Source organism: Dreissena polymorpha, chromosome 1 (assembly GCF_020536995.1).
Source record: "Dreissena polymorpha isolate Duluth1 chromosome 1, UMN_Dpol_1.0, whole genome shotgun sequence".
NCBI lineage: Eukaryota > Metazoa > Mollusca > Bivalvia > Myida > Dreissenidae > Dreissena > Dreissena polymorpha.
In genome coordinates, this window is record NC_068355.1 from 62,279,275 (window position 1) to 62,423,453 (window position 144,179).

Genomic DNA, 144,179 nt, shown 5'->3' on the forward strand with positions numbered 1-144,179 from the left:
CGGAAATACTTTGCCTTCATGGGTTTCTTCTGATTGGTTCTTTCAGAATGTTTGATTGACATAGACTGTGAAGGCTGTAAAGGCCCAAGTGAACAAAAGATTATTGTGATCAATATGTCAGTGGGCTATAAGCAGTGGTTAATGAAATAAAGATCGAGAATGCAGAAGTTAAAGTTAATTTCATTTCTTGTGTTTTCAAGAATAAAGAGTGCCCTTATGATTGAGTTATTTAAATAGAAACAAAATTGGGTCAGATTTCAGTATATAAAGGTGACTGATGAGGTAAATGTTTTGATGGTTGTTGTTTGTTGATAAATTGTTGCTATTTTATTTTAGTGTTGGGTGAAACAATACAGGCAACTCTTAAATGTTCATGGACTAAGTTGCAAGTAAATTTGGTGAATTGAAAAAGATTAAAAATTGCAACAGCAGTTTGGTACGAGTGATGAAGTTAATAAAAGGATAAATTGTTTATAACTATAATTAAGTTAAAAAGCAGAAGCAAATCATGTTAGATTTAGTCTGTCTCCAAGCTTAATTATAATGAGTGACTTGTTAGTTTCTATCACCATGAAACACTCCAAAATCAAACCACATTAACAAACACGATAAAGTTGTATTAAAAAAAACACACATTTATATCGTAAAATATATTGGTTTTATTGCTGACTGATTTGTTTCATGGTTCAGGAATAATTCAGAAAACGAAATCAGACAAGATTTTATTTTAGCATGTTTTTACTGGAACCTCTTACTGATGTTGTTACTTGTTGATTTTTGTTATTGACAGTTTTAACTAGCAGTGATACTGTACAGATCAACTCTTGCTTAATGGCCAAGTTAGCAATACTTTGAAATAAACAAGACATTCTAAAATCCATGTTGTTTTTTTTCATTCATCTTTTAGGAAAATCATTTGTTTTGTTTCAATAAATGAAGAGATGTACAGTGTCATAATTTATAGTGAATATAAAGTCATATTCATTTCTATTGTTGTTAACTAATATATTGCCAAATAAGCTGTTCTCTGGAAAAACTGGGCTTATTTTGTGTGTGTAAAATACCGGCTCAGATTAGCTTGTGCAATCCATACTTGCTATTTTGCAAGTTGTACGGAATTTTTCATTTAAATGAAGTATCTTCTAAACTAAATTCCAGTTAAGGCCTACATTAATGGTTGCCCAGGCTCATTTGGGACGTTAGTTTTCTCACATGCATAACGCCCTGCTTTTCTAGAGACCTGCTCATGCCTATTGTTGTTGAAGAATGTATTGGCAATTTTGGACCCGAAAATATGGATCAATTTTCTTTAGTATAATAGATTTACCTTCCCATTTCTAAACAGGTGTCAAATTGTATTATTTTTTGTTGTTTTAGTTCAATATTACAATAAATATAACAGAACCTTGTTTGTTAGTTTTACTTGAATAATCAAAAATAAATGATTGTTTAAATTGTTTATGGTTTAATTTGTTATTCTTTGTTTTGACTTACGTTTATTGCTTTCTAGGTAATGTTCATATTTTAGTGTATATTATTATATCAACCTTGTACTGGGAAAACTGAGCTTAATGCACATGCATAAATTGACTTCCTAGATAAGCCTGTGCAGTTTACACACGCTTATCAAGAACCACTTTTCCTGCTTGTATGGTAGTTTTCGTTTAAAGGAAGTTTCTTTTTAGCCAAAATCCAGTCATGGTGGAAAGTGTTGTCCCTGATTAGCCTTTGCTGACTACACAGCCTATTCTGGGAGGACACTCATTAAGCACAGTTTTTCCAGTACAAAGATGGTGTTAATGTTTGTTTCAAGTGATTAGAAGTCGTCATCCAGACACACTAATGTGTTTGTACAGTCCCTGATACCTCTGTACATGTTTATTTCCTTGTTTTGTAAGGATGAAATAAAGCTTAATTAGCAAGTACCTCTTGCATTTGATTCTTATGCAAACTCTGAGAGTCCGCCACTAATTGAAAGATGTAATTAAAATATACTGTCCGGAGCCTGCAGTTTCCTATCCATTTGTAGTACGTGTAGTAAGAATAAATAATAAGATAATACTCATAAAATTGAAAAACTACCATTTGCAAATATACTGGGTTCCGATATACACGTTGTTTGTTGTTGATTTATCATTAATAAAGAATAATAAATCAAAGGTAAACATTGGTGAATATAAATTTATGTTCAGATTCAGACATTTCTAGTGTGCAGAATGCTACAATTTGAAGAATAGAAAGTTAATTGTATGCGTTGTAAGGGGTTAGAGATATATGGCTGCAGGTATACAAGTCTAGACTACATTTTACTACTTATGCAATTCTTAGACATGGGATAACAATAAAAATGCATAGATTAGAATAACTCTTAGATGTGACACAAATCAATAGTGGAATACAATTAATTAATATGTAGAAAAATATTTTTAAGTGAATAATATCAAATGAATTTGAATAATTAGCATAAGTTTACTTCTTTGATTATCACAATTATTTAGAAATGGTGCCCTTCTTTATTAGTTAAATGAGGACCCTGTTCCTAAACATTGAAAAGAATGTTAATTTGAACCATTGCAACAATTGTTAGAATTAAAGGTACTGACCTGTTGAGGGTTGAAGATGAAACTTCATATTTCAATAGCATGGTAATGTTAGTTTAGAAATAAATGTATCTAAGGAATTCTCTGTAATGTTAGTTTAGAAATAAATGTATCTAAGGAATTCTCTGTAATGTTAGTTTAGAAATAAATGTATCTAAGGAATTCTCTGTAATGTTAGTTTAGAAATAAATGTATCTAAGGAATTCTCTGTAATGTTAGTTTAGAAATAAATGTATCTAAGGAATTCTCTGTAATGTTAGTTTAGAAATAAATGTATCTAAGGAATTCTCTGTAATGTTAGTTTAGAAATAAATTTATCTAAGGAATTCTCCACATGTCTCTTATTTAAGTCTTTATTTTAATTTAAAAAAAAACGATGTGAATGTGGCGTCTACATAATTACATTTAAGTTACATGGAACCAAAGACAAAAGGTATTTCAGTACTACAATACAATGTCATGGTGTTATTGCAAGAAAAATTGGTTTGTTTTATATTTTTATTAGTATTAATCACAATGGAGTAGTATCAAATTTGTAAATACATGTACCTGTAATAAATAAGATAAAAAAGTAACAAACATATTCAAAATAAATGATTATACTGATTTTGATGGAATGTTCACAATTTCATGCAAGACACCAAACAAACAACCAGAAATTGAAATTCATAATGAGTTATTGATATATATAATTTTGAGTTGAAAATATTAATTATAAATAAATAATTACCAAAACACATTAAATCTGACTGTATGGAAGTTTGAGGGACCATTTCCATAATCAATTAAATATGTTACACTTATTGCATTATGTAATGTACACTTGGGGACTTTTCCAACGCATCACTTTTCAAACTTGAATATCTCAGTTATGAGTAAAGATATTGATTTAAAATTTTACATACGATCAGTTGACGACATTCTATGCAAGCTCACGATAAACGCTTTAGCACGTGGGGTAGGTGTGGTTCCATATTTTTTCACGTGGAAATGTTGAAACGCGATTTAATTCTTGTTTTATTTCAGTTTAATTATTTAAGGTGGGTTCTTACACAAGGAAAACATAAAATTTATTTACAAAACAATATAGCTCGTATGAATATTCAGGAGCGCAATCGCGCACTTTGCATTTTACAGGCTACCTTTCCCACTTGCTTAAGCGTCCGATAGTCACGGATGAATGATTTTATCGTTAGCTTGCACAAATTGTAGTCAAATGATCACATGTGCAATTTTAAATAAAAATATTTATTCATTATTGAGATATGTAAGTTTTAAAAGTTGCGTTAGAAAAATCACCAAGTGTAGTAATAGATGATATACATGTTATTCCAATTCAATTTCAATTTCATAATACTATTTAAGTGTTAACACAAGAAAAACATAACATTAATTAAAGAAAAACAATATGGCTCGTATGAAAATTCAGGCGCGAAACGGCTCTATCGGCATGTTGCAAGCCGGTCAGTTATTACGTGTAAGTTTATGCGTTTTACTTTTCACATTGTAATTATTTAACAATGTACGAGTTAGCGAATTTGACTTTTGAAGTGATGTTTTTAATTTGTTAAGGTTTATATTTTGCTGTTTTTCAATTTAAATTAAATTTTCGGAAATTATCAGATATGTGTTGAATTATTCTTGGTCCAAATTTCAACACATGCCTTTCAAAAATAAGGGAGCTATATTGATATGATTAAGTGATGCGTTAGAAAAGTCTCCAAGTGTATAATATTTTTTATCCTATTACCAACACAATTTTGCTATAAAAAGTCACAGTAGTTGCTGTGTTGAAATTGCACAATTCAATGTACCAATAAACAAACCTGTTTTTTTATATAAACAAAATATCTCATATTCTTAACAAGTTAAAAAATAATCAAAGGTATGATTTTCATTTATGGGATGTTTGAAAGAATGATAAATAGAATGCCAAAGATGAGTATGAAAACATGTTATTGCAAACAGAAAAAAATAACTGACACCAACCACATTTAAAATATAACTGGTCCATCACTTAAAGGAAAATAGTGATTTGGAAGGATAACACATGACCAAAGTGGAACAAGTAATATAAAAACAACTGAAATATCATTTGAACTAATTTAAAAAAAATACATTGATTGAAACAACAACATTATTGCAGAAATATTCAACTTAATAACTAGTCACATTAAAATCATATAATAAGATGCAACATGATAAGTTACACAAGTATGGAAAAAAAAGCTAACAAGTCTAGTTGCTTGGCAGTCAGGATTACATTCACTACAGTTAATATATTTAAGGCGCACTCTGAGATAATGGGGCTTAAAGCATGTATGTACAGTATCATCCAAGAAAAGCCTACCCAGGCAGCACAGGCTGCCACTGTCTGCCAAGACTGGATTTTCATGAAGGAGCAACTTCCTGTAGACTTTGCAGCATGCACAGGCCGATGTAGGGGCTCTAGTCATCACATATGAACTAGTCCCCATAGCCCAAAGACCGTCTCATATACATTCATCACAATACAGCTTGAGCTCTTCACCATATCACTTGGTGACTGATAAATATTCATACTATAAAACTATTAATATTTTGTGAGGCAATTTTTTTATCAATTAAATTGGTAAGTATATCTAAAACTAAAGCAGAATCTTCAGCAAACTATCAGCATTTTATTTTGTTGCAATGTCTGCCTCTGAAATATGAGTCTGCGTGCAGTATCGTCTTACAGATTTGTAGTGATATACATTTCTTATAAGCATGCTAAAGACTTCAATACTAATTTATATATATAAATACCATATTCTCATACACTCATTCTGTAACTTCATCTTCTTGAAAAACAACAGTATATACACATGTAATAATAATAAGCACATCCAAGCAGAATAAAATGTGTTATCAAACTTGTTGATAAACATAAAGATTAAGATGAATTTCGAAATAACACATTTTCCTCTGCATTCAAACACCACATTTATTCACTGGACATAGCATTAATATAAAGATAGCTTTTATTTAGGTTTTAAGTCAATATTCTCAACAACATTAATGGTATAAACATGTTCTTGATACATATGCATGAATTTTCTCGTGATTTCTTGTATAAAAGCTCAAAACTTTATTAAGTTACTGGGTCAAAACTGTTTTAAGAAAAGATTCTCAAATATCACTTTCATAAATGTTAACACAAATCCACTATGTGATAAACCAATATACGATTCAGTTACACCCCTAAATTGTCATGAGTATGAAAACAATACAAACAAGAAACCGTCGGAGACGGTTGATGCTCCCCAAAGTTTTTTTTGTCACAATATTGCACTATATATTCAGATAAAAGGAAACGTCTTGAGGGCACAGTATTTTGGGGGACAAGAATTTTTTTATAGAAAATTTCAAAGAGCCATAACTCTGTGAAAAATCATCCGACTAGAACCCACTGATAATATGCACATCTCCTCTTGGTAGTGAAGCTTCCCATAAAGTTTCATTGAATTCTGATCATTAGTTGCTGAGAAATAGCCCGGACAAGAATTGCACTATATGTACAGTAAATGGAAATTACAAAGGGCCATAACTCTGTGAAAAAACATCCGACCAGAACCCGCTGATAATATGCCCATGTCTTGGTAGTGAAGCTTCCCATAATGTTTCATTGAATTCCGGTCATTAGTTGCTGAGAAATAGCCCGGAATTTTTTTTTGCACTGATGGACACACAGACGGACAGACGAAGCGGCGACTAAATGCTCCCCCCAATAAATTTTTGGGGAGCATAAAAACACTTTCATATCACTAACTACAAATTTAATCTCTAACAAAAAAACAAACAGATAAAGACTTCACAGAAAAAACATCTTATAACTTCATTCTGCTATTTAAATGTTTTAATTACGATTAAAACTTCCATTTGAAGCAAATAAAAGTACCTTTCTAAATTTTGTATTTAAAAATTTACATACATTATGTTGAAAAAATACAGGTCATTCACAAAACTTAGGCCAAAGATTCAAAAAATAATAATCATTAACAAAAAAGTATGTCTCTGAAAAACACGTAAAAAATAAATTTTGGGTTGACACCAAAAATGAAAGATTATGGTTGACACCAAAATACAAGTAAATACTGACATTTCTATTTCATCTTTGCAGAGAAGAACTAAACTACCAAATAGTTTTTTTCAAATGCCATTTGCTGAAATAAATATGCCAATGCAGCTTGATAACCTATTCTGTACTATGACACAAATATAACTTGTAAACAAGAGCTGTCACCATAGGATGGCATATGCCCCCGAAAAACGCTTTTTCAAAATCTGAACGCAGATTTCGAAACCTAAACTCGGACCCTAAGTTCAAGGTTAAGGTCAAAGGGGTCAATATTTGTGTGCGTATGGAAAGGCCTTGTTCAAATATACATGCATACCAAATATTAAAGTTACATCTGAAGGGACATAGAAGTTATGAGCATTTTTTGAAACCTTAACGCAAAAGTGTGACGGACAGACAGACAGACGGACAGACAGACAAACAGACAGACGGACGGACAGTGCGACTGCAATATGCCACCCTACCGGGCCATAAAAAGGCAATGGACATTAATGAGTATGTATGTAGGTAAAGAACACAGGGTTCCCCATGCTAAACAATAGCATGTGTTTATTGTTACAACTAAATATTTTTAAATGAAAAATTACTGCTTGAACATGTTTACTGATTGTGTGATATAATTGTTAAAAATAACATACCAGGTGATTCTGACATATCTCTAACCACTGCAGTTTGTTGGCAGTTTATTAATTTCAGGCTCCCCCCCCCCCCCCCAACAATAACCCCCACCCTCTCTAAGATATAAATCCCACCCTCTCAAGCTTATCATAATTAACCCTGCTTGAAGGCCCTTACAAGGCTTTCACTTTGTTTTCTTGGATTCTGTGTGTCCGTTTGAGACGCCATTTGTAACATGTCCATTCTTCTCAGACATCGACTTTGACTGAAAAACAAAAAAGCTTTCAATTAAAAATAAGTAGTAAATGGCAATGAATAATAGTGAAAATAAAAACTGTTTAAAATTGTTAGTGTATCTTACATAAATTTCGTTATTAATGTCATGTTATGATGAAATGCTGTCATAGAATACCGAAAGTATACCGAAATGTGAAAAATGTAAGCATTTCTGTGCAGAATCATATATAATATTTTATATATCATGAAAACAAACAAGATGGTTTACATTTCTCAGGTATTGCAATCTAAAAGAATAAATGCAACACAATTATGTTTAGTGACAACATCAAGTGCTTTTTTTAAAGGCAAGTCTGTGGGTACTGTGCAATTGTGGATGTAATCGTTTGTTAGTGAATTAACCATGTGTTTACATGTATGTTGTGGTGCATAAAGGCAATAAGTATCCCCATGCAAGGCACAGTAAATCAATAACCGATAAAACCCTGTGACATATTTTGGAAAATATTGCTTATCTATAGTCATGTTTGTAAGAACCTCCATTTTTCGAAATGAACTGTTATAACTTATAAGCTTGTGAAATTCAAATCTTAAGCTATTTTTGTAAAAAAAAACAAAAACTTGCCCTTTTCAGTGTGATTGATATAAGCTATGGTTTGTAAGAACATGACCTTTCATTTTTCTGTGTGATTTGATATACAGTTGTGAAATTATGATTAGAAACTATGATTGAAGGAACATATACTTTTCTTTGCTTTTCTATGTGATTTGATATAAGCTTGTGACATTCAGATCTACAACTAAGGTCTGTTAGTACATTGACCTTTGCTTTTCTATGTGATTTGATATAAGCTTGTGACATTCAGATCTACAACTAAGGTCTGTTAGTACATTGACCTTTGCTTTTCTGTGTGATTTGATATAACCTTGTGACATTCTGATCTGCAACTGTCAGCAAAGGTCTGTAAGTACATTGACCTTCGCTTTTCTGTGTGATTTGATATAACCTTGTGACATTTAGATCTACAACTAAGGTCTGTAAGTTCAATTACCTTCTCTTTTCTATGTGATTTGATATATGCTTGAAAATAGAAGTTCAAGAAGAGAGCCAGGATACTCCCGGCATAAAACACTACGGCATACTGCATCCATAGTGGAAATTCACACTGGAAGACCAGCGACTGTAATGCATGTGCAATCCCAACATGGAACTGAATCTACAAATGAAACAAACAAAACTTTCTTAGATATCTCGAAAAGGGAAGTAAAAGCGGGTTACCTGCAGCTTAGGTTTCTTTATATAGGCTTGGATATAGAAGTTAAGGAAGAGGGTAATGATAGTGACGCCGTAAGCCATTGAGGTCCATAGCATCCAGCGTGGGTAATCACATTCAATGAGAATTCCCTGGATACCATACACCATGCCAACGAAAAACTGGATCTGTTAAAAGACAAGCACTAGCAAATCTAGAGGTATAAATATTTTGGCGTGCATCAAAGCAATATTTTGAAAACATAAATAAATGAAAGATATTATGTAAAATTAATACATGTATACATGTATAATTTCTCAGTTTTCAATGCCAATTTTGACTTTTTTACTTCTTCATATACTTGATATTTTTATCTGTACATATTATACATTTAGACATTCATGTTTATTATTTATTAGTGTGCCAGGTAGTTCAAATATGAAGTTAATATTTCTTTATGACTTTTGTATTATTTAATTAACTGAATAGTTCAATGTTTACAATTATATAGCTAATTCTCCTTTTATTTGCCACTTGTATGCTTTTAATTATATTCATTAATCAGTTGTTGTTTTTTAATAGCACCAAGAATTTTCCCTTGAAATGCCAACATGCAAGCCAATAGATTCTATAAATGTTCAAAAAGCAAGCAGTTCGATTACTTTTTGTACCATGCCAGCCCATAATCAAATAGCAGAGTTTCAAAGATGTAGGTAAAGTACATTTTTTGTTCTTGATGACAAATCCAAGCTACATAACAAGCTTACAGGTTTGTAAATGCATGCATATTAGAAAATATAAACATTCCCAGAGAGGTTTGTGTATATGCTCACAAGATTTTATAAACAAATTATAACAAATATAATAAATGGGAACACTTTTTAGTTCTTTCATTAATCAATATGAGGAAGGGGCGTCTGACCATAACTTCTAATGCAAAAAAAATAATTCTCACAAACACACAGATTTCTTTTTAATCAACATGTCCGTCAAATACTTCAGTTCTAGCTTCTTTAAATAAATTTTGAACCTAAATCCTAATTCAAGAGCCATTCTAAAGTATAACTAACACAGGACCATTTGAGCCTTGTTCTGAGAAAACTGTGCATAGTGCATGTGCGAAAAGTGTCATCAAGGATAAGCTTGTGCGGACTGCACAGGCTATTCATCTGGGATGACACTTTATGCACATGCATTATGCCCAGTTTTCACAGAACAAGGACCATAATCATGTTAACAAGCGTCTGAATTGGTGAGTGCACTCACCAGCTGTATGATGGTGAGGTAGCGTTTCCACCAGAGGTATTTCTGGAACTGAGGCCCGAGGGCGGCAATGCCGTAGTAAGTGTACATTATCACATGGATGAAAGAATTGATCATGGCTCCAAAGAAGGCTGCAAAGAAATGTAGGTATGAATCATCAATAAAAAATAATTGTAATTCATATTAATAAATATTAACCCTTACAGTGCGGGAACCGAGTTGTGAAGGCCTTTGCAAACAGTTTGGATCCAGATGAGACGCCACAGAATGTGGCGTCTCATCTGGATCCAAACTGTTTGCTATTCTGATAGTATTCTTTGAAAAAAAATCGAAGAAAATGCTAATTTTAGAAATTCAGCAGACGACATTTTAGCAGACGACAAATTACCCAGCATGCAAAGGGTTAAAAGCTATTGTCACAATATGACTGCCATTAAAAATAACTGGAAAAGAAACTACATACAAGAAAATGATGCAAGTTCATGTTATTGTATTTCTATCTATCATGCCTGCCATGGAAAAATCCATTACATGATTTTACTTACAGGTGTGGGAAAAATACTTATGTTTCACATCTGACTTTGATCTTGTTACTGTAGTACTGATAATAGAACCCCTAATTGCTCCAAGAGTAGAGCGTGAATACATCTTTTTACTAACAAGTAAAGTAGTTCCATCAAGACAGATATCTGCCAACTCTGCCAACTTACACTGGCCGCCAGCGACCCACTTGATGCCCATCCACCAGATTGGGAACATGGTGGCGTGGTGGTACACATGCAGGAAACTGATCTGGTTGTTCTTCTTGCGGAGGACGAAGAACACCGTGTCCAACATCTCAACACACTTAGAGAAGTAGAACCACCACAACGCCTTCGCTATCTATAATGGTAAATCACATATGCAGAGAGCTTTGGCACAGGTTTGCTACTAGTAATGGTAAATCACAAATGTTTAGCTGTTGATTATGTAAAAAGGTAGCTATTTGTAATGGTTAATCAGGAAAAAATATCTGATTTTGAATGTAATGGTTGCATAACCATGAAATACCAATCTTAAATGTAAAGACTTCTGTACCACTTATAATAAATCCCAAAGCTTTAATTAACAGGTAAATCACAAATGTGTTTCTGCTGTTAGTAATGGTGAATCCCCATTGTTTAGCTTTGAGATCTGTAATGGTAATGGAATGGTAATGAGATTGTTCTATCTTATATATAAAAACATGTATTTTAAACACATATTGTGTGAACATGGGTCTTATCTTACACTGGCCAGAGTACTTCCAGAGCAGCCGGCCTGTTCCTGCAGGAGCTCCCCTATCTTCTCTACAGTCATGCAGGGCGGGATTAAGCACTAGGCTAACAAGGCTGCAGCCTTGGGCCCACAACGACAGGCCAGTTTCCCAATGTATGATCTTTTTTTATTACGCCATATAAATTTTCTGTGTGATTTTACCAATTTCCCGATGTATATCAAATTGTAGCCGTTTAGACTGCTTTGATTTACTATGGTATCAATTTATCTGTATTGTATATCCATTAAGAATCATTAGTTTCTCTGTTTATTATACGACTTGCCCATATGATCATGACCACATCTGGACCGTTTAGTTCGCTTTGCTTTACTATGCTATCTGAATGCACCAGTGTGGGCCTCTAAAGATATGTAGCACAAGATTGCTTCTTTGTGTTATCGGGCATCTGATGCGGAGCCAATCACTGACTTCCTTATGTTGTGTAACACCTTGTCACGGTTTTCAATCCCAATTTACCATGTTATAACCAGCACTATTTTGTTCTTGCACCATTCCTGGATAAGTCTACTGTCAAATTACCACACTAAATTATAGGATATTTCACTCACTTATCTGACAACTGACACAAGTCACAAGGATATCCGACTGTTTCTGAATATTCTACAATTCGTATCACAGACACAAAGTTAAGGTTAAATACACAGAATACTTTTAACATTTCTATTGCCTTTTCACTATACTCCCTATTTTTCTTATGCTTTCTTATTCCCCCCACCCATAAATGATAATAACACATGCGCAACTAAGACATACAGTGCGATTCTGAACTGTTCCTTCTTTGCATACTGACAACCCCTTATCCCCCCTCTCCCACACAATTGCCCCTTCTCAACTCCCCTATGCTCCACTCTTCCTCCCCCAAAATAACTCTTCCACTCCCACCTCAAGGTCATGAATTTGCCGTTTTGCCTTCTGCTTTGTAGGAATTGGTTAGTTTGGGAGCAAAAAGGAGGTAATTGTTTTGATTGTATCATTGATTGTATCATTATCTACTTTATTAGAGTACTCTTCCTATCTCAGTTAAAATTAACTTGTCGTAAAACATGTAACATGTGTGTTACGTTCAGTTAATAAAATAGTTACAGATTGCTTAACTTGTTTTGCTAAATATATAATGCATCTGTCAACTGTGAACAAATGCAAGTTTTCTGATCTTTGCAGTTGTAGTATCAAGTATGATTTTCAATATACAGAAGGGGATCCGAGGGAATGGGGCCCCCCTGTAACATGTTCAGCCTTGGGTCCCAAAACCGCTTAATCCGGCCCTGCAGTCGTGGTCTCATGAGCGGTCAGGCTAGCTCCTCAACATTGCACTTAATGGGCAGGCTAGTCTGGACGTAGTCTGGCTACATATTGTTTAGCACCCATTCACATGAAACAGTCCATGTAATAACGGTATGGTATTGACAAAGTAAAATGGTCATGCACTTACTCTGACTTCATTTTCATCATCAGAATAGTCTACTGTTTGGCAGGAATAACTGTAACCCTTCACTGTTGAGTTGTACAATAACTGAAAGACATATAAATTGATATGACATTATTGCAAAAAAAATCTCTTTTTTTTCATGTGATACATATTGTGTTATATACATGTAATTTGGAAATATTGGTTTACTCTCTTATATTGGCTATATTTTGTTCACTGCATTGTTGAATATACCATTTATATATTATTGTTAAATATCTTCTGTTATGTCCTTAATTTAAGTTTGAATATCAATAACCAATAAGAGCTGTCACCATAGGATGACATATGCCCCCTATAAACGCTTGATAAAAGTTATGAGCTTTTTTCGAAACCTAAACGCAGATAGATAGATAGATAGATTTATTCGGCATATTTCGAAACCTAAACGCGGACCGTAAGTTCATATGGTCAAGGTCACAGGGGTCAAAATGTGTGTGCGTATGGAAAGGCCTTGTCCATATACACAGTCATGCATGCCAAATATGAAATTGCTATATGAAGCGACATAGAAGTTATGAGCATTTTTCGAAACCTAAACGCAAAGTGTGACAGACAGATGGACGGACGGACAGTCCGATCACTATATGCCCTCATTCGGGTGCATAAAAATATAATATAGTGACACATAAGACAGAAAATCCGTTTGCATCGGTGTAGTCACTAGACCTGGATTTGCATAGATTTCTTTGATTAACCATTTGGTAACTAGAAGTTAAATTTTTTATATAATATTACCAGTAGAACATCAACCGATATTGTAATGATCTGCAATGTGCATTAATAACATGGTACGAACAGTGAGTCAATTATAGTTTTTTATAAAAAACTTTATTTCATTTGAAGACAGTACTTATTCTGCAGTAATGGAGATGAGTAGTTTGAAGCTACCAAGCAAGCTAAACCAAAAAAAATGTTACAAGCCTGGCAAAGTGGCAATATAAAACTGAATATTGGAGCAAACCCAGCCCAAACTTATGCAGGGGTTGCCGGTTTGTACTAAATTCAATAACTGTTATGGTCTGGTTAATGTGTATCTAGCATGTAATAGTCTTCATTGTAAACTGGAAACTCACCTCAGAAAATATATGGAAGTTAATTGCTATACAAACAAAGTTGTATATAACAATTGGCCACTTGAGTTGAAAGGGTTCCCGATTGGCCATGAAGGCCGGCCCTATTTTCGTGACAAAGATCACATACACTGCAGTTATAATCAGGGTTGGAGCGTATCCCTGCATGAGGAACCAGTTCTCCACCCGTTTGTCTGAAAGGAAACAAACATACTTGAGTGAAAAATAAACAAAGATAAATAATGCCATTTAGATGTAAAATCAGTACAGATCATATTATGTTCAATCTTTTATAATTTATTTATGCCCATTTTTATCTTATTTCTTAGAAATCAATACGTCATTAATTAGTTAAAATTTATAAAACTCTCTTATTCATAAATCTCAAAGTACCTTTTTCCCCTTTTCTGCATTTTTGTTAACAAAAACGAAAGCCTATATATTGAATACTTATACCTATAAAATACTACTCACTACAGACACAAGATATTGAGGCGTGCTCAAGAAAAACTGGCTTTATATCTGTGCATAAAGTATCTTCCCAGAGTAGTCTGTTCAGTTTGCACATGTAAACACGGAACGATGCCTTACGCACAAGCATTCAGCCAAGTTATCCCAGAGACCAGCTCAAAGGGCCTTACCTGAGACAGACAGCGCCCAGTTGTAGAACTCATTGAAGTGGTTGATCTTGTCCACTACCAGCTCCATGGTGACACCTGTGGGCATACAGAAAGACATGCAAGATGTAACTTATAAATTGTAAAATGCTTATGCGTAAAGTGTCTACCCATATAAGCCTGTGCAGTTTGCACAGGCTAATCAGGGATGACACTTATTGCCTTAACTGGATTTTTGTGATTAGCCTGTGAGGACTGCAGAGGCTATTGTGGGATCACACTTTACTCACATGCATTTAAACAACTATTAGCCTGTGAGGACTGCATAGGCTATTGTGGGATCACACTTTACTCACATGCATTTAACCAACTTTAACAGAGGGAGGCTCATATGTATTGTTATTGTGAGTGCTGCTAGTGCTTTGATTACAAGCATTGTAAATACCGTCACCATAGAACTCGGACTTGCAACTCTGGATGACCATGTAGTTGTTTCAAATGACTATGACTAATATTAACTCTTATAATTTAACTGAATGAAAAGAAAGCAGCATTAAATATGTTATTAGAACACTGTTATTTAAGAAAAAATAACAAAATTATATAACAAAGGGGATTAAAAAAAAAAATCTGTCAGAAGGCTTTTGAAAACAACAGATCAATATAATATACTTATTGAAAAGATCAATATTAAGACTTGTGTTTTGAACTTGAATGAGTGTTTGAAAGTTGATAAACATAAATAAATTTTACAAATTCTTTTCTGTTTGACTTGTGGTTTAGCAAGATTTCACCAGTTAGTTATCATTTATAAATGCTAAGCTGTAAGAGTCAGTATAAGGAATGTTATCATATAAACCAAGCACTTGAAACAAATTTACTCTATACAAATGTATATACATGTATAAGCTCGACCATGTGTGTTAAGAGCAGAATTATCAGAGTATGCATTTAATATTTAGACACAAACAATTAATACATGATGATGTCTTTATGATAAAAAATAATGTATTTAAATGATTTTATATATGGCTATTTTTTCCAATTCAAATTGATACAAAGCTGATAGTTTTAAATGTTAAAGCATTCTCTAAAGAAGGTTTAACTAGTTTTGAAAAAATCTAACACTTTGTAAACTCAATTATACCTAAACAACAAATCATGATTGAACTTAATTCAGTGTAATACATACCTTACAAATATGTTTACATGTTTAAACCAGAATTCTCACAAATTACTCTTAATTAATATTTCAATACACATTACAGACTGTGAACACCATTTATTTGTGTGTGCTTAACTTTAGTCAATTAAATTAAATGTCCTTACTTGTATGAGATTAAATCTTAAACAAAGTTGCATTCTGGGATTTGAAACTTTCAAAGATTGTTTAATCTTTGATACATATGGACTAAAACTACCGGTATGTATTATACCATTTAATTGCTTACAAATATTGTAGTTTATAATACAGTTTCTATACAATAATAAGAAAGACATTACATTCAGTTCAAATTTTGCAGCACCAATTTTATTTTTATGTATGAATATAAAATACAAAATTGAATACCAGAAATCAAATCAATACACACAAAAGGAACTTAACTCAGTTAACTGGCTTTATTTATTGATCAAAGTCATGGAGACTATAAACATAACTGATTGATCTGTAAGACCTTCCAATATTCAAGTGTTCAAATTGCTGTTCTTTAAAAGCTTCTGAATGAGACCTTTATGATATTTTCAACAACATAAGGTTTATTGAGCAAAAAAAGTATTTTACTTATTTTTTATATCTTCACAATGCATATTACCAAATGATTTCCAAGCAAAATTTGCTAATATAGGCAATGAAAGCAACCAATTAATACAACAAATATTGTCATTACCGGTATTTGTTCAATAGCTTGACAAAGAAAAGGAAACTCATTTTGTTGAATATAATTACATAGTATCCTGTTTGTACTTTATTACATTGCTAGTAACATGTATGTAAAGTGAAGAGCAGTCGCAACTGAATGTATCTTTGACAAAATCAAGCACAACAAGTGAACATGAATATTGGCTTGAATCAAAATACTGTTCATTAAATTATTGTTACTAAAAATTGTGCATGGCGTGGACAAAAAACATGGATGCATTGGTGTCAGTGATCAAGGTTAAAAAATGATATTGAAACGAGTTTATTTGAAAGCTTTAAACTAATTTGTGTAAACTTATGTTAACAGTGATTATTGTTACTTATCCATGATAAAACATGACATTAAAAATTATTATGACGTATGAAAAATATCATACACTAGATGTAAAAATATCACAGTATGTTACTCACTCAAAAAAACATAATTAACAAACAACTGCAACTAAATAATATTAAATACAGTAAGAAAGAGATATGACAAAAGTTGTCAATTTACAATACATTATTTATGCTCAATGTTTATTTGTTATTGTGTTTATCAGTAAAATTTATGATACAACATGGTATTTGTATTACTGTTTTGCAGTTATTTTTTACAATTATACAATTGCTTTATATCCCAACAATTTTGCCTTTTTTGAAAATATAATAGGTGATAAAACATTTTATGAAATAAAAAAATTTAAACTATATATTTACATGGTATGAGGTTATTTTAGTTAATTAATAGATTATGATGATATTGATTGCCCTGACACAAGTCATGCATAAAGCATGTGCATACAAGAGTAAAGAATAGTTTGGCAGAGTGTTGTAACGTAATATGTCTGACCCCTCTTATTCGTGAATACACAGTGAAGCCCTAAGTAGTATTAATACATGATATGGATTGAAATTAAGAATCACTTACTTGTCTCAATGATTCATGATTTCTCACGCCAAACGTTTTAAACTTAATAAAATGTCCGGTAGTATAGTGTTGTTATCCACTCAAAACGCTTAAACATGCAAACAAATACTTCTTACCTCAGTAGATAAAATATCCCTTTAGCAGATAAAATTCCCTAAGTGACAATGTAACCCACTTAGTTTCACAATGGTATCTAAATTATGCAGTGGGTTCCTTCCTTTTTAAAAGGGTGATGTATGTATCATGAATTTAATGTGCAGTTGAAACATGTCCATTCAGAGCAATTAAAACTATTGTTTGGATAAGCACTTTCACAGTTTGTCTTGATTTCATCTTTATACATGTTATATTAACTAACCATGTTTCAACATGTTTCTCTAGTCAAGTATAGCACCTTTTATAGTTCAGTGTAACTGAAGATTAAATATTGACATGGGGTGTTACAAATAGTTTGTTTCAAGAAGTGCATTAACATAAGTATACACATTGAAAACAAACAAAAAACAGTGTTGTTCACTTAAAGATGTATGTAAATGTAACAATCTGATAATACAGTCATATTAAAAGGTCTGTTAACTGGTAAAAAGTTTACCCAAGCTATAAAATGAAATTGTAATAATTATGATCAAATAAAATTGAATGTAGAAATTTAACTTTTCAGTCACCACATGATGTACTACTACTACTTTAAAGACATATGAGGTTCAGTCTGGGAAACAGGGCTTAATACATTCGGGTTAAATGTTGTACCAGATTAGCCTGCGCAATTAAAGGCTTATAGAGGACAACACCTTCTGCCTCAACTGGATTTTCCTACAGAAAGATTTTCTTTTAATTTTCTTGTCCCTGATTAGCTTGTGTCGACTTCAGAGGATAATCTGTGATGACACCTTCTGCTTAAAACCGCGTTTTCCCAGATCAAGGCTTGTATACATTAAGACGATATTAAATGTTCGAAAAAACACAGCCGACAGTCAAAGCACTGTTAGCACACAAGCTTGAAAATCATATTAAATGCTATTTATACAAGCTGCCACTCAAGTATTTGTAAGTCATATATCAGAGTCTGGTCAATGACTTATAAGTGTCTTTAGATAACATACAAAATGGCAGCTTGTAGTAATGTTTCATCACATGTGCAACAAAAATCTGTATATACTAGTTCTGCTTAATATTCTGTTTGTTAACATGTTCACTGTACACAGTGTCAACGAAGCCCATTAAAAGAATAATATAACTGTGTCTTGTTTTGGGAAAATTGGGCTTAATGCATGTGCATATACTGTCATCCCTGATTAGCCTGTGCAAAAAACTCACATGCTACACATTCCGCTTAAAGGGGCCTTTTCACAGATTTTGGCTTTTTTTTAAACTTATTCATTAAATGCTTTATATTGATAAATGTAAACATTGGATCGTAAAAGCTCCAGTAAAAAATAAAGAAAAAAAAGAAAAGAACATTGCCCGGAGCAGGTTTCGAACCAGTGACCCCTGGTGTCCTGCCAGAGTCTTGAAGTAAAAACGCTTTAGCCTACTGAGCTATTCCGCCGAGTACACACTCTTGACGTATTTTATACCTTATATAAGCAATCTTCGTAGTTTCACAAAATTTAACGACAAAAACAGAACTCTCCAAATTATTCAATCGTTTCGCGTTGCAACGCTTTATAATTTTTAGGTTTTAAAATTGTCAAAAGATGCATATAATGGCTATATTAGAGCATGGTTAATGTTCAGTATTACTGTTTCCTCCTCACAAATATCATAACTAAAACGAAAACTTACGAATCTGAAACAACTTTTTTCAATTTTGTCAATTTACCAAAGCGTGAAAAGATCCCTTTAAACTGTATTTTCGCTGGTCTGAATGTTATAAACAATAATTGCAAAACTTTCTGTCCCTGATAAGCCTGTGTGGACTGCACAGGCTAATCTGGGTAAACAATTGACAAACACACATTTTAACACTACCAAGTTTTATTCAAATCTTACAGTACACTACCCCTTACAGGATGGTATTCAACTTTCCTGTACATTTTTAATATAACTAATATACATTATTTACTGCAAATATGATCATATTCGTGGTTAAGAATTTAAACAACATATTTACATCACATATTCATAATTATTTTCAACATATAAAGTATATCTTACCTGTATTCAGATCTCTTTTACACCACGCGTGGGCCAAGTATGTTAATTCTCATGTATACCGGCGTTTCCAATAGCAATAAATACACAAATAGTACATGTGGTTTCCAATTTCTATGTCGGATCACGTACCCGTTCTACTGATTGGTTCAAACAAGTCGCGGCATGGAAGGATTTCATTGCCTAATACGATTGGGTTTCCATAATAGAGAGTAATTCCGTCATAATGGGTACCAGTTAAACTGCTGATCGCCTTTGCAGACAAGCAAACCTTGATACATCTGAGTGTCGGCAAATTTTAGTGCAAAGCACGTAAACCATTAAAATTACATGAGTTAAATTATCATTTTGTGTTGAATCTGTGTGATAACACCTTCGTTAGGTAAGTCGCTTTGACGTTTGCCGGTGTATTTACATTTGTTTACATGTTATAGGTGGGCCACCCTTATAGGTGTGAGTGCAGTGATATTCCCCGCGTAAATAGCCCTAGGAACATTTTATAAATCAGAATCATTTAAGATAGTTGCCTTTTAGGTATACAGGTTATAATTCAAAACAAAAGAAGATAAATTTGAATTAGTTGCACATTTTTCTGTTAAAACTATCATAAATACGAATCGAATATACATGTACATGTGTTTTTCCATTTACAGGTTTAGGTTTCCATGGTTACTTGTCAAAACATCTTTTGAGAACAAGAATAAAGATGGAGTATTGGCGGCACCTGTATACAAAGGCAACACTTCCAGGTAAATTTATTGTAATTTTCATATTGATTTTCACTGCATTATGACCGATGAAGGGGCAGAGACGTAGATAACACGTCTCTGGCAGGGGAATGTCATATTTCTTCTTGAACGCTTTGAGCTATTAACTAGGACCTATCTTAATAATAATTATATTCGCAAATAGGCACACTTTTCACATGCATTGTGCAATTGCATATTACCTAAAGAAAGCTGTTTTCAAGGTCAAGAAACACAGTCCAAGGCCAACAATTCTCCAGAGCATATTTTTGTGCCTATAAAACTTGGCTCAGGCTGAAGTGACACAATGGTGATACAGAAAGTCACAGACAAGTAGAAGGGGGTATATTGCTTAGCTCATGTCGGTCTGTCGGTCCGTCCACCAGGTGGTTGTCAGATGATAACTCAAGAACGCTTGGGCCTAGGATCATGAAACTTCATAGGTACATTGATCATGACTCGCAGATGACCCCTATTGATTTTGAGGTCACTAGGTCAAAGGTCACGGTGACCCGAAGTAGTAAAATGGTTTTTGGATGATAACTCAAGAATGCATACGCGGCCAACAGGGCGAACTCTGAACAATATAACTGAAGCAACTGGTCTGTAATCCTAAATCTATAATATTCAGTCCAATGAAACATCATCCTTTGAGTAAAATAAAGTGGATCAGTAAAATATTATGTTAAGTGTTAATGTTTAATTTTGTTGATTAATATAAATATAAGCAGGAAAGGGGAGGTAATACACTATTATATCTGTCTTATATACAGGGGAAACAAATGCAATTAGTTAGAATTTCATGTTTAATGAATAGAGGATATCACCCCCCCCCAATTTTTTTTTAAACATCATGTAATAAATTACCACACCCCACATTAAACCCCCCCTCTCACCCCACCCCCCCACCCCCCTACTCCCCCACCCCCCACATCCCCCAATTTTTTTAAACATCTAATAAATAACCCCACCCCACATTATACCCCCCTCTCACTCCCCTCTACCCCCCCCACCCCCCATTTTTTTAAAACATCTAATAAATTACCCCACCCCACATTATATCCCCCTCTCACTCCCCTACCCCCTACCCCCCCACCCCCCCCACCCCCCACCCCCCTACCCCCCACCCCCCAATTTTTTTAAACATCTAATAAATTACCCCACCCCACATTATTACCCCCTCTCACCCCCCACCCCCCTACCTCCCCCCACCCCCATCCCCCCCCCAATTTTTTTTAAAAACATTTTATAAATGACCACACCCCACATTATACCGCCCTCTCACCCCCCACCCCCCCTACCCCCCCACCCCCCTACCACTATCCCCCACCCCCAACCCACCCCCAATTTTTTTTTTAAACATCTAATAAATTACCACACCCCACATTATACCCCCCTCTAACTCCCCCTGCCCCCCCTACCCCCCTTTCCCCCCCATCCCCCCCACCCCCTCCCCAATTTTTTTTTTAAACATCTTATAAATCACCACACCCCACATTATACCCCCCCTCTCACCCCCCACTCACCCCCCTTCCCCCCCAACCCCCTACCCCCCAATTTTTTTAAACATCTTATAAATTACCACACCCACATTATACCCCCTCTCACCCCCCTCCCCCTACCCCCCCCACCCCCCTACCCCCCCCGACCCCCTACCCCCCCCGCCCCCCCACCCCCCACCCCCTACCCCCCCCACCCCCTACCCCCCCCACCCCCAAACCCCCTAATTTTTTTTTTAAACATCTAATAAATTACTCACTCCCCCCTAACCCCCTACCCCCCACCCCCCCCAATTTTTTTTAACATCTAATAAATTATCCCACCCCACATTATTACCCCCCTCTCACCCCCCCCACCCCCCTACACCCCCACCCCCCCAAAAAAAGATTTTTAACCAGGTTTTCCGAAGGAAAAAACTGGTTATTAGATTGGCGAATGCGGGTGGGCTGGCGGAACAAGCTTGTCCGGGCCATAACTATGTTGTTCATTGTCAGATTTTAAAATCATTTGGCACATTTGTTCGCCATCATTGGACGGTGTGTCGCGCGAAATAATTACGTCGATATCTCCAAGGTCAAGGTCACACTTTGAGTTCAAAGGTCAAAAATGGCCATAAATGAGCTTGTCCTGGCCATAACTATGTCATTCATTGTGAGATTTTAAGATCATTTGCCACATTTGTTCACCATCATGGGACGGTGTGTCGCACGAAAGAATCACGTCAATATCTCCAATGTCAAGGTCGCCACGACTAAAAATAGATTTTTTTAAAAACAAACTTACAAAGGGGATTAATTTTGTTTGTTCATTTCAAAAGTTCAGTTTGAGTTTTCTCCCTTTATCAGATTTTTTTTTCACAATGAAAACCTGGTTTTGTGACAATTTTGTCCCTTGTTTTTTTAAACATCTTATAAATTACCCCACCCCACATTATTACCTCTCACAACCACTACCCCCCACCCCCCTACCCCCCCCAACCCCCCCCCCCCAATTTTTTTTAAACATCTAATAAATTACCACACTCCACATTATACCCCCCTCTTACTCCCCCTGACCCCCCACACCCCCCCAATTTTTTTTTAAACATCTAATAAATTACCCCACCCCACATTATTACCCCCTCTCACCAACCTCCCCCTACCCCCCCCCCCCATTTTTTTTAAACATCTTAAAAATCTCCACACCCCACATTATAACCCCCCTCTCACCCCCTACCCCCCCAACCCCCTACCCCCACCCAATCCCATCTCCCCCCCCAATTTTTTTTTTTTTAAACATGTAATAAATTACCACACCCCCACACACTCCCCCCTACCCCCCCATCCACCCCCTTCCACCCAATTTTTTTTAAACATCCAATAAATAACCACACCCCACATTATTACCCCCTCTCACCACCCCCACCCCCCCCTTCCCCCCACCCCCCCTTCCCCCCACCCCCCAATTTTTTTCAACATCTTATAAATTACCACACCCCACATTATACCCCCCTCTCACCCCCAGCCCCCCCTACCCCCCACCCCTACCCCCCCCCAATTTTTTTTAAACCCCACCCCACAATATTACCCCCTCTCACCCCACCCCACCCCTACCCCCCAATTTTTTTTTTTTAAACATATTATAAATTACTACACCCCATATTATACCCCCTCTCATTTTTTTTAAACATCTAATAAATTACCACACACCACATTTTACCCCCCTCTCACTCCCCCTATCCCCCACCCCCACCCCCCCCAATTTTTTTTTTAACATCTTATAAATTACCACACCCCACATTATACCCCCCTCTCACCCCCCACAATTTTTTTTTTAAACATCTTATAAATTACCCTACCCCACATTATACCCCCCTCTCACTCCCCCCTTGATCATGACTGGCAGATGACCCCTATTGATTTTCAGGTCACTAGGTCAAAGGTCAAGGTCACAGGGACTCGAAATAGTACAATGGTTTCTGGATGATAACTAACATTAGGTCAAAGGTCAAGGTCACGGTGACAAAAAACGTATTCACACAATGGCTGCCACTACAACTGACAGCCCATATGGGGGGCATGCATGTTTTACAAACAGCCCTTGTTGAGGATTTAGATTAACTACCTTTACCAAGGTTATACACTTAGTTTGACATTGTTTAGAAGATCATGTCAATGTTTCAAGTTCAAGATCAATGTTAAAAATGTATTTTTAGCATGACTATGATTATCAAATAACTTTACAGAAGTACAAGCATACAATAACTTTCTGAAACAAGGTCCTTACGAAATTTAAGTTCAAAGGTTAAATATTACCAATAATTTGAGACTTTGTCCAATATTTTCTTCAAAAAGACTTTCCACATGCATAATTTTATGGCAATAGCATTATTGTATAATCAGTTTATTTATATTTTACACTATGTTTTGGCCCAGCTAGCTCAGTTGGTAGAGCACTTGACTCTTAAATCAGAGGATTGCAGGTTTGATTCCGTGCCTGGCCACATAACCAATGTGGGCATCGGTCATGAAATCCTATCTACCTCCATTCTTCCTCTACCTCTGATTCAAGGAGGGCAGTTGTCAGTTACTGGCATAATGATGTACACTTGAGTCGTGTTATGAGAAAACTGGGCTTATTGCATGTGCATAAAATGTCATCCCAGATTAGCCTGTGCAGTCCGCACATGCTAATTAGGGACAACCTTTTCCACCTAAACTTGATTTTCGGTAAGCAGGGACTTCCTTGAAACTAAAAATACCATTAAAGCGGAAAGTGTCGTCCCTGATTAGCCTGTGAAAACTGCACAGGCTAATCTGAGATGACACTTTACGCACATGTATTAAGCCCAGTTTTTTCATAACGCGGCTCACTTAGTTCCAGTAAACCAGCTCACCCAACAAACGTTTGAGTTGGTTTACTGACCGCTGTGATGTTACTGGCATGCTGTTGAAAAACCCAAAAAAGAAAACTGGCATGCTGTTGAAAAACCCAAAAAAGAAATAAACAAACATTTTGTTGTATGAAAAGGAGAATTTTATGTGTAGACATCATAAAATTAACAATTAACATTATAATAATACTATATTTAAAACATTGTAGACATTATATACTCAATTAATGTAAGGTATTTAATTACATCTATTGATACTATTGCAGAGCAAAAAATAATAAAATAAAAGATATCTTCCTTATTAAAAATAACAATGTATTAAATCCAAATAACATAAATGTATTTTTAGTGTAAATAAAGATCTCAATTTTCTGTCAGTGACATTAAATGTTGTTTTAAAGTTTAAATCCAAAACCATTGATTTGTTGACATCATCATTATGCCCCGTTTACAGATCCGAGAACGCAAGAATGGCTGCTAATACCAAACATTGCCCCAAATGTTGTGATAGTTGCTACATACCTGATTGTGATCATTGGAGGACAGAAAGTGATGAGGAATCGGGAGGCATTCCAACTTAACCAGCTTATGATGGTCTACAACTTCTGCCTGGTGCTTCTCAATGCCTACATTTTCTATGAGGTAACGTTCATGAAATTTATTGTTGTGTAAACTAACATAATTTATGTTTTGTGCAAAATATTTAGTTCTTAGTGACACCATGAATAATTTTTATGTCCCCCACTATAGTAGTGGGGAACATATTGTTTTTGCCCTGTCTGTTGGTCTGTTGGTTGGTCTGTTGGTTGGTTGGTTGGTTGGTTGGTTTGCGCCAACTTTAACATTTGCAATAACTTTTGCAATATTGAAGATAGCAACTTGATATTTGGCATGCATATGTATTTCATGGAGCTGCACATTTTTAGTGGTGAAAGGTCAAGGTCAAGTCATCCTTCAAGGTCAAAGGTCAAATATATGGGTCAAAATCGCTCATTTAATGTACACTTTTGCAGTATTTCAATATTCAAGATAGCAACTTGATATTTGGCATGCATGTGTATCTCATGGAGCTGCACATTTTGAGTGGTGAAAGGTCAAGGTCAAGGTCATCCTTCAAGGTCAGATGTCAAATATATGTGGCCAAAATCGCTCATTTTATGAGTACTTTTGCAATATTGAAGATAGCAACTTGATATTTGGCATGCATGTGTATCTCATGGAGCTTCACATTTTGAGTGGTGAAAAGTCAAGGTCAAGGTCAGAGGTCAAATATATGTGGCCCAAATTGCTTATTTTATTAATACTTTTGCAATGTTGAAGATAGCAACTTGATATTTGGCATGCATGTGTATCTCATGGAGCTGCACATTTTGAGTGGTGAAAGGTCAAGGTCAAGATCATCCTTCAAGGTCAAATATATGGGTCAAAATTGCTCATGTTATGTCACTTCTGCAATATTGAAGCTAGCAATTTTATATTTGAAATGCATGTGTATCTCATGGAACTGCACATTTTGAGTGGTGAAGGGTCAAGGTCAAGGTCATCCTTCAAGGTCAAACATCATATAGGGGTCAAGGTCATCCTTAAAGGTCAAACATCATATAGGGGGACATTGTGTTTCACAAACACATCTTGTTAGTTTTGCCTTTCATTGGAGATCTACTCACCAGGGTCTTTCTAAACAGACACTGTTCAAATCTTATTTCTGTGCACAGTCTTAAAGCAGAATTTTCTTTTTTGTTCTCTGGTAGTGGTAAGACTTTCATGTTATACTTAAAAAATTAGTGAGCTTGGTGTGGAAAAACATAATTTCTCTTCACTACAACAGATTTGCATGTGATAATTACACACATCTTCTGGTTCAATATGCAAGGTCATTGACCAAGGCCCTTAATTTTGGCCTGAAATTCATGTTTGGTGCGCGGTTTTATACCTGATGCCCTCTTTTGTGTTTTGTGACTTATCTCATGTTTGGTGCGCGGTTTTATACCTGATGCCTTCTTTTGTGTTTTATGACTTATCTACTGTTTGGTGCGCGGTTTTATACCTGATGCCCTCTATTGTGTTTGTGACCTATCTCATGTTTGGTGCGCGGTTTTATACCTGATACCCGTTTTGTGTTTTGTGACTTATCTCATGTTTGGAGCGATGTTTTATACCTGAAACCCTCTTTTGTGTTTTGTGACCTATCTCATGTTTGGAGTGATGTTTTATACCTGATACCCTGTTTTGTGTTTTGTGACCTATCTCATGTTTGGTGCCCTGTTTTTATACCTGATACCCTCTTTTGTTTTATGTGACCTATCTCACGTTTGGTGCGCTGTTTTTATACCTGATATCCTCTTATGTGTTATGTGACCTATCTCATGTTTGGTGCGCTGTTTTTATACCTGATACCCTCTTTTGTGTTATGTGACCTATCTCATGTTTGGTGTGCTGTTTTAAACCTGATAGTATACACTCTTTTGTGTTTTGTGACCTATCTCATGTTTGGTGCGCTGTTTTTATACCTGATACACTCTTTTGTGTTTTGTGACCTATCTCATGTTTTGAGCGATGTTTTATACCTGATACCCTCTTTTGTGTTTTGTGACTTATCTCGTGTTTGGTGCGCTTTTTTTATACCTGATACCCTCCTTAGTGTTATGTGACCTATCTCATTTTTTGAGCGATGTTTTATACCTGATATCCTTTTTTGTGTTATGTGACCTACCTCATGTTTGGTGCGCTGTTTTTATACCTGATATCCTCTTTTGTGTTATGTGACCTATCTCATGTTTGATGCGCTGTTTTTATACCTGATACCCTCTTTTGTGTTATGTGACCTATCTCATGTTTGGAGCGATGTTTTAAACCTGATATCCTCTTTTGTGTTTTGTGACCCATCTCATGTTTGGTGCGTTGTTTTTATACCTGATACCCTATTTTGTGTTTTGTGACCTATCTCATGTTTGGTGCGCTGTTTTTATACCTGATACCCTCTTTTGTGTTATGTGACCTATCTCATGTTTGGTGCCCTGTTTTTATACCTGATACCCTCTTTTGTTTTATGTGACCTGTCTCATGTTTGGTGCCCTGTTTAATATATGTTGCCCTCTTTTGTGTTTTGGGACCTGTCTCACATTGGGTGCTTTGGTTCCCTGTTTCAGTTCCTGATGAGCGCATGGTTCAACCTGAGTTTCAGTAAGGTTTGCGCCCCAGTCGGAGCAGGGCAGTGCCGATGCTGACAGACTGGCAAAAGCATGCTGGTGGTTCTTCATTTCAAAGAGTGTGGAGCTCATTGACACTGTAAGTACGGGAGAAAGAAAATATGACTTTGCTTTAAGAAATATAAATATTGCTGCAATTGGAAATGTATTAAAATAAATAAATATATAATCAAATAAAACAATGAAATAAATATAATCAATTTTAGTTGTCCACAGCTGCAGCGGGAGGGAACTAAGCAAACTATAGGTGAACTCAAGTACTTCCGTCCAAATCTGGATCATGCCATAACTAAACCTTACTGTACGGTTTATGCACCTTCCTCTTTGCATAGTGGGCCATATTCGGAATATGCATGTTAGTTTAGTTTATCAATCAGATAACGATTTTGTTTGTAATGGTTGCAGAAATAAAAGAAAATGTATTTATGGATTTTACAACAAGTCAAATAGTACTTAAGCAAGGTTGGTGAATGTGGATGGAGTGCCATATGCAGGTTATTTTAATTTATCAATCTGTTTGTCTGTCTGTGTAGTCCAACAAATCCAGAACCTGCAATAACTCAAGAAGTCCTTAGGCTAGGTTAGTGTTATGTGGATTAAGAGCCATATGGTGATTATATATGCAGGTAATTCCTGTGATTTCGTCAGACCACAGTTGTTATTGCTTTGGTTTGAGAAATAATTAAAAACTATTGTCTGCATCCTGCTATAACTAAAAAATACTTGAGCTAGTGTATTAAAACTTATGGAGATCCAGTTCCTTACCGACAAAATTGAAGGTACTGCTGTTTTGTTTGTGATAAAGCTCTTGTTTAAACAAAGTGCTTGTTAATATTTACTAGGGCTGTAACGAATACACTAGGTGACAAATACGGTATGTATCACGAATGCAGGGTGGCGAAAAAGAATATTTATTCGCGAATATGAATTTCAATGAACAAAAGATATACTGACAACTTGACATGACATTATATAGTATGAAACTATGAGTATTTATCAATTTGATTAATTGAGTATCATTGCAAACTGAAAATATGAAATATAACATTTTGAAATAACAGAACACTGACTCAAACTCCAGATAAGAGGCGCATCTGCGTATTAACACATTGAAAAAATAAAAAATGCATCAGCCCAGTACATAACAAAACGCAATACAAATCTTGGTACGTATTTTAAATCGATTAAAGTGCGTAACCAGTTAAATCAATAATCCAGTTGAGTTTTTAGTGTAAGTTAAACCTTGAATCAAAAGTAAGTCCATCAAAATACATTGTACGCTTGCAATAAAATTGCGGCCCATCATGGTTGTGGATCAAAAAAGGGACGTTTTAAGCGACCATTAACTTTGTCAGTTTTCTATGGCAATGGAAAATACCCCTAAATATTCATAAATACCCTTGATGGCTGAAACAAAGGAGTAAAATACACTTTAACAATAATATCAGGGGGTGAAATACCATTTAGATTAAATCCTTATCTGGAGCTCTGCACTGACTAGAACTGCTTAAACTTTGAACACAATTTTAAAAAATATTACTAGTACCAATAAAATCATTGAGTAGAACAATTAAGCAACTTGACATGGCTCCATGTTTGTTGATAAGCTGCACAATCATTGTCGTAAAGATAAACAAAAAAGAAATTCCATCTGCTAATCCTTTGTGTGTATGTTTGAACATCAAATCACTCGTATTAACCTAAATAAACATTAAACAACCATCTAAAGAATTTTCGATTCAATGTCGTAAATATTCAACCAGTGCCCGCCATTTTTATACGCCCGTTTTAAAAAATCCTCAGCAGTGTCCGCTCTCTTATACAAATAGTTTTCATCCGATCTTCACCAAACTTGGTCATAAGTTGTGTCTAGATAATATCTAGGTCAGGTTTGAATATGGGTCATGCCAGTTCAAAAACTAGGTCACGTGGTCACTTAGTGTATTTCAAGAATTAAGCACGGTGTCCGCTCTCTAATTGAAGTAGTTTTCACTTGATCTTCACCAAATTTGGTCAGAAGTTGTGTCTAGATGATATGTAGGTCAAGTTCAAATATGGGTCAGGCCTGGTCAAAAACTAGGTCAAGAGTTCACTAAGTGCATTTAGCATGGTGTCCGCTTTCTAATTGAAGTAGTTTTCATCTGATCTTCACCTAATTTGGTCAGAAGTTGTGTCTAGATTATATGTAGGTCAAGTTTGAATATGGGTCATGCCGGGTCAAAAACGAGGTCACAAGGTTACTTAGTGCATTTCAAGCATTAAGCATGGTGTCCGCTCTCTAATTGAAGTAGTTTTCATCCTATCTTCACCTAATTTGGTCAGAAGTTGTGTCTAGATGATATGTAGGTCAAGTTCAAATATGGGTCATGCAGGGTCAAAAACGAGGTCATGAGGTCACTTAGTGCATTTCAAGTATTTGGCATGGTGTCCGCTCTCTAATTGAAGTAGTTTGATCCTATCTTCACCTAATTTGGTCAGAAGTTGTGTCTAGATGATATGTAGGTCAAGTTGGAATATGGGTCATGCCGGGTTAAAAACGAGGTCACGAGGTTACTTAGTGCATTTCAAGCATTTAGCATGGTGTCCGCTTTCTAATTGAAGTAGTTTTTATCCGATCTTCACCTTATTTGGCCAGAAGTTGTGTCTAGATGATATGTTGGTCAAGTTCAAATATGGGTCATGAAGGGTCAAAAACGAGGTCATTAGGTCACTTAGTGCATTTCAAGCATTTCGCATGGTGTCCGCTCTCTAATTGAAGTAGTTTTCATCTGATCTCCACCTAATTTAGTCAGAAGTTGTGTCTAGATGATATGTAGGTCAAGTTTAAATATAGGTCATGCGGGGTCAAAAACAAGGTCAAGATGTCACTTAGTGCATTTCAAGCATTTAGCATGGTGTCCGCTCTCTAATTGAAGTAGTTTCCATCTGATCTTCACCGAATTTAGTCAGATGTTACATCTAAATGATATCTAGGTCAAGATCAAATATGGGTCATGCCGGGTCAATAACTAGGTCTCGAGGTCACTTAGTGCATTTCAAGTATTGAGCATGGTGTCCAAAACCTTCGAACGGGCGTATCTTGTGACAGTTTGGCACTCTTGTTGTTTATAATCTCACTGTGTAGCATAGTGGGTGGGGTAAACATGATGAAAAACGCCAGAATAGGAGAAATTTAAATATAGGGGTTTATTGTATGAACCTTCATTTGTAAGGTAAGATAAGATGATTAAACTTTCAAACTCGAAACCAAGTTGTTTGTATTCGTCAAATATTCAGTTCGGGAGGTGGCGAATAACGAATACTATTCGTCCACAGCCGTATTCGAGCAATTCGAATGTATCGTTACAGCCCTAATATTTACAAGGACTGTTAGAAGTGTGTATAAGGTGTTACAATCTGATAAACAAGGCTGACATTTATTTGTTTTTATGCTCATATTATTGACTTTTTGTAAAAAAAAAAAGAGAAGAAAATAAGATTCCTTAATGGGGATTTTAAAAATGATGGTTCATCGTTGATTAGCCTGTGCTAACTGCTGTTATAATACTCTATGCACATGCATTATGACCTGCTTTCCCCAGAGCAAAGATCACTTAAAATGTCCTATTGGCAGATTGTTAAGATCTGTACTAACTAAGTTTTCCTCATGCTGCAGGTGTTTTTCATGCTGCGTAAGAAGAATTCCCAGATCACCTTTCTGCACTTGTACCATCATTCCACAATGCCTCTCATCTGGTACATCGGTGTGAAATATGCCCCTGGTGGGGAATGTATGTTCTTTCAGAATTTTTCTTTTATTGGTTAGAGCTTAATAATATAGACTTTTTAAAGTGTATTTAGAGCCTATGGCTAATCTATACACTCTCAAATCCTCAGTCTGAATCTGTGCTTCAAAATACTGCCAGATAGGGGATGCTTAACAGACGCTCTTGTTGGCTAGATAGACACAGAGCCGCCACATGCAAAAATGGGTCTTACACCATCTGGTCAGGCTATGGTGTGAGAAATAATCTCACGCAAGGTTTCTTGGTCTCATAAGCATACAAGGTAGCTCCTGACCTGATGCTTTGGCTGGGCTGGAGCTACGCTGGTCGCACATGGCTTAAGACCCATTTTTACATGTCACAGTTTATAATATTCAATGTTATACTGCAGCTTCAAGATTAATACTTGAATGAATAATTTGCTGAATTTCTTGATCAGTGTAATGAATATTTTACTTGGTAACAAATATGTATACGTTATCATGGTTACTATTTGAAGTAATGATACTTAATGTATTGTATGGTACATTAATTTTGTCTCCAAGCTGGTCTAGAGTTCCTCTACAGGCGTATGGGATAAGACTCATTTTTTGCATGCTCATATGTGAACAAGCTTGTCTTGTACAAAAAAAATACACTTATAACTACTTGCCAATGTTTGACATGCCAATTCGAACCAAACTCCAACAGCATGTCATCATCATCAATATTTGACATCAATTGAAAAAAATAATTAAAAAGCATCTTCCTACCTAAAAAGGTCCTTTTCCATCTCTGCTTGCAGCGTACTTCTCAGCAAGTATAAACAGCGGTATCCATGTACTCATGTACACCTACTACCTCCTGTCAGCCATGGGGCCTAGCATGCAGAAATACCTCTGGTGGAAGAGATACATGACCGTCATGCAGCTCGTGAGTACCAGGGGTCCAACACACTTGAAAAAACTTGTTATATGATATTGGTTTCAGTCAGGGGGCGGTCAGGCAGATGGGCAGTCAGGCAAACAACAGCTTTAAACTGAGTTTCAAACTGTTCAACAATTTTAGAGTTTCAAACTGTTCAACAATTTTAGTTTTTATTATCTTCAAACTTGATATGTTGACACGGGATTGCATTAGGGGTTGTTAGATTAAGGTCACTTGTTACCAGGGATCATATTTTCCCGCAACATCAATCGGTCCGGATATAAATGGGGAAAAGTATCCGAAAATGTAAATCCGAAATCATGACAAATTACGTTAAAATATATACCATTGATTTTGCCATTCATGAAGGTGGTATAATACATGTACAAGTAAAATTGTTACTTAAAAAAAATACAAATCACACAGGCTTAAATTAGAAAATTACTAAGACTTTACTTGAAAGGAACAATACCTGATGTATTTAGTATACTCCACAAGGAAGAATGGAAGTAAACACCAACCAAATGTGAGGAAGTCCCTGGATTCCAAACACCTCTATAGCTCAATTACTACTTTAACCCTTTATCACTTGGATACATATTTTGACACATTGATAGTCCGTTAGAAAGTTACATTTAATTAAAGACCTTTCGTACAATATTCAAGTTGTAAAGACTTCCTTTCCAACCCTTAAATACTAATGAGCAGCAAACAGCATAAGACCTGAACAGACTGTGAGTTACTTGCAGGCTGTTCTGGTTTTATGCTGGTTGCATAAAGCCATTTTCACTTTGCCTCTGAGTATGTCAGGCTTAAGAATTAACCTAGCAATAATACATTTCATGGAATAAATGTCTGCTCAATGTATATGGATAGTTCATTGATAATAGATCATCAAAAGTAACATCCTGGTAACTTATGAGGAAAGGAAAGGCTTATTGATTTAAAAGTCAAAGGTCAATGTTACCAGGGGTTGGAATATGAGGTCAATGTTACCAGGGCTTGGAATATGAGGTCAATGTTATCAGGGCTTGGAATATGAGATCAATGTTACCAGGGCTTGGAATATGAGGTCAATGTTACCAGGGCTTGGAATATGAGATTGGTTTCTGTCAAAGGTCAATGTTACCAGGGCTTGGAATATGAGATTGGTTTCTGTCAAAGGTCAATGTTTCCATGGCTTGGAATATGAGATTGGTTTCTGTCAAAGGTCAATGTTACCAGGGCTGGGAATATGAGATTGGTTTCTGTCAAAGGTCAATGTTACCAGGGCTTGGAATATGAGATTGGTTTCTGTCAAAGGTCAATGTTACCAAGGCTTGGAATATGAGATTGGTTTCTGTCAAAGGTCAATGTTACCAGGGCTTGGAATATGAGATTGGTTTCTGTCAAAGGTCAATGTTACCAGGGCTTGGAATATGAGATTGGTTTCTGTCAAAGGTCAATGTTACCAGGGCTTGGAATATGAGATTGGTTTCTGTCAAAGGTCAATGTTACCAGGGCTTGGGATATGAGATTGGTTTCTGTCAAAGGTCAATGTTACCAGGGCTTGGAATATGAGATTGGTTTCTGAAATCAAAGGTCAATATTACCAGGGCTTGGAATATGAGGTCAATGTTATCAGGGCTTGAAATATGAGGTCATTGTTACCAGGGCTTGGAATATGAGATTAGTTTCAATGTTACCAGGGCTTGGAATATGAGATTAATTTCTGTCAAAGGTCAATGTTACCAGGGCTTGGAATATGAGGTCAATGTAACCAGGGCTTGGAATATGAGGTCAATGTTACCAGGGCTAGGAATATGAGGTCAATGTTACCAGGGCTTGGAATATGAGGTCAATGTTTCCAGGGCTTGGAATATGAGGTCAATGTTACCAGGGCTTGGAATATGAGATTGGTTTCTGCAGTCAATCTTACCAGGGCTTGGGATATGAGATTGGTTTCTGCAGTCAATGTTACCAGGGCTAGGAATATGGGATTGGTTCCTGTCAAAGGTCAATGTTTCCAGGGCTTGGAATATGAGATTGGTTTCTGTCAAAAGTCAATGTTATCAGGGCTTGGAATATGAGATTGGTTTCTGTCAAAGGTCAATGTTACCAGGGCTTGGAATATGAGATTGGTTTCTGCTGTCAATGTTACCAGGGCTTGGTATATGAGATTGGTTTCTGTCAAAGGTCAATGTTACCAGGGCTTGGAATATGAGATTGGTTTCTGAAGTCAAAGGTCAATGTTACCAGGGCTTGGAATATGAGATTGGTTTCTGCAGTCAATGTTACCAGGGCTTGGAATATGAGATTGGTTACTGAAGTCCAAGGTCAATGTTACCAGGGCTTTGAATATGAGATTGGTTTCTGCAGTCAATGTTACCAGGGCTTGGAATATGAGATTGGTTTCTGTCAAACGTCAATGTTACCAGGGCTTGGAATATGAGATTGGTTTCTGTCAAAGGTCAATGTTACCAGGGCTTGATATATGAGATTGGTTTCTGTCAACGGTCAATGTTACCAGGGCTTGGAATATGAGATTGGTTTCTGTCAAAGGTCAATGTTACCAGGGCTTGGAACATGAGATTGGTTATGTTACCAGGGCTTGGAATATGAGATTAGTTTCTGAAGTCAAAGGTCAATGTCACTAGGGCTTGGAATATGAGATTGGTTTCTGAAGTCAAAGGTCAATGTTACCAGGGTTTGGAATATGAGATTGGTTTCTGAAGTCAAAGGTCAATGATACCAGGGCTTGGATTATGAGATTTGTTATGTTACCAGAGCTTGGAATATGAGATTTGTTTCTGAAGTCAAAGGTCAATGTTACCAGGGCTTGGAATATGAGATTGGTTTTTGAAGTCAAAGGTCAATGTTACCAGGGCTTGGAATATGAGATTGGTTTCTGACGTCAAAGGTCAATGTTACCAGGGCTTGGAATATGAGATTGGTTTCTGAAGTCAAAGGTCAATGTTACCAGGGCTTGGAATATGAGATTGGTTTCTGCAGTCAATGTAACCAGGGCTTGGAATATGAGATTGGTTTCTGCAGTCAATGTTACCAGGGCTTGGAATATGAGATTGGTTTCTGCAGTCAATGTTACCAGGGCTTGGAATATGAGGTTGGTTTCTGCAGTCAATGTTACCAAGGCTTGGAATATGAGATTTGTTTCTGCATTCAAAGATACCAAGGCTTGGTAAATGAGATTGGTTTCTGCAGTCAATGTTACCAGGGCTTGGAATATGAGATTGGTTTCTGCAGCCAATGTTACCAGGGCTTGGAATATGAGATTGGTTTCTGCAGTCAATGTTACCAGGGCTTGGAATATGAGATTGGTTTCTGCAGTCAATGTTACCAGGGCTTGGAATATGAGATTGGTTTCTGCAGTCAATGTTACCAGGGCTTGGAATATGAGATTGGTATCTGCAGTCAATGTTACCAGGGCTTGGACTATGAGATTGGTTTCTGCAGTCAATGTTACCAGGGCTTGGAATATGAGATTGGTTTCTGCAGTCAATGTTACCAGGGCTTGGAATATGAGATTGGTTTCTGCAGTCAATGTTACCAGGGCTTGGAAAATGAGATTGGTTTCTGCAGTCAATGTTACCAGGGCTTGGAATATGAGATTGGTTTCTGAAGTCAAAGGTCAATGTTACCAGGGCTTGGAATATGAGATTGGTTTCTGCAGTCAATGTTACCAGGGCTTGGAATATGAGATTGGTTTCTGCAGTCAATGTTACCAGGGCTTGGAATATGAGATTGGTTTCAATGTTACCAGGGCTTGGAATATGAGATTGGTTTCTGCATGATATGTAGAGTCGGCTTTGGGCCTTGTTTACCATCAATAACCAGAATCAGCGTGCTGGTCGCTTTTGACAGAACAGATTAATTCCCTTTAGATTTTTATAGATAACAAGTGGGAAAGGGTTAAGATATTTGTAAAAGCCTTCATATAATTTTGTTAACATTGCAGCTCCAGTTTTGGGTGATACTGTTCCATACGTCCTATGCAATCTACTCCGACTGTGGCTTCCCTAACCTGTACAACTGGGCGCTGATATTCTACGACTTCACACACATTGCTCTCTTCTCAAACTTCTACTACAACACATATAAGAAACCCAGACAACCTGACTCAAAGAGAGGAGACAAGGCAGCTTTGAACGGCCTTGTTGGCAAACATGATGCTCATGTGAACGGAATCAGTCAAAATGGAGCTGGGTTGCGAAAGAGAAATTGAAATACTTTGTTTTGAGTTGTCATGACATACATTGTTTAAGTGCTCAAAGCCATACAATCACAGAGTTGTTTGTTAAATGATCTGTTAGGTGTTCTGTAAAGAGATTGATTTCATTCGGTTGAAATAAGTTGTGAGTTTTGATGATATCTTCTACTTATGTAAGTAGCATTATTGTTTACTTGTGTGTTACATTTGTGACAGGAACATTGCTGGATTAACCCATTTATGCCTAGGTCTAGGAAAAAAGCCTTGGCAAACAGCGTAGACCCAGATGAGACGCCACATGATGCGGCGTCTCATCAGGGTCTGCGCTGTTTGCTTAAAGGAATTTCTGTAAGAAATATTCTAAATATAGAAATAAATATACAGACATTCCTTATTTTGGAAATAAATTGATCCAATTTAGAAGGATGGGAGAGTCCACTTGGCATAAATGGGTTAAGCACCATGGAGGCCCATAGGCAGTGAAACTTTTGGGGTTCAGCCCACAGATTTTCGTCATAATTAAGTACTTTTGAAGTGAAGTAAAGTCATTAAATATTAAATCATTTATCACATATATAAATAAAGTGTTAAAGCGGGAATGATTATTCCTTTAGTATCATAAGAATACCTTGTTGCATGCTAAGTAAGTAAAAAAATATTTTGTCGCGGTCTCATGGGGCCCCTAAAAATTGCGGGGCCCATAGGCAGTTGCCTACTCTGCATAATGGGTAATACGGGGCTCAACAGGAACATGTACGTTTTGAATTTCAGTTTAAAGGACATAATGTTTGGTGTGCAAGAGCTTTTTTGCTTAAACAGGTAATAATTTGTGTGGGGGAAAATGGAGTTTTTGGAAATAATTAAAAAAGTTTGTTGTGCATAACAAACAAACCCTATATGTGACAATAAAAAAATATCAATTGTGTATGTATATTGATGTCATTCATAAGTTATTCTGGCAGCTTTCACAAAATGGAGGTTAATAATATTTTTATGCTATGTTTGACTCAATGATGTCTCCATGTTTAGTGTTTGTTTTGTTTTTAATAAGTACAAATATTGAAATTATGAAGAAGTTTTTATACATTATCAAATTATTGATCTGTTTGAAAAATATTTTACATTTTATTGAACTATTTACATTTCTCCTTTTTTTAATAGTCAATTAACAAAATGGATACATTTGGATACAAAATGTATTTATTACATATTTTAAATGAAATAATAGCAGTCATGTGCTAGTAATGTACATTTAATTTACATTTACATTCAATGTATATCTTTAAAGGCATTTACAGGCAGCAAAAAGATTTGTAAAACTTAAAATTCTGCATCTTCTTCTGTGGTGTTTTAAGTTTGCTGGAATACTGGTGCCTGTAAGCAATATTGGAAAAGTGATGTTTTTTTTTAAGTTTTTAAACATATAAATGTGTTTGTTTTCTTGCTCTTTTGATACTTACTATTTATATGTACATGTTTATTTTCTCTAATTTTATATTGTTTTATATTATTGTGTTCTCATTTGATTAACATATGTCCTTAAATAAGCATAATATATCATTAATTAATATTTTACTCAATTTCTTGTAGATATTTTCTGAATTCAAGAAATAAGTTATTTACGGATTTATTTTTGTCTCATATTTTTTACAAAGAAAATGTTATGGAATGGCGAAAGTTCTTAAATACATATGGGAATCCTGCATTTACTTACAAATTAAATTATAAAATACATATTATTTTGATGGACTAGCCAATCAATTGAGCATTTTCAAGAAAAATCTTTATGAAAATCGTGTAATGGGAGGGACGTTAATAAAGTGCTCATTGAAAGATAAACTGTCAATAAATAGGACATAAAGTTTTCATAACTTTCCTTTAAATGTACCGGTATGTACAATGAACAATTGAGAACTTTGGTATTGTGGTTCTCTTCAAACTTCTTTCAGATAATGTCCCTTGGGTCAAAACTAGCCATGCCCAGGATGTTTTTGTGTTACAACTTGCTACAATTTACAACATTTGGCTCTTAAGGCGGGGATGGTGGTATTTATTACTATTGATGCACCCTCTTATTTAATATTGTCTTCATTTATAAATTCTTTTAAACAATTTTTCTTAAATAAAGAAATAATAATATCAAATACATTTATATGCTTAATTAATCTGAATTAACTATTTTCCAAAAACAATGTAAACTTATGACGCAGCTGGGAATTTTATTTCTCCAAGGATTTGTTTTCTCCAGACAAAAATAATGCCCCCATAAATTCATGTCAATTCAAAGTTTAAAAGAAGGGCTTTTAACTGTATAGATGATAATTATTCTGTTGTGTCAGGGTTTTTTTAACTTCATTTTTATTTCTTATGAGCACAATACTTTGTTAAATAGCTGATTTTCAACTTATGCCATATTTAAAGGCAATAATTTGTTGTTTGAACATTTTGTTTTGATTGCAATCAATCAAATTAAACTGCCATGTTTAAGTGTTTATTTTTTATGAAATTTATTAATGATTTATGATGTGTAGAATAAATGTGTATACATACATAACTAGATGTTTACCCACATCAAAAATAGTAATTACATTTCAACAAGAATAACAAAGTTATGATTCTTAGCCATAATGTGCTCTTAGTTTAGTTTTGTTTAGTTTTGTAAGTATGATATTATATTTCCTGATTTTACTTTATGAATGATAATATGGTTCCTGATATCTGTGAATGTTAATTCAAACAAAACTAATACAATTACTGTGACATTCCATGAACTGACTTCATCAGAACTTAATGCTCATGTTATCATATCTTGAGCGAGTTTGTGATCATTTAAGTGTACAATGTACTGACAAGTCAGATGTCAATGCTTTGTAACAGAGGATGATAGACAGTGTGTGCTCTATGGTAAGGGCCTCGTCATAATCATCATAGATTCTTAATAACTCATCGTTATCAACAAATATTATAAAATCAGGCAACTTAATCAACATAGATTGTTAATAAGTCATGTTTATCAACAATGATTCTAAACCAATTATCTTATGTTTTTAGATGAACATGTAGTTTACTTGAACACTCGGTTATGCAATATAAATATAATACATACAAAATCTAATTTGATTACCAGTTATTCATAATTGTAATAAAGAAGCCAAAAATATTAAGATAAACATGCGTTTGTGTGACAGGATCTGTTATGTTGCTTTTCAATTAAAAAGTATTGTTAAATGAGTATTTATTGATCTGTTTGTACTGTCTGTGATGATTGTGTTTATCTCTATCTAACATTTTATTACTGTCTAGAGATCAATTCTTTCTTTCTTATTGTATAGAAAACTGCAATAAATTTAATTTATAAAGTAGAAAATTGTTAGCGATATTATACTTTAATGTCATCAACTTGAACTGGACGTATGGTATTTTGCACAGAGGTTCCATGGCTTAGGACAGGTATACCCAGGAGTTAGGTATGGCATGGCATGTTTGGTATTGTGACTCGTGAGGCTCGGCATTATGTTGGGAATCAGAATCGTTTATACCGACCTTTATAGCAGTTTTACAAAGAATTATATTGTGTGATATTGTGGGCAATCAGGTCACGGATTGGAATGTTGCTGGTGATATTGTTGAGAAATGGACTTTTTTTAGCATCAATGTTTGATTTGGACAAATGCGGATCGTGCTGTTGAAGATGATAATGTCGTTGCTTGGGCAGTTGCGGACAATGATGTCGCGGATGGGATAGTTTCGGGCAATAATGTCGCTGATTGGACAGTTGCGAGCTATTATTTTGTTGATTGGACAATTGCAGACGATAATGCCGTGTATTGAAAAATTGCAGCAAAAATGTCGCGGATTGGACAATTAAGGGCGATAAAATCGCGCATTGGACTGTTGCGGGCGATAATGTTGTTCGTTGGACTATTGCGGGAGATAATGTCGTAGAACTTGCTGTGGATGATAATATAGCAGCCTGGACTGTTGTGGGGGATTATGATGTGGACAGGGCTGTTGCGGCCGTTAACGACGCAGATCACGAATAGGAGTAGTGTATTTGGATATATTGCGGCATTATTAAGGCATAATTGATGCTGCGGATGATAATATCGCTAATTTGAATGTTGCGAAAGGATAATGTCACTGATTGAAGGACTGCTGTAGATAATCTCGCGAATCGGACTTAATCTTGCGAATCAGACTTATGCGGGCTAAATGTCGCGTACTTCAGTGCTGCGGATGATAATATCGCGGATTGGAGTGCCGAGGGCGTAAATGTCGCGGACTGGAATGCTGCGAACGTTAATGTCGAGGACTGGAATGCTACGGGCGTAGATGTCGCGGACAGGAATCGGGGGTAAATGTCGTGGACCGGAGTGCCTCGGGCGTAAATGTCGCAGAATGAAGTACTGCGGACGTAAATGTTGCGGACTTGAATGCTGTGGACGTTAATGTCGCGGACTTGATTGCAGCGGGCGTAAATGTCGCAGACTGGACTGCTGTGGGTGTAAATGTTGCGGACTGGACTGCTGCGGGCATAAATATCGCGGACTGGAGTGCTGCGGGCATAAATTTCGCTGACTGGAGTGCTGCGGGCGTAAATGTCTGGGACTTGAGTGCTGCTTGCGTAAATGGCGTAGACTGGAGTGCTGCTGACGATGATGTCGCGGGCTGGAGTGCTGCTGACGATAATGTCGCGGACTGGAGTGCTGCTAACGGTGATGTCGCGGACTGGAGTGTGCTTAAGATGATATCACGGTCTTGAGTGCTTTCTGACGATGATGTCGTGGACTGGAGTGCTGCTTACGATGATGTCACGGTTGGCTGGAGTGCTGCTGACGATGATGTCGCGGCTGGAGTGCTGCTAACGATGATGTCGCGGACTTGAATGCTGCTAACGATGATGTCGCGGACTGGAGTGCTGCTGCCAATGAAGTCGCGGGCTGGATTTCTGCTGACGATAATGTCGAGGGCTGGATTGCTGCTGAAGATAATATCGCGAATCGGACTGTTTCGGGGTGTATTTTCATGTTTCGACTGATGCGGGGGTAATGTTCCGGATTGGAGTGCTGCGTGCGATTATATCGCTAATAAAAGTATGACAGGTGTGAATCGGAGTATTTCGACGGGCAGTACCTCATATTGAAGTTCTGCGGGCGGCATCGTTGCGAATTTGACTATTACAGGCGGTAATGTCGCGGATTAGAGTGTTACGAGAAATCATGTCACAATTGGCATATTGAGGATGGTGATTTCGCGGAAATGAGTATTGCGGGCGATAATGCCTCAGATTTAAATGATGCGGACAGTATTTTAGCTGATCGTAGTATTGCGGCCGTAATATAGGTAATATCTTATATTTGAGTGCTGATAATGAGCGATTTTGCCAATAATGGAGGTCGAATATGTCGCATGTTTAAGTAGTGAAGACGTATGTCGTGGAAAAGAGGGTGATAATGTCACGGATTAGAGTATTGCGGGGAATAAAGTCGCAAATAAAAGAATAACGCGCGAGTATGAGAGTAAACGGGGCGTAATATTGCATATTTAAAAACTGTCGGCAGTTATATGCTGATTGGGTGTTTTGACCGGTAAAGTCATGATTGGAATATTGAGGGTGGTGATTTCGATGATTGTAGTATCGCGGACGGTAATAAAGCGATTGGGAGTATTAAGGGTCGTAAAATTGTTGATAGGAGTATTGCGTGCATTGGTACCGTATAAGACATGTACCGTGGTTTGTAACTAGCGATATTAAGGTTAGCGCACCTGTAATGAGCACCTTTCCAAATATAATATAATGTATTATTTTCTTATTAAGCATCATTTCACTGAACTACATGCAAATTTTTAGGTTTTCCGTGCTTTAAAAAGAAAATGATTTTTTCAAAACCACCCCTACGCTCGGCTTTTGTCCATTTTATTTGCACCCCTGGGGTATATGAAAGTTCCATAATTCATCCAGATTTCCAAATATGGGCATGCCGGTGTGTAAAGATGCAGTAAATGTGTTTTAAGTTTAAACAAGATGAAACAAGTATTATTTTCAGACATTTATGTTTTATAACTTGTTATCTATGGAAGAGCGCCATGAAATGTAAATGGTTTCAGCCAAGTAGAATTGGGTTGGTTAAAAACAAAGTGTCATAAAATTCAAAATAGTATCATTTAAGTCATATTTTGAACTTAGTTTTTATAGATATACTATATACAGCAAACATATACCAAGAAATAGACTGATTTACCGTTTACATTTTGAAATAAAAATGCAACATGCTGTTACATACATGATTCGTTTTTCAGCAGTAAATCATCAAATTTAGCAATAACGTTGTTTTAATCTAAAAAATCGAAGAATGTGCATACAAATTGCAACATATTTATCAATAAACATAGCTTATATGCTATATTAAATCAAATTACGTTAGAAATAAAACGCGTCGCAAAAATATGCGTTGTCGGCAGGATTCGAACCTGCGCGGGAAGATCTCAAAAGTTATTTCGGCTATAGCCTTAACCACTCGAACACGACTATTTCACATCACTACCAGCTTAAATTAGCTATCGATAAGTAAATAGGTAAAACAAGCTTTTCTATCTTCAAAGAAATCGCGGGAAGTCATTACAAGCGCGCTACCTTAAATCATACCAAACGTGATGCGTCTTGGCGTACTGTTCAAACGTCAGATCAGTTAGACGTTGACGTCAACTTGTTTATTATACTCTTAGTCTTACACCTTTCTTAGTTTTCTGTTAATTCTGTCTTTACTGGTCACTTCAAAAACTTTATTGCACATCGACGTGGGATTTGGTGTTTTGTGTGTGGGGGGACCACTGTTGCCGTGTTTCGAGAACAAGCGGTGACCAGCGTCCGGACTGCCCTTGTTGGCACGATGCACCGGGCTTACCAGCCCTATACTCCGGTGTCCAACGTTTTTTTGAAGCAAAAATGGGATCGATCCAGCTATATGATCCACCGGAAAAAGCTCGCGGCAGGTAACGAACGTAGACCTGTTTGGTTTCAACCTATGAAAGCTGCATTTGAATTTGTAAATCGGTCGCACATTTTCTATCAAATGGAAACATCAAAATTTATCTTGTATATTCTAGCTAAGGCAGTGATTGATAACAGATCCCCAAAAGTTTACCTGCACCTTAACACCAAACTTAAGAAACATCAGGTATGAACTACTGCACATTAATTATCATAAAATGTATAATTGTGTATGTACTGAAGGTGATGCGAGAGAAAAAAAAGTATTTTTTTAAGTAATAATTCTTTAAATACAAAATTTATTCACGGCATTCAGGCCCTAAAGCTTCTTATTCGTGACTTTCTGCAAATACCAAGTAAAGTTCTAAGAGTTTCACACATACGATAATTTGAACTTTATACGTCGCAGAAAATATACTAGTCAAGAATGAACGAACACTCCGAAAATGCACCGTATTTTATGTCTACATATTGACAGAATTGTGTTAATCCATTTACGCCTAGTGGACTCTCCGAATCCTTCTAAACTGGATCAATTTATTTCAAAATTAGGGATGTCTAGTATATTTATTTGTCTATTTAGAATATTTCTTACAGAAATTCCTTAAAGCAAACAACGTAGACCCAGATGAGACGCCGCATAATGCGGCGTCTCATCTGGGACTACGCTGTTTTCCAAGGCCTATTTTCTAGACGCTAGGCATAAATGGGTTAAACGTAATACTTCACACCCGCTTGTTGTCAGCCACGGATTTCGACAGTTGCGTGTCTATTCCATAGGAAGAAGCGTACCGCGCGCACACGATCTCGCGCGACAACAAGCTTCTGTCGGAAAAGATGAATCACATCATGCGGACGGGTGGCTACACGAATCACAGGAACAACTATCAGTCAATCAGGTAGCGTAGTAACCCATATCAGCGCGACATAGCTGCTGATACGCTATGTCACAAGTTAGCACTTTGAGCTGTGAGTGATGGTACAATGTCCATACGACAGTCGATGATTTGTCTTTTAGTATGTTCGAGGGTGGATTGAGTATGTTCTGTCCTCTGTCAACACGAACTCGAGCTTATGTCGTTTACATTGTTGTAATCCTTCAACACTCGCAGACAACTCACATTTTGTCGAATACGGGATTCCCTATGACAAGACATTTCTTTGGTGTACGAGAAAAATCGTGAAGCGACCATAATTGTATACCGTTAGCTAAGCGCGGTTTGGCAACTTATATTACACTTCGATCGCTATTGATATACCTCCGTGTTATGCAGTATTAATGGATATTCACTTTAGAAAACCATCATGTAGTGTAGTAGCATTCGCTGAGGACATAACAACTTTAATTGCAAACAAATATATGTTCTCTATAGAGCAACTGTAGTGCAGTAACGGATACTCACTAATACAGCAACCATATGGTGCAGTCATGGATATTCGCTATTACCGGTAACCAAATACGCGGCTTTAGTGCGGAAACGAATCCTCTAAAGACATACCATCGGGCTTTATATCAGTAACGGATATTCGATACTGACATACTTCCTTTAACGCAGTTGCGGATATTCGCTTAACTAGTCCAATATTTAGACAAATAACGGATATTCGCTATAGACATACCAATCTTAAGAGAAGAAAATAATATAAGCTGTAAACAACTTATGGCTTTAGAGCAGTAACGGATATTTGTAATGGACATAGCATCTGGCTTTAAAGCAGTAACGCTATACATAATGGCTACATACTAGCAATCTTTTAGTGTGCTAATGTACGTTTATTGCAGTAACGTTCATGTTCGCTGAAGATATACCACCCGTAAGTACAGTAATGGATATTCGCCTTAGACACACCATCCTTTGGACCATTAACGGATATTCGCTAAAGACATTAACCATTAGAACACTAACGTATAGCCGCTAGAGACATTAACCTTTAGAACAGTAACGGATATTCGCTAGAGACATTAACCTTTAGAACACTAACGGATATTCGATAGGGACATTAACCTTTAGAACAGTAACGGATAGTCGCTAGAGACATTAACCTTTAGAACACTAACGGAAAGCCGCTAGAGACATTAACCTTTACAACAGTAACAGATAGTCGCTAGAGACATTAACCTTTAGAACACTAACGGAAAGCCGCTAGAGACATTAACCTTTACAACAGTAACGGATAGCCGCTAGAGACATTAACCTTTAGAACACTAACGGAAAGCCGCTAGAGACATTAACCTTTACAACAGTAACGGATAGTCGCTAGAGACATTAACCTTTAGTACAGTAACGGATAGTCGCTAGAGACATTAACCTTTAGAACAGTAACAGATAGCCGCTAGAGACATTAACCTTTAGAACAGTAACGGATAGTCGCTAGAGACATTAACCTTTAGAACAGTACCCAATAGTCGCTAGAGACATTTACCTTTAGAACAGTAACGGATAGTCGCTAGAGACATTAACCTTTAGAACACTAACGGAAAGCCGCTAGAGACATTAACCTTTAGAACAGTACCCAATAGTCGCTAGAGACATTTACCTTTACAACAGTAACGGATAGTCGCTAGAGACATTAACCTTTAGAACACTAACGGAAAGCCGCTAGAGACATTAACCTTTAGAACAGTAACAGATAGCCGCTAGAGACATTAACCTTTACAACAGTAACGGATAGCCGCTAGAGACATTAACCTTTAGAACACTAACGGATAGTCGCTAGAGACTTTAACTTTTAGAACACTAACGGAAAGCCGCTAGAGACATTAACCTTTAGAACAGTAACAGATAGCCGCTAGAGACATTAACCTTTAGAACACTAACGGATAGTCGCTAGAGACTTTAACTTTTAGAACACTAACAGAAAGCCGCTAGAGACATTAACCTTTAGAACAGTAACAGATAGCCGCTAGAGACATTAACCTTTAGAACAGTAACAGATAGCCGCTAGAGACATTAACCTTTAGAACAGTAACAGATAGCCGCTACAGACATTAACCTTTAGAACAGTAACGGATAGTCGCTAGAGACATTAACCTTTAGAACAGTACCCAATAGTCGCTAGAGACATTTACCTTTAGAACAGTAACGGATAGTCGCTAGAGACATTTACCTTTAGAACAGTAACGGATAGCCGCTAGAGACATTAACCTTTAGAACACTAACGGAAAGCCGCTAGAGACATTAACCTTTACAACAGTAACGGATAGTCGCTAGAGACATTAACCTTTAGTACAGTAACGGATAGTCGCTAGAGACATTAACCTTTAGAACAGTAACGAATAGCCGCTAGAGACATTAACCTTTAGAACACTAACGGAAAGCCGCTAGAGACATTAACCTTTAGAACAGTAACGGATAGTCGCTAGAGACATTAACCTTTAGTACAGTAACGGAAAGCCGCTAGAGACATTAACCTTTAGAACAGTAACGGATAGTCGCTAGAGACATTAACCTTTAGAACACTAACGGATAGTCGCTAGAGACATTAACCTTTAGAACACTAACGGATAGTCGCTAGAGACATTAACCTTTAGAACACTAACGGATAGTCGCTAGAGACATTAACCTTTAGAACAGTAACGGATAGTCGCTAGAGACTTTAACTTTTAGAACACTAACGGAAAGCCGCTAGAGACATTAACCTTTACAACAGTAACAGATAGCCGCTAGAGACATTAACCTTTAGAACACTAACGGATAGTCGCTAGAGACTTTAACTTTTAGAACAGTAACAGATAGCCGCTAGAGACATTAACCTTTAGTACAGTAACGGATAGTCGCTAGAGACATTAACCTTTAGTACAGTAACGGATAGTCGCTAGAGACATTAACCTTTAGAACAGTAACGGATAGCCGCTAGAGACATTAACCTTTAGAACAGTACCCAATAGTCGCTAGAGACATTTACCTTTAGAACAGTAACGGATAGTCGCTAGAGACATTTACCTTTAGAACAGTAACGGATAGTCGCTAGAGACATTAACCTTTAGAACACTAACGGGTAGTCGCTAGAGACATAAACCTTTAGAACAGTAACGGATAGTCGCTAGAGACATTAATCTTAAGAACACTAACGGAAAGCCGCTAGAGACATTAACCTTTAGAACAGTAACGGATAGCCGCTAGAGACATTAACCTTTAGAACACTAACGGATATTTGCTAGAGACATTAACAATGAGAACCCTAACGGGTAGTCGCTAGAGATATTAACCTTTAGAACACTTACGGACAGTCGCTAGAGACATTAACCTTTAGAACAGTAACGGATAGTCGCTAGAGACATTAACCTTTAGAACAGTAACGGATAGTCGCTAGAGACATTAACATTTAGAACACTAACGGATATTCGCTAGAGACATTAACCTTTAGAACACTAACAGATAGTCGCTAGAGACATTAACCTTTAGAACAGTAATGGATAGTCGCTAGACACATTAACCTTTAGAACAGTAACCTATAGTCGACAGAGACATTAACCTTTAGAACAGTAACATATAGTCGCTAGAGACATTAACCTTAAGAACACTAACGGGTAGTCGCTAGAGACATTAACCTTTAGAACAGTACCCAATAGTCGCTAGAGACATTTACCTTTAGAAAACTAACGGATAGCAACTAGAGACATTAACCTTTAAAACAGTAACGGATAGTCGCTATAGACATTAACCTTTAGAACACTAACGGGTAGTTGCTAGAGGCATTAACCTTTAGAATACTAATGGATAGTCGCTAGAGACATTAACCTTTAGAACACTAATGGGTAGTCGCTAGAGACATTAACCTTTAGAACACTAACGGATAGTCGCTGGAGACATTAACCTTTAGAACACTAAAGGATAGTCGCTAGAGACATTAACCTTTAGAACAGTAACGGATAGTCGCTAGAGACATTAACCTTTAGAACAGTAACGGATTGTCGCTAGAGACATTTACCTTTAGAACAGTAACGGATAGTCGCTTGAGACATTAACCTTTAGAACACTAACGGATAGTCGCTCCTTTTGAACAGTAATGGATAGTCGCTAGAAACATTAACCTTTAGAACAGTAACAGATAGTCGCTAGAGACATTTACCTTTAGAACAGTAACAGATAGTTGCTCGAGAATTAACCTTTAAAACAGTAACGGATAGTCGCTAGAGACATTAACCTTTAGAACAGTAACGAATAGTTGCTCCTTTTGAACAGTAATGGATAGTCGCTAGAGACATTAACCTTTAGAACAGTAACGGATAGTCGCTAGAGACATTAACCTTTAGAACAGTAACGGATAGTCGCTAGAGACATTAACCTTTAGAACAGTAACGGATAGTTGCTAGAGACATTAACCTTTAGAACAGTAACGGATAGTCGCTAGAGACATTTACCTTTAGAACACTAACGGATAGTCGCTAGAGACATTAACCTTTAGAACACTAACGGATAGTCGCTAGAGACATTAACCTTTAGAACAGTAACGGATAGTCGCTAGAGACATTAACCTTTAGAACAGTAACGGATAGTCGCTAGAGACATTAAACTTGAGAACAGTAACGGATAGTCCCTAGAGAAATTAACCTTTAAAACAGTAACGGATAGTCGCTAGAGACATCAACCTTAAGAACAGTAACGGATAATCGCTAGAGACATTAACCTTTAGAACGTAACGGATAGTTGCTAGAGACATTAACCTTGAGAACAGTAACAGATAGTCGCTATAGACATTAACTTTTAGAACACTAATGGATGTTCGCTATTAATACACCTCTTGTAAGTGCTATAACTGTTTTCAGCTAAGGACTTTGCGCTTTCTCCTAAACAAATTGCATCGTACATTTAAGAATAATTTTTTTTTTTGTAAATATAAAGGAAATATGGCCTGATCAAATAATTACAATGTATGATATGTACAAGATATCTCAAAAGCATGTACGTTTACTTCTTAGAAAAATACATATTTACACTGGCTGATCAATGTTTTCAATAAACCGTGTGAAATGGACTGAGTAAAACAATATTTCGGATATTAATAAGTCTCCAAACTTTTACTTGAAATTATCAGATAATGTTTGATTATCACCTTTTTATTTTAAAATATTGCATGAATGTGTACAATTAATTGTGCACGTGTTTCACAATTGTTCATTGTGTTCCGTTTTCAGTTTAAATGGCGCCAAACATAAACGCGAATTGACTCGAGTTGCAGCGGAGAATAGCATGATGTTGCAGCGCATTCTGGTCCGAAATCCGAACTACAGCCACCAGGCTTTTTTGAATGAATGGCAGGTAAGGAAAGGCAGCAATTAAACTAAACCGCACGTTAACACAAATGTATGAATTCCTGTTGTTTTTTAAGTTTATACAATGTTTTCGTTGTATTTCGGCCAGTGTATATGCAAATGCATATTACCTAAAATCCAAGTATTTACTGTTAAATACCATTATGACAGTTTATGTAATGAATATACAAGGGCTGTTTGTAAAACATGCATGCCCCCCATATGGGCTCTCCGTTGTAGTGAGAGCCATTGTGTGAATATGTTTTTTGTCACTGTGACCTTGACCTTTGACCTAGTGATCTGAAAATCAATAGGGGTCATCTGCCAGTCATGATCAATGTACCTATGAAGTTTCATGATCCTAGCCATAAGCATTCTTGAGTTATCATCCGGACACCATTTTACTATTTCGGGTCACCGTGACCTTGACCTTTGACCTAGTGACCTGAAAATCAATAGGGGTCATCTGCGAGTCATGATCAATCTACCTACCAAGTTTCATGATCCTAGGAATAAGCGTTGTTCAGTTATCATCCGGAAACCATTTTACTATTTCGGGTCATCGTAACCTTGACCTTTGACCTAGTGACCTGAAAATCAATAGGGGTCATCTGCGAGTCATGATCAATCTACCTATCAAGTTTCATGATCCTAGGCCTAAGCGTTCTTGAGTTATCATCCGGAAACCATTTTACTATTTCGGGTCACTGTGACATTGACCTTTGACCTAGTGACCTCAAAATCATTAGGGGTCATCTGCGAGTCCTGACCAATCTACCTATCAAGTTTCATGATCCTAGGCCTAAGCGTTCTTGAGTTATCATCCGGAAACCATTTTACTATTTCCGTTCACTGTGACCTTGACCTTTGACCTAGTGACATGAAAATCAATAGGGGTCATCTGCGAGTCATGATCAATCTACCTATCAAGTTTCATGATCCTAGGCCTAAGCGTTATTGAGTTATCATCCGGAAACCATTTTACTATTTCGGGTAACCGTGACCTTGACCTTTGACCTAGTGACTTCAAAATCAATAGGGATCATCTGCGAGTCATGATCAATGTACCTATGAAGTTTCATGATCCTAGGCCCAAGCGTTCTTGAGTTATCGTCTGACAACCACCTGGTGGACGGACCGACAGACCGACCGACAGACCGACATGAGCAAAGCAACATACCCCCTTTTCTTCGAAGGGGGGCATACAAATGATAAATTAAACATTTTTCCCACGAGCTTAATTTGTAGCAGTTAATTTGCACTTGTTTCATGACCACTTTAAGCATCACAGTTCCAGTTTGAGCCAATAAAATGTTATATCTTCGTTAATGGAAAACGTGCGAGCCCCAATTATGCAAGTTATTGGCTAACCAAATACAATTTATTGGACCAAAACACACTTCAGTATTTAAATCAACACCTTCAAATTCAGGAGAGTCGACAATACCTCGTCAATGTCTCCAAATATCCCCCGCCCCGCAGCGCCCTTGTACCGATAGTGAGCAACAAGCCAGAAACAGGCAACACATGGGAAGATATTAATACTCCGGACATCAACAACAACACGGCATACGTGGTCAAACCAATCTGGCTGCCTAGGTTACCAGACTTAAGGGACAAGCGAAAGTGTAGCAGCGACAACTTTTACTATGAAAATTGGTGTCAATTGGGACGATCTGAATAACCAAAGGCTTGTTCAACACATCGTTCAATCGCCTCCAGTGACGACTGTGGATCAGTCGACGACTGAGATACTGTATACATGTCGGTGGAAAGCGGAGAGTAAGTATTTCCCTATTCTTTAAATTGTACGTATTGGATTGAGCATGTATGAGTGTGTTCTTTGAGAGCCTATGTAAGAAGGTCTTTGTGAACGTAATCCCTACCTGTCTAGTTGCTTACTTTTCAAAAAATCTGTTACAATGTGGTAAAAAATCAAACAAAATTCACCACTCTATCATTCAAATTTCACAGGATTTATGCCAAAGATAAATATGAAAAACATTTCATTGAAATCTTTAATCATTGTTCTTCGGTAATTACAAATAACAGCATGCCACATGAACAAACAATATTTTTTATCAACGATTAAATTCGAGTGGGTTTTGAAAAACGCCTCATGCTTACGGCAGTGACTAACTATTAAATGGTCATGATAACGGCTACGAAAATAAAATTATGCTCATATCCTCTATGTTTTCGGTAGAAACAATGAAAAATGGCATGATGAGATGTGGACGTTATTCCCTGCTCAGAACTGTTAAATTGGTAATTGTACAATGTGTACATATAGACTAACCGTTGTCCAAACATTGCGTCTTATCCTTATAGCGACTGGTGTTCTCATCTTGTTGCCGGGGGAAAACATACTTATATTTTCTACCCAATGGAACTTGTATGGAAAAAACTAACTGTTATTAAAATAACCATTTGCTATAATAGACAAAATTGAGCAAAAACGAGGTAGATGAGAAGATGTAAGCGGCAGTCGGCAGATCATTTGAAATGTATGCATGTGTTCAGGATTCTAGTCCTGGCCTAGCTGCAAGTGTTTCTCACCTTAATTTATGTCTATGTTATCCTGTGTTTCAATTGGAACAGAAAAACACTGAAATGCGCCATAAGATATAGAGCTATACCGAAATACAGGTAATAGGCATGACTATTATAAATAATGGGAATACAAGGGTCTTTACAAGAACATTGTTACATACTATTTTAAGTACTCATAAGTATCGTTACAACTAATTGATTCTAAATAGCATTCACACCATTGGATTTTGGTTACGATTTAGAAAGTTTGCTGTGGAAATGCGCTTTTTATCTAGAGCTTTGTAATAAAACATCACCCGCTCCTACTTAATACACGCAAAACACCAATCTTTTACATTGATTTATGTTTTAAACTTCTCTGTGTGAGAAGATCGTTAAGGACATTGTTTTTAATTATTACAAAACATAACGTCTTTGGAATGGATCTCGGATACAAATCATCATAAATAAAATCCTGAATGACCGCAGTGGTTGTATAAACCGCGTGCATGTCTACCCGGAAAATAAGGAGAAGTAACTCACAGAGACAATGAGCGCGATATTGTTCAATATTGTTTATAATAGCAAATGATACTCGCTGCGAAATTTCTTCGCGGGATGACCAAATTAAAGCTCCACTAAGCAAATTTGCCGGGAGTAAAGTCGAGAAAAATACTGAATTTAAAAAGAAATAAACGCTTATCACATGATAACTGATATGGCTGGAAAAGGAGCGTCATTTAAAAATTAAACAAAAGTAATAAAAGGTATACAACGGCGATAATGACTGTCACGGCATGGACGTCGCCGTCTTGATTATCACGTGATTACCCCTTCGGAGGTAAGGATTTGACACAATCTTTGGATATCGGTTAGTTTATATGTACACATTGTACAATTACCAATTTAACAGTTTTGAGCAGGGAATAACGTCCACATCTCATCATGCCATTCGCCATTGTCTCAGCCGAATACATGAGCATAATTTATTTACGTAGCCGTTATTATGACCATCTAATAATTAGTAACGGCCGTCAGCATGAGGCGTTTTCAAAACCCGCTCGAATTTAAATGTTGATTAAAATGTTGTTTGTTCATGTGGGACGCTGTAATTTGGAATAACCGAAGACAAATGATTAAAGATTTCAATAAAACTGTTCATATTTATCTTTGGTCTAAATCCTTTGAATCTAGAGTTTGACTGAGAGAGTGGTGAATTTTGTTTGAATTTTTACCACATTCTGACGGATTTATTGAAAAGTAAGCAACTAGGAACGGAGGGAGTACGGTCACGAAGTCCTTCTCACTTAGGCACTCACAGAACACACTTAAACCTGCTCAACCCAAAACGTAAAATATAAAGAATAGGGAAATACTTACACTCCGCTTTCCACCGACATGTATACAGTATCTCAGTCGTCGTCTGATACACAGTCGTCGCTGGAGGCGATTTAACGGTGTGTTCAATGTCAAGACTATTTCCCAATGACGGTCTCTCCTTTACATTATGTCAATAAAAACTTAAAAATTGAAATGGATCTTTGTAAACCTTGCCAACAGGAAATAAAGTTTCAAATTAACAACTACTTTAAAGCCGCAGAAATACTAAAAATCAACGAATATTTCGTAAAAATAACACATTAAACAAGAGATGTGTTTGTCAATAACACAATGCCTCCTACTGCGCCGCTTTGATTTTTTTTATCAGTTGGCAGGTACAGATAATTATCTCCCTTAAAAGCTTATTACTTCCCTTAGATTTGTTTTTTTAAATTTTGACCTTGAAGGATGACCTTGACCTTTCACCACTCAAAATGTGCAGCTCCATGAGATATACATGCATGCCAAATATCAAGTTGCTATCTGAAGCGACACAGAATTTATGAGCATTTTTCGAAACCTAAACGCAAAATGTGACGGACAGACAGACAGTCCGATCACTATATGCCCTCCTTCGGGGGCATAAAAATCAGTGTTCCTTATGACAATAGCCAACATTTCAAGGCTATATGTGGTGCGGTAACATAGATCTAACGAGATACAAAATGCTCCTTTTTTATTTTTTTTGTGACAATTGGCTTTGGGAAGCTCATGAGAACTGTCGTGCTTCCGACGCTGATTGAAACCAAACTGCGTTTGCTCATAAATATTTTGATATTGTCGAGGGAAATTAACATGGCATAGTTATGGTATGGTATAGTGTGAGGAAAATCAAATCTTAATAAAAAAATAATAAAAAAATTTTTTTTTTTGCTATAATGACAATATTATCTCATACAAAAATATGAAGAAAATTGAACAATAACATATTTAACCTCCTGTGGCAAATGCAAATGATGTTAACTATTTATATTTAATTAAATGTCTAAAAAACATAAAAAATAAGAACAACTGCTTATTATGTTTTTTATAGCAAACGCAAATTTTACAATAATAATAATAATATACTATATTCATGAAATATGCATGTGAAAACAAGAAAATACCTCTGACAATACATTGCAGCAAAAATTAAATTGACAAAAATGTTTTCATTAACATAAAGACAGCAATGATGACCCTTGAATGCTCCCCTAACCTCACTGGAACCACTTGTTGAAGACTTGAGCTGGTGATCTAGTTTTTGACCATGCTGGATCCAAATTCAAACATGGCCTTAATATTGTCAATATTAACATGCTGACCAAGTTTTATTCAGATTTAATCATAAATGTTGACCCTAGAGTGTAAGATTTTTTTTTACAGATTTGTCCTGGTGACCAAATTTTAAATGTGAGTGACCCAGATTCACCTCAGCCTAAATATTTGCAAAATAAGTTTTCGATTAAAGTTTCATAAAGATTGAGACAAAGATTGTGACATAAATGTGCCTTTTTATGGTATTAATATTTCTTTATATTTGACCAGGGGATTTAGTAGTTGTAACGCATGCAACCCATATTTGTACTCATTTCAGATATTGTCTGAAAACACTAAATACACAATATGCACAGAAGATTGATTTACAAATGTGGCATCTTAACCCATTTATGCCTAGTGGACTCTCCCATCTTTCTAAATTCGATCGATTCATTTCCAAAATTAGGGATGTCTAGTATATTTATTTAAATATTTAGAATATTTCTTACAGAAATTCTTTTAAGCAAACAGCGCAGACCCAGATGGGTCTACACTGTTTGCCAAGGCCTTTTCTTCTAGAAGATAGGCTTAAATGGGTTAAGAAAGAAAATGGTGTTTTTTAAGCACACAACCCAGATTTCAATACAGTCTAGGTATAGGCAGGTGAAATTTTCTGACCAAGATTCATCAAGATTGTATCATAAACATGGCCTCTAAAGTGGATGACTAAGTGAAATAGTTTTTGGATGCACATGACCATGATTGAAATCTGCATAGAAAATATTTAGATTAATATTCTGGCCTTGTTTTATCAAGATCGAGTCATGAATGTTTTTCTCAATAGATAGAATTTTTTTTCTTCTAAGATTTGGCCTAGTGACCTAGTTTTTAAATGACATGACTTCACACTTGACCCAGATATTGTCAAGATAAACAATCTCAGCAAGTCTCATCAAGATTGAGTCACAAGAGTGGGCGCTAGAGTAGTAAAACAATAATCAAAGATTTCACCTGATTACCTAGTCTTTTGAAAGCAAAGACCCAGAATCAAAGTCAACCTTGATTTAGTCATGATAAACATTCTTACCAAGTTTTATCAAGATTCAGTCGTAAATAAGGCCTCTAAAATGGTAACAAGGTTTTTCTAAGATTTGACCTGGTGACCTAGTTCTTTTAAGTACATGACAACACAGTCTTATGTGAAGTTGGAATAAGACATCAATTTGGGAATAAATTGTGTCTTTTCAACAGTGCATAATATGCAGTTTTACATGTTGTATTTATTTAGTTTGACATATTATAATTAAAATTGATACTTGCATATATAATAGCATCATTTAAATTGATTTTACTACAAAACTGGATTTTTTATTGATCTAATTTTAAATTCTCATAAAATAAAACTGTGTCCAAGCGGTGCATGGACACAGTTTAAAAAAATACAGTAAAAAGGACAAAAATACAATCACTGTTAATGAAAGTCATAGAAAATTGCTCATTGAGCTTGAAGTATAGACAAAATATTACAAAAATAAATTCAGATCATGAAATGAATAGTTTTGTTTAAGCAAATCACCAGTTTGATGTCTTATTCCAAATTCACATAAAACAGTGTTATGACCCAGATTTTAATTTAGCATAAATATTATTTAACGTTTCAACAGGGTCAAAATGGACAAAAAATGCAAGAAATATATTGTGATCCAATTTCACAACTTCTTAATTTGGCATCATTGATAATGTTTTGTTTAACTTTATCTATATGTAGTGCAGGAAAGTTTGCAGCATTGAAAATAATAAATGTTTTTCACTATAGTTAATAGCCCCTTTCAAAACCCGCTCGAATTTAAATGTATATAAAAATGTTGCATGTTCATGTGGGATGCTGTAATTTGGAATAACCGAAGACAAATGATTCAAGATTTTAATAAAACGTTGTTCATATTTATCTTTGGTCTAAATCCTGTGAATCTAGAGTTTGACTGAGAGAGTGGTGAATTTTGTTTGAATTTTTACCACATTCTGACTGATTTATTGAAAAGTAAGCAACTAGGAACGGAGGGAGTACGGTCACGAAGTCCTTCTCACTTAGGCACTCACAGAACACACTTAAACCTGCTCAACCCAAAACGTAATATATAAAGAACAGTGAAATACTTACACTCCGCTTTCCACCGACATGTATACAGTATCTCAGTCGTCGTCTGATACACAGTCGTCGCTGGAGGCGATTTAACGGTGTGTTCAATGTCAAGACTATTTCCCAATGACGGTCTCTCCTTTACATTATGTCAATAAAAACTTAAAAATTGAATGGATCTTTGTAAACCTTGCCAACAGGAAATAAAGTTTCGAATTAACAACTACTTTAAAGCCGCAGAAATACTAAAAATCAACGAATATTTCGTAAAAATAACACATTAAACAAGAGATGTGTTTGTCAATAACACAATGCCTCCTACTGCGCCGCTTTGATTTTTTTTATCAGTTGGCAGGTACAGATAATTATCTCCCTTAAAAGCTTATTACTTCCCTTAGATTTGTTTTTTTAAATTTTGACCTTGAAGGATGACCTTGACCTTTCACCACTCAAAATGTGCAGCTCCATGAGATATACATGCATGCCAAATATCAAGTTGCTATCTGAAGCGACACAGAATTTATGAGCATTTTTTCGAAACCTAAACGCAAAATGTGACGGACAGACAGACAGTCCGATCACTATATGCCCTCCTTCGGGGGCATAAAAATCAGTGTTCCTTATGACAATAGCCAACATTTCAAGGCTATATGTGGTGCGGTAACATAGATCTAACGAGATACAAAATGCTCCTTTTTTATTTTTTTGTGACAATTGGCTTTGGGAAGCTCATGAGAACTGTCGTGCTTCCGACGCTGATTGAAACCAAACTGCGTTTGCTCGTAAATATTTTGATATTGTCGAGGGAAATTAACATGGCATAGTTATGGTATGGTATAGTGTGAGGAAAATCAAATCTTAATAAAAAAATAATAAAAAAAAAATTCTTTTTTTTTGCTATAATGACAATATTATCTCATACAAAAATATGAAGAAAATTGAACAATAACATATTTAACCTCCTGTGGCAAATGCAAATGATGTTAACTATTTATATTTAATTAAATGTCTAAAAAACATAAAAAATAAGAACAACTGCTTATTATATTTTTATAGCAAACGCAAATTTTACAATAATAATAATAATATACTATATTCATGAAATATGCATGTGAAAACAAGAAAATACCTCTGACAATACATTGCAGCAAAAATTAAATTGACAAAAATGTTTTCATTAACATAAAGACAGCAATGATGACCCTTGAATGCTCCCCTAACCTCACTGGAACCACTTGTTGAGCTGGTGATCTAGTTTTTGACCATGCTGGATCCAAATTCCAACATGGCCTTAATATTGTCAATATTAACATGCTGACCAAGTTTTATTCAGATTTAATCATAAATGTTGACCCTAGAGTGTAAGATTTTTTTTTACAGATTTGTCCTGGTGACCAAATTTTAAATGTGAGTGACCCAGATTCACCTCAGCCTAAATATTTGCAAAATAAGTTTTCGATTAAAGTTTCATAAAGATTGAGACAAAGATTGTGACATAAATGTGCCTTTTTATGGTATTAATATTTCTTTATATTTGACCAGGGAATTTAGTAGTTGTAACGCATGCAACCCATATTTGTACTCATTTCAGATATTGTCTGAAAACACTAAATACACAATATGCACAGAAGATTGATTTACAAATGTGGCATCTTAACCCATTTATGCCTAGTGGACTCTCCCATCTTTCTAAATTCGATCGATTCATTTCCAAAATTAGGGATGTCTAGTATATTTATTTAAATATTTAGAATATTTCTTACAGAAATTCTTTTAAGCAAACAGCGCAGACCCAGATGGGTCTACACTGTTTGCCAAGGCCTTTTCTTCTAGAAGATAGGCTTAAATGGGTTAAGAAAGAAAATGGTGTTTTTTAAGCACACAACCCAGATTTCAATACAGTCTAGGTATAGGCAGGTGAAATTTTCTGACCAAGATTCATCAAGATTGTATCATAAACATGGCCTCTAAAGTGGATGACTAAGTGAAATAGTTTTTGGATGCACATGACCATGATTGAAATCTGCATAGAAAATATTTAGATTAATATTCTGGCCTTGTTTTATCAAGATCGAGTCATGAATGTTTTTCTCAATAGATAGAATTTTTTTTCTTCTAAGATTTGGCCTAGTGACCTAGTTTTTAAATGACATGACTTCACACTTGACCCAGATATTGTCAAGATAAACAATCTCAGCAAGTCTCATCAAGATTGAGTCACAAGAGTGGGCGCTAGAGTAGTAAAACAATAATCAAAGATTTCACCTGATTACCTAGTCTTTTGAAAGCAAAGACCCAGAATCAAAGTCAACCTTGATTTAGTCATGATAAACATTCTTACCAAGTTTTATCAAGATTCAGTCGTAAATAAGGCCTCTAAAATGGTAACAAGGTTTTTCTAAGATTTGACCTGGTGACCTAGTTCTTTTAAGTACATGACAACACAGTCTTATGTGAAGTTGGAATAAGACATCAATTTGGGAATAAATTGTGTCTTTTCAACAGTGCATAATATGCAGTTTTACATGTTGTATTTATTTAGTTTGACATATCATAATTAAAATTGATACTTGCATATATAATAGCATCATTTAAATTGATTTTACTACAAAACTGGATTTTTTATTGATCTAATTTTAAATTCTCATAAAATAAAACTGTGTCCAAGCGGCGCATGGACACAGTTTGAAACAAGGGCTGTTTATAAAACATGCATGCCCCCCATATGGGCTGTCCGTTGTACTGGCAGCCATTGTGTGAATGCGACTTTTGTCACTGTGACCTTGACCTTTGACCTAGTGACCTGAAAATCAATAGGGGTCATCTGCAAGTCACGATCAATGTACCTATGAAGTGTCATGATCCTAGGCAAAAGCGTTCTTGAGTTATCATCCGAAAATCATTTTACTATTTCGGGTCACCGTGACCTTGACCTTTGACCTTGTGACCTCAAAATCAAAAGGGGTCATCTGCGAGTCATGATCAATCTACCTATGAAGTTTCATGATCCTAGGCGTATGCGTTCTTGAGTTATAATCCGAAAATCATTTTACTATTTCGGGTCACCATGACCTTGACCTTTGACCTAGTGACCTGAAAATCAATAGGGGTCATCTGAAAGTCATGATCAATCTACCTATATAGTTTCATCATGCTAGGCACATGCGTTCTTGAATTATCATCCGAAAATCATTTTACTATTTCAGGTCACCGTGACCTTGACCTTTGACCTAGTGACCTCAAAATCAATAGGGGTCATCTGCGAGTCATGAGCAATCTACCCATGAAGTTTCATGATCCTAGGCGTATGCGTTCTTGAGTTATCATCCGGAAACCATTTTACTATTTCTGGTCACCGTGACCTTGACCTTTGACCTAGTGACCTCAAAATCAATAGGGGTCATCGGCGAGTCATGATCAATCTACCCATGAAGTTTCATGATCCTAGGCGTATGCGTTCTTGAGTTATCATCCTGAAACCATTTTACTATTTCGGGTCACCGTGACCTTGACCTTTGACCTAGTGACCTCAAAATTAATAGGGGTCATCTGCAAGTCATGATCAATGTACCTATGAAGTTTCACGATCCTAGGCCCAAGCGTTCTTGAGTTATCGTCTGACAACCACCTGGTGGACGGACGGACGGACCGACCGACCTACCGACCTACCGGCAAGAAGTATATTGTGATCCAATTTCACAACTTCTTAATTGGGCATCATTGATAATGTTTTGTTTAACTTTATGTAGAGAAGGAAAGTTTGCATCATTGAAAATAATTTATGTTTTTCACTATAGTTAATAGCCCCTTTTAAATCACTGCTGTTTAGATAAGACAACAGTGAAATAAGATAAGGCCAAGACTACAAAATGGACACCAATAAACAAACAAGAACAAGAGTGCCAAACTGTCACAAGATACACCCGTTTGAAGGTTTTGGACAATTTGATAACTTTACCATAACCCATATTTGAACTTGACCTACATATCATCTAGACACAACTTCTGACCATGGTGAAGATCGGATTAAAACTACTTCAATTAGAAAGCAGACACCATGCTAAATCCTTGAGATGCACTAAGTGACCTAGTTTTTGACCCAGCATGACCCATATTAGAACTAGACCTAGATATTGGAATGTCTAGATTCAACTTCAGACCAAGTTTGGTGGAGATAAGATGAAAACTACTTCAATTAGAGATTGGATGCCATGCTAAATCCTTGAAATGCACTTAGTGACCCTGTGACCTAGTTTTTGATCCGGCATGACCCATACTCGAAATTGACCTATATATTATCTAGATACAGTTTCTGACAAAGTTTGGTGAAGATCCAATGAAAACTACTTCAATTAGAGAGCGGACACCATGCTTAATCCTTGAAATGCACAAAGTGACACCGTGACCTAGTTTTTGACCCAGCATGACCCAAAATCGTACTTGACCTAGATATTGTGTAGATACAACTTCTGACCAAGTTTGGTGAAGATTGGATGAAAACTACTTCAATTAGAGAGCGGACACCATGCTAAATCCTTGAAATGCACCAAGTGACCCCATGACTTAGTTTTTGACCCAGCATGACCCATATTCAAACTTTACCTAGATATTGTCTGGATTCAACTTCTGACCAAGTTTGGTGAACATTGTATGAAAAGTATTTGAATTAGAGAGCGGACATGGCTGTGGCTGCCGCCGCCTGCCTGCTGCCCGACAAGGGTGAAACTATAATGCGTCCTGTTTTGAAAAACGGGCGTATAAAAAATGACAATGCCCCAGACCTAATAATTCCCAACATAAAATCATGAATATGTTTAAAATGTCAACCTTTTTGTGCTTTCATTCTATGAGCTACCGCAATAACAACTGTATTATAATAACCTCATATATTGAGTTGAGCAACACCCAATCTCAAGAAAATGCAAACATATCCATAACCAACAAATCTTGGGCGACATGCACACCTTGTTTTGACTCAAACAAAACTGCTTGATAAAGTATAATAACTGCAATCAAGTCTGCTCTCTTTGTCGCTCAATCTTCTGCAGCAGGTATTCTATTTGATTCTTCATCACTGGCTGGCCCCTGCTAGTTCGCTTGCAGATCTTCTTGAATGTTTCCTTTTTCTTCTTCTGGTAGACTGCCTGTGCTTCTTCTCTCTTTTGCTTTCGTTCCAAAAATGCCTAATGGAAGGCGATACACCAATAACAGTATGGCAGCATACAATCATTACAACTAGGAATTAAAACATATTTTGACACTTGAAATTGTATCAGAGGGGGTAATCAAGTGATTATCAAGATGTTGACGTCAATGCTGAGGCCGGTATTTTTCGACGTTTTATACCCTTTAATAACCACTGGGGGCTGACGAGGTCAAAGCGTAGTCCGTTTCGCTACGACGTCGGGTATATGTTTTACTACGAAAACATGGTGAAAATACACTACTTAATCAGGCGAGTTTCATATTTTCTGGTGTTTATGGATTAGAGAACGGAACATCCAGTAATGGTAGGTACTTATTTTCAATAACAAACTAATAACAAATGCGCGTAGTTGCAACCTTTAAGTTTATTTTGAGCTAAAATCGAATTATTTTGATTTGAAGCAATGCATAAGGTGGTTATTCTGTTAAAATAGCCAATTACGGTAACTTAAATTAAATAAAACTACATTTTACTTTGAATCAGTGTACATTACACATTTTAAAGAACAAAACAGGTTACGAACATATATTTTAATTATTCAAATGCTTTGTTTCGAAGGAAATTACAAGTCGCTTTATGTGAAGGTTTCGCACAGAGTATGTATTGGTTGCGCAACGAAGTACAAATATTATGTAAAGGTTGCTCAACGAAGTTTCTGTATCCATTTCAGGACATATCACATGCAGTTTGCAGTTACTGCAGACTGCCATTTCCCAGTGCAAAAGATGCCGTGCTTCACTGTGCGCATGAACATCCAAACGAAAAGGTTGAACCCGGTGAAAGCCTGCAGAGTCCCGGCAGAGCCCCGGTAAACCGTCACTACGCCGGCACTCACCGGGGTTATACCGGCATCAGACCCCGGCAGAGCTGCGGCAACGCCCCGGTTTAACCGGGGACAACCGGGCCCCACCGGGAAAGAATTCAAATGTTTAATACCGCCGGGATGAACCAGGAGTTACCGGGAAGGACCGGCAATAACCGGCTTGGCACTGGAAACAACCGGGACTGCACCGGGAACAACCGGGACGGTACCGTCAGAGCACCGGTTTACTTATGTAACGTAGCTATAAAGGGACTCTGCCGGAATTCACCGGGGCTCCACCGGGGCGTTGCCGAAGCTCTGCCGGGGTGTGTTTGGGCCCCGGTGGAGCTAAGGTGCCGTCCCGGTTGTTCCCGGTACAGTCCCGGTTGTTCCAGGTGCCACGCAGGTCGTTGCCGGTCCTACCCGGTGACTCCCGGTTCATCCCGGAGGTATTTAACATTTTAATACTTTCCCGGTGGAGCCCCGGTCGTCCACGGTTCATCCCGGTGGAGCACCGGATCATCCCGGTAGGGCCCCGGTTCATCCCGGTAGATGCCTGATCACGCACTGGGGCTCCGCCGGCATCATAGTGAGACTTGGCCTTAACCGCATTGTAACACGAGGTAAATTTACCGGCCGTCATGTACGCAGTTAACAATAACCTGTGACAGAAACCCACTGCCACACCTTTACAACAATATATTGATTATGCAATTGCGGATTTGTGCCATTGGGGTCCTACTTTCCACACCTTACGGCTGTTACAGGTGTGGATTTTACAGGTACAATCATGTATACGAACATGAAATTCACCTCAAAATTAGTTGACGATAACCGATTTTCAAGAAAATCGCTTTGATATATACAATGTAAAAATCAAAATCCGTATGAGATAAATAATGATCGAAGTTTGGACATGGGATTTACTTTGACATAAGCAGAGTTGCGAGATAAGCGAGTTGGGGATAACGAGAATCGAATGTCATTTGATAAAGAGTACCGTATGCTGAAAACCTATCGTCGGTCTCTATCAAAATGAACGTATAAGGGATTGTCAAAAGGTGAAGATGCGTCATTTTTATTGAGACCGACGACATTAGGTTCTCGACTCTCAACTGTCATCTTATATATGGATTTTGGATTTTAATCGTTTCCTTTGGCCTAGTCGTGAATATAATTATATCATAATAATGTGCATTACCATGTCGACTGTGCGCTTCGGATCATATTGTGCCGTTGTTACTACCTCTGTCTCAAAGGAAATATCCAGCCACTACATGACTCTGTATTAATTTTTTTTTCTTTATTTTGCCTTTGAGAGATAACCAATACGTCTTCTGTGAGAAACGCATGCACGTTAAAGCGTTGTCGTAGCGAGGCATATACGTATACTGTCAGAGACATGATCATGCCTTATAATAATATTTAGCCTTTATTTCTGATAACTGGGTCACCCTACACATTTCTAAACACACCAGTGGCTTAACAATACATAGATCAATATGGATATTGTAAAATTGTGTCAATTAAACACATTTGTAAACCTTAATTGCATTTTTTAAAGTGAAACTTGACTTCGGTTTGATAAATCAGCGGTATATTTCATGTTTAACCGCATAAACCAGACACATCTTGGATTATAATTTGATGTAACAGGCCTATGAAATGACATTGTGCTTAAATTCAGAGTTTTGTTATTACAAAATCATAATCTTACATGTTTTAAACACAATGTTCGACTAATCCGTTCTCGATGTCATGTGTATTTAAACAATGTTTTCGTTGTAAAACATATACTCGACGTCGTAGCGTAACGGACTACGCTTTGACCTCGTCAGCCCCCAGTGATAACTTGTATTATTTTTTAAATTCTGCCCACTTTCAAGCCATATTAGCAAGAAAGTTAATGGCGTTTATTTCATAGTAATATTCGCTCTATATCTCGACTTTACTCGGTGCAAAATTTCTTTGCAGGGTGACCTAATTAGGGCTCCACTCATAAAATTTGTGGGGAGTAAAGTCGAGATATCAAGCGAATCTAAATACGAAATATATGCTAATCAAATTTTTACTGATAAAGCTGGAAAGTGAGCGTCGTTTAAAAATGAATCAAGAGTAATAAAGGGTATAAAACGGCGAATAATAACTGTCTCTGCATGGACGTCGCCATTTTGACTATCATGTGATTACCCCCTCTGTGTATGGTAGTAAGCAATTGTGAGTGATAAAAATGAAATTTCTCGGCGTCAAAAATTAATACTCGAGTCCCAACTTTATTTTAACTTCATTTTGTTTAATTGTTAAGATAATTTATTGTCATTTAAATAAATTTCTCCAAGTGTATGAACAATGCTTGGGTTAATGTTTTTAAACAACAGGTACAATGGTATATGCTTTATTTATTATTTAAGAAAACCCAAACCTAAGAAGTTATGGAATTATAGAAACAAAATGCCAAGCATGGAACATTAACATCTAGCTGGTTTATGATGAATTACTTGTTTTTTCTGTTCTTTCCTCTGCTTCCTCAACTGACTCTCTTGCAAGGCTCGAGAAAACACACTAAGACTTTTCTGATCTTCTATGCCATGGCGTCTATAACAAATATTTCAACGAAATATTGAATAAATTTATAATATTAATTAAAAGTCTGTTTGCAGTAAATTGAAGCTTGCAAATTCTTCAACTACTTAAAAACAAAGAATTAATATTAAGTAAACTTTCTTCAAAATTATTGTTTATTCATGTAAAATCAAGTGCACACAAAATTGCCAGCTGCCAGTATATTTTATGATATACAACCCAAAAGAACTATACTTGTCATTTCACTGATACTTAACAAAAATTTTACAGAAAGTTTCGCTCAATCCGAGATTGGGATGCAATCCCAGCCCCTGATATAAATCTCATAACATTTCACTGACCTAAATGGAAGCATCCGTTGAGAAGTTTCGGGGCCTTGGCCAGTGGCTCGAGCTTTCTTCTGCTCCTTCTGCATCATTTTCATATACTGGTACTGAATCTTCTTCTTTCTCTTATCTGCAAATCCCTGGCCTGGTAAGAATGATATAGAAAGGCATAAGTATATAATACAATGCATTTTAACATTTTTAATACTTTGCTCTCTCTCCATTTATATACATTTTTAACCCATTTCTTAAAAGTTAACAAAAAAGTTGCATTCAACAACAATAAAGCAATAACACTAAAACCAAATTGCACCACCAATTGATATGCCCTCACTGAGAGTGTGGTTTTCAGAATTGGGCTTGTCAGTTTGTTTGTCCATATTTTTTTGTTTTGAACTCGTGTCCAGAAGCGCTTGTTTTGAATTCACTTTAGCTATAATAGGATGCATCTCAATGATCTTAATACATAGTTGATTATAAATAACACAATTTTGGCTGCAATTTTTTTGATAGAATTATGGACCCTTGGTCTGTTTTTTTTTCACTATGAACATTACAGTCCTCTGATTTTATGTTTGGAACTCCTCTATCAATATTGGGTAGATCTCACAATGATGACTTTAATGTATAGATTATTGTAAAAAAATAATCTTGGCTGAGACATTTTGGGCAGAATTATGGCCCTTTTTATGTTTTTCCACAGAAGAATATATACCCTTGAACCTTGTGTTTTCAACTTCTCTTTAAAAACTGGGAGAATCTTGCTCAAACACTTGAATGGCATTATGTGCTGATGATCTTTATCAAATACATCTTGTCTTCAACAGCTTCTGCAGATCTATGCCTTTTGTATGCTTTTCCACTTTGAAGTTTTAAATAAAAAATGTTTTGTGTTTTACTCCTCTTTAAATACCAGTACATAATAAATCCTGTTAAAGGGACTATCAACCACACAAAAGAAAAGTTCTAAAATACCGTATTTTTTTACAATCAATAGCTTATATTGATTAAAATATCTTGACTGGAATATTACACTACTTGAAAAAAAAAATATTTTCAGTATATTCGGTAATAAAAATAGGTGACATAACGATAAACACACTATGAATAACGCAAGTAGATTGATAATTTTATATATAAAATATATACAATTCACTACGCATGCACAATTTGCATTCATGGTTTTACCACGTGACGATGATGATCAATATACTTGATTTATTTATAGTTAACTGAAAGTTACCGCTACACATACCCAGTAAAATTTTATTATGGAATATATGAAAATATGAAAACTTAACAGCTTTTTTCAAGTAATGTAATATACCAGTTGTGATATTTTAATCAATATAAACTTTCTTGATTGGTCATTCGTGGTTGACTGTCCCTTTAAAACTTTCCTAGTTGAATGACCTCAATGTGTAGATGACCACCAAGAAATTTTGACTATAACAAGATTTGGCAGAACTATGGCCCTTGGCCTATTTTTTCACTATAACTTTCACAATTAAATTATCTTAATGGGTAAATAATTTTAGAAAAGTATTTTTTTTAGGTAATGGGTTTCTGCAAAATAATGGGCTATTGTCTATTTCCACAGAATACTAGTTTATACGGGGTAGTGGATTTGAACCTTTCCAAACATGTTATTTCTAGGGCATTAGTGTCTGTAACAGTCTTTAGTTTCATGTTAGATACAAGATAAGTATTGATGCAAAGCATCAAAGGGCGTCGGGAATTTCAGTGTAAAAGGCACTCAATGAAGTTACATGGAACAATTTTTTTTCTACTGTAAATATTAATATATTGGCCGATTATTTTAAACAAAATAGAAAAAGATACTGGTGTTACCATTATCTATGATTTTGTGTTATAAGCCCCAAATAACCATTATCTATGATGTTGTGTTATAACCCCCAAATAACCATTATCGATGATTTTGTGTTGTAACCCCCAAATATTTCATAGTTCATTTTATTTACATTGGTTTCCTTTTTTTACTGGCATCCGTGTGCAGTTTTCATTAATGGAACAGAACTGTGTAGGTTTTAAAAAATCTGTTTCATCTTGTAAGCGTAATTTCATATTTTTCTTAACTTCAAGAGGAGCTGATGATTCTGAACTTATTCTTACGTTGCTCGTTTACGATAGGGGTTGAGTACTCATTGATATGAAAACATTGTAAATTTTTTAATGTCGTTACGAACCCCTCCACCCTCTCACACATATATTTCATGGGCATAATAAAAACAAAAAAAGGTTACAATAAAACAGCATATTTATTTAAACTAAAATGTCTACATCAAAACAAAAAGATAACATAGAAAATAATTTTATTCTACTGGGGCTCGAACCTTGGGCCTCTCACATGTGAAGCAAGCGTGTAACCACTACACTACGGAACCGCTTGAAAAATCACCTTCTAACTAAGATATTAATAGGCTATTAATAGTCGGTTTAAATGTGAACCTGGAAGTTTAAACGCTGGATAATGAGCCATACCAAAGGTCCATACCAAAGGGTCCATAACACTGGCCAGATACGGGTCCATACCATTGGTAAGATACGGGTCAGGCCTGCGGCATTCTATATGTGCTTCTTACAAAAAAAAACTGTAGGATGACTTGATTGTAGTACTTATTATTAAAATTAATAATATGTGTCGCGCTTTGCGCTCTATATCACCTTTATTAGTAACTAGGTGGTTGCTAGGATACATGTAGTGGAACAGAGAAGTTTTGTTTTTATACAAAACCAGAAAGTTTCACCGGTTCGCGTATTTGCCCAGTTCCTGTGATCTTTTATTATTGCCCAGTCCCTGTGCTCAGTTATTAATTAAAAGAATTAGCTTTGCATTATTGGCAATAAATGTTGTAGTAAATGTAATAGGCACAAATGCAGTACTTATTTACACTAATTTACACAAAAAAATCACCACCATGCAAGATATTCTGACAACAAAAATATATACATTGATCCATAAAATAACTGCTCCTGTCATAAGCGAAAAAAAAAGTATTACCTACTTGTCGCCGCACTTCAGTGCGACGCCAATAAATTTATTGACATTGAACAAGTAAAGTCAAGTGTGTTTGTTCCTGAATTAAATATGTCCAGACTATGGTTCCATCACAAGACAGCACTTGCCATGTGCATCAAACTTTCCTTCTGCAAATTCAGTTGCTCATCTTACGACATGATTCAGAAAAAGGAAAGTTGATATATGCAGCTGATTTGACTGAGAGAGCTGAGCATTGGTCTTTTAAGCCAGAATTTTGGTCCAGGTTAAGAAAGAATACTGATGGCCAGGTGAAGACTTTAAAGTTATGCTGCCAGATATAAGGGGAATGAAATTGAGGTTTTAGGTTGATATATAGGAAGATAAAAAGGTGAAGTAGTAAATGCTAACCTAGACCTTATTGAAAACAAAAGAGAGATTTTACACTTGTTGGCAATAATGTATATCTTGTGAGGTTATGTCTGCCATAATCAAATTATATAAGCAAGTCTTTTTCCAACATGTACATATAATTTATCATTTTATTATTTTAAACACGAGAATGAAAGTGTTGCACCTGTTAATTTTGATACTGGATTTTTCAGATTTTTAGTTTTTATATATGCTGGCTTGTAATTTTTTGTCTCAAATTATTCTATCTTTAAAAATTCAGGCCTGCCTGGTCAATCTGCTTATTTTCATGAGGTCAGTGATTTTTTTCCTTCTTTGTAATGTACCCGTAAAAGGTTCTTTACCAATTGAGGTAAAATTCCAAAATTCCCAATTGCTGTTTGAAAAATTCCAAAAAAGAAACGAAAATTTCACTGTATCAAAATGCTGTCTGCAAGTGAAAAAATGAGCTCTGAAACTGAACAGTTCAAGCCAAATGCACGACAATGTGTATTGAAATTGGTATGTGCATTAATACTAAGCAATTAAAAGGACCCATATTTCAAAATATGAAGATTTCAATACGCAATTTTTTTTTCAGGGCCTTATACGCTAATTTTTCCTAATCTGTAGGGAACAGGTAGTCCACCCAATTGGGCCAAACAAATCACTGCAGGTAAAATTGCTCAAGTGGAAATGAAGTCTGGGAGGTCAAGGGTTTGATTCCCACAGTGTGTTCTTGACATTTCCTAAAAGGCAGCAAGTACTGGCTCTACACAGGAATCAAACTTTATAGAGTGATGCAATAAATAATAGGTTTTCAATGCAATGCAGCTAACATAAATAGGTTTAACAAAACTGCTTATTTTGATGACTGACATTCAGTTAAGGGTTATCTGTTGAGATTCCTGCAATAGAACTGGAAGACACATCTTAAAATGTGACGTTAATATTATACTGGTCGTGTACTTAATTCCGGCCACTTTTGGGGTTATTTTCAAAAAATCCTTTGTTTAAGGTAACTGGTTAAAACTTAACTTCACATATATTATCCTGGGTGCAAAACTCACCTAACACGAACATTTTGATAGAATTGGATCAGTGTATGTTACTTTTATGAACAGAAATTAATGACATATAAACTACCAATTTTTGTATGTCAATTGTACATAAAAATCGGCCACTTTTCAGTTTATTCTTCAGGAATAATTACAAGCCAATATCTTTAGACAAATGTCCTCATTTTAACAGTATTAATCAAGGTTTACACAAACAAAATTTCTTCGACTTGAAACTTAAAACATTTGCAGCATTACTATACCAGTTACTCCTCCTATCTATTTTAATAAATATAAACAAGCACTGTCAATTGGGAACGCAAATTAAATTTTTTTTTTTTCTTTTTAATAGGTTTTATCAATATTTTCTGACATAGCTACACATTTTGTTGAAAAAGTTGACTTAAGTGTCGATTTTTAGTAAACGCTTATATTTAATTTTACAACATGATGATTTTACCTTTTAATATTCTTATCAAGAGAGGTAATTTAGCTATTAAACAAGAGTTGTCTCCATAGGATGACATATTCTCCCGATAAACACTTTGATAGAATTTACCTGTATGAGCATTTTTCGAAACCTAAACGCAGATTTCGAAACCTAAACGCTGACCCTAAGTTCAAGGTCAAAGGGGTAAAAATGTGTGTACATATGGAAAGGCCTTGTCCATATACACATGCCTACCATATATGAAGGTTACATCTGAAGCAACATAGAAGTAATTAGCATTTTTCGAAACCTAAACGCAAAGTGTGACTGACAGACAGACAGACGGAGAGCAAACAGACAGTGTGATCACTATATGCCTTCCTTCTGGGGCATAAAAACTATATTTAGATCATGATTTTTATGTTTTGAATTTATGTTTTTATACTATTCATTGGAAAAATCTTAAATAAAGTTTATCAGGTAAAAATAATAATAATTTTATCAAATATATTTGTTTCTTATGTCCTGTAATCGTTCATAGTTCATGGACGACACATAGTTACTAGCAATGTTCAATACTCTTAAAATACCGATGTGTAGCCTATCATTCAATACCTTGTCATGCGCATATTGCCAAGATGACGAGATTTGCATTAACTACCATTTTCTTGTGTCACGCATGGGAAAAGTCGGTCCCTCTCTATTTACGTTGATTTCTCTGCATAATATAGGATAAAATATTCAACAACACCATGTATCAGTTTCTAGTCCAATTTAATGTCTGACTTAACTAATATTTCAGTGATACAAATACGTTGTGATTGCTACATGATCGTATCTTTCTCGATCCGTGCGCCTCCAAGTCTAAACACTAACTGACTAGTTCCCTCTATCATTAGCCCCGTGAAACTCAGTTATGAATCCCATTGGTCAGTGTTCTATACGTGCTTGTTGCTGATTGGTTGAATTACAACCTAGGACTCGGGGTCCTCGGATGTTTCGCCCCCAAGACGTTTCCGCCCTGGTCGTTTCGCCCCCATATTAGCGGAACACTAGGTGTTGAGTATTTCAATTGGTGACCATTATATAATCATCAAAGAAAGTGGGTCATATAGATATATATATTTGAGGCAATTGACCGTAAATTTAAATAGCATGACTCTTAAATTAACAATGTATTTATTCCCTCATTATGTAATTGTGATAAAACAGGTGTTAGTATGGTAGCTATAGCGCTTACCATTTGTAGAAAACGAAATGTGAAAACATTTGGAGATCCGTATTTTAAAAAATAACTGTGCTGCTATATATTGTAATGAAAATAATTACTACTCATTCAGTTTATAAATGTGCTTTGCTGTAATTTATTATTGTGTGCTATGTATACTCGAATAAACTATGTGTTCTGTTCTATTACATTCCAAAAAATATTCATGTAGTGCAATTTCATATTTAATACAATACAATGTATGGAAATAAAGCATTTGGTTTCTTGTATGCGTGATATTCTATTAGTATTAAACTATTTATTAAATTCAATTAAAAATGACTTTGTAAATGGAAATAATAATAAGAAAGTGATGACATATTATAATGTTAAAGTCGTAAGACATAATTAAACATCTTAACTGCGATAAGTTCCATTTATTAACTTGACAGCTTACGCACAAATTGGTGCTTGGGCAACAATCAATTACTGACATCCGCATTCGATTGTCAATAAATAAACAAATCAGTTTTCTTTTGAAGTGCTCCCTTAATGGATACTTGATTAACAGTCTGAACAGGTGTTATAAACATGCCATTCAATGCGGACAGCTTATCTGTTAGAACATTGCCGCTAATCCAATGTTGTTGCGTAATGTTATTTTAACTATCAGATAAAGATCGTCGTGTATTCACAGTAAAAATGATTTTATAAAATGTCGTTTTTTTAGGGTTATTACTATTATTTATTTATTAATAATGAAATGATAAATCAACTTGTTCTTCTATGTACTTGATTTACTAATAAAAAGATATACAGTTACTTATTATAAAAAAGTTATTATATAATCCATCAATATATTTTATGTAATTAATTAAATAACATGGCTATAGTCTAAGTAGTTTTGTATGTAGTTGACAAAAATACAGTAATTCATTAGTACTTAATCAATATAATTATATCTTAAATTGTAATACGAGAAAATTGAAGAATTATTTACTTATACAAACATTAAATAATATGGCAGTAGTTTTGTATGTATTTTTTCGTATTGATTTATAATAGTGAAAAGTCTATGACAAAAAATAACATATATTATACATTTTCATAGATATCTGTCTGTGTTTTTGCGACTTTTTAATAGTTCATTATATACATTTCAGGATATCACCATCGTCTGAACTCGAGAGCTGGTCACCGCGGTCTGTCATTTTACAGATTAGTACCTGTGCTGCTCAGTGAGTGCCAGCATGCACAGCGGCACGCAACCTTGATAGCATCCGGCAGCAATGACGGCACAAATAGAGTACAGACACCTCTCCCAAAAAATCAAGGATTTATTTGAAAAATACTCTGCGGGTGAACTGACGACCACTCACTACCTGCGTGCTTGCGGAAAACTATACGGACCGCCAGACATGGAGTAATGTACGCTGTCGAACTCACCTACCAGCGTGCCTGCGGAAAACTACTGAAATATCGAATGAGTTCATCGCGTTGTTTTAAGTTTTTATTTTATGCCAAATAAATAAACAAATAGACTCTACGGACATTTCTTCGTGTTGTCATATGCTGTTATGTTTATGTACTCAGTGTCCGACAAATCCATTGCCCGGAGCCCGGGGGCTACCGAAACTTTTCATCGGGCTACTGAAATTTTCCAGCTGACGCCCGCCGGGCTACTAATAAATCTATAAGAGCGGTAGCCCGGTTTATTGACAGACATACGTAGGATAAACACGCTGACCATGTGTTTGTACACTGTGTATTGCTTATAATCCGAAAACAAAGTGCAATCAGAGTTAGAGTTAGTCACCAATCACTTGCGGTAATGTCTTAAACAGTAACAGTGTATTTTAATCATCCAATCAGAATCAACATCTGTCGTCTGCTAATAATATAATGAGAGCCGGTTGGATAGTTGGCGCACATGATGCAACATCATTTCGCAGTTTGGAATTTTTTGTTAACCGCAACAATGAGTTATAGCGACAGTGTGTTTTTGTGTGTTTTTCTTTTTTTATCGAGTGCACCGGGATTGTCTCCCATATGGCCATCGCCCCCAGAAAGACGTGTTAGTTGGTTACGGGGGATAGTGCAAGATACAGGAGACACCCCGTTCCAGAGGTGACCCTGGGTCTTTTAGTGCCCGGTGTATAGCACCTAGTACACTGCACCTCGGTTTAATGTCTCATGCGAAAGACGAGTTAGTAGGTTAGGTGCAGCGGGGGATCGAACCAGCGATCTCTGGATTGTGAAGCCAGTGTGTTACCACTAGACCACGGATCCACTACGAGTAAAAGCGACAACGTTTTTGATGTCGTGAAATATCCAAGGACGCTGAACATTAAATAAATCAAAACAATAGCGGATTCTTCAAAACGGTAACGAAACCGAAAATGAATATTAATGACAACTTTGTGAACGCGGTTAACACCTGCTAAGTAGTTTGCATTGTCAATTAATAATTGGATTAATCGACTGTTAATCAATAATCCCATATATGCCCGATTTATATTTTTAAAACCAAATAATGGGTGGGTAATGTAGACGATAAGAGTCATAAACACAAACGTTTGAAATTTTCTAAAGTGCCAAATGAATTTCGGCATATGGTTCTATTTAAAGATATGATGAAATAAGCTCCCAATCAGGACCGTTGTATTGCAACATGCGTAAATAACCTGCCACTGTTTGCACGCGTTGTGTACAGCTATTTTAGGTTACAAAATTCTACATTTAAGAAATGAATTTCTTTGTCCTGATAAAAAGCGCGCGAAAATTGGCGTGGGTGTATTTATTTGTAAATAAAATTTGGTAGCGGGTACAACATTGAGATAATTTAATTTCAATTAAAAGTTTCGTTCAGAATTTCAACTAAAGTACCGAGGTATCTCGCGAATTATTTGGCATTGACATTTTCTCTTATTAAAATATCATGTAAACACGCTGTATCGTTACCGTTACGCTGTATCAGTTCCTTCATTATTGAAACAATTATTGTATTGTATACTGACTGCACACAAGTGTCGTAACATACGGATGCCATATGTTCATCGGACAGTACTTAAAGTCAGACACAAGTAAATAAATGATTTGATGCTCTTGATTTCTTGAAACTCGGTATTTGTTGTTAAAAAGGGCAATTGCATTGATTAATTCCATACGAGTCAATCGTATTGATCATCTAAACGCTTTATTTACGTTTACGACTTAACGTGCTGTCCGAATTTAAGTACACATACATGTGCACATACATGTAATATCTACATGTAGTATATGATTTTCTTTGGTACATTTACATTTAAGTACACGAAGCCTGTACTGTAACTTTAATTTACGATATTGACTGTGTACATAAGACTACTTGCTGTTTTATGTATATGTATGTATACATATTATGTATATGTAAATGAAGAAATAAAATAAAGATGAAAATCTGCCTCTTATCATTTTGTAGGAAAATTTTATGGGCTACCAAATATTTTTTTTGGCAGCCAAGTGGGCTACCTGAAAAATAAGAAATTTGTCGGACACTGATGTACTTCATAAACTTTATAAATAAAGAATGCTTTCATTGTCGTTTTATGTAACTAAACTACTGAATTATCGTATGTGTTCATCGCGATGTTTTACACTGTAATTCTACGTTATTTTATGCCAAATAAATAAACAAATAGACTATACGGACTTTTCTTTGTGTTGCTTATACGCTGTTGTGTTTATGTACTTCATAAAACATATAAATAAAGAATGCTTTCATTGCTGTTTTATGTAACTAAACTACTGAAATATCGTATGTGTTCATCACGTTGTTTTACACTGTTATTCTACGTTATTGTATATCAAATGAATAAATAGGTCAGAAAAATTATTTCTTTTTAGTTTTTTGTTACAACTCTAGAGTCTAGACTATAAGTTTAATCATTGACGTGATAAATATCCTCTTATTAAAATTATATACTGGTCACCAGTTAAACTTCTCAACAACTAGTGTTCCGCTAGTATGGGGGCGAAACGACCAGGTGCGAAACGACCAGGGCAGAAACGTCTTGGGGGCGAAATAACTAGGGTACGAAAAAACTTGGGCGCGAAACGTCTGTAAATCGGACTGGGTATGTACACGCTAATCAGCATATTTACAAATAAATAATGCAAATACAGCCTAAGGCTTGTGTCAACAGCATCGTTCCCCCTTTGTTGTTAAACATACACCAGATCCAAATATTTAATCTTTTGACCGTCATGCATACTCTTCACTGATATACTTGTCAATATTTCGTACATAAACAAAACCCAAATATTTCACCCAATTTCTCATCATTATTGAACACTTATATGAATATAATTTTGGCACCTTACCATGACGTTACTTTCCCCACCTGACAAATATATCCTGCTTTGTTTGTGATACAAAAGTTTAAAGTGATTCATCTTTCATTTGGAAAATATTGAGAGTATGGTTAGTTTTCAAGTCGATTAAAAAAATAAATCAAAATATGTATGTTAAGATCGTGAAAATGCTTTAACACAGGTGGCCGATTTTTAACATACAGGCCGGAATTACGTTCATGACCAGTACACTATGCAGTAACTGTATAGCTATGACAATTTACTTACAGTTTCAAAACGTTTAATAACCTAGAGAAATGTGAAACATGATATTTATCACCATAGTAAATTTAGAATAATTGTTCTTTTTTCTTGACATAATTTGAGAATATATTGCCTAACTGTTCTTTAACTTCTTGGAATGTCTTAAATGACAAAATCAAGCATGTTATAATTCCTCAGATGACATTATTTGAGCTATTTCAACTGTCCGAAATATGTCATCCGAATTAATATGCAATATCTATAATGTTTTAATAAGTAATGTTACCTTCGCTTTTATTCCCGATGAACTTCTTGAAACGGTCATTGTCTTGATGTCTGCGTTTAACTGATTGTTTTACTTGTTCCATCTTGTTTGTTGCGACCTTTCTTTGCCTTTCCATGCTGATTTGTGAATTGTTTTCTCCTATGAAAATAATTTGCGTTGTAAAAACGACAACTTTCTTTACAGACGTTGCTACTTCCGGGTAGTTAATAATTCAAGTGAGTAGTGAGTTTAATTCTTTCAACTTCACATTTCAAGGTAAACATTATTTGTATTACATTGAAGATATTTCTATTGGAATTTACGTTTTATATATAATGCAGGATGCTATTTGAACAAGTCAACCAATTTATACCCTTTTCGGATAAACTATTCGGTTATAGAATGTCTTTTAAGGTTCATGTAGAGGCTTCATTTTGAAAAATGTGGGACCCATAGCATTGAACTCAAATTTGACTCAAGGAAGAGTGCCACATTGATAATGTATACATGTATGCTTTAATGGATGTTTTTCCTCAAACTGCTACCAATTTTGTACATCAACGTATCATAACATCCACAAAATCAATCAAAATACAAAGCGATTTTAACACTAAAATATACATTATTTTCAAAAATCTGAATCATGTTAATTCCACATATTTCGGCGGAAAATTATAGAGCTAGTGAATATTATCGACATTGACAAGGGCAAGTTACGCTTAAATAGTAAAAAAAGTTTGCATATCTAGAAATATCAAAATTCAAACACATGTCATTTCATCACCATGGGGGCAGCCATTTTTAAATTAATAAAATCGAAAAAACATGCTAAAAACTCACTCATCGCCTAATTGACATTCCAAACGGTTGACGATGACAAATGCATTGGATTGTAATCTTTCCGTTGATGTTTGCAAACTGCACGATCAGACCTCATAAACACTCAAAAGAATAACTATGTAAGAAGCATTTCACCAATGTTTACAATCGTTGTCGAATCACATGTACTTTATTATTGCGCATAAAATAGTACGCTTACAAACTGACAGAAAGATCGATACGTTACTCCGTTCAATTCATCACGGTATACTATTCCAGTGCTCCAGCTAGAATTTGAAAAGGGCAGGGTGGCTTTTTTGTCAAAAGGGCACTTTCGACGCGCAGTATTTTGTGAAAAGGGCACTTTCGACGCGCAGTATTTTGTGAAAAGGGCACGTTTGAGCGCGCGGGTGTTTCTGGAATGCTTTTATTTGCATGTTAATTTATATGTTATAAATAATTGTATTATTCCCATTATCATTAAACCATTCAAATATAATGTCTACAATGAGGATTAAACTAATTACAATGTAATAAGAGATTTATGAATTATCATATGTAAAAAAAAAAAAAAAAAAAAAAAATTTTTTTTTTTTTGAGGGGGGGGGGGGGGGCAGGGCGGAGGTTCGGGGGGGCAGGGCGGAGGTTCGGGAGGGCAGGGCGCGGCGCCCTTCGATTTAGGCCTAGCTGGAGCACTGCTATTCTATTGATAATATATAATAATACATCGCTTTAACAATCTAAAAGTACAAATAATTCTTTTAAACGGAGTTTTTAATAACGAAAGTGAAAACAACGGAAGTTGGATAGATATTCTGTGAGATGCACTTCCGCTCCAGACAAACAATACAAATTAACTAAAAAAGACATGTGGGGGACAATTTTCAGCTGGAAAATATTTGAAATAGGGTAAGTGATGATATCTCTACCTGGTCATTTCTGTTATTTAGTGCGATCTCTTGCTGATTAATGTTAATAGTTGTTTTACGAGTTGCCACCCAACTGTCAAAATAAGTATGTGTTATCTCAGGTATGTGTATACACATACCCGGTTTTCTCACCACTGCACGTGGTTTCGACCGATTTGTTTTGCACGTTTTTCTACGGATCACAGCGATGGCCATGCTTTCGAATGGGTAGAAGGAACCGAAATATAAAATCAATCGTTTTGCAAATTTCTTTATATTCCTTTACAATTTTATATGTCGTCTGCAATCTATTTCAATTTGAGATGGTTTAAAATTTGCAATTTGGTTGAGAGGTAAATAACAAAATTGTTAAGCCTTTGAAATAGAATTGTGACTCTTATTATCCACCAAAACTGGATTTTTAAAAAGTAGTTACGTTTTAGTTATTTTTAGAACTATGTTTAGGATATTTATCCAAAAAAGGCAGTTGAATAAAAACTCATTTGTTGTTTTATGACAATAATTTTCTGTGAAATGTTGCTAACTTGACCTTGTATATGTATATAGCTTTGTATTTATTCAACTTAAGGTAGTGCATATCCTTCCTAACTTTAGATTGAGATTTTGTAAATTAGTGTAAAAAAGTATTGGTTTTAAACCAAAATATGAATAAAGCACACAAATATTGAATGTCAAAAATGTGTTTATGTTATTCTATCCGTCTTTAGCTTTAAAATGATATATAGTTTGACCATATTGTACCACATTCAATGAAGAAAAACCAAAGCGAAGTTTTAATGAATTTTATCCCCCCCATGAACCTTAACAACAGTATTTAGTCCACGGCGTGTCCAACTGCGGATACTATATTTAACCTAAGAAAAAATCACATTCCATAACATGCGTTAATCACATACAATAGGAGGTTTAGGTGATTCCGATATGATGTCATGTTTGCACATGCTCAAATTTTGGCCGTCAAAACTGTGGCCATTTTGCTATTGTTTGCATTTGATGAACCGCATCGTGATAAGGTTATATTAACAAAAGCTACTTAACACGTATTCACAACCCTTTTTAAGAGCAACAAAATACTCAAAAAATGAAATTCTTTCAGAATAAATTGAATTCAATGAACGAACACAAATACCAAAGACCTATAGTATACTTCAAATACAGACGAAAACAAACAACAAATAGATTGATTTTATGTAATCAACATATAGAAACTGATTTGAACCTATATGTCTGTAAAAACTTACCTTGTTACAGATTAACTAAATCCTCTTGATAATTTACGGTGTAATTGTTTTTATTTAATTTTTTCACACCAATTTTGACACTCTTTGTTTCAGCATTTTTAACCCAGTGTTTAATTGCCCCTTTGTTCATCACAAACTGATTATCTCGATATGATCGAATACTGTCCAGACAATTTCTAAAAAAACTAAGTGTCATAAACCCAGGGACCTACACTACGCGACCTGTGATTTTTGCTGTGATTCTCACATCACCGCAATCGATGCAACGTGACAAATCGCGGTGATTCAAAGCAACAAGAAAATTTGGGTGATGTTTCGGCTACTCTACGGTGACCGTTGCGCGATGTATCTCGCTGTTACGCAATCAGCGCCAATCACCGCAAACCACTGTGGCTCACCTTTTTAAGTGATTTACGTTGAGGGTTACACTAACATGTACATGTAACATATATGTATACACTTCCATTATACATTGCAATAATAAAGCTTTTGTTGTTGTTGTATACAATGGGCGTATTAGCTAAAATACTCCCGTTCCGACATGAACTTGATGAAGTCGGAAGCTTTAACGGCTCTAAATTAATATGACAGCGCAGAATGATCATGCAATAATTATTGAACATAACATGTTAACATTATTTAACTAATTGCATTAGCAGAATGTTTATTAAAACTTACAACCAATTATATTCCAGGCCCGAATACACTACCACTGTTCAAATTCCATATTGTTGCCATATACATGTAGCACTGTGTAAATTGAAAGTTGCATAGTGTTTCGTCATTGGTCGGTTATAAAAACCTTGTTTCTCTATACATAGTTTGTATTAAAAAAAATCAATACTTGCACGCTCGTATACCTTGACCTTGTACATTGCCGCATAATTTTCGCGCTCTTTTGTCGGGAAATTTATATACATGATGACTATATTGGAAGCATTTGTAAACATCGTGTTAACATTAAAACATCGGAAGTGTGTTTCGGATTATAAATTATTATTCTCATTTGGGAATTTAACAGAACATTTATACTTATGGTATATTTGTTTTGAATTGATTATTAATCTGTTACAACGCTTTACTTGTCGAAAAAATGTTTTGATGATATTATGCATTATTTCCAGGAGGTAAACGTTTTTTTACATGAAGGCGTATGACGCAATAAAACGTATTTTTATAAGATCGAATTGCATCCAATCTAAATTTAAATATGCTTATCCAATGAAAGCTGTGTCCCACTGAAAAATGGCGTAGTCATATGGTTGTGTTAATGAAATTCTCAAACATATTTACCGACATAAATGTTTAGAACACTGTATTATGTGAATTGGGAATAAGACATCAATTTGGGAATAAATTATGTTTTATCAAAAGTGCATAATATGCAGGTTTATATGTTGTATTTATCTACTTTGAAAAATTATAATTAAAACAGATACTTGCATATATAATAGCATCATTTAAATTGATTTTACTTCAAAACTAGATTTTTTTATTAATTTAACAAAAAATCCTCATGAAATGAAACTGTGTACATGCCGCGCATGGACACGGTTTAAAAATACACTTTAAATGATAAAAATACAATCACTGTTAATGACAAAGTCATGGAAAATTGCTTATTAAGCTTAAATTATAGATAATATATTACAAAAATAAATGTAGATCATGAAATGAATAGTTTTGTTTGAGAAAATCACCAAAATGATGTCCATTCCCAGTTTGATGTCTTATTCCCAATTCACATAATACAGTGTTTTAAGATTATCTTTTTGTAAGTGATGTTGTAATTATGTTGGATTATTTGATAATTGTGAACATAAGAAAAGCGTTATGTATACAGTCATCGATACGATTCGGTTTATATGCATGAATTGGCGAATCATCGATGTCACCGATATCCAGTGCGGAGTGACGAATCACATGAAATCGGGGTGATTTTCCACTCAAAAAGCAAACTGTCCGCCTTGACTCCGCGAATTAGGCAACAATCACTGGTAGCGTAGTGTATACTGCATAAACCACATGTGTTTGGTCATTAAACACAATTTATGATACCTCCATGTCGTCTCTTGGCATATTGAGCAGTCATTTAAGGTAGTGCACCTCTAATGGGCACATATCCAAATATAATCTAATTAATTATTTTCTTAATCAGCATCATTTCACTGAACTACATGCAAATTTGTAGGTAGGCTTTCCATGCTTTTTAAAAAAATATACCGATTTTTTCAAAACCACCCCCACGCTCGGCTTTTGTCCAGTTTATTTTCACCCCTGGGGTATATAAAAGTTCCATAATTCATTCAAATTTCCAAATATGGGCATGCAGTTGGTGTGTACAGATGCTGTAAAGGTGTTTGAAGTTTAAACAAGATGAAATAAGTATTCTTTTACAGACATTTATTTTTTACAAATTTTTATCTATGGAAGAGCACCATGAAATGTAAGTGATTTCAGCCAAGTAAAAATTGGGTCGGTTAAAAACAAAGTGTCATAAAATTCAAAATAGTATCATTTAAGTCATATTTTAAACTTTGTTTTTATAGAAACACTATATACAGCAAAAATACCAAGAACTAGACAGATTTACCGTTTACTTTTTGAAATAAAAATAAAAATGCAACATGCAATTTTAATAATTGAAAAATGTGCATAAAAATTGCAACATATTTAACAATAAATATAGCTTATATGCCATATTAAATCAAATTACGTTAGAAAATAAATAAAACGCGTCGCAAAAAAGTATTCGTCGTCGGCAGGATTCGAACCTGCGCGGGAATATCCCAAAAGATTTCTAGTCTATCGCCTTAACCACTAGGCTACGGCACCTAATAGTAGGCTCTTCAACCTTCGAAGAAATCGCGGGAAATCATTAGAGGTGCACTACCTTAAGCCAAATACTTAACAGATGCTTTAATAAAATGTTTGAACATATTTGCAAATAGACATTTGTCCAAAATGGATTAACAGAAAATATAAAATGTATATGTATAAGCCAGTTTAAACATAACAATAAAGTGTTTAATACATATAAATTAAAAATATTGTACAAATTTACTGCTACACAATTAACGTATACAACAGGTACCTGCAAATGTTAACTCTGCTATAACGTGTGAAGATCATGCGTTTCTACAGTGTTCAAAACATCATCATAATAGGGATATAAAATACTTACGTAAAATAAATTAAATGTATAGATTTATGGTATCATAAAATACTAGATTTGTAGCGCTCATTATCACTAGTAAAGAGTTTTCAATATACATGTACATGCAAAGACAGTTCAATTTGCAAAATATGCAGGTGTTTTTTTTCCCATTTGAATGCTACAATTTATTAATACTTTCATTCAATGTAAATGAAACAAAATTCATGCAATGTAAAAGAAAATTAAAACTCCATTTAAAGATTGTAATGTTTTGCGCTTTTTTATTGCTTTGTTTTATAACTGATTCAATGCACCTATTACACTAAATTTCGATCGCTGATGAAAAATAACACTATCGCATCCACACCACTAATAATAATCATCAAATTATTAATATTTGATTCTTTTTGAAAAATCATTTATTAAAGTCTTTCTTTATAAAAGAATACGGGTATTTATAGTTGTTAATTGTGCAATTATCAGTATTTAGTAGTACGACGACCTTTACAATGTAAAGGCCGTGATCAAGGGGTGTGACGGTCAATCTATTTTTAGTAATGGAAAACCCCTCTTATGACGTCACGCCAAAACCTCCTATATTATTGCCAGCTATTGCTTGAGCATATTTTCACAAATAAATTCACGTGGTCATACTACATGTAAATTTAGTGGTATATGATTTTATTTAGTTTTCTCAATTGCTATATAGAAACTTATATCTTTATCGTAAATATTTAAAAGAAATCATGCATAAAAACCAGTTTATTGTTAATTATTGGTAAGCTTTAAATGAAGTAAACATGCAAAAATTTATATTGGAGTTTAATTCTATATCTTCTTCAATACTTACAGCTTATGAGTACATACCAGTGACAAAGAGGTCATGTAGCTTAGAAATGGGATTTAGAATAGTGCAACTTATGTATACATTATTTAGGTCAACAAATCATAAAATGATGCAACTTTGACAATTGCATTCATATAGTTGTTTGAATGCAAACAAATTTACCATACTTAAAATATATACTAAGAAACGTTTTGTGTCATACTTGACTAAATTTTTGCCAAGTCTGGATAGTAGTTTGTCATTATTTTTGCCCAGAGCATCAATTTTAAACACTTGTACTCTTCTTGTAGATACAAATGTTTAATTCCATACATGAACAGATAATTTCAGGCAGAGTAAAGTGCCCATGTGCACCAAGAAAAGTATCTGTGTCCAAAGATTTTGAGATTTCATTTGTCAGTTTAATGACTGAGTACAGTTCAGTTGTTTTCCCTTGTTTTTCGTGTCAGGTCATTTTCTGAAAATCTCCAAATAATTGATACAATTTTAACTAGAAATAGCGCAGCAAAGGCCAACGCGTATCCCCACATGTTTGACCCATGGGCGCCCCAGGGTTGGAAATGGGGCCATGCATAGTTGAGATTGACCGTATTGTCATAAGAGATGTTCAGTATCAATTTGAAGTAAATGGGTGTAGAAATGAAGAAGTTAATGTAAAATAACCTAATAAAATGAGTGAAAATCTCTGATCCGGCCCCACCCCAATCACCATAATTTTTGACCCAGGGGTCAGATCAAAATTCCAAATAGTGCACTGTGGCACATACGGTATGCTCATAGCTACCATGTGTGTAAGTTTCAAGGTTTTAGTGCTAATAGTGTAGGAGGAGCAGGTGGCCAGGACGGACGGAAGACGGAGATAACCACAATATCCCCACTTTTCTCCGAAAAGCGTGGGGATGATTTAAATAACCAATAATGTTGTTGTAACAAAACATCTAATGATCTTGTTTTGTTTTTTATACAATGAATGTGTGGGTATTAAATTGTTTGTTATCCTCTTCATTAGGCTAAGAATCTTTTCACGAGATTTTTTACATGATTCTGGAGGATATATTACTTAATAGGATCAATAGTATGAGTGCTTGTCAAGCATCACAACAATCTGTTGTGCCTGGCATTTCAGGTGTTTTTCACCAATATTTTTGAGGATGCCATAAACTTTGCCTGATAATTTTGTAAAAAGTGATGAATGTTGCTAGAATTTGTGAAGTTTTAACAATTATTCCAAACACTGTGTAGAAATGTAAATTTAAGTAAAAAAAAAAAGCACATATTGATTCAACCCATATTATGCAAGTACACACATTCAATAGAAATCTAAATAAATGCAAATTATTTATACCAATTGTGATTTTTGGGGTGAAAATTTTGAATTATTCTTACTGTTTGGAAAAGTTATGTTCATGGAGCTAAAGAACCTCCTCCTATATATCAGCTGAAAACACATTATTAACTTCATCTTTTTCTTGTCTGTCAAAAAACATATTATTAGCATCATCTTTTTCTTTTTTGAAAAACACATTACTAAATTAATATTTTTCTTGTCTGAAAAACACATTTTGAACTTCATCTGTATCTACATGTAGTTTGACAAACACATTATTAACTTCATTTTTATCTAGTCTGAAAAACACATTAAATTACTATTTTTCAAGTATTTGCCTAGTTATCTCTCTATAATCAGTATCATCTGAATTATTTCCAGATTGATAACCATGAGGAGAGCAGCTGTAGCCAACAAAAGCCCCCAATCAAAAGTGCTGAAAGTGGTCACAGAATTCGATGCCTTCCCCAAAGTACCTGACAACTTCAAAGAAACAACTGCAGCTGGTGGTGGAAGTAAGAAAGAAACAAAAAGAGCTTAGTCCTACAAAAATGGGCCACCGGAAATGCTGGATCAATGAAGCTCCAGATATGCCTTTGCATCCTTATACTCTTATTAGCCTTGCATGACTTTACATCGTACAGAGTACCGCTGTAGCAACCAACAAAATTACACAAATGTCTGGGCTTGTCTTTGAGCTACGCTTTCCACATGTTGCGTAATGCTCATTTCCGCATGACACAGCTCAAATTAAACTCTAAATCTCAATGGAAACTTTGACAAAAAAGTGTAATTGTCTCAATGATTATTATCAATGGTTCAAACACCTTAAATAATTTATTTTCCTCATTCATCAGTTAATTCAGTATTTTAGCTCACCTGAGCACAATTTGCTCATTGTGAGCTTTTGTGATCGCCTTTTGCCTGTCGTGTGGCGTCAACAATTGCCTTGTTAACACAAGAGGCCATATTTATTGTCTAATCTTCATGAAATTTGGTCAAAAGACATCAGCCAATACAATCTTGGAAGAGTTCAAAATTGGTTCCCGTTGGTTAAAAATCATGGACCCAGTGGGCGGTGCATTTTTCCTTATATAAAGTACAACCTTGTCAACACTCTAATCTTAGAGGCCACATTTATTGTCCGATCATCATAAAATTTGGTCAGAATATTTGTCCCCATGATATCTTGGACGAGTTTGAAAATGGTTCCAGTTGCTTGTAAAACATGGTCACCAGGGGGCGGGGCATTTTTCCTTATATGGCTATATAGGGTTTAGTAATACCTTGTTTACACTCTAGAGACCACATTTATTTTCCGTTCTTCATTAAACTTGGTCAAAAGATTTGTCCCAATGATATCTTGGACAAGTTTCCAAAATGGTTCTGGTTGGTTGAAAATTATGGCTGCCAGAGGTCAGGGCATTTTTCCTTATATGGCGTAAGTAAAACCTTGTTATCACTTTTAGAGGACACATGTATTGTCCGATCATTATGAAACTTGGTCTGAAGTTCGAAAATGGTTCCAGTTGGTTAAAAAACATGGCCACCAGGGTGCGGGGCATTTTTCCTTACATGGCTATGGTAAAAAATTGGTAAAACTTTTAAAGTCACATTTATTATCCAATCTTCATGAAACTTGATGAGAAGATTTTCCCAATTATATCTTTATACGATATTAAGTTAAATTTCAAATAAAAACATTGTTGCTGTTTTTTCCTTCCTGAAGAAGATTATGATGATGATGGTTATGAAGTTTGGTTGGTGATTAACAGCAACAAACATGTTTTATGCCATCTGAATATTCTTTATTTAATATTTAATGTAGTAATATTTATTTTGCAGAAAATTTCTTAAGGGAGAAAAACTTCTTTATTGCTTGAATTGTTTAAATTCCAATCATGAATGTACACTTAATTACTCCAACTGACCCTTATCAGCTGCCTGAAGAGCAGCACAAATCAATACACATCTTCAAGCGAAGCTTGTTGTTCTTTTTTTTTGTGACAATCTTTATGAGCATAATATTTTTTGCTCATGGTGAACTTTTGTGATCACCTTTTGTCCATTGTCTGTTGTCTGTTAACTTGTGCATCATTAATATTTGCCTTGTTAACACTGTAGAGGCCACACTTATTGTCGTATCTTCATGAAACTTTGTCAGAAGATTTGTCCCAATAATATCTTGGGCGAGTATAAAAATAGTTTCGGTTGATTGAAAAACATGGCCACCATGGGGTGGGGCATTTTTAACCAGGTTTTCCGAAGGAAAAAACTGGTTATTAGATTGGCGAATGCGGGCGGGCTGGCGGGCTGGCTGGCTGGCTGGGCTGGCGGAACAAGCTTGTCCGGGCCATAACTATGTCGTTCATTGTCAGATTTTAAAATCATTTGGCACATTTGTTCACCATCATTGGACGGTGTGTCGCGCGAAATAATTACGTCTATATCTCCAAGGTCAAGGTCACACTTTGAGTTCAAAGGTCAAAAATGGCCATAAATGAGCTTGTCTGGGCTATAACTATGTCATTCATTATGATATTTTAAAATCATTTGGCACATTTGTTCACCATCATGGGACGGTGTGTTGCACAAAAGAATCACGTCAATATCTCCAATGTCAAGGTCGCCACGACTAAAAATAGATTTATTTTAAAACAAACTTACAACGGGTGTTAATTTTGTTTGTTCATTTAAAAAGTTCAGTTTGAGTTGTCTCCCTTTATCAGATTTTTTTTCACAATGAAAACCTGGTTTTGTGACAATTTTGTCCCTTGTTCCTTATATGTATTGTAAAAACTTGTGAACACTAAAAGTCACATTTATTGTCCAATCATCATGAAACTTGGTCAAAACATTTGTTTTAATGATATCTTGGATTAGATGAGTTCAAAAATGGTTCCAGTCTGTTGAAAAACATGGCGGCCAGGGGGGGGGCATTTCTAGTTAATTCTTTTTATAAAACTTTGTTAGAACATTTGTTCTCATAGCTTTGGTTGCAAAGAACAGGTCAGTTCCTTTGTATCTCAGGTGAGCATTTTTGGGCCTTTCAGGCCCTCTTTTTCTAGATGTATGACAGTTTTTTCGAATGAGAACATCAGGTTTAAAAGGTGAACAGGTTTTTGCTTTGGCTCATAAATTAATGGTTTGATATCATAGTGGTACCTTAGATTGTTTGAACTGTAAAACATAAACTAATACAAGATTTTTTACTGCATGTATTCTTATTTTTCAGTTGCGGTGGTCACATTTGTGTTCATCTTTATTCTGGTATTGTTTGAGTTCATGTATTACACAAACACCAAGCTCAAGTTTGACTATGAGGTGGATACTGAAGTTGACGGGTGAGTTGAGGAATTTAAGAATGTATATTAATATATATAAGACTTGAAACAAAAAACAGTACTTAACATTGAGTCATTAAGTACAGTCAAACCTGCCCTAATTGATAGTCCACAGAATGTAGATTCTTCTTACTTCATGTTGACATTTACAAGTAGATGTACGTCTACTTAATACCTGTATATGAATGTCAGTGATATTATAATACATTATAAAATGCGGTAGACAATGATATAAATTTAATTTTTGGTGTTTTATATCTGTGATGTACATTGTGTATTTATGATACTCTTCTTATCACTTCTATTTGAATGGGACTCTCGGTAAAGCGTATTTAATTCATGTTCAATAATTACCGTAATTACTCTATGTTTTCTGACACTCTAAGTTTTCGAACACCCCTTTTTTTAGCAAAAATAATTATTTTTCGTGACTCTTAATTTTCGGACACACGAGTTTTCGTCCATAATTAATATCTCTAAGTTTTCGGACAGTATATTTTACTGCGCTATTTTACCAAATTTCGGTCCTGTTTTTGATATCTAATGACACTTCGATCATGGGGTTTTACAACCGGATTAACATCATAAAATGTGGCAGGTGCATGCCTGAGGGCAACGGACCATTACATTTGCATTATTGGGTAAATAACCTTGTAAACCGGTATTAAACATTGGTTTCGCCCGATAGCATAAGCATTATGACAATTATCAGGGGTAGTGCCAATTAACAAGTTCAATTATCTACCGCATTGGTATTGCCGATTCTCAGTAAAATAGCTGTTACAAATAATAAACGCTTCAAAGTGTGATGAACCGTATTGCAAGTTTTACGACCAATAGAAGGTGTAAGACAACAACTATCGGAAACAAACAAACAAAGAATTCATAGTTTGCTTTTTTATTGCGTTAATTTCAGGTTCATACTAGCGAGTATCGGTACATCACATGCTCTTCTTTGAACTTGTTTGCCAAAGTACAACCTTGTAGTAACTTTCTGTCAAATAAATTAAGCATTTAAAATTATTTAAAATGCAATGCAAACATAACTGTAATTTATTCTAGATGGTAGTTTACAAGCGCGTGCTATGACCGGTAGTCGTTGATACAATGGACGCTATTTTCGGACACTTCAATTTTCGACTCTAAGTTTTCGGACACCTGTATTTTGAGAATATTTTTCGTATCTAAGTATCTAAGTTTTCGGACACGAATAAAAATAATTATTTTTTAAGTGTCCGAAAACATTGAGTAATTACGGTATGGTCATATATCAGCCTGTTTAGTCTGTACTATATAATCTGCCAAGACACTTATGCTTGTATGGAATTTTACATTCATTAGAAGTCTGTTCTAAATGAATATCCAGTCTGTACAGAAAGCATCATCCCTGATAAGCCTGTGCAGACTCCACAGATTAATCTGTTCTAAAACTGTAGGTCCTTGCAATAATCCCAGTATTCCTTGAAGCACACTCATTTATATGAGTTGTGTTCTGAGAAAACTGGGCATAATGCATGTGCTTAAAGTGTCGTCCCAGATAAGCCTGTGCAGTCCGTACATTTCTGTCTAAATTAGATGTTTGCTAAGAAGAGACTTCATTTAAACAAGAAATGTCAAAAGAGTGGAGAGTGATGTCCCTGATTAGCCTGTGCAGACTGCACAGGCTAATTTGGGATGACAAGTTCCGCAAATGCATTTAGCCCAGTTTTCTCAGAACGCGTCTCATATGTTCAAATGCTTAAAATATGCAGAAAGTAAAATCAAAGTGTGTATAGGGTAGTCATGTTATCAAAAGACTATCAAATTGAATTATTAGAGCAGTTTTTATGCACTTTGTTGATATTTTTATTTTCATTTCCAGGAAGATCAAAATTAACATCGACATGACCATAGCCATGAAGTGTGAATGTAAGTTGATAGGAATATATTTTGTAATTTTGTTAAGGTTTTATTCAAGACATTGCAACTATGAGCTTGCAGCATCAGAAATAATGTCCTTTGTTATCACACTGCAGTTGTATTTAGAATGCTCATGTATAAGTGAATTGCTACTAATAAAGTTGATTAAATCGTGTATTCCACTAATAGCCGAACTTAATAATTAAAAGTTTATCTGATTTTTTTTTAGATATGTTTGAAGTTCTACATATGACTACCAGTAAATGTATTTGTCTAATAAACTTATTTATTCATAAATTATTAATGGTATAAATAAAGAGTTGAACAAAGGCTAAGAAAAAAACATGACAAACATAGCTTTATTGTTTGTATTATCAAAATCAGCAGCATATGAAAACACAGGTGTTTATGCTCAAAAGAATTATTGATGCAAGCGCCAGCATTTTTGCTAGAGAGAATGAACGTTATAAAGTTTACTTTATCAATTACAATATGTGTTATTATTCTTGATAAATTAAAAAATCATATATACTCTTGATAAATGAAGACACCAGTATTTACACTTGATGATTAATGATATGGAATAAACAATGATATTACTCATTAAAATTTGCTTCATGAAAACTGATGTTTATACCATTTTCAGACATCGGTGCTGACGTGTTAGACCAGACTGGTCAGGACACCCACAGTTTTGGCACCCTTCTGATGGACCCCACCCACTACACTCTGACCCCGGCTCAGCAGAGCTTTCGGGACATCACACGACGCATCAACCAGTACCTAAAGGACGAGTATCACGCCATACAGGAGCTCCTGTGGCTGTCTGGGGCTGTTGGTGTGAAGATGGGATCACACAGAGAGTGAGAGGCTGAGCCTGGTCATTCAGGAGCAAAGTTAAAGTTTCTTTATGCAACCAGCATAAAACCGGAACAGCCTCGGAGTCACTTTAGTCTGTTCAGGTTTTAGGCTGTTTGCTGCTCACCAGAACCTAAGATAATCTGACAGTTAACCCTTTACCACTTGGATACACACTTTGATTTGTTTTTTTGTCCCTTAGAAAATCAAACAAATTTAAGACCCGTCTTACAAGATTAATGTTTTAAAGGATTCATTTCCCTAAGGTACAGGTGAGCAGCAAACAGCATAAAATCTGAATGTACTGCAAGTAATTCGCAGACTTTTTTGGTGGTTGCATAAAGCCATTGTCACTTTGCCTCTGAGTGGGTCAGGCTTAAGGATTAACTTAGCAATAATACATTTTATGGAATAAATGTCTGCTCAATGTCAGGCCTTGAAGAATTTTTCAAGAGCCACTCGCCCTGCAGGGCGAGTAGGCCTGACAATCAACTCGCCCTCTACTTTAATCTACTCACCCTGCATTAAAAAATATCTATATTTATAGTTATGATCAACCAGAACCGTTTTGTAAACTTAAACTATCATGTGACTTTGTCTCATTGTAATAAACAAACATCTATAAATCAATCCTATAGTTGCATTTATTTTGCACAAAAATGCAATTAATACCAACTTTTACTGAAAGACACGCTTGACTGACAAATTGTTACAATATGGTAAATTATGGCTAAGGCTTCTGATCACGAATTATTCTGTTTATAAATAATTATTTTTTCTGTTTATTTTTTGTATTGATATTTACATTAAAATGACATTTTATTCCTCACGGAATGACCAATTTATTTAACTGTTTTTTTTTTCATTTTTAATCGATAAGCTAAGAGCACTGACACTTACGAAAAGAGCGCAGCCGATTTCGAGAATTATTTTTACTGTGCCCGTGACGTCATTTTTCATTGTCAAAACGAAAGTGCAGTGTACTTAACCTATTTTTTGTTCGTTGGAAAAATTGTTTACATTTTGTATCAATGTGGCGGGAGATCTGGAACTGAATTTATATTTCTCAACTTGAAAAACATCACTCGCCCGGTCGGTCAAGTATTTAACAAACTTTACTTGCCCGACTGTCAACTTCACTCGCATATGCGAGCGGTCGAGTGGATTCTTCAAGGCCTGAATGTATATGGATGGTTCATTGATAATAGATCATCAAAAGTTACATCCTGGTAACTTATGAGGAAAGGAAAGGCTTATTGATGTTAAAGTCAAAGGTCAATGTTACCAGGGCTTGGAATATGAGATCAATGTTACCAGGGCTTGGAATATGAGGTCAATGTTACCAGGGCTTGGAATATGAGGTCAATGTTACCAGGGCTTGGAATATGAAGTCAATGTTACCAGGGCTTGGAATATGAGGTCAATGTTACTAGGGCTTGGAATATGAGATTGGTTTCTGAAGTCAAAGATCAAAGTTACCAGGGCTTGGAATATGAGATTGGTTTCTGAAGTCAAAGGTAAATGTTACCAGGGCTTGGAATATGAGATTGGTTTTTGAAGTCAAAGGTCAATTTTACCAGGGCTTGGAATATGAGATTGGTTTCTGAAGTCAAAGGTCAATGTTACCAGGGCTTGGAATATGAGATTGGTTTCTGAAGTCAAAGGTCAATGTTACCAGGGCTTGGAATATGAGATTGGTTTCTGAAGTCAAAGGTCAATGTTACCAGGGCTTGGAATATGAGATTGGTTTCTGAAGTCAAAGGTCAGTGTTACCAGGGCTTGGAATATGAGATTGGTTTCTGTCAAAGGTCGATGTTACCAGGGCTTGGAATATGAGATTGGTTTCTGCAGTCAATGTTATCAGGGCTTGGAATATGAGATTGGTTTTTGTCAAAGGTCAATGTTACCAGGGCTTGGAATATGAGATTGGTTTCTGTCAAAGGTCAATGTTACCAGGGCTTGGAATATGAGATTGGTTTCTGTCAAAGGTCAATGTTACCAGGGCTTGGAATATGAGATTGGTTTCTGATGTCAAAGGTTAATGTTACCAGGGCTTGGAATATCAGATTGGTTTCTGAAGTCAAAGGTCAATGTTACCAGGGCTTGGAATATGAGATTGGTTTCTGCAGTCAATGTTACCAGGGCTTGGAATATGAGATTGTTTTTGCAGTCAATGTTACCAGAGCTTGGAATATGAGATTGGTTTCTGCGGTCAATGTTACCAGGGCTTGGAATATGAGATTGGTTTCTGCAGTCAATGTTACCAGGGCTTGGAATATGAGATTGGTTTCTGCAGTCAATGTAACCAGGGCTTGGAATATGAGATTGGTTTCTGCAGTCAATGTTACCAGGGCTTGGAATTTGAGATTGGTTTCTGCAGTCAATGTAACCAGGGCTTGGAATATGAGATTGGTTTCTACTGTCAATGTTACCAGGGCTTGGAATATGAGATTGATTTCTGCAGTCAATGTTACCAGGGCTTGGAATATGAGATTGGTTTCTGCAGTCAATGTTACCAGGGCTTGGAATATGAGATTGGTTTCAATGTTACCAGGGCTTGGAATATGAGATTGGTTTCAATGTTACCAGGACTTGGAATATGAGATTGGTTTCTGCATGATATGTAGCGTTAGCTTTGGGCCTTGTTTACCATCAATAACCAGAATCAGCATGCTTTTGACAGAACAGATTAATTCCCTTTAGATTTTTATAGATAAAAACTCAATGTTGAAGGTCACAGGGGCGTGCAATATTTACAAAATTTCATGACAAGTAATTGAACACTATGGTAAATTGGCTGCAAAGGGGGGGGGGGGGTGAAGGAGCATACATGTTTTATGGTATCAAATGTTAATTTAGAGGAGAATGCTTAATGCTATTTCAGATTCTCTTACTCTGTTCCTAGAGGGTTTACATATCAGCCATGTCCTGGGAACACTGGGCTTAATGCATGTTTGTCTGGGAAAACTGGGCTAAATGCATGTTTGTTCACTTTCATCCAATATAAGCCTGTCAAGTCCCACTTTCTTATCTGGGACGACACTTTCCGCCTAAACTGGAGTTGCGCATGAGAGACTACTTTATATAAATTACCATAAAAGCAGAAAGGTTGTGCCTGATTAGCCTGTGTTGACAAATTTCATTAAGTGTGATTTTTGTTTGTGACACGATGCTACATGACTTTGTAAACATGGAAGTGTTTTTGCCAACAGGGCAGAAGGACAGAAGGGGCCTATGGATGCATGCAGGGTGCATGGGTCACTGGAGGTCAACAAGGTGGCTGGAAACTTCCATATTACTGCTGGAAAGTAAGTTTGTGTGCAATGCCAGTTTGGTTGATGTAACATAAAATGAATGGATTATGTTATAAACAATAAGTAATTTCTTTAAAATGTTTTTAACTTTAAAATATTATATATTTTTTAAATTCAAATTGTTCCATGTATGAACAAGTTATTCTAAAATATTAACAGTTTTCTTCTTCAGAATAGGTTGCATTATGGGTCAAATGTCCAGCTATCTTTTAGTTAAAATGAAATCACCATATATTAATTATCCCTTTCCCCAATAAGCAAACTGGAAATGGCTTTTGCAACCAGCATACAAACAGAATAGCCTGCGAGTAACTCTTAGTCTGTTCAGGTTTTATGCTGTTTGCTGCTCATCAGTAGAACTAAGGGTTGAAACTGAAACCTTTAACAATTGAATCTATTAAGAAAGGTCTTTAATTGAATGTAACTTTCTGAGGGACTACTAATGCGTCAAAATACATATCTAAGTGGTGAAGGGTTAACATCTATATTTTTATAATTAACAATCGTTATATGTAAATGGTTTCTTTTATCAGGAAAGGAAATGAATTGTATGACTCAATATTTTCACAATAGTTTTTGTTGGAAAATGTGCAATGGATACAAATAACAGAATATACTTTTGTCATGACTATTTGGTGTATAAATATCCCATGTCAGATGTGAGATGGATTGCTGTGTCCTGATCAATCTGCATGGCTGACTCTCGTGACTGTTGGTTGTATCATGCACAAAATTGCTCCTCAGTTACTGTTAACAGTGAAGCCTTTCTTAACCTAACAACAGCGGAACCAACATGAGTGTTAGATGTTCACAGATTTTTGTTTTATCAAGGTTTAAAGTAAATTCCATTTATATGTACATGTAAATTCACTTCATTTTTTTGTCAGTTTACAGCATGACAACATAATAATAGAGAATTGATATAATATGCAATAAACAGGGATCATATTTTCTCGCAACATCAATCGGTCTGGATATAAATGGGGGAAAAAGTATCCGAAGATTGATGACCGAAATCATCACACATTACGTTAAAATATATACCATTGATTTTGCCATTCGTGAAGGAGGTATAATAAATGTACAAGTAAAATTCCCTTAGGCATTTTTTTAAAACGGAACATACGAGTTTTCTCAACTGGTTTTATCATTTGCTATTTCATTGTTGTTTCGTGTGCTGTTTTATCACACTTTTTTCATCGAACGTTGTCAACATTATTAATCTGTGTAATTCTATACCGATGTTTTAAATCATTGTCGACTCGATAATAGCTTACAAACATGCATTGAACCAAACAAATGTCTGTGCGTAGGTTGGCTACTGACAATAACAAAACCAAATAATTAAGAAATAATTTGTGTACGTTATAGTTTGTTGTCAAAATAACCCACGGCCGATAGTTTAGATGCGTAGGGATTAAATCACGAGTGCAAAGCACGAGTGATTTGAAACCACGCCTCTAATTTTCCGGTCGTGGGATATTCAACAACAAACTACAAAGAACACGAATTATTTTGATTCTAACATGTTTTTTACTAAAGATTTATACAATGTATATTATTTTTCTTGTGTACTATTTTATGTGAAATTCCGCCCATAAAAATAACTTTCGGCTGTTCTGTTGATCAGATCCGCGGTCGACCTTCATTCATAATTACCGGTGGTGGACGCTGGTGGAAAATGAATCGGCATGTTTTGTTTAGGTACAGAGCGTGCTTTCAGTGTATAAGGTCCGGACGCGTCTTTAATCCGCTGTTCACAAGTTTTTGATACATGGCCTGACATGCAATAAACTGGTCCTGACCGGTTTAGAGACTGCAGCGAATGGTTAATCACACCTTATCGAGATAAGAATGTCATTAGCAGTCCAGAGAATTATGCCACAAAAAGTGCTCATTCATGCTGGTTTGGCTGAAGCATATTTACAGTTACCACTGATGGGCCACATGTGGGCTGTGGTCAGTCTCTCAGCATGGTAGGGTAATTAGGGGCCATAAAACTGCCATAAAACTGTACAGGGCCGGTGTGGTTTCAAGTTGCTTCCAAGTACTCTTTAACCATGTACTCTAATAATTCTTCTTGTAATAAAAACCTTTAACAGTTTTGCATGTTTTTACGATATATGTTTAGACTGAAAAGTTAATTAAAATACAGTAAAATATAAAATTTCAATATATTTAAAATACATGGAATATTTCAAAATTCAGAATTCATATTCATAAAAAATAGGTACATGTATGAACAATGTGTACTGGAGTAATGACATTTGAGACATTTTGCTACATATTAATTTCAAAATGTGTTGTTTGCAATAAATACAAAACAAAATATCCAGACGAAAAAATGTCACACAAATTTATTCACAGATCAATGCAGTAATTAAGCTCACAGTTTGCATTGTTTTGCTAACCACGCTAAAAGGTCACATTTTAAGATATTTTATTCGGAGTCAACACTGACATAACACTAATCTATGGGAGTTAACGACATTTTTGCCAAGGAACTGACAAAAATGCTCATTATCGACACAGTACATCCTTTGATTTTGTATGCACGAGATTTTAAACATAAAATCTTATATTAATTAAATTTTAAAATATAAAGTTAAGTGACATGTTGAAAAAAGTCTAAACAATACGAGTACAATAAAATGTACAAACAAGCAGAGTAAAAATTGTCTCCAATCATTTATATGTATTCTTTGATCAGACAGCTCCTACAGGATGTACTTGATTAGGCTAAACAACATTAAATAACATTTTTAAAAAAAGTAAATAAGATAACCCTCAGCAGGGCTCGAACCACTGACCCCTGGAGTTCTGGAGTAAAATGTCTACCACTTAGACAACTCGGCCATCCTTCCTTCCTGATACAATGTCGGATGTATTTTATACCTTATCTAAGCAATCCTCATAGTTTTCAGATGTCTGTAGAAATGGTGTTGTTGTTTTTTTAATTCAAACAATTGCTTCACAATGTTTATTACCGGTATGCACAAGGTATAAAATCTCGATTTCCAACATATTTTGCCTGTTCTTCTAGGATTTTGTAGTGAATAAAACACTGTGTAGCTGTTTAATACCAGAAACACAGAGGGTACCTCCGAAGTGAAGTTTGGGCATACCAGCCAACTTTTTATCAACTTTAATGGCCCCTAAATTACTCAAATCATGCTGGGATGCTGACCGCAGCACACATTAATGGGCATCTTGCCATTATCTGTAACTGTAAATATGGTTGGAACTGACCAGCCGGAATGAGGGCTTTTCATGTCATGATTCTCTGGACTGTTAGGGTGTGTTTGCATGTGCACTGTGTATTCGATTTCATGACATGGGAATTTTAGCAAACAGAATCGGACCGACTGTTTGGGATTTTCAATCGGTCTTTCATGACCCCAATCGGTCTAGGACCGACAAAACCGAAACAAATATGATCCCTGGCAATAAATTGTTTCTTCAGGTTAGTTAATGTTTTCTTAGATTTGTGATTCAATTGTTGGATGACAGAAATGGATACCAACAAAGCTATTTCATAAAGACAGGATTTGGTTTTCAGATGGTTAAAGCCACACACCTTGAAATGAAAGTAAATTTAAGTATAAATAAGAAACATATTTTATCTATGCCAATTAGAATATATCTGGTGGTTACAAGGTAGAAATCTGTCTTTTTTTTGCACTTTAAAACTTAAGAATAATTGCGTCTGTCGAAATGGAAGTATACGTGTAGAAATCCTACTTTTGGTTTTTTAAATATTAAAAAAAAATTACTTGCTAACTTAGCTATAGATTTAATGACAATTTTGCACACTTTCAATTTGCATCATTCTATATGTATTGATTAACATGTATTTCATTTCAAGGTGTGTGGCTTTAAGTCTTGACAGTTTTTTTACTGTATTTTATTGTGTAATTATACATGAAATTCATTCCAGAACACTGCCAGTCACTTATTGTGCTCAATTTATTAGCAATTAAACAATAAATAATATTTTAATGATCATATTTATAACATAAAAATGACGCATGCAATTAAACTTTGAGAAAAACACGTGTATCCCCATATAAACCACACTATATAAACATATTCAAGGACAAAGTAGAGTACAGTTATACTGTAGGAAAAATGCACAACAGGTCTTTATAGGGGAGTTTATCAAATATAATTATGGAACTGTTTGTATTCATTCTTAATCTCTATGCAATGTGAAGTTTATATGTTATCTTCACAACTTATCAGTATTGTCTGTGACACAGTGTAGCAATATTTATCTTGACTTTTCAGAATTTAATGTTGCAAATCAGTCTTGCTTTACCAGTATGAGTATGCGTGGTATCCTTATAAAATGGAATAGGCCTTACACAAACTAAAAAGTATAACTCGCTTATATGAGTTGCAACATGTGGAAATGGGTTTTATATACAGCCAGGGAGCTCCAGACCAGCCTGCTCAATCGCGCAGTCTATTCAGGAACAGCCCTGTCCCCCAATGAGACTACAGAACCTTGGGTGACTATAATGGACAGGTTAGCTCCTGACCTGACTGTGGATGCGCTGGCTTGTCTGGAGCTACCCTGATCACATATGTAATAAGACCCATTTTCTTATGACACGACTTTTATCATTTTGTAATTTGTAGTGTTTGTTTGTGTTGTCATGATTGCTTTGTAATAGGGGTCAGATAAAACAATATTTGGAAGTGCATTAATTTTTTCAGTTACTAGTAGAAGTTATACAGTTGTTAATTTTATTTCTAAAAACAGGCATTTCCCCCAGCTACAGTTTGGTCTGGGTCATATTCATTTAGAAGGGTTCCTATCGGAACATGGTAAGGCATGCTAGATTTTGTCATTGACAGTATCTTTGGATACATGGCTAACAAAACTAACCAGGGGTGGTATTCCAGAAACATCTTAAGTCATTTCTTTAATAATTTCACTTACGTTCATAATTACAATGTTTTGTATTATACTATATAAGGAATCACATGTTTCTTTTGGTATTCCTAAAATAACATAGACATAATGATGTTATTTTGATGTTATTCTTGATGCCAAACTTTTGCAATAGGAAATGAAACACTTAAGAAAATTTCCCAATTTAAGGATAAGAATAAAATTTAACTTAAGATGCTTCTGGAATACGACCCCAGTCCATGTACTCCAGCTATGCAGTGTTGTTGTCTCCAGTTATGCAATTGATTATTAGTTTGCCTTTCATTTTCTACCCTCTCAGATCAGAAATAAATACATTATTTTTGTTCCTATTTTATAACTAGCAAAATTAAGCTTTCTTGATTGCACCTTCTTTGTTCAGGGTGCAGGATCAACGGAGTTCACAGGGGTTTACACAGGCTGGACAGAATGTATACACACTTTTAAGAACATTATTTTTGCATTATAATTGCTGGATAGATTTACAGTTAATTGTATATACAAACAGTTACTGAATCAAATGTGGGCTTTTGGAAAGAAACATCTATATCATTGACACTGTGATATCACTTAATATTTCTGTAAGAATAGTCTTTTTAACCAGGTTTTCCGAAGGAAAAAACTGGTTATTAGATTGGCGAATGCGGGCGGGCTGGCTGGCTGGCTGGCGGGCTGGCGGGCGGGCGGAACAAGCTTGTCCGGGCCATAACTATGTCGTTCATTGTCAGATTTTAAAATCATTTGGCACATTTGTTCACCATCATTGGACGGTGTGTCGCGCGAAATAATTACGTCGATATCTCCAAGGTCAAGGTCACACTTTGTGTTCAAAGGTCAAAAATGGCCATAAATGAGCTTGTCCTGGCCATAACTATGTCATTCATTGTGAGATTCTAAAATCATTTGGCACATTTGTTCACCATCATGGGACGGTGTGTCGCACGAAAGAATCACGTCAATATCTCCAATGTCAAGGTCGCCACGACTAAAAATATAATTTTTTTAAAAACAAACTTACAAAGGGGGTTAATTTTGTTTGTTCATTTCAAAAGTTCAGTTTGAGTTTTCTCCCTTTATCAGATTTTTTTTTCACAATGAAAACCTGGTTTTGTGACAATTTTGTCCCTTGTTTTAGCTTTGCTTGAAGCAGTTCGAAAAGATGACTTAAATATAGAGCTGTAGTGGAATGACATTCACTGTGATCACCTCTTTGCCAAACTATTGCATGCCATGCTATATGGGAAGGAGCCCTGTGCTGTGTTCGGTCCTCTGCCACATTGGTTTAGTTGAGCTTCTGTAGCATAGGTTGTGGATATATAAGCTTAGATATATCATACATGTTCAGTATTGGCAGCTGAACAGTCTTGTATCTTGTGTTCTCAGATCTCTCAAAACCAACCTGGGCCATTTACACATAAGTAGCATGCTGTCTAACTCTGGTAAGTAATGGCATGTCTTATCGCCTCGCTGTCTGAATCATTATACAAATTCTTTCTCACATATTGGCTTTACCTCTGTATCTTTATTGTTAAAGTGTCTATAACGCTCAAAATCAACGAAAATTTCGTAAAGTATTTCGTAAAATAAAATTAAAACCTAAACATTCAATGTTCCTTATAGCAATAGCCACAATTTCAACGCTAGATGTGGTATGATTACATATATTTTTGTAGATACAAAATGCTTGTTTTAATTTATTTGTGGACACAATAAATTCCATGTTAATTTCCTGTGAATATATTTATTCATACGACACACGAACACTTAAATAGTACCATGTTAAAACCATAATAAAAATGAGCATTTTATATCCACAAAAATCTATTTTACCAGACCACATCTGGCGTTGAAATTTCAGCAGTTGCCATAAAGAACAATGATTTTAAGCTCACCTGAGCACGTTGTGCTCATGGAGCACCTTGTGCTCATGGTGAGCTTTTTGTGATCGCATTTTGTCTGTCGCCCGGCATCCGGCGTCAACATTGGCTGTGTTTACACTCTAGAGGCCACATTTATTTTCCAATCTTCAACAAATTTGGTCAGAAGATTGGTCTCAATGATATCTTGAATGAGTTTGAAAATGGTTACGTTGCTTGAAAAACATGGCTGCCAAGGGGCGGGGCATTTTTCATAAATATGGCTATATATGGCTATAGTAAAATCTTGTTAACACTCTAGAGACCACATTTATTGTCCGATCATCATGAAACTTGGTCAGAAGATTCATCCCAATAATATCTTAGACGAGTTCGAAAATGATGCTTGTTGGTTGAAAAACATGGCCGCCAGGGGGCGGGGCATTTTTCCTTATATGGCTATAGTAAAACCTTGTTAACACTCTAGAGGCCACATTTATTTTCCGATCTTCATGAAACTTGGTGAGATGATTTGCCCCAATGATATGTTGGATTAGTTCGAAAATGGTTTTGGTTGCTTTAAAAACATGGCCACCAGGGGGCGGGGCATTTTTCCTTATATGGCTATATATTGGTATAGTAAAATCTTGTTAACACTCTAGAGACCACATTTTTTTGTCCCATCTTCATGTAACTTGGTCAGAAGTCATATCCTAATAACATCTTGGACGAGTTCGAAAATGATGTTGGTTGGTTGAAAAACATGGCCGCCAGGGGGCGGGGCATTTTTCCTTATATGGCTATAGTAAAACCTTGTTAACACTCTAGAGGCCACATTTATTTTCCGATCTTCATGAAACTTATTCAGGAGATTTGTCCCAATGATATCTTGGATGAGTTCAAAATGGTTTCGGTTGCTTTAAAAACATGGCCACCAGGGGGCGGGGCATTTTTCCTTATATGGCTACATGTACATGTATATATGGCATTATTAAAACCTTGTTAACACTCTAGAGGTCACATTTATTGTCCAATCTTCATGAAATTTGGTCAGAAGATTGATCTCAATGATATCTTGGATAAATTTGAAAATGGTTACGTTTGCTTGAAAAACATGGCTGCCTAGGGGCGGGGAATTTTTCCTTATATGGCTATATATGGCTATAGTAAAATCTTGTTAACACTCTAGAGGCCACATTTATTGTTTGATCTTCATGAAACTTAGTCAGAAGATTCATCCCAATAATATCTTGGACAAGTTCAAAAATGATGCCAGTTGGTTGAAAAACATGGCCACCAAGGGGCGGGGCATTTTTCCTTAAATGGCTATAGTAAATCCTTGTTAACACTCTAGAGGCCACATTTATTTTCCGATCTTCATGAAACTTGGTCAGAAGATTTGTACCAATGATATCTTGGACGAATTCGAAAATTGTTCCGGTTGGTGGAAAAACATGGCCGCCAAAGGGGCATGGCACATTTCCTTATATAGCTATATAGTAAAACCATGTTAACACTCTAGAAGCCATACTTAATGTCGAATCATCATGAAACATTGTCAGAAGATTTGTCCCAATGATATCTTGGACAAGTTCGAAAATGGTTCCAGTTGCTTGAAATACATGGCCAACAGGGGGCGGGGCATTTTTCCTTATATGGCTTCATGAATCTTCATGAAACTTTGTCAGAATATTTGTATAAATGATATCTTGGATGTGTTTGAAAATGGTTCTGGTCTGTTGAAAAACGTAGCTGCCAGTGTGTTCACTAGTCATGAAAGTTGGTAAGAACATTTTGTTCTAATGACATCTTGGGCTGCACAGAACAGGTCAGTTCCTTTCCTCTCAGGTGATCGACTTTGCCAGAGTTTGGGCCTTTCAGGTCCTCTTGTTAATTATTTAGCTTTATTTTACGAAATATTGTACGAAATTTTCGTTGATTTTGAGTAGTAATGTTACTTTAATTTCCTTTGTTTTGTCTATATCAGAAAACTAATCTGCATTGCTTGGTATAGTGCTAATGTGTCTTTATTCGTTCTAGTTTATAATATTTGTTCTTTGTTAATTAGTTCGAAGCATACATTTTATAAATGCAGTTTATAATATTAGATCTCTGCTTTTAACAGAAGAATTTTGATAGCAAGGATACAACATGTTCTAACTTAGTGTTTGCTGTTTCATTAAAATTTAATTTAATTGAAGTACTAGTATCAGGATTTATTACTTACTGCAAATTTTAAGTAATTTTTAATTGAAGTTAATTAATGTTTCAAATTTCATGTAACAAAGATTGAAATACAAAAAATTATGTTCAGGAACTAAATGATAATACCAATGGAGTTTCAGCAAGCTGTTTGATGAATTGTTACATATTTATGCTCCCCCAAAATTTATTTTGGGGGGAGCATATAGTCGTCGCTTCGTCTGTCCCTGCACAATTTTTGTCCGGGCTATTTCTCAGCAAATAATGACCGGAATTCAATGAAACTTTATGGAAAGCTTCACTACCAAGAGGAGATGTGCATATTATCAGCGGGTTCTGGTCGGATGATTTTTCACAGAGTTATGGCCCTTTGAAATTTTCTATAAAAAAATTATTGTCCCCCCAACTACTGTGCCCTCAAGACGTTTCCTTTTACCTGAATATATAGTGCAATATTGTGACAAAAAAACCTTTGGGGAGCATCACCCGTCTCAGATGGTTTCTTGTTTAAAATTGTGCTCATAGATTTTATGGTTACTTTCCGATTAAATGTTGTCCTATGTTTGCTTGGTTACTTTCAGACTACAACTTCACTCACAGGATTGATCACTTTTCATTTGGGGAGGTGACCTCTGGAATTGTTAACCCTCTAGATGGAGAGGAGCAGGTCACTCAAAGCAGTTAGTTTAAAAGTTTTAAATTGCATTTATATTTCCGTCATGGTATCGGTACAGGTATCCTTTGGAAAAATCTCTGAAGCCTTCTAAACAAAATTTGATCACAATTTAATGAAGAGCCGTTAATCTTACTTTATTTTTATTGCTGTTTTCATGATAACGGTGATGTCCAATATTTTGTGTTTCATTCTGTGAATGGAAGATCACTTGATCACCTGAGAAGACATGGCAATGCTAGTGTTGTCATATGTGTGATTCTTTCAGATTACCACCTGTTCCAGTATTTCATGAAGATAGTTCCGACCAAAGTGCGGACCTATGCCAACCAAGTGGACACATACCAATACTCTGTTACTGAACGGGTTGGTCTATTTTTGTTTTTAGCTCACCTGAGCACAAGGTGCTCATGGTGAGCTTTTGTGTTGCCCTTTGTCCGTCTTCCATAGTGCAACGTCAGAATTTGCCTTGTTCACTCTCTAGAAGCCACATTTATTGTCCAATCTTCATGAAATTTGGTCAGAAGATTGGTTTCAATGATATCTTGGATGAGTTCGAAAATGGTTACGTTTGCTTGAAAAACTTGGCTGCCAAGGGGCGGTGCATTTTTCCTTATATGGCTATATATGGCTATAGTAAAATCTTGTTAACACTCTAGAAGCCACATTTATTGTCTGATCTTCATGAAACTTGGTCAGAAGATTCATTCCAATAATATCTTGGACGAGTTCGAAAATGATGCCGGTTGGTTGAAAAACATGGCCGCCAGGGGGCGGGGCATTTTTTCTTATATGGCTATATTAAAACCTTGTAAACACTCTAGAGGCCACATTTCTTTTCCGATCTTAATGAAACATGCTCAGAAGATTTGTCCCACTGTAATCTTTGATGAGTTCATTAATGGTAACCTTTGCTTGAAAAACATGGCTGCCAAGGGGCGGGGCATTTTTCCTTATATGGCTATATATGGCTATAGTAAAACCTTGTTAACACTCTAGAGGCCACATTTATTGTCCAATCCTAATGAACGAGTTCGCAAATGATGCCGGTTGGTTGAAAACATGGCCACCAGGGGGCGGGGCATTTTTCCTTATATGGCTATAGTAAAACCTTAACACTCTAAGGGCCACATTTATTGTCCAATCTTGATGAAATATGGTCAGAAGATTTGTCTAAATGATATCTTGGATGAGTTCGAAAATGGTTACGTTTGCTTGAATAACATGGCCGCCAAGGGGCATTTTTCCTTATATGGCTTTATAAGGCTATAGTAAAATCTTGTTAACACTCTAGAGGCCACATTTATAGTCCGATCTTCATGAAACTCGGTCAGAAGATTCATCCCAATAATATCTTGGACGAGTTCAAAAATGATGCCGGTTGGTTGAAAAACATGGCCACCACAGGAGCGGGGCTATTTTCCTTATATGACTATAGTAAAACCTTGTTAACACTCTAGAGGTCACATTTATTTTCCGATCATCATGAAACTTGGTCAGAAGATTTGTTCAAATGATATCTTGGATGAGTTCTAAAATGGTTTTGGTTTCTTTAAAAACATGGCCACCAGGGGCGGGGCATTTTTCCTTATATGGCTATTTATGGCTATAGTAAAACCTTGTTAACACTCTAGAGGCCACATTTATTATCCAATCTTCATGAAATTTGGTCAGAAGATTGGTCTCAATGATATCTTGGATAAGGTCCAATATAATTATGTTTGCTTGAAAAATATGGCTTCCAAGGCCGGGGCATTTTTTCTTATATGGCTATTGTAAAAACTTGTTAACACTCTAGAGGCCACATTTACTGTCCGATCTTCATGAAACTTGGTCAGAAGATTCATCCCGATAATATCTTGGATGAGTTCAAAAATGATGCCGGTTGTTGGAAAAACATGGCTGCCAGGGGGCGGGGCATTTTTCCTTATATGGCTATATTAAAACCTTGTTAACACTCTAGAGGCCACATTTATTTTCCTATCTTCGTGAAACTTGGTTAGAAGATTTGTCCCAATAATATCTTGTTATCTCAGGTGAGCGACTTTGGGCCTTTCAGGCCCTCTTGTTTATTATCACCCGCCATAGGCAGAGGGATATTGTTTTGGCGTTGTCTGTCCATCCGTCTGTCCGTCTTTCCATCCGGCCGGCCGGCACTTTTGTGTCCGGAGCCATATCTTGGAAGAGATTTGGGGGATTTCCTTGAAACTTGGTATGAGTATATATATATGGATAAGAGGATGATGCACTTCAAATGGCATTGTACACCATTGGATAATAACAGAGTTATGGCCCTTTGTATCTTGAAAAAATGTCCGGAGCCATATCTTGGAAGTGCTTTGACGGATTTCATTGAAACTTTATACGAGTATATATATGGATAAGAGGATGATGCACATTGGCATTGTCCATCTGTCCAGAAAACTTTTGTGTCCAGAAGTATAATGGCGGGGGATATCAATTTAACGAATTTGCTTGTTTAACAAGTGTTACATCTCTTTCCTCACAGATCAGTCAAGATGCAGTTTAATTAATCCTAACTTGTACATAATTTTTTAAGTTGTAAATGATGCAAAAAATCAAAAAAGTATGTGCACAAGTGTTTGATGTAAAATTCATAAGTTCATTTCAAAACATGTTTTCTGTGTGAACAAGAGCAGTTTACAAAACTTTTAAAAGTACTGTTTCTTTTGATTATAAAAAAATAAACTTTTATAAAAAGGTTTTGATCAGTGTAAGTGAGAACAAGAAAAAGAACATTTTACCAAACCTCATATGTACATAACCGATGTTCTATTGAAGAGCCGTCCCATAGACCACAGTCATGGCAGTCATGGTGTTCCAGGGATATTCATCAAGTACGAGCCGTTCTCATTCAAGGTCGTAGTCAGGGAGGAGCACCTGCCATACAGCCAGTTCCTGGTCAGACTATGTGGGATTGTGGGCGGCATCTTCGTTGTATCAGGTCTCGTATATTTGCTTTATAAGTAATTTGAAAACTGTAAATTTTGTTTGCATTAAAAGTTGTTTTTTCTTTATAAAAATTATATGAAATATTAAACATGTAATTTTGTTGTACTATATTTGCATGAAACACATTATATTATTCATTTCTACTCATTACTTAGCAAGTTGTATGTTGATGTAATACCTTTTTACTGTTTGAATAAAGTGTCTGTACATAGTGGAAAATAAATTAAAGATCTGAATTATAGATCATTATATTTTTATGTATCAGTATTTATATTGTTCATGAGATGAAAATAAATTGGAGATTTTAAATTTTAACCCATTTATGCCTAGCATCTAGAAAAAAGGTTTTGGCAAACAGTGTAGACCCAGATGAGACGCCACATAATGCAGCGTCTCATCAGGGTCTGCTCTGTTTGCTTAAAGGAATTTCTGAAAGAATTATTCTAAATATAGAAAAAAAATATACTAGACATCCCTAATTTTGGAAATAAATTGATCCAATTTAGAAGGATGGGAGAGTCCACTAGGCATAAATGGGTTAATATAAATACAAAGAACTTTTACTGAAGATTGATGCTAACCATTAGGTCTCCTTTATAGGTATGCTCCATGATAGTGTTGTAGGTCTCCTTTAAAGGTATGCTCCATGATAGTGTTGTAGGTCTCCTTTAAAGGTATGCTCCATGATAGTGTTGTAGGTCTCTTTTATAGGTATGCGCCATGATAGTGTTGTAGGTCTCCTTTATAGGTATGCTCCATGATAGTGTTGTAGGTCTCTTTTATAGGTATGCTCCATGATAGTGTTGTAGGTCTCCTTTATAGGTATGCTCCATGATAGTGTTGTAGGTCTCCTTTATAGGTATGCTCCATGATAGTGTTGTAGGTCTCCTTTATAGGTATGCTCCATGATAGTGTTGTAGGTCTCCTTTATAGGTATGCTCCATGATAGTGTTGTAGGTCTCTTTATAGGTATGCTCCATGATAGTGTTGTAGGTCTCTTTTATAGGTATGCTCCATGATAGTGTTGTAGGTCTCCTTTATAGGTATGCTCCATGATAGTGTTGTAGGTCTCCTTTATAGGTATGCTCCATGATAGTGTTGTAGGTCTCCTTTATAGGTATGCTCCATGATAGTGTTGTAGGTCTCCTTTATAGGTATGCTCCATGATAGTGTTGTAGGTCTCCTTTATAGGTATGCTCCATGATAGTGTTGTAGGTCTCCTTTATAGGTATGCTCCATGATAGTGTTGTACGTCTCCTTTATAGGTATGCTCCATGATAGTGTTGTAGGTCTCCTTTAAAGGTATGCTCCATGATAGTGTTGTAGGTCTCTTTTATAGGTATGCTCCATGATGGTGTTGTAGGTCTCTTTTATAGGTATGCGCCATGATAGTGTTGTAGGTCTCCTTTATAGGTATGCGCCATGAAAGTGTTGTAGGTCTCTTTTATAGGTATGCGCCATGATAGTGTTGTAGGTCTCCTTTATAGGTATGCTCCATGATAGTGTTGTAGGTCTCCTTTATAGATATGCTCCATGATAGTGTTGTAGGTCTCCTTTATAGGTATGCTCCATGATAGTGTTGTAGGTCTCCTTTATAGGTATGCTCCATGATAGTGTTGTAGGTCTCCTTTATAGGTATGCTCCATGATGGTGTTGTAGGTCTTCTTTATAGGTATGCTCCATGATAGTGTTGGAGCAGTGATTTTTTTTGCCAGAAATTACAGCCGATATTCGGCTGCTTCCCAATTGCAAAAAATGACGTTTTTTTCCAAAAATTTGATTAAAATCTCCCAAAAAAAAGACAAAATTTTCCCAATAAAGCCAATAAGATTACAATGTAATTTAGCAATAAATTCGAACGAGTGCCGATCGAGTTGCCGAGTCGTCGCTGAACAACAACTGACTTACGTATTTTTCGCGACTTTAGCCGAATACGATTTTACGTTGCTATCCACATCTCTCTCTATATTGCGGAGGATACCGACGATAATCGATGTATCCAGATTGTAAACGCCTGTTTTTACACGCGCCCAAGATGGCGGCAAGCAGACGAGAAATTTGCGATGAGCGGCGAAAATGATAAATAACATTCAAATTAACAACGGATATCATATGGTTATTACGGAATAATTTAATGCGTGTGTCAATTAACGCAAAATACAACGTTTGAGATAAAACAACAAATATTTATTACAAATCTTCACAGTGAATGTGCATCACGGAAATCAGTGTTGGGAAATTGGAGTTAGTCTACGTTACTCACAAAGTTAATGCATTTACGATGAGTATCGTTCGAAAATGGAAAGAGACAAACATGATATGATTTATATGTTAGTGGATCTGTGTAAAATCAGATTCATATGTATATTCTGCTTTATTATGTTTGTCACGCTTTACAGTTTACTGAAATAGCATTGAAGTGCAAGATGTCGAAAGGTAAAGAAATGAAATAAATTATTTTAACTCCATTTAATACATCATTGACATAGCAAGACCACTAAAGCGTTTTTTTATAAATATTTGTTAATGTTTTCACCATATGATATTTAATTTAAAAGAATACTGAATTAAATTCTGACTGTTAAAGAGGTTATGATTAAATGGTATATTTAAGAATCTATATAGATTATTGCAAGTTCAATATGAATGTGGAAGGATATTAACTTAACATTGTCTTCATTGTAAGAACACATTAAATTAGCACTTAATAATATAAAAATGCTGTCAAACATACTTAAATAATTTTAATTCTGTTCTTATAATCATAATTATAATGTTTCCCAATTTCATGGTTTATCGCGCTATTTTTCCCAATTTCATGGTTTATCGCGCTAATTTTCCCAATCCAAAAGGCACAGGCTGTAAGAAAAAAATTTAAAAAAAATCACTGTCCAGGAGTTATTGTGGTCTCCTTTATAGGTATGCTCCATGATAGTGATGTAGGTCTCCTTTATAGGTATGCTCCATGATAGTGTTGTAGGTCTCCTTTATAGGTATGCTCCATGATAGTGTTGTAGGTCTCCTTTATAGGTATGCTCCATGATAGTGTTGTAGGTCTCTTTTATAGGTATGCTCCATGATAGTGTTGTAGGTCTCCTTTAAAGGTATGCTCCATGATAGTGTTGTAGGTCTCCTTTATAGGTATGCTCCATGATAGTGTTGTAGGTCTCCTTTAAAGGTATGCTCCATGATAGTGTTGTAGGTCTCTTTTATAGGTATGCTCCATGATAGTGTTGTAGGTCTCCTTTATAGGTATGCTCCATGATAGTGTTGTAGGTCTCCTTTATAGGTATGCTCCATGATAGTGTTGTAGGTCTCCTTTATAGGTATGCGCCATGATAGTGTTGTAGGTCTCCTTTATAGGTATGCTCCATGATAGTGTTGTAGGTCTCTTTTATAGGTATGCTCCATGATAGTATTGTAGGTCTCCTTTATAGGTATGCTCCATGATAGTGTTGTAGGTCTCCTTTATAGGTATGCTCCATGATAGTGTTGTAGGTCTCCTTTATAGGTATGCTCCATGATAGTGTTGTAGGTCTCTTTTATAGGTATGCTCCATGATAGTGTTGTAGGTCTCTTTTATAGGTATGCTCCATGATAGTGTTGTAGGTCTCCTTTATAGGTATGCTCCATGATAGTGTTGTACGTCTCCTTTATAGGTATGCTCCATGATAGTGTTGTAGGTCTCCTTTATAGGTATGCTCCATGATAGTGTTGTAGGTCTCTTTTATAGGTATGCTCCATGATAGTGTTGTAGGTCTCCTTTATAGGTATGCTCCATGATAGTGTTGTAGGTCTCTTTTATAGGTATGCTCCATGATAGTGTTGTAGGTCTCTTTTATAGGTATGCTCCATGATAGTGTTGTAGGTCTCCTTTATAGGTATGCTCCATGATAGTGTTGTAGGTCTCCTTTATAGGTATGCGCCATGATAGTGTTGTAGGTCTCCTTTATAGGTATGCTCCATGATAGTGTTGTAGGTCTCCTTTATAGGTATGCTCCATGATAGTGTCGTAGGTCTCCTTTATAGGTATGCTCCATGATGGTGTTGGAGTTATTGTGGTCTCCTTTATAGGTATGCTCCATGATAGTGTTAGAGTTATTGTGGTCTCCTTTATAGGTATGCTCCATGATAATGTTGGAGTTATTGTGGTCTCCTTTATAGGTATGCTCCATGATAGTGTTGGAGTTATTGTGGACATCATGTGTTGCCGCTTTAAGCTGGGCAGATACAGCCCCGTTTCCACGGCAACTCAGCCCCTTCTAGTGCCGGAGAGTGAAGCCAGTCTGGCACACGGCAAATCTCTTTTGTCCACATCAAGTGTAGACGATCAGTCTTACACGCCTGTACAGTTTGCGAGTGGCTACACGAATCATGACTTAAACAATTCATACAATGGGCAGACACAGTTTGATGGTGTACAAAGCTAGTGGGTGTCATTGGCTTATTTTAGTTCATAAGAATTCCATCATGATTTTTTAATGTTTCTTTTAGTTTTTATGCCCCCAGTAGGGTGGCATATAGCAATTGAACTGTCCGTTAGTCTGTCTGTCTGTCAGTGCATTAACATTGGCCATAACTTTTGCAATATTGAAGATGGCAACTTGATATCTGGCATGCATGTGAATCTCATGGAGCTGCACATTTTGAGAGGTGAAAGGTCAAGGTCATGCTTCAAAGTCAAAGTTCAAATATATGGCTTCAAAGCGGCACAGTAGGGGGCATTGTGTTTCTGAGAAACACATCTCTTGTTCTATAATGTTTTTATTGTTGAAATGTTTGCAACATATAGAAATTTTTCCACTGTGTTTCAATAAAACATTGTTGTTGATTACCTTTTTTGCATTTTTTTCTTTTTTGCACTTTTTAAGAATAAAAAGTTGTCATTATGTATTGTAAATGTTTGTTTGAAATATTCTGTTTTCATGATCAATAGCTTACTAAAAAATTTAAAACATTTGTTTTTCATGTAGAACTTGATGTAAAATCAAACAATAAATATTTATTATTTTTGATAAGGTGAAGTTAATGATATTTACTGTGCTCAAGAATTACATGAATTATTTGTTTTCATAGAAAATCAAACTTTATCATAAAGTTATTAATGTAGGGTTGATTATATTCGTTGTGCTTAAGAAGTACTCTAATAATTTAAACTTACTTGTTAATTATTAATTAAGTATGTACTATACATGTTCATATGTTTTTAAATCCACAATGAATTGTTTTCTGAGATTGCTTTTTAGCTCGACTATTATATATGAAATATATATAGTGGAGCTATCCTACTCACCCCGGCGTTAGCGTTACCGTAAGTGTTAGCGTTAGCGTGCAAATGTTAAAGTTTTCGTACTACCCCAATTATTTTCATTGTCCCTTGACATATTGATTTCATGTTTTGCATACTTGTTAACCAACATGACCCCAACCTATAAACAAGAGCAGAAAACTCTATCAAGCATTTTGTCATAATTATGGACCCTTTTTCACTTAGAATATGCAGCAAATGTTATAGTTTTCGTACTACCCCATTTATTTTCATTGTCCCTTGACATATTGCTTTCATATTTTGCATACTTGTTGACCAACATCACCTCAACCTATAAACAAGAGCAGACAACTCTATCAAGCATTTTGTCATAATTAGTGCCCCTTTTATACTTAGAATATGCATATTATTGATAAATCTATGTTAAAGTTTGCGTACTACCCCAAATATTTCCTATATCCTTTCACATATTGCTTTTATATGTTGCATATTTGTTAACCAACATGATCCCAACCTATAAACAAGAGCAGACCACTGTATTAAGCATTTTGACATAATTATTGCCCCATTTACACTTAAATAATTGAACATTTTGCTTAAATTGCCATAACTTCTTTATTAATGATCACATGTTATTATTACTTTGACAAAACAACACTTACCTGAATACCACAATGGATTCCACCCAAACAATACCCCACGTCCCTACCCAGCATCCCTCCCCCAGACCTCCCCCCATTTTTTTAAAACATCATCTAAAAAATTACCACACCCCACATTATACCCCCCTGTCACCCCCTACCCCCCCCCCCCAATTTTTTTTTTAAACATCATCTAATAAATAACCCCACCCCACATTATAACCCCTCTCACCCCCTACCTCCTCCCTCCAAAAGTTTTTTTCTTCCTTTTTAGCTCACCTGAGCACAACATGCTCATGTTGAGCTATTGTGATCGCCTTTTGTCCGTCGTGCGTTGTGCGTCGTCAACATTTACCTTGTTAACACTCTAGAGACCACATTTATTGTCCAATCTTCATGAAACTTACTCAAAACATGTGTCCCAATAATATCTTGGACGAGTTCGAAAATGGTTCCGGTTGATTGAAAAACATGGCCGCCAGGGGGCGTGGCAGTTTGCTATGGTAAAACCTTGTTAACACTCTAGAAGTCACATTTATTGTCCGATCTTCATGAAACTTTGTCAGAACATGTGTCCCAATAATATCTTGGACGAGTTTGAAAATGGTTCCAGTTGGTTGAAAAACATGGCCGCCACAGGGCGTGGCAGTTTTCCTTATATGGCTTTAGTAAAACCTTGTTAACACTCTAGAAGTCTCATTTTTAGTCCAATCTTCATGAAACTTTGTCAGAACATGTGTACCAATAATATCTTGGACGAGTTCGAAAATGGTTCTGGTTGTTTGAAAAACATGGCCGCCAGGGGGGCTTGACAGTTTTCCTTATATGGCTATAGTAAAACCTTGTTAACACTCTAGAAGTCACATTTTTCGTCCAATCTTCATGAAACTTGGTCAAAACATGTGTCCCAATAATATCTTGGACGAGTTCGAAAATGGTTCCAGTTGAATGAAAAACATGGCCGCCATGGGGGGGGGGCAGTTTTCCTTATATGGCTTTACTGTATGGTAAAACCTTGTTAACACTCTAGAAGTCACATTTGTGGTCCAATGCTCATGAAACTCGGTCAGAATATTTGAACTAATAATAATAATAAAAAACATGGCCGCAAGGGGGCGTGGCATTTTTCCTTAAATGGCTATTTACTACAAAACCTTGTTAACACTCTAGAAGTCACATTTATTATCCAATCTTTATGAAACTTGATCTGAACATTTGTTCTAACAATGGCTTGAGTGAGTTTGAAAATGGTTATGGTTTGTTGAAAAACATGGCCACCAGGGGGGGGGGGGGGGGGGCAGCTGTCCTTATATGGCTTTAGTGAAAACTTGATGACACTATATTAGCCACATTTATAGGCCAATCTTCATGAAACTTGGTCAGAACATTTGTCCCAATGACATTTTGCCAGAGATTGAAGCTGGGTCATATGAGCTAAAAAACTAGGTCACAAGGTCAAATAAAAAAAAAACATGTTAAAAGTCACTTTTTTGCTCCAAAATAATCTTCATGAATCAGCTTGCATTTTTTTCAGAATAGTCTAGTTCCTTTGGCTTTCAGGTGAGCGCCTTAGGGCCTGATGGCCTTCTTGTTTTATTTTTTAAAGATCGTCTAATAAATGACCACACCCCACATTATACCCCCTCACACCCCCCCACCCCCCTCCTCAAATTTTTTTTTCCTTTTTTTATTTTTGAAAGATCGTCTAATAAATTATTGAATATGAACAATTTCCCCATGATGGCTTACGTTATACTGTCTCTTGAATAGTCTAGCGCGCTGACCTCTGACAGCTCTTGTTTTTCATAAATCTGTCAAAGAATAAAAAATACCTTAATTCTAATCTTTTGCATATATTCCTTAAAATTTACTGACAGTAAATAAAATTAAACTTTTCAAATAACTTAACAAATGATTGTATAGCTGAAATATCTGTATAATCATCTTAAAATTGTCACATAGTTTCTTTCTGAAGAAATTTATTTTAATCATTTGTGGAAATCATATTTTTTATAAGTTAAAAACCATGGATATTCATATGAAACGTGTGTCAATGCCAGCTATTGAGTTTGTATATGCCATCATTGACATGTGACTTTAAATGATATTATATCTATGCATTTACAATGCTGCTTTATGGTCCTGCTGGTCTGTGTTCAACAAGAGCTACAACAGTATGCCAACAGTATACATATTTACAGGGGCAACGTCAACTTGTTTAGTGGCGCAGCAGGACTCGTGTTACTTTTAAATTCCAGAATTGATATATTTTGCATTCTAATGCAATGTGACTACATGTATTGTATTAATTGTATAGTCATTTTGATAACAACTATGTAATAAATAGGATCTTACAAGAGTTGTCATTTCAAATAATATTTTACTTAGTAAGATCTGAAATGTTGTTAGTAAGCAAACCTTTATAAAGACATTGTAACCTGGCGACCCTTCTCAAAAAAGTGTGTGAAATGTACGTTTTAAGTACGTTTTGCGTGTGTTAAACGTGGCGGTATTGGCACTGCGTTTTTTGTGCGCTTTTTCTTACCGAGTGAGTTTTTAACAAAAACAAACAAACAAGAAAATGTGCGCTTTTTGTGGATAAATGTGCGCTTTATGTGCGTTAAACGTGCACTTTTTATAAGTGTGTTAAACGTGCACTTTTATAATATAAGTGTGTTCAATGTGCGCTTTTATGTGCGTTAAATGTGTGTTAAACGTGCGCTTTTTATATAAGTGCGTTTTTGACTACCATTTATGTGTGTAAAATGTGCCCTTTTAAGTGCGTTAAATGTGCGCTTTTTGTGAGTTAAATGTGCGCTTTATTTATTAAAAAAGCGCACATTTAACTCACAAAAAGCGCAGTTATAACCCACATAAAAGCGCACATGTGTGTTTAATGTGCGCTTTTATGTGCGTTAAATGTGCGTTAAACGTGCGCTTTTTATAAGTGCGTTTTTGACTGCCATTTATGTGTGTAAAATGTGCGCTTTTAAGTGCGTTAAATGTGCGCTTTTTGTGGTTAAATGTGCGCTTTTTTATTTAAAAAGTGCACATTTAACTCACGAAAAGCGCAGTTATAACCCACATAAAAGCGCACATGTGTGTTAAATGTGCACTTTTATGTGCATTAAATGTGCGCTTTTTAAATAAAAAAGCGCACATTTAACTCACAAAAAGCGCACATTTAACGCACGTTAAGCGCAGTTATAACCCACACAAAATGCACAATTTACGCACATGAATGGCAGCAAAAAACGCACTCACAAAAAGCACACATGTGCGTTAAAAGTGCATCTTTTGCCTTAACAGTTGATTCAATTATATGCTGTTAAGTTTTTTTAATTCAGATATGCAATAAAAACCAATAATTATATAAACATATATATTTGTGTATTTTAATAATTACAAGATAATTCAATTTTATACTTTAATGTACACCAACATTTTTTAACATACATGAGTAATTAAATATCAATGGCAATTTGATGAAATAAATATAAACATAATTTGATTATAAATAAACAAAAAATAATAGCATACTATAATAACATGTACAGTATATACACACGAACAGCTATATACATAAGAAAGATGCATATCAATCAAGGCCTGTCAGCATTTCTTTGTGGCGGCGGAGTGCAGCTCTCATCTTTCTCTCCAAGTCTGCCACCAGCCGGTCAAACTTCTTTGCAACTATTATACTGTTATGGCCTTTGCGCGATTTGCTCGTGCATGATCTCATTTGATCAGGTCCTGAAAGATATTTTTTAATGTAAGTGTTGAATATTGCTGTTATGGTAATCTTGATGCTATAAAAATTATAAATTTAAATCAAAACTAGTTTGTTTGCTTGTTGTTTTTGGTTGTTTATTTTGCAATTTTAATCCCCTGATCACATGTGACTTAACGCTTTTCATAAATAAATATGTTTGTTAGAAAATACTGTTCGAAAATGTACCAAGATACGTGGTCTCATTTTGCTGTGTGGACTGGTCCGAAGTGTGACACCTTTAAAATGCAATAACCAGTACCCTGTATAGTTTTACCTCTAAACAAATCCAGCTTTTCTTGGTCAAGGAGAGGGCGCGGTTTTCCCACTCCTGTTCTCCTCATGTCGGCCAGCTTGTGCAGGGTAAAACCTGGTATTCAAGTCCATACATCAGGTAGTATCTCTTTTGCTCCCTTTTTTGGCAGGCGATGCGATGATGCACATTCTTTCCAAAGGATCTTCTGATCAATGTAAATTTCACGGTCACCATGGGGTTTAACCTTTAAATTTAAAAGTTCTCATTTAATATGGGGGAAAAATCTGTTCATTAATGACCAAAAATAGTTATAAATAACTTTAAGATGACAATAACCATAAAATACAGCCATAATAATTCAAATGGTGTTGTTTTTCTTTAAAATTGCATTACATTTACTCATCCATTTACATTTCCCAGTGACAATACATAAATATGATAATGATCATAATTAATTCAATAAACTAAATAAAAAAGGGATGCAGAATTGAAAATACGAACCTGTTACAACAGACTGTTCTTCAGTATTCCAAAAATACAGGCAGTTGTTGAACTAGACCATATCACTTTATATGTCTTTAACCACCCACTTTTAATCTCCTTTGCATCGAACTTATTGTATTGTAGTAAATACACATTTTTTTCATCACACAATACTTCATGCTGAAAGTATTTCAAGACATTTTACACTAGAATAATAAGTCTTAATTCTAGCTTAAAGTCAGTTGCTGATGCCGCTTGTTTACAAAAAATAACTTCCTATCTGTGGTTCTCAAATAGATGGTGCCTGAACAAATCATAAGTATATCAACGCCTCTTAGTTAGGCTTAGATGGAGGACTGATAGGGACTGGCTATTCTCTTATCTGATTCCATGCTGTGTCTAAGCCAAAAATTGCATAATTTGAGAAATACTGATAAGGCAGTCATTTCAACACCAAAATATTTATTGAATAATACACAGCACCCTTAACACATTATATTTAATTGTAAATAGTTAAATATAACATGCTGAATGGTTTTAGCAAATAAAATTAATAGTATAAATATTATTTTAATTGCCTTTTAAAATGTATGTTTATGGTCAATGTGGTAGACATTAATTGTATTAAGGTATAAATATCAGTATAAGCAGGGACCTATACAAACAAATGTTTGTATAGGTCCCTGGTATAAGAAAGTTCAAATACTTATTTATGTTGAGGAAATATAATTGATACTATCAAGCCCACATAATACTTTTGACACTTTCAATTTTTTTTATTAGTTACACACAGTCTGATTTAGGTGGAAATTTTTAGAAATGTTTGAGATTAAAACGTAAGCAATAGGGTATGCATTGAAATTGTATGATAAAGTATGTAAACATTAAACAGGTTAATATGGACAACCAGTAATTATTCAAACTGCCCCTTATATTATTACAGGTTACTGAGATATATGTCTATGTTTATTCATTTGATGTAAATAAATTGTAAGAGCCTGCAACAATTTTGTTTCTTGTTCAATTTCTGTACAACATTTGCTAAACGGTTGTTAAAGACGCACTTTTTAAGAAGTGTGTTAAACATGTGTCTTTTTAGATACATCCGTTTAAAACAGATCATATGATAAAAACGCACTTATGAAATAAAAGACTAACTTATGCTTAAAAAAGACGCACATCAAAATAGAAAAACGCACTTTTGTGAGAAAAAACCCACATCTGGAAACCTTAAAACACACTTCTTAGATAAAAGACGCACTTCCTAAATAAAAGACGCACTTCTTAGATAAAAAACACACATTTTGCTCACATCTACACTCAAAAGCGCACTTACAGATAAAGAAAACACACAAAAAACGCAATTCCTAAATAAAAGACGCACTTCTTAGATAAAAAAACACACATTTTGCTCACATCTACGCTCAAAAGCGCACTTACAGATGAAGAAAACACACAAAAAACGCACTTTTTCACTAAAATAACGCACTTGAAAAGAAAAAATGCACAAAAAGCGCACTAAAATGCACTTTTGAACACTGAAAACGCACATATTAACAAAAAACACACAATTAACGCACTTTTAAGTGCGCTAAATGTGTGTTTTGGTAAAAAGTGCGTTTTTATTTGACAAGGGGATCTTTCAAAGTTGCTGGTCGACCTATATCTCTATATCGTTCACACTTTTATTGCAAAGGTGGAGTAAGGAAGTAATATCACACTTGACTAGAGGTATCCAAACTAAAATTTTCAATTAAAATGGAGTATGAAGGAATATCAACGTGTTATATTTTGCATTGTAAATTAATAAGAGTGACGACATTTGCACATGTAAGATACATCAAAAGACGCTACGTTAATATGTTAACAGGACTCGTAATGAATAATAACTTACATAACATAAGTATTCAACTTCAACAAAAAACGTGTTTTTAGGTTTTGTGGATGTTTTCTTGCACAACTTATTTAGTAAGATATATATTTGATAACCTAGCAGTCCCAATAAATATAATGTTTATCACTATTTGATGCTAATATGCGATTGACAATTAAAATAGTAATAATTAAGAATATATAGTAAGTTATCTTTAGTCATTTCTATGCCACCATACTCATGATATGTGTTATGGTCACTGTTTATGAATAAGTATATGTTAACTTATTCGTTTTTAAATACATACATATGTATTAAAACATTTAATTGAGATGCCCTAACAAGTATTGCTTTATTAAATTTTTAATAATTTTTAATATGTAATTATACTTTTGTTAACTGCTAAATTGAGATGCTGACGTCATACTTATACTACATATTCAAATGTCTTTTTCTGTTGCAATGTGAAAAGCGATCAAGCCAGTGAACACAAATCTTTACGAAATAATGTTGTGTACCTTGCTGACCGACTATCTGAAGCTTTCTACACTGCAAGAGATTCAATCTTCTACTTCTACTTCGTACTTCCTACAGTCAATGGCTGACTATTACAGGAAGGCCTATTATAGGCAGATATGGACACTGTCGAGTCCGTTTCCTGGGAAGAACCAGTACTTGGTATCTATGGAGGAGATTATGTGAACGCGTAGGGAGCGAACCCACAAACCCCCGATCGTTAGGCGGACACCTCATCCACTACACCACCGCGACCCTAAGACATAAGACGATGCCTAATTAGTGGAAATTCTGGGATTCGTTTAAAATCCAATGTATATTAAGGGAAATAGGCCCTTACCGAGGCTCTGGGGTCCGCCTCCCCACCCAGCTGGCTGTCGTTTTATTTTTTAAATGGTCAGTCTGCACATTTTTCTCTCGTGAAAGGTCCCACAGGACACTTCAAAACGAAAGAGCGGACGTGTTTTATTTTGCCTGTTAAATAAGGGGATTAGCGCTAATTTACTTGGCAGGTGAGATAATCCCCTTGGCAGTGTTTTCTTATCGCCTTTTACACGCATCCCCTTGTGATTCTGAATGCTTCATCTATCGATAGTTGATGTAGAATGTGTTTTGACTGGCCACGTAAAGAGAAGCAAAGAATCGAAGCAACTGATACAAGAGGTCGTAAGTCTGAAAATTGCTGACGTTAAAATTTTGTTAAAAACAGATAATGTTGGAAGCAATGCCCATAATTTCGCAAAACACAAATGGATCGGAACGAAACTCGTACTTCATCTGTACGTTATGTTGGTAGACTCACGCACCATTATTATGTCAATATCTGAAAGCGTTTTGACTAAAGGTTCGAACAATTAAATGCTGGACGGACTGACGAACGTACGGTCCGACTGCTATATGCCACCCTACCGGGACATAAAAATCAGCTCAACATATGACCAGTTGCGAAAAACGGTTATAATTGAGAAAAACTCTAAGGCGCATATCTTGCAAAAAATAAATGAACCGAAACACATTTTACACTTTATCTGCATGTCATCTGGGTAGACTCGCATACCGAAAAATCAGCTTGAAAAGGTTATTATAGAGATAATTTCTATGTGCAATCTTATAAATGTCGGAGTTGTAGACGAGTGTGATGATTTATCTGTGTTGTTGATGGTTAAAGTAAAACAAATGTACATCTTTTAATAAAAGTTTTGGATTTCCAAAGTTTTCTTTCCTTCTTCATCAAAGATGATACATTACTGAAATCTAAAGCTGCAACCAGTTGTGAGAATTTCACACTATTGTTTAAAGCTGTAGACTTCAGTAAAATTCATCTAGAAAATAGCCAAATGAAAAAAAAATAGGGAAGGAAGACACCTCCCGCACCCTCCCCGGTTGCCACCCCCCTCCCAGTCAAAAAATCCTGAGCACGGTGCTTGGAAAGGTGGTACGATCAATTCCGCATATTTCATAAGCGGCCCGAAAAAACAAACGGATTTTTGAACCTCTCCGCGTATTCAAGAATCTAACAGTACATCATGAAAGATCTTTGGTGTAGTACACTGACAGAATTCTCTTTATTTTGCACTAGTAGTTGATAGTTACAGCAGGTACCTTTACAAAGATAGGTCCCCAGGTATAATTATAATTTAACAACACACCATAAAGCATTACCGGTAGCTGTTCGTTATCATATCACTCATGCGTCATACTCTTTGCATGGGTTATGCGACGAGAGACCTTAATACAGCAGATTTATAGTTGCTGTTATGTATTGCTGTTTTTTTTATATATAAATTGCTAAATGGACAAAATAAAAAAAAACTGTTTCAGATTCGCAAATTTTTGTTTTCGTAATGATATTTGTGAGGGAACAGTAATACTGAACATTACCCATGCTATAAAATATCCATTATATGCATCTTTTGACGATTTAAAAACATGAAAAGTATAAAGCGTTGCATCGCAAAACGATTGAATAGTTCAGTTGGTTTCGTTATATTTTGTGATACTACGAGGATTGCTTATAAAAAGTATAAAATACACCACTCATTGTGTGAGCACGGATGGACGAGTGGTTTAAGCGATATACTTTTACTCCATGGGTCAGTGGCTTGGGCCCAGTTGAGGATAACTATTTATTTCTTTATTTTATTCTTTTTTTAATGGATCTTTTTAGATCAAATGTTTACATGTATCAATATAAAACATTTCATGACAAACTTCAATACATGACAAAGTCTTTGAAAAGATCCCTTTGATAATGTCACGCAGGATTGGTTAACGCACAATCTCCAGGGCGGTGCTCTCTAGCAGGGCGTGTGCCATCGTCTCCTCTGCATAGTTACATACGCGACAAGTTGGATCAACCTCACTTTTGTTGAGGCGTGCTCTAGTACTCTGAAAAAAATGTATGTTCCTGTCAAAAATTTAAGCTTAACTAGGGCTCTATTGGCGTCGCATGATAATCTTGCAGGTATATGTAGGTATATGTACACTGTACGTAAGGGTGAGGTCTTTGTACGATGGCTATGTGTTGTAAATTTAGATGTCATAATGTACTGTTGTTTTGTGCTTTTGGTAATATCAAATCTTGCCAGTGACTATAGATGATAGTTTTAACTCTAATTTTCCAGATTGGTTTGTCCACTGGGGTTTTAAATAATTATTCTGGGTCCCCAAGGTCATATTTTTAAAACAGTTTTTGTTCTTCGATAAACCAGCTTGTAATTTTTCCAGACTTTACACTAACTTGGCACAGGGCTAGGCGGCTTTCGACCGCATCGTCTTTCTGTAGACACAAGGACATGAATGTAATAATGGCACTTTTATGGATCATAGCTTCAATTGGAAGAAATCCACTCAACAAATAGATCACTGCATCGGAAGTATTTATGTTGAGCATAATCAGTTGTTAAAATAAACGTTTTACAGCTTGTCTAGGAGACTATGACATGGCAGGACAATTTTCAGCCCGTACAGCAAGATGGGACTGACACACATTTTGATGGCGTGTAGAGCTGATCGTGCATCTAGTCCTCCTACACCATGGATTCCACTTGACATAAAGCTGTACACAACTCTTCTTGCTTTTTGAATATTGTGATTAACTTTATGTTCAACCCTTCCTTTCAGTGTAGTTGCTCGCAAAAGTCCAAGGTGTGTGCTACAGGAAGATTTTATGATTTTATTGTCATAAATTAAGAAATCATTATCTTCATGTTTTGTTTTCCAGATGGGAGTACTAAAAGAGCTTCAGTTTTCGTTAGCTGTAGAAAATATCTTTCGCAGTTTGAAAAATCCTCGGCCATGCTTATAGGAATTTTGCGTAAATATTAATGCCATCTGCACAAAAGATTGCATTGCGCTTAATAGTTCCTATCGAGCACCTGTGATCAACGGATTCCAGATGGTGTGAAAGTGGGTCTATGTAGACTTTATATAGTTCTGTACTGAGCTACTTGGTCACATTGTCGCCCTCCTTGATTTATGTTGAAAGGCTCTGTTGACAACTCCCCATTCCATTTGACTCTACTGCTTGCATCTGTATGGATACTCTGTATTATTAACACGTTCCTGTAAGTTATTCCAGCATGGTGGTATCTCCGAAGTATATGGCTATGATCAACGACGTCGAAGGCCGCTTTTGCATCAAGGAATATCAGGCTTAAAGGCTCACCGCTGTCCTTGCATTCTCTGGTTACTTCCTTCACTATCAAAGCAGGCTCTGCTTTTTTGCTGATGGTAGATGAGATTCGGTTTCTGATCACTAATTCTAGTATCTTTTCTATAACTGGAAGAAATGTAATTACCCGGACGTTACACACGTCAGAGCGTTCCTCCTTGTTTTTGAAAACATGTGTTAATAATCCAATCTTAAGGCAAGTTGGGATTGTCCCGAGTTTCATAATGCTTCACTCTATTGAAATTTAGATCATCGATATGACATGATTTTGTTTTGCGTTGTCTATAAACAAGCCTTTAGCAGAGTTTTTTTTGTCGCCACTATGTGCATTCATAATACTGTATTGTATCCTATTACCAGATTAAAATCTATAGTAAAACAACGATCGTATACACTTTAGCTTTATACTATCGATATTTTTAGATCAGATTTGGGTTTTTCCAAAAAACGGAGAATATGTTTTTGGGTGTTTTTGTCACCTACGGAAAGATAAAATCGTAAAAATGCGATATTTTATAATTATAAATGGAAAAAGGAAGTAAATAATAGGATAAATAGAATCGGCAAGCCTCGCGGTAACATGGTTCTAAGCATCGATTGATAAACTTGATCTTTATCCCAAACTAACATAATATTCTCTATCTCTCGATCTTGTGTGAGTCTTCGCGCATGCTCACGCTTAATTGAGCAGCGACAATGTCTTTTTCATGTCTCGATTTCTTTGAATAGATTATTTTGAAGATCCCTTGGTTTTCCTGCTTCTGCCCATAACTTGAATGCCGATCGTAATTCGTTTAAGGCACATCCTATTTCACAAGTCCATATTTTCAGGTTTGTATTTGATATTTGCTTTTTTACCGTACCGATGAACGATTTAACAGTGTCTTTGACAATGTTAATGACTTTTAAGGAATATGTTTCAATATATTCAGTGTGTGTACACACAGACTCAAATCATACAATATTTTACCTATTTCATTTTCATACATAGCACTATCAATTTTGTCCCATTTAAACTTTTTAAGTTTGAGTGGAGCTTTTTCTTCTTGATTTTTACTGCGACAGTTCACAGGAGTTTTAAGTTTGATTGGGTAATGGTCTGATGTGTTTGACTCCATGTTTCTGTGGATCTCTTTCATAAGAGGCGCTGTTTAATCTTTAGGACTTAGTCAATTTCTGATCATAAACGGCCTTTAGGGTCGACATAGGTTTTCCCAGGAACGTTAAACTTCAAATTTAGGTCTTTTATCAATTCACGAAGACATTCTGTGCTATGCAACATTGGTCCCTGAATAGATAGGTCTGTATTCATGTCTCCTTTAATCACTATGCTATGATGGTTTGGGTATTTTATTATAATTTTCCGCAAATGATCAGTACAATCTTGGAATTCCTATAGACAATTTAAACTGATATAAACAAATTTCCTGCAATAGTACACAGGTGGTTAGCGTGTGGCTATGATATTAAATAGTGAAATAATCATTTTGATTGATAAATAATCACATTATTACGAAAAATCAACTTTTCTGAAAAAAATAATATTTCACTATCAAATAGTTATATACATATATTTGATTTTTTTTTCAGAAAAGTTGATTATTCGTTATAATATGATTATTTATCATTCAAAATGATGTTTTCACTAATTAATATCATAGCCACACGCTAACCACCTGTGCAATAGTATACGTTCTGTATTTTGCTTTAAGTCGTTTATTAAGTGTCCACTTGTTACTATATTTTTGCAAATGTAGGAGAGTATTGTCATCTCTTTACTCCCTGTTTTCACGTTAGTTATACCGGGTCCGGTGGTTGGGTGCGCTCGGCCAGAAATGACTGTATGTGTTTTCCTGTTGCACAATTTCGGTACTGCTTTCTATTGGATTCACACTAGAGTGGATTTTGTGCGTTCTGTTTTCTGTGGTATTGATAGGCGCTTGAGGTATCTCGTTTCTTACGAGCTGTTTGTTAACAACAGTAGGATAAGACATTGGTACTATTGGAACCATTTATGTACTGCTTTCTATTGGATTCGAACTAGTGTGGATTTCGTGCGTTCTATTTTCGTTTGAAATATCTCGTTTCTTAATGGCTGTTTGTTATCAACGACAGAGTAGGACATTGGCACTGGATGTATCGGTGATGGATGTATCTGCCTTTTGTCGGTTCTTTTATCGTTATGTGTATGACTGTTTGAGTTTGTATTATTTGGCGGTTGTGGATCACTTCTCCTGTTAATCCGTATATGTGTTAGTCTGACTTTTCGTCCTGGAGGTACAAACCTTGGAACTTTCATTTTCAAAATTATTCTTAGCATTATATTGACTTTTTGGGTGTATGCCATTATTTTAAATGTTGAGTTCTGCGATTTTTCTGTTGATTGTACGTTCCTGTTTAGTTCAATCCCTTCTGTCATGAGTCTGTTTAAACCCGCTAAATCCACTGGTTTTCCATCTAGTCCAGCACTCAACACAAGGTTCTGTATCTCAAAAATGTCATTACCTGTAAAAAGACTGGAGTTTTTTTCCATTTACCATAAATTTGCATCTGGTCAAGTAGATATTCATGGTATATTGCATACTGGTTTTAATAATAATTTCAACTAATTCAACTTTGATTTGTATTTCACGTTTGTTATATTGACTGTTCATTTGTCAGAGGGAAAGTTATTGTAGTACACGATGCACGCCCTTTAAAAAGTTCTGCTAAGATAACTAATCCGCCGCCGGTGAGTTCAAATGTTAGGCTTTCCATTTTTTAGCAGCATCTAATTTTTTCGTTAGGTCTTTATTCACATTCAATATGTTTCCTGAAAGCTTATATTTGCCTCGTAAACCTGGGCTGCTCTGTGGAACGGTTCGTCTTGTTGTTCTTGACCTTGAACAGAGCACCAGGAACAAGGTCCCCGATCTCAGCCGCTGTAAGGACAATAGTGTTGTTGTCCATCACGATTTCTGATCGTCTTTATATAATGTAAAGCTATGCTAGGCAGATTAGCTTAAAAGGGTCGTGTTTCACTTAAGAATGACTATACAAAATGAATGTGTGAGAACAACAGATAAGTTATACATATCTTTAAAATTGTAAATGTTAAAAGTACAACCAATAGAATTCGTTGTATAAAAAGGACAACTCAAACCTGTACCGAAACTTCGAATTTCGTAAAAATATCTTTAGGATTAAAGATTGTCTCCCTTTGGCAGCCTCGTGCTTTTTTGATAACAAAAAGAAAACACATCAGACAAAACCATGCACGTTTTTTAAATTTTGCTATCTATCATAAAGTAAAAGAGTAATTCTCTATCTAGATATCATGTGCTGCATCCGGTTTCACCAATAACAAAAGATAGTTAATTTCTCAGAAATAACAAGAAATATCTTTACAAAGATATACGGCGTTGATGTTGTAATGTTTCACTTCTTTATATTGCGACCAGTAAAAGGAGATGGAATGAAGCGACCATGTATTTTAAGGAAGGTAGAGAGTGATAATAAGATAATACATTTTAATGTATTAACAAAAAAAAGAAGAACAAGAAGAGGTGAAAATTGTATGTTTTATAGTCAATAAGTATTGTAATTACTAGGTTTTCATAATTGAACGAGTAAAACATAAGTTTCAATAGGAAAATAAAGCATATTCGCCACTGAAAAACTATGAACATAATGTTGGAATGAATAAAAGATTATGTGTTATAATGTGTACAGATGTAAGTAGAATGTAAACCTAAAAGACTCAATATTGCAAGCATATCATAGTGATATGAATTTTTTGCAGAAAAACAGAACTTTATATAAAAAATGAACAAAACAAAAGTACAAAGAAACATATTTACACTAATAAACGCAAATATGGATTATAATAAATCAAAACAGATATATTTCCAACACCTATATATTTCCTTAGTATCGCGGGCTACCGCCCCAAACCCCCGCTTTGTCGATAGTGATAAACAACTGCGTACCGGTAAAGTGCAATCTATCCTGTTTTTGTAGTGTTTAGTGTGGCCGATACGGCATGTAAACAGTAGATTCTTTTAATTGTACAGACATGTGATTAACGCTTCGTAAACTAAGGAGAAACGTTTCGATGTAATGTTTAGAGGATGCTTTGTATCATGGCAGTTTTTAATTAATTGTAATTTACATGTAATTTACAATATACTCATATTTCATCTTCAGTTCAAATGATATGCATCAAATGTTTTAGTCTGGAAACAAGACTACCAATATTTACGGTGATTTTTCTATTATTAGCCAATGAACAATTCGGGTTTATTCATTTCGGATCTTTCATGAATGAAGGTCATCTAAGGTCAAAAGTGATGTTAAACAGCTACGCCGAAACAATGGCGTTTTTCTTCCCGCCCGAAAGTGTTGTCATAATTATCAATTTACTTATAATTCCGTTAAAAATAGTCTTACGACACCAAAACGCTGAAAAAACCCGTATGGAATACTCCTAGAACAACATTAAAATACCCTTAAAAAGACTGAAAAACGCTTAAAACCCTAAATTATTAATACAAATTCATCTCTCGATTTTTTTCCACCATCATACCACAATCGGTTACCACTGTATTATACGAAATGCGATCATGAAAGAAAGCAAACAACAAAGGGTACAGAAATAGGTGCGTAAAATAAATTAAAAATATTTAATTATCTATCATATATGCTAGATTATTATCATTCTTTATAACTAGTAAAGCGATTTCAGTATACACGCAAAGACAGATCAATTTGCATAATACATGTTTACAGTTTTTTTTCATGTGTATGCTAATTTTTTATTAATATTGTCATTCGATTGACATGAAATGAAAATGCATTCAATAACAAAGGTTATTGCATATGTTACTATATTAAGTAACAAAATTGGCCGTTTTTTTGCAAATAACTCGTTAAAACCCCCGGTATTGAGCAAGTGTGCTGATAACCAGTTATCGGCACACTGCCAAAATCGGATATTTTCAAACTTCCGGTTATCTCGCACTTGTTGTCCAGTAACGGCGGATCGTCGGCACGCGTTGACGTTACGTAATTGGCGACCGAAGCGTTAAAATAAAATGGCGTCTGAACGGGTTTTGGAATCTCTATCGAATCGTTTACTAGATTTAGACAGAATCATTTAAAATAATGGAGAGAATTTAGCAGAATCTGATACATATGAATTTGTCAATGCGCAAAAAACCCCAACCGAAAACACAAAGAGAAAAACAATATCGGACATTAACAGGTTTAAAAGTTGGCTCGAAAGCATTGGAGATGGTCGAGCAATTATAAATATTCTTGCACAAGAGATGAATATGCTGCTCGCAAGCTTCTTTATGAATCTAAAGAAATTTAACGGAGAGAATTACGAACCAGATACCATGAAATCCATTTTTTGCAGCATCAAAAGGTTTTTGAAGGACAGGGATTACGGGACCAACCTGATGACTAGTGAAATATTTCACCACGCCCGAGAAATGCTAGCAACAAAACAAAAGATTGCAAAATCACACGGCTAGGGAAATAAGAAAAATAGATCAGATCCGTTCACAGAAGACGAAATTTAAATTCTGAGGAAAAAGGACTTCTTGGCACAGTTAAGTTATTAAAACATTGCTTTGTTAAAAGTCTAACTTTATCTCATATCATTATATCAAAATATAAACTTACGTGGTGGTCATCAAATTATAAATCGATATCGTTTTGAGCAGATAATTCACACTCGACATGATTGTGTTTACATCGATATTCTATTGCATGTATAATATTACGACTACACAGTAAATGAAACGTCTTAACGATGACGTATTGACGCAATTACTCCAGGGCCGTCAATCAATAAATTATGTACAGTGCCTTTGGATCTATGTAATATAAGATTGTGGCATGGGAATTAAAGATCGAGACATATATTTTTTGTTACAAAGCGAAATTATAGTCCTATACTCTTTTGTTACAAAACGAAATTTTAACCCTATATTCTTTTGTTACAAAGCGAAGTGTTGCGGTTACTAAATCCATGAATTCAAACAAAGAAACTGTGTAGATCTCTACTTTTTGGATTTCTTAATTTATTTTCAGAATCGCCGGAGTCACTTATAAACACTGTTTGGATGAACAACATGTTGCACTTGGGCCTACGGGGTCGACAAGAACATGTCACAATGTTGTGGGGAGACGTTGAACTCCTTTAGACATCACAAGGAAGGGAATATCTGGCGCTCACGGAAAGATTAACTAAGAGTAAGACTAGGAATGGAATCTCGGCGGATCCAAGAGCGTTCACACCTAAGATGTTTTCGCAGCCAGGTAAGATCTAGTAATCAGCCTAACATTATTATCAATATCAACATAAAATAATTGTATTTTTACTTCATAATCATATATTATTTACGTTCTTTTATTCTCAATGCAATATATTCTCACATTTCCTCCGGATTTTATAGATTTTAAATCGCTTTTAAAAACTATTTCTTTTTACGTGACAGGTGACATGGACTGTCCTATCGAAGTGTACAAGATATACGCTGACAAACGCCCAGAGAAAATGAGAAAACCCGAGGCTCCATTCTACGTCGCTGTTAACCCTAATTGGAAACCGGATGCTAATGTGAACTGGTACATGAATGCAAAAATTTGGTGTGAATAATTGTTTATGTTATATTCCAGTTTAAATACAATGTCCAATGATCTTTGTTTGTATTAATCGAATAAATGAAGTCGGACATACATGTACTACCATAATTATTTCTTTTCACTTGCTTTAATTTCGATATACACGACATGTGTATACACATGATGAACATATGCAATAAACAGGTCATTATATGGGGCAAGTACGTGTGCCTTTAGTGGTTATTGGCACACTTGGTGTTTATTTGAACTCGGGCTAAAACCCTCGTGCAAATAACTCACCAAGTGTGCCAATTACCACTAAAGCCACACTTGCCCCATATAATAATCTTTAATTAATACTTGATTACCAGTAAATGCACCTCTTACACATTCGATAGCTGATGAACAATATCAATATCCACACCACTTATATTTATAACAAATAAATGTATGTTTTAATATTTTTGAAATATCATTTACTAAAGTCTTACTATCAGAGAGAATACGGCTTATTTATTGTTTTGTTTTGTGATATTGTCAGTTTTTAGTCTTCCGATCGCGTTTACTCTAATGCAGGGACCTATACAAACATGTTTGTACCATACATGATATATTTGCACAATTATTTAAGAGTTTTAATGTTTATAACGTTTTTATCGTTTAATTGACTAAACAAAAGACATGTTTTACGTAACTGTAGCAAGTGTTATTTGCCAACCAGACAGTACGCATGCGCGGCAAATCTCGAATGTAAACAATAACATTTCAAACACGTCTACAGAGTCACTCAGGTGTATCATCACTCCCGCTGAACTACGTTACATTGAGAGATACGTCTATCATACAATATTTTACAAGACTTCGAACATTTGTTAATAGCAAAATTGAAGATCTTCTATTAATACAGTCTTTAAATCAGCATTTATTATTATTTATTTTGTTTTTAAATAAATGCACCAATTCTTTATAAAATTTAGTATTGATTTATTTAAATCATAAATTTACTTTCAATAAAGTTACATTTTAAATTCAATCTACATTTTTTGGTTTGGTACTTAAAATTATTCTTTTTTTTTTAAGTTTAGCGGTAGCTCATTCACGCCCCTAAATTCTTTACTGTAGGCATTGCATTAATTAATCAATTAAAAATGTATCACCTGTTTGTAAATATATGCCCTGATGTAAGACAATAATAAGTGGTATTAACACCACATTGTAGGTATACCTCTATAACGATCCATTTTACCGAACCCTCAACAACATTTACCATATAAAATTATAAATACAATTTACCGAACTTGTTATTTACCGAAACCTCTAGTACCCGTCGATACTATACCGTAACCTTAAACATGGTGTAGTAAATGCACTGTAACACTCTCTGTAAGACGCCGTAACATTTTAATTCATCAAAATTTATTTCGTTACAATTAAAAGCAGTTAATTTTGACACAGATCTTGATAAGACTGATCCAATATTCTATCTTGCTAACGTTTGTTTGCATTGTCTTCTGTTTAATGTCAGACTTTGAAATATATTCTAATGATTTTATGAGTTGTCTATACAGGTCTGTAAAACTTCCATGTTATCGATAACATAGGTATAAATGACATGGCAAGCTGTGAAAGAGGAACACAATATCCGTATTCAAATAAACATTGGCTAACACATACAAAAACTATTTATTATCATTTATTTTAACAACGTCACGTATCGTCAACAAACTGTGGTAAGACGCCGTAACCGTTGTAGTTATGTCGCCGTATCGCGTTGTCGTACAGACGCACCTCTCATTGTAACGTAGTTCAAGCGGGAGTGGTCATGCGTATTTTAAAAATAGAAAATACAAAATACGATTTAAATACGTGACCTGTGTCAGCTGATCACGATTACGAAAGAAGTTTCAGTTCACCGTCGTTTTTCGGATAGACCGACATATTATGCTTCGTATACTCAGTACAAGAAAAGTGTGAAATTGGATAAATTTGCAGGTACATTCATTTATTTCTACAACTAAAAACTAACAATAATAGTCCCGAAAAAAGCGAGTTTATAATTGCAGGTTGGAACCGTTGAATACACGGTAGCTTTCGGTTGTTTTTTCCACTTACGTAACTCTTGGGATGTAGGTCTAATACTATTTTTAATTTAATCTTTATTGTATAATGTGTACTTGAGTCTTTTTCCCTTCTCAGATGTGATTAACTGATCGCGCAGATTTGTTTGTAAACACAAACACGCAGGCATGTCATGATAAATAGAGCGAGATATTCAACCCGCGAGATTACCGTACTAGTCTCGACTTTCCAATAGACCACAATGCCGTGAATATTGATGACTTCCGGTTGCAACGTAATGCACTATCCAGTGACCTATACACACAAATAGATCACTACTTCACACTTTTAAAAGCTCGTGGAAGAGCTGATATTGTTTTAGATCTAAGCCTATTACAGCAAGCAGTTCATTTTGTTTCAGACCCCAGGCCCTAGCAGTTCATTTCTGATTTCAGACCCTAGACCATGACAGCTAGCAGTTCATTTCTGATTTCAGACAATAGCCCATTACACTTACCAGTTCATTTCTGATTTTTACACCACAGCCAATTACACAGGGTGCAGAATCAACGTAACACATGGGCTTGACAGAATGTAAACACACCGTTAAGAACGTTGTTTTTGCAAATATCTCAAGTTATTAAAATACATTTGCAAAAATCTTAAGTGCATAAAAGACATTTTGTCTTGCAGTTTGTGCCGATGTCTTAAGGTATAAGAATAAATCCCTGAATACGTCTGAAATCGGTGATGGACGTTTCGTGCCACTACCAGTTCGTGCCACAGATAGTTGTGTAGGAGGGCATTTGATGTTTCGTCCCACTTATAAGACTGTAATAGACTGTATTCCTACAGAAGTTAAAAAAAAAGATGTTTCTATAATAGTTTTACATAGTATTTTCAATGTTTGTTTTCAAACCGGTTGTGTACCACATATTTGGTCAAAGAGTAGTATACACCATTTTCCTAAGTCGGGTTCAAAAGATCCCAAAGACCCCATGTCATACCGTGGGATAGCTCTTGCTCCTACTATGTACAAGATGTACAGCAGTATTTTAAACGAACGAATTGTTAAGTGGACTGAAAGTAGTGGTCTAATTGCTGACGAGCAGAATGGTTTTCGTAAAAAAGCGTAGTACTGTCGACCATATATCGAGTCTCACAAATATAATTGATACAAGGAAAAATAACAAACAATCTACATTTTGTGCATTCATCGATTTTCGAAAAACGTTCGACTCTGTTAATAGACCAATTCTTTGACGTAAGCTAGATGAATGTGGCATGTCAACCAAGATGCTCTCTGCAGTTAGGTCCCTTTATAATGATGTATCAGCTTGAGTACGAGTAAATGGTATGTGTACTGATTGGTTTAATGTGAATACTGGTGTAAGACAAGGATGTTCGTTGTCTACGATACTTTTTAATTTGTTTATCAATGAGTTTGCTTTAATGTTAATACATATGCATAAAGGGATTGAAATAGACGATACAAATATTTGCATATTATTTTACGCTGATGACATTTTATTGATTGCTTAGAATGAAAACGATTTGAAAGATATGTTAAAAATGCTAAATACATGGTGTGTGAGAAATGAAATGGGCATTAGTTGTAGTAAAAGTAATGTAGTACACTTTATACCAAATTCATTTCCAAGGTCAAACTTTGTTTTTAGTTGTGGAGATTGTAAAATTGAATATGCTAGTAAATATATGTATCTTGGTTTAACCCTGACCGAACATCTACATTATAATATTACAGCTAAGATGGTAGCTCAGTGTGCTGGTCGTCCCTTAGGGCTACTAATTGCTAAGTACAAATCATTCGGTGGTCTACCTTATGATGTATATACAAAACTATACAATTCTTGTGTTGTACCAGTAATTACATATGCTTCGTCCGTATGGGGTGTTCGAACCTTTTCATGTATAAATGCTATTCACCAGAGAGCTATGAGGTTCTACCTTGGTACTGGTAAATATACACCCAATGTTGCGGTGCAATGTGATATGGGTTGGAAACCAATTATTATAGATCAGTGGAAGTCTGTTTTTAACCATTGGTATAGATGTTTATTGTATAATGATAGTAGGTCAAATAAGAAAATATTTAACTGGTCAGTAGATAAAGGAAATGCTAGATGTAAAAATTGGCCTTTCATTGTAAAAGATAAGCTATGTTCTATGGATTTGAATGTGTATTTAATGTAACCTTTTGATAAAAATAAGATGTTAAATGATGTATGTACAGCACTAATGAATAGTCATATTACTCTGTGGCAAACTGATTTGAATAGAGACTCGGGTGTAAATGGCTCAAATCGTAAAAAACTTAGAACATATAAATTATTTAAGAATAGTTATGATACGGAGCTTTATTGTAAACTACAAATGCCATTCTGTCATAGGTCTGCATTGTCTAAATTTAGATGTGGTGTAGCACCACTTAGAATTGAAACAGGTCGTTACATTAACTTACCATTGTCTGAAAGAACATGTCCTTTTTGTAAGGACTTAGTTGAAACGGAAATGCATGTTTTACTTGTGTGTCCTTTATATAATCAAATACGAAATGTTATTTACCAGAAAGCTCAGTTTTTAGACTCTGGTTTTCAAGATATGAATGATAATGCTAAATTTGTATTCATGTTTACTCGCCCAGACATTGTTAGGGTTCTCGCAAAAACCTGCTGTGATATATGGAAACTGAGAAATAACAATAAATAAAATAGATGGTATAAATTGATTTGACATACTTGTTTAAGTTACAAGTTTTAGTGTTACTATTATATTTTTATTAGCCATACTATAAATTAGTTGTTGCGGTTTTATCAAACCAATATATCTAAAGATTTCAAGATGCTTTGATAGATTGTTGAACACTGGCTATGTTTCTTAGCATAATCTTACTTACAACTATTATGATGTGTGTTTTAGTATGTTTAAATGTTTTATAGTCTCTTATAATTCTTATAGAATGGCTGTATACATGTATTTGTAAATATGTGTATATGGACGAGACTGGAATAAATAAAAAATATATATAATAAATAGGCGGATAGGTGTGAAAAATACCGTACAGGTGGGAATCATAAAGAGAAACTTTCGCACATTTGATTGTAACATCTGTTCAATGCTTTATTTCAAGATTATTTATGATTTATTTTTAATATACTGCATGAACAAAATGCATATCAGTTTAAGATTCAATGTCATCCTTCAAGGTCAAAGGTAAAAAAACAAATCAAATGGAAGTAACACGCTTTGAAGGGAGATAATTTATATTAATCATTTGGCAAGTACATATAATTTTTACAAGGTGAAACGTAATTGCACATTATTCGTGGAGAACACACAGTAATAAACAATGTTCATTTCTCTTTTCATTGCGATTTATTTCTGTTGACTATTTTCTAATACAACGCTTGCCAATGCTCGTGAAATACAATTTTACAGCACGGAGACCAATATGGCCGCCACGACAAGAAAACTTGACTGCTCTACTCGATTGTCAAACTTAGACTATCTTTTTAGATAAATGAAAAATTAAAACTGACCAAACAGGCTGTATAGATCCCTGAATACATTAACAATATCGAGAATGATTACATAAATATATTAAAACATTTTAAATAAATGGACATATTCATTAAAAGACACACACGAAAATTCGAACAAGATTTATTTAATTACAAGATTTACTTTACCTTTTTGTGTCGTCTGACTATGGTAACTTGCTTCGGCGGCGGCGGCGTCCGCGGCGTCACACTTTTCGAAAAAGGCTCATAACTTCTGTGCCCCTTCAGGTATTGCTTTCATATTTGGTATGCATGTGTATATGGACAGCACCTTTTCATGCACTTACATTTTTTACCCCTGTGACCTTGACCTTGAACTTGAGGCCAGCTTTTAGGTTTCGAAATCTGCGACTGCGATTCGAAAAATGCTCACAACTTCTGTGTTCCTTCAGATAGTGCTTTCATATTTGGTATGCATGTGTATCTGGACAACATGTTTCCATGCGCATTCAATTTTTTACCCCTATGATCTTGAACTTGAGGTCAGCGTTCAGGTTTCGAAATCTGCGATCGCGATTCGAAAAAGGCTCATAACTACTGTGTCACTTTAGATATTGCTTTCATATTTGGTATGCATGTGTATCTGGACAACACCTTTCTATGCGCATACAATTTTTTACCCCTGTGACCCTGAACTTGAACTTGAGGTCAGCGAAAACAAAACCATTCCATGCGCATGACATTTTTTAACTTGGGGTCCGCGTTCAGGTTTCGAAATCTGCGACCGCGATTCAAAAAAGCTCATAACGTCTATGTCACTTCAGATATTGCTTTCATATTTGGTACTCATGTGTATCTGGGCAAGACCTTTTCATGCGCATGAAAGTTTTGACCCTTTGACCTTGAACTTAAGATCCGCGTTAAGATTTCGAAATCTGCGACCGCGACCCAAAACGGTTCATAACTACTTTGTCTATAGCTTTACTTTAGACATTTTTAATAATAATTATACTAAACGGTCAATGTCATCCTTCAAGGTCAAAGGTAAAAAAACAAATCAAATGGAAGTAACACGCTTTGAAGGGAGATAATTTATATTAATCATTTGGCAAGTACATATAATTTTTACAAGGTGAAACGTAATTGCACATTATTCGTGGAGAACACACAGTAATAAACAATGTTCATTTCTCTTTTCATTGCGATTTATTTCTGTTGACTATTTTCTAATACAACGCTTGCCAATGCTCGTGAAATACAATTTTACAGCACGGAGACCAATATGGCCGCCACGACAAGAAAACTTGACTGCTCTACTCGATTGTCAAACTTAGACTATCTTTTTAGATAAATGAAAAATTAAAACTGACCAAACAGGCTGTATACATTTTCTGATTGGCCATTATAAAAATGCCGATTGACCGACTTTCTTATGTTCCGATTCAATAAACGGTCGACATGTGCTAGAAGAAATTATCTTATTTGACCATGTCAACGAATATCTTTGATGGCATTTCAAGATACGTATATTCGGACGGTGTTTCATAACTAATCTTGTTTGACATCTTTAAGTATATACATATAGGCAGTCACGTTTTGATTTGCACCGTGATAAAAACGTGGTACATTTTAATGTAAACTTAATTACGTTCTCTTATGATTTGGTAAATATTTAAATTAAGATTCTATAATGTTATTTAAACCATTATTTTCTCTATAATTAAACATCAATTACATCCTATTCTGTATAATTAAACATCTGTAAATAATCTCCAAAATTCAAGATTCCTATTTATGAAATTATGTTTTTTGTGATAAAAGATTTAATAATTTTCTACAATTATAATTTATAAATACAAACTACGTTACAAAGGGAAGTAATATTTTTAAAGGGATATAATAAAAAAACAAAAATATTTAAATCAAAGCGGCGCAGTAGGGGGCATTTGTTTCTGACAAACACATCTCTTATTATATAATAATATTAAATTATAACTTTCAATTGAAAATATTAAATTGCTATGTTGTTCAAAATATGAAAAAATACCTTCAACGTCGTTGTTCGTTCTTATTGTCTGACGATATACGCTTTTTTTTTCCGGTTGCCACATCGATCCTCGGATCCACGTCCGCTCCATGTACATGTACAGAACCGCATTCAGTTTAGGACCTCCGAGCTAAATGCTAATTTATTGTTATTTTGTAACAGCATTAGGTGCATCATTTGTTAATGTAAAACGGAATAAATTAAACGATATATTTGTATACTAAATACATTTATAAACAACAATATACATACCTCTTCAGCCTGCAGCTTCAGCTGTTCGAAGGCGGAAACGATGTGCTCGCACGGCAAATACGGCAAGGGCATTACAGGCCCGTGTCGGTACATTAAAGGCCCGTGTCGGTCATACATTGTTTGTTACTAACTTACAGGCACATACCGCTAATCGATAGTGTGTGAGTCTGAGTCGATAGTAAATCATAAGCTTTTCGTAAAAGACCAACTTCATTTTATTAATTCTTTATTGAATAAATTGTATTACTACATACACATGATGCATAAAAAAATAACAGCACTTCCTTTTTATATTTATTGAACATAATAAACTATGCACACATATTTTTATACTCACAATAAATCATTTTATTTTTGTTATTTATAATTATAATTGTTAACATTGTTGTAATGTATTACATTTTAATACACACCACAATTATCATTCACACCTGTACGGCATTATTCACACCTATCCGTCCATATATTATCAGTGGCACGAACTGGTAGTGGCACGAAACGTCCATAACTGGAGCATTATATATGGACATTTTGAACAAGAACACATGATTATTAAATAAAGTAATTGTGATGTATTTCACATTGCCATAAGCAGCATAAAAATCTGTCTTTTATGCCCTAGTCAAAATTTTTGTGAAAAAAGGTATTTGGAAAAAAGCAGCTCTTACCGGTGTGTTTACTTCCATAAAAGTTTTATTTTGAACCCAACAAAGTCACAGTTAACAGTTAAATGACTGATTTCTGACTCCCAGCCCATAACAGCAAACATGCCATTATGATTTCAGACCCATGTCCATTACAGCAAGAATTCCATAATGATTTTAAACCCAGGTCCAATATAGCGTGCATTTCATTATGAATTCACATTTCAGCAAGAATTTCATTATTATTTCACACCACAGCCCATAACAGCAAGTATTTCATTATAATTTCAGACCCATGTCCATTTCATTAAGAATTTCATTAGGATTTTAGACCCCCAGTCCATAACAGCAAGACTTGCATTATGATTTCAGATCCCAGTCCATAACAGCAAGCATTTTATTATGATTTCAGACCACAGTCCATGAGAACAAGCATTTAATTGTGATTTCGGACCCCAGTCCATGACAGCAAGCATTTCATTATGATTTCAGACCCCAGTCATTACAGCAAGCATGCCATTGTGATTTTAGACCCCAGACCATGACAGAAGCATAACATTATGATTTCAGACCCTGGCCACTTACAGCAAGCATTTCATTATGGTTTCAGACCATGGCCATTTACAGCAAGCATTTCATTATGATTTCAGACCCTGGCCACTTACAGCAAGCGTTTCATTATGGTTTCAGACCCCGGCCCATTACATCAAGCATTTCATTATGATTTCAGACCCCAGTCCATTACAGTTATTAGTTTAAAGTATTGATTTCAGACCACAGTCGATTACAGCAAGCTGATCATTTCTTATTTCAGACTCCTGTCCATTATTGCTAACAGTTCATTTCTGATTTCAGACCCCAGTCCATTACAGCTAGCAGTACATTACTGATTTCAGACCACAGCCAATTAAAATAAGCTGATCATTTCTAATTTCAGTCCCCAGCCCTTTTTAGCTTGGTGTTCATGTCTGATTTCAGACCAAAGGCCATTAAAGTTAGAAGTTCAGATCTGATTTCATTAAAGTTAGCAGTTCCGATCTGATTTTAGGCAACGCCAACTACAGTTAGTAATTTAATGTCTGATTTCAGAACAGCGTATGGATTCTGAGGAAACCAGTGCCTTCCACACCAAAAAACATGACTTTGACCTCCAGGTGGTGTTGAGAGCTCTGCGGATGAGTCAGTTAGATGGCACAGATGTCTCTATTCCTCATTATCTACAGGCTTATGCGGAATTGTGCAGGTAACATGCGTCATTACAATTTTCCAGTCAAAAGTGGAAATACAGGTTTTATTTTCACCAAGCTAATATATTGGCCAACAGTCTTGTTTCAGTAGAGTTGTCGCTATTGATCTCACCGATGAGACATTAATGCGCGTATAAATGCATTGAAATACGTATCTTCGAGTTATAACACATTGCTGTTTTGGAGGTGCTTCATAAGTATTGGCCCGGTATTTATTAACTAATTTATAATAAAATGTGTTTGCTTGTATAACGTAGTCACGGATATCATCGAATGTGTAGATACTTTGAAATAACGCTGTCACTAAATTTTCTACAACACAGTGGAGTTTTGTTGGTACTACTTTACTTGTATTATTGCATAAACTCTATCTATAATGCCCTCTCGCGGGGTGCAGAAACTTGGCAAAAGGAGGGCTTGAACGGGATAAATCGTGTATTAACAATGCGATTCACGTGCCGTTCAAGCCCCGTTATGTATTTTTCATATCCATAATCTGGTCTACGCGCAGTTACTTCCTTTCTCCAGCCTTCGACGACTTTCCAAGCATAAATGGGGAACTGAATAAGCACCAGTTTCCTCATGCATGCATGGATAATGACTATTTCAATCCACCTTTCAAGTTATACTATCTGCACTCTCTTGACAACAGCTTTATTTTATTGGCATCGTCAAGGAAGTTAAGGTTATTTACTTAACACTTTCAAAAGACTATGCTGTAAATGTGTTTATGTACCTTCAACGTTTCTGCTGTAAATTCCAAAACAATTCCTCATTTCTTACTTTGCGCGGCTGCATTTCAACTTTGCATTAATCCACTGATTGAACACATTTTAAATCGAAAACTGCCTATCCGAAGGTAAAGCCTCGACATTTCGGATGATGACCGAGTGAGACATATGTAAAACACAACCTTGAACTGTATTGAAATAATCGAATTATTTTGTCGATGTCGAATGAACAAAACATATTTTTTTCAATGTTATTTAAAATTATTTTGTAATGTGTGATTTGTTTATGCAATAATATCAAAAATTCACATTTTCTCGGACATGATCATCTGCGGGCGCTCTCAAAATCCGTTCCTGCCCTCGGGCTGCGCACTCGGGCAAGAACGAATTTTTCGAGCGCCCGCAGATGATCATGCCCTCGAAAACGTGTATTATCCCTATATTGGTAAATGCTTGATATAATACCTAACCATGTAGTTTCTATATGTTTAAAGGTTTTTCAAGCTCACTGGTCGTCTGTTTGGGTTCGTAGCGAAAGATCTGGAAGGAAAAATGCATGTTATACAAAAGAAGCTGGACGATTACCAAACGAATCAGAATTATACCACGGTGAAACATATGGTAGCCTTTGAGCTAAGCAGCAAAATCGTCGGATGCAGAGCATTGCTTCGACTTCATTGGGCTCTGGAATTTATTGTCGAGTTTATGAATAAATTAAAAGACGCTTCAGATCACGACAAAGCGTCTGTCATTGCATCTGAAGTTTATTCAAAAACTCTTTCACATCACCATCCCTGGATAACTAGAAAATTAGCGGCTGTATCGGTGTACATGTTACCTTCGCGCAAGGAATTAATATCCGGGATGTGTATGCAGGACAATCATCATGTATTAGAACTACTTCGCGAAGTAGTTATTGAAGGAAAACGAGTTTATGATATCGTTGAAACAGTTCTGAAAAACAATAATTTATTGCATATTCCCTGACAACTGAAAACATTGTTTTAAATATAATTTAAATTCAGTGCCTGAATTTTGCTGAAACATGCAATTCAACATGTTGCTTTTCACATGTTCTAAAGTGTTGGTAATATGTATAAAATGATATTTTTCTAGAGCCATCCTAAAATAAATACATGGCAATGTTGCTTCGTCACTTATTTGTACTGGACATCGCGCCATATAGACGCGTTTCCTCCTGTTTTTAAATGATGGATATTCCCAATTTTTGCGAATACATATTAATAAATCATTTATGTATTAAAGCAGCATTTCTGTTTTTGGCTGGTCCGAGCTTTACGCTCCGGGCTTTCAATTAATTGAAATTGTTCGTGTCAAGGGACATTTTGGGGACTGCGATCAGCATGCAGCAAGAGTGTCTCAGCAATTCTATAACTTGCCGGGTGTAAGACGGGTGGGGAAACATGTGTTCTAAAAATGTTTCAAAGATAACTTCGAATGTTTACTTGGAACATTTCCTTTGATTTATGTTAGAGAATGCTCACCATGAAGCAATTTTTGCTCCGTAGTCTCGTCGTTTTGGAAAACACTTTTCCCATTTACAGGAAGATATTGCAGCCAAATGCTTCACATCGCGCGTGAGCATAAATATATATATCTCAAAACTGTCTCATAATGATTATATGTGAAATAAAAAATTGCATATTATCAAGCAATGAAATGTAAGTAAATAACGAACGCAGTTGTTATCTCTTTGACAAGATTACGGAAACTTGCAAGCTAAGCGCGTCAATAAACATGGGGACGTTCTGTGTCAAGTGCACATGGATGAAGATCATGAAAACTTTTAACGGACAAACCGAACGCATTACGTAATTTGCAGATCACCAAAATCTTCGCGTGTTATCAATATATATTTTGTGTTTATTTATTTAACACTTCAATTGTATTATATTCCTTTATAAAATATGATTTTTATACGCCCGTATAAAATACGGGACGTATTATGTGAAACCCCTTGGCGGGCGGGCGGGCGGCGGGCGGGCGGCGGGCGGCGGGCGGAAGGCATCACTTTGTCCGGACTCTAATTCAAATTGTATTCATCCGATCTTCACCAAACTTGGTCAGCAGTTGCATCTAGTTGATATCTAGGCCAAGTTCGAATATGGGTCATGCCGGGTCAAAAACTAGGTCATAGGGTCAATAAGTGCATTTTCAAAGGGGCCACTTTGTCCGGACTCTATTTCAAATTGTATTCATCCGATCTTCACCAAACTTGGTCAGCAGTTGCATCTAGTTGATATATAGGCCAAGTTCGAATATGGGTCATGCCGGGTCAAAAACTAGGTCATAGGGTCAATTAGTGCATTTTCAACGGCGCCACTTTGTCCGGACTCTTATTCAAATTGTATTCATCCGATCTTCACCAAACTTGGTCAGTAGTTGCATCTAGTTGATATCTAGGTCAAGTCCGAATATGGGTCATGCTGGGTCAAAAACTAGGTCAAAGGGTCAATTAGTGCATTTTACTTTGTCCGGACTCTAATTCAAATTGTATAAATCTTATCTTCACCAAACTTGGTCAGTAGTTGCATCTAGTTGATATCTAGGCCAAGTTCGAATATGGGTCATGCCAGGTAAAAAACTAGGTCATAGGGTCAATTAGTCCATTTTCAACAGCGCCACTTTGTCCGGACTCTTATTCAAATTGTATTAATCCGATCTTTACCAAACTTGGTCAGTAGTTGCATCTAGTTGATATCTAGGTCAAGTTCGAATATGGGTCATGTCGGGTCAAGAACTAGGTCATAGGGTCAATTAGTGCATTTTCAACGGCGCCACTTTGTCCGGACTCTAATTCAAATTGTATTCATCCGAAACTTTTAAACAACTTTTTATCCTGCGTCAAAGTGGTATGGGGGTATAAGTCACATTCAGTGACAAAGCTCTAGTTCAAGTTGAATTCACCAAACTTGGTCAGAGGTAGTATATAGATTATATATCAGTCAGGTCTGATTGGAGACATGCAACCGATTAACACATGCAATATTTTTATGCAATATTTTTATCCAGTTTTATTTTGCGATATTTTCATCGGGTTTATTTTTTTCGCGATTT

The 144,179-nt window shown here is 35.6% G+C and overlaps 5 protein-coding genes, 4 long non-coding RNA genes and 1 pseudogene across 23 annotated transcripts in view; 7 read left to right on the top strand and 3 right to left on the bottom strand.

Moving 5' to 3' along the window:
* Positions 1 to 1,922, top strand: part of LOC127831843 (transcriptional activator protein Pur-beta-like) — a 41,327-nt gene extending 39,405 nt beyond the window's left edge. For 2 of the 3 annotated variants that reach the window (XM_052356938.1, XM_052356925.1), the window contains one exon: positions 1 to 1,459. This exon is cut by the window's left edge and continues 800 nt beyond it. The gene's annotated coding sequence lies outside the window, so the exon portion shown is untranslated. The other variant, XM_052356933.1, reaches the window with a different exon arrangement.
* Positions 1,923 to 3,084: 1,162 nt separating this feature from the next.
* LOC127831788 (elongation of very long chain fatty acids protein 4-like) lies at positions 3,085 to 19,972 on the bottom strand. Of its 6 annotated transcripts, none has more exons than XM_052356885.1 (8): positions 19,664 to 19,972; positions 14,571 to 14,645; positions 13,933 to 14,123; positions 12,821 to 12,901; positions 10,781 to 10,952; positions 10,074 to 10,201; positions 8,607 to 8,771; positions 3,085 to 7,582 (listed from the first exon to the last, which is right to left on the bottom strand). In XM_052356885.1, the coding sequence occupies exons 2-8, from the start codon at positions 14,635 to 14,637 to the stop codon at positions 7,502 to 7,504; spliced, it is 885 nt and encodes a 294-aa protein (XP_052212845.1). In that variant the 5' UTR covers positions 14,638 to 14,645; positions 19,664 to 19,972; the 3' UTR covers positions 3,085 to 7,501. The 6 variants fall into 6 exon arrangements, with proteins under 6 accessions (XP_052212845.1, XP_052212819.1, XP_052212852.1 ...); XM_052356859.1 differs by having other exon boundaries at positions 19,535 to 19,680; XM_052356892.1 differs by lacking the exon at positions 8,607 to 8,771 and adding an exon at positions 8,834 to 8,995 and having other exon boundaries at positions 19,535 to 19,680.
* Positions 11,341 to 40,096, top strand: LOC127831825 (elongation of very long chain fatty acids protein 4-like; annotated as a pseudogene).
* A 3,089-nt stretch (positions 40,097 to 43,185) lies between these two features.
* Positions 43,186 to 54,048, top strand: LOC127831876 (sperm axonemal maintenance protein CFAP97D1-like). The gene is made up of 5 exons (XM_052356954.1): positions 43,186 to 43,728; positions 43,843 to 43,913; positions 44,507 to 44,625; positions 49,866 to 49,989; positions 51,415 to 54,048. Exons 1-5 carry the CDS (start codon positions 43,626 to 43,628, stop codon positions 51,664 to 51,666), a joined length of 669 nt encoding a protein of 222 aa, XP_052212914.1. The 5' UTR covers positions 43,186 to 43,625; the 3' UTR covers positions 51,667 to 54,048.
* A 2,252-nt stretch (positions 54,049 to 56,300) lies between these two features.
* Positions 56,301 to 77,333, bottom strand: LOC127831902 (thyroid transcription factor 1-associated protein 26-like). Of its 4 annotated transcripts, none has more exons than XR_008026547.1 (5): positions 77,156 to 77,333; positions 66,206 to 66,335; positions 65,780 to 65,876; positions 60,636 to 62,456; positions 56,301 to 60,200 (listed from the first exon to the last, which is right to left on the bottom strand). XR_008026547.1 is itself a non-coding variant. In XM_052356987.1 (4 exons), exons 1-4 carry the CDS (start codon positions 77,268 to 77,270, stop codon positions 62,286 to 62,288), a joined length of 513 nt encoding a protein of 170 aa, XP_052212947.1. In that variant the 5' UTR covers positions 77,271 to 77,333; the 3' UTR covers positions 56,301 to 62,285. The 4 variants fall into 4 exon arrangements, 1 of the variants encoding a protein (XP_052212947.1); XR_008026541.1 differs by having other exon boundaries at positions 56,301 to 60,490; XR_008026540.1 differs by having other exon boundaries at positions 60,346 to 62,456.
* On the top strand, positions 77,316 to 115,776 carry LOC127831747 (endoplasmic reticulum-Golgi intermediate compartment protein 2-like). 3 transcript variants are annotated; one of them, XM_052356785.1, is made up of 11 exons: positions 77,316 to 77,370; positions 85,836 to 85,969; positions 88,690 to 88,798; positions 90,660 to 90,706; positions 91,344 to 91,560; positions 94,768 to 94,863; positions 99,635 to 99,699; positions 104,445 to 104,543; positions 104,805 to 104,902; positions 107,339 to 107,501; positions 111,674 to 115,776. In XM_052356785.1, exons 2-11 carry the CDS (start codon positions 85,846 to 85,848, stop codon positions 111,937 to 111,939), a joined length of 1,284 nt encoding a protein of 427 aa, XP_052212745.1. In that variant the 5' UTR covers positions 77,316 to 77,370; positions 85,836 to 85,845; the 3' UTR covers positions 111,940 to 115,776. The 3 variants fall into 3 exon arrangements, with proteins under 3 accessions (XP_052212745.1, XP_052212761.1, XP_052212753.1); XM_052356801.1 differs by lacking the exon at positions 99,635 to 99,699 and adding an exon at positions 101,189 to 101,244; XM_052356793.1 differs by having other exon boundaries at positions 77,317 to 77,410.
* On the top strand, positions 107,941 to 111,659 carry LOC127831941 (uncharacterized). Of its 3 annotated transcripts, none has more exons than XR_008026577.1 (3): positions 107,941 to 108,220; positions 110,429 to 110,452; positions 111,341 to 111,659. It is a non-coding gene; the product is annotated as an uncharacterized LOC127831941 (long non-coding RNA). The 3 variants fall into 3 exon arrangements; XR_008026576.1 differs by lacking the exons at positions 110,429 to 110,452; positions 111,341 to 111,659 and adding exons at positions 108,258 to 108,331; positions 108,886 to 108,933; XR_008026578.1 differs by lacking the exons at positions 110,429 to 110,452; positions 111,341 to 111,659 and adding exons at positions 108,479 to 108,552; positions 108,886 to 108,933.
* A 1,084-nt stretch (positions 115,777 to 116,860) lies between the features above and the next one.
* On the bottom strand, positions 116,861 to 118,061 carry LOC127831955 (uncharacterized). Its single transcript, XR_008026580.1, has 3 exons — positions 117,946 to 118,061; positions 117,466 to 117,688; positions 116,861 to 117,172 (listed from the first exon to the last, which is right to left on the bottom strand). It is a non-coding gene; the product is annotated as an uncharacterized LOC127831955 (long non-coding RNA).
* Positions 118,062 to 129,042: 10,981 nt separating this feature from the next.
* Positions 129,043 to 130,715, top strand: LOC127857560 (uncharacterized). Its single transcript, XR_008038496.1, has 2 exons — positions 129,043 to 130,295; positions 130,475 to 130,715. It is a non-coding gene; the product is annotated as an uncharacterized LOC127857560 (long non-coding RNA).
* A 12,393-nt stretch (positions 130,716 to 143,108) lies between these two features.
* LOC127831959 (uncharacterized) lies at positions 143,109 to 143,930 on the top strand. Its single transcript, XR_008026581.1, has 2 exons — positions 143,109 to 143,525; positions 143,828 to 143,930. It is a non-coding gene; the product is annotated as an uncharacterized LOC127831959 (long non-coding RNA).
* Positions 143,931 to 144,179: the final 249 nt, after the last annotated feature.

Coding starts and splice junctions, on each gene's coding strand:
- LOC127831788 (XM_052356885.1), bottom strand. CDS start 14,637: ATGGAGCTGGTAGTGGACAAGATCAACCACTTCAATGAGTTCTACAAC. Junction 14,124..14,570: donor CTGGGCGCTGTCTGTCTCAG/GTAAGGCCCTTT, acceptor GTTTCCTTTCAG/ACAAACGGGTGGAGAACTGG. Junction 12,902..13,932: donor ACTTCCATATATTTTCTGAG/GTGAGTTTCCAG, acceptor TATGTCTTTCAG/TTATTGTACAACTCAACAGT.
- LOC127831876 (XM_052356954.1), top strand. CDS start 43,626: ATGCACCGGGCTTACCAGCCCTATACTCCGGTGTCCAACGTTTTTTTG. Junction 43,729..43,842: donor CCGGAAAAAGCTCGCGGCAG/GTAACGAACGTA, acceptor TGTATATTCTAG/CTAAGGCAGTGATTGATAAC. Junction 44,626..49,865: donor AACAACTATCAGTCAATCAG/GTAGCGTAGTAA, acceptor TTCCGTTTTCAG/TTTAAATGGCGCCAAACATA.
- LOC127831902 (XM_052356987.1), bottom strand. CDS start 77,270: ATGGAAAGGCAAAGAAAGGTCGCAACAAACAAGATGGAACAAGTAAAA. Junction 66,336..77,155: donor CATCGGGAATAAAAGCGAAG/GTAACATTACTT, acceptor CATTCTTACCAG/GCCAGGGATTTGCAGATAAG. Junction 65,877..66,205: donor CAACGGATGCTTCCATTTAG/GTCAGTGAAATG, acceptor TATTTGTTATAG/ACGCCATGGCATAGAAGATC.
- LOC127831747 (XM_052356785.1), top strand. CDS start 85,846: ATGAGGAGAGCAGCTGTAGCCAACAAAAGCCCCCAATCAAAAGTGCTG. Junction 85,970..88,689: donor AACTGCAGCTGGTGGTGGAA/GTAAGAAAGAAA, acceptor CTTATTTTTCAG/TTGCGGTGGTCACATTTGTG. Junction 104,544..104,804: donor GGAGCAGGTCACTCAAAGCA/GTTAGTTTAAAA, acceptor TGATTCTTTCAG/ATTACCACCTGTTCCAGTAT.